Source organism: Oncorhynchus gorbuscha, linkage group LG05 (assembly GCF_021184085.1).
Source record: "Oncorhynchus gorbuscha isolate QuinsamMale2020 ecotype Even-year linkage group LG05, OgorEven_v1.0, whole genome shotgun sequence".
In the NCBI taxonomy this organism is placed as follows: domain Eukaryota; kingdom Metazoa; phylum Chordata; class Actinopteri; order Salmoniformes; family Salmonidae; genus Oncorhynchus; species Oncorhynchus gorbuscha.
In genome coordinates this window covers 13600014-13744192 of record NC_060177.1, presented here as the reverse complement: position 1 = coordinate 13744192, position 144179 = coordinate 13600014, and the positions used below count along the sequence as shown (strand labels likewise).

Below are 144179 nucleotides of genomic sequence, written 5' to 3'. Positions count from 1 at the left end.
ATAACTACTGTACTGTGTTAGATATAACTACTGTACTGTGTTAGATATAACTACTGTACTGTGTTAGATATAACTACTGTACTGTGTTAGATATAACTACTGTACTGTGTCAGTCATAACTACTGTACTGTGTTAGATATAACTACTGTACTGTGTTAGATATAACTACTGTACTGTGTTAGATATAACTACTGTTATGTGTTAGATATAACTACTGTACTGTGTTAGATATAACTACTGTACTGTGTTAGATATAACTACTGTACTGTGTTAGATATAACTACTGTACTGTGTTAGATATAACTACTGTTATGTGTTAGATATAACTACTGTACTGTGTTAGATATAACTACTGTTATGTGTTAGATATAACTACTGTACTGTGTTAGATATAACTACTGTACTGTGTTAGATATAACTACTGTTATGTGTTAGATATAACTACTGTACTGTGTTAGATATAACTACTGTAATGTGTTAGATATAACTACTGTTATGTGTTAGATATAACTACTGTACTGTGTTAGATATAACTACTGTACTGTGTTAGATATAACTACTATACTGTGTTAGATATAACTACTGTACTGTGTTTGATATAACTACTGTACTGTGTTAGATATAACTACTGTACTGTGTTTGATATAACTACTGTACTGTGTTAGATATAACTACTGTACTGTGTTTGATATAACTACTGTACTGTGTTAGATATAACTACTGTACTGTGTTTGATATAACTACTGTACTGTGTTAGATATAACTACTGTAATGTGTTAGATATAACTACTGTACTGTGTTAGATATAACTACTGTACTGTGTTTGATATAACTACTGTACTGTGTTAGATATAACTACTGTAATGTGTTAGATATAACTACTGTAATGTGTTAGATATAACTACTGTACTGTGTTAGATATAACTACTGTTATGTGTTAGATATAACTACTGTACTGTGTTAGATATAACTACTGTACTGTGTTAGATATAACTACTGTACTGTGTTAGATATAACTACTGTACTGTGTTAGATATAACTACTGTACTGTGTTAGATATAACTACTGTACTGTGTTAGATATAACTACTGTACTGTGTTAGATATAACTACTGTTATGTGTTAGATATAACTACTGTTACTGTGTTAGATATAACTACTGTAATGTGTTAGATATAACTACTGTAATGTGTTAGATATAACTACTGTTATGTGTTAGATATAACTACTGTACTGTGTTAGATATAACTACTGTACTGTGTTAGATATAACTACTGTACTGTGTTAGATATAACTACTGTTATGTGTTAGATATAACTACTGTAATGTGTTAGATATAACTACTGTAATGTGTTAGATATAACTACTGTTATGTGTTAGATATAACTACTGTTATGTGTTAGATATAACTACTGTACTGTGTTAGATATAACTACTGTTATGTGTTAGATATAACTACTGTACTGTGTTAGATATAACTACTGTACTGTGTTAGATATAACTACTGTTATGTGTTAGATATAACTACTGTTATGTGTTAGATATAACTACTGTACTGTGTTAGATATAACTACTGTTATGTGTTAGATATAACTACTGTTATGTGTTAGATATAACTACTGTACTGTGTTAGATATAACTACTGTACTGTGTTAGATATAACTACTGTTATGTGTTAGATATAACTACTGTTATGTGTTAGATATAACTACTGTACTGTGTTAGATATAACTACTGTACTGTGTTAGATATAACTACTGTAATGTGTTAGATATAACTACTGTTATGTGTTAGATATAACTACTGTACTGTGTTAGATATAACTACTGTTATGTGTTAGATATAACTACTGTACTGTGTTAGATATAACTACTGTACTGTGTTAGATATAACTACTGTTATGTGTTAGATATAACTACTGTACTGTGTTAGATATAACTACTGTACTGTGTTAGATATAACTACTGTACTGTGTTAGATATAACTACTGTACTGTGTTAGATATAACTACTGTAATGTGTTAGATATAACTACTGTTATGTGTTAGATATAACTACTGTTATGTGTTAGATATAACTACTGTACTGTGTTAGATATAACTACTGTACTGTGTTAGATATAACTACTGTTATGTGTTAGATATAACTACTGTACTGTGTTAGATATAACTACTGTACTGTGTTAGATATAACTACTGTACTGTGTTTGATATAACTACTGTAATGTGTTAGATATAACTACTGTACTGTGTTAGATATAACTACTGTACTGTGTTAGATATAACTACTGTACTGTGTTTGATATAACTACTGTAATGTGTTAGATATAACTACTGTACTGTGTTAGATATAACTACTGTACTGTGTTAGATATAACTACTGTACTGTGTTAGATATAACTACTGTACTGTGTTAGATATAACTACTGTACTGTGTTAGATATAACTACTGTACTGTGTTTGATATAACTACTGTAATGTGTTAGATATAAATACTGTACTGTGTTAGATATAACTACTGTACTGTGTTAGATATAACTACTGTACTGTGTTAGATATAACTACTGTACTGTGTTTGATATAACTACTGTAATGTGTTAGATATAAATACTGTACTGTGTTAGATATAACTACTGTACTGTGTTTGATATAACTACTGTAATGTGTTAGATATAAATACTGTACTGTGTTAGATATAACTACTGTTATGTGTTAGATATAACTACTGTACTGTGTTAGATATAACTACTGTACTGTGTTAGATATAACTACTGTACTGTGTTAGATATAACTACTGTAATGTGTTAGATATAACTACTGTACTGTGTCAGTCATAACTACTGTACTGTGTTAGATATAACTACTGTACTGTGTCAGTCATAACTACTGTACTGTGTTAGATATAACTACTGTAATGTGTTAGATATAACTACTGTACTGTGTCAGTCATAACTACTGTAATGTGTTAGATATAACTACTGTTATGTGTTAGATATAACTACTGTAATGTGTTAGATATAACTACTGTAATGTGTTAGATATAACTACTGTAATTTGTAAGATATAACTACTGTAATGTGTTAGATATAACTACTGTACTGTGTTAGATATAACTACTGTACTGTGTTAGATATAACTACTGTTATGTGTTAGATATAACTACTGTACTGTGTTAGATATAACTACTGTACTGTGTTAGATATAACTACTGTTATGTGTTAGATATAACTACTGTACTGTGTTAGATATAACTACTGTAATGTGTTAGATATAACTACTGTAATGTGTTAGATATAACTACTGTACTGTGTTAGATATAACTACTGTACTGTGTTAGATATAACTACTGTTATGTGTTAGATATAACTACTGTACTGTGTTAGATATAACTACTGTACTGTGTTAGATATAACTACTGTTATGTGTTAGATATAACTACTGTACTGTGTTAGATATAACTACTGTAATGTGTTAGATATAACTACTGTACTGTGTTAGATATAACTACTGTTATGTGTTAGATATAACTACTGTACTGTGTTAGATATAACTACTGTTATGTGTTAGATATAACTACTGTACTGTGTTAGATATAACTACTGTAATGTGTTAGATATAACTACTGTACTGTGTTAGATATAACTACTGTACTGTGTTAGATATAACTACTGTTATGTGTTAGATATAACTACTGTACTGTGTTAGATATAACTACTGTAATGTGTTAGATATAACTACTGTACTGTGTTAGATATAACTACTGTAATGTGTTAGATATAACTACTGTACTGTGTTAGATATAACTACTGTAATGTGTTAGATATAACTACTGTACTGTGTTAGATATAACTACTGTACTGTGTTAGATATAACTACTGTAATGTGTTAGATATAACTACTGTACTGTGTTAGATATAACTACTGTACTGTGTTAGATATAACTACTGTACTGTGTTTGATATAACTACTGTAATGTGTTAGATATAACTACTGTACTGTGTTAGATATAACTACTGTACTGTGTTAGATATAACATTTACATTTACATTTAAGTCATTTAGCAGACGCTCTTATCCAGAGCGACTTACAAATTGGTGCATTCACCTTATGACATCCAGTGGGACAGTCACTTAACAATAGTGCATCTAAAACTTAGGGGGGGTGGGGTGAGAGGGATTACTTAACCTATCCTAGGTATTCCTTAAAGAGGTGGGGTTTCCGGTGTCTCCGTAAGGTGGTGATTGACTCCGCTGTCCTGGCGTCGTGAGGGAGTTTGTTCCACCATTGGGGGGCCAGGGCAGCGAACAGTTTTGACTGGGCTGAGCGGGAGCTGTACTTCCTCAGTGGTAGGGAGGCGAGCAGGCCAGAGGTGGATGAACGCAGTGCCCTTGTTTGGGTGTAGGGCCTGATCAGAGCCTGGAGGTACTGAGGTGCCGTTCCCCTCACAGCTCCGTAGGCAAGCACCATGGTCTTGTAGCGGATGCGAGCTTCAACTGGAAGCCAGTGGAGAGAACGGAGGAGCGGGGTGACGTGAGAGAACTTGGGAAGGTTGAACACCAGACGGGCTGCGGCGTTCTGGATGAGTTGAAGGGGTTTAATGGCACAGGCAGGGAGCCCAGCCAACAGCGAGTTGCAGTAATCCAGACGGGAGATGACAAGTGCCTGGATTAGGACCTGCGCCGCTTCCTGTGTGAGGCAGGGTCGTACTCTGCGGATGTTGTAGAGCATGAACCTACAGGAACGGGCCACCGCCTTGATGTTAGTTGAGAACGACAGGGTGTTGTCCAGGATCACGCCAAGGTTCTTGGCGCTCTGGGAGGAGGACACAATGGAGTTGTCAACCGTGATGGCGAGATCATGGAACGGGCAGTCCTTCCCCGGGAGGAAGAGCAGCTCCGTCTTGCCGAGGTTCAGCTTGAGGTGGTGATCCGTCATCCACACTGATATGTCTGCCAGACATGCAGAGATGCGATTCACCACCTGGTCATCAGAAGGGGAAAGGAGAAGATTAATTGTGTGTCGTCTGCATAGCAATGATAAGAGAGACCATGTGAGGTTATGACAGAGCCAAGTGACTTGGTGTATAGCGAGAATAGGAGAGGGCCAAGAACAGAGCCCTGGGGGACACCAGTGGTGAGAGCGCGTGGTGAGGAGACAGATTCTCGCCACGCCACCTGGTAGGAGCGACCTGTCAGGTAGGACGCAATCCAAGCGTGGGCCGCGCCGGAGATGCCCAACTCGGAGAGGGTGGAGAGGAGGATCTGATGGTTCACAGTATCGAAGGCAGCCGATAGATCTAGAAGGATGAGAGCAGAGGAGAGAGAGTTAGCTTTAGCAGTGCGGAGCGCCTCCGTGATACAGAGGAGAGCAGTCTCAGTTGAATGACTAGTCTTGAAACCTGACTGATTTGGATCAAGAAGGTCATTCAGAGAGAGATAGCGGGAGAGCTGGCCAAGGACGGCACGTTCAAGAGTTTTGGAGAGAAAAGAAAGAAGGGATACTGGTCTGTAATTGTTGACATCGGAGGGATCGAGTGTAGGTTTTTTCAGAAGGGGTGCAACTCTCGCTCTCTTGAAGACGGAAGGGACGTAGCCAACGGTCAGGGATGAGTTGATGAGCGAGGTGAGGTAAGGGAGAAGGTCTCCGGAAATGGTCTGGAGAAGAGAGGAGGGGATAGGGTCAAGCGGGCAGGTTGTTGGGCGGCCGGCCGTCACAAGACGCAGATTTCATCTGGAGAGAGAGGGGAGAAAGAGGTCAGAGCACAGGGTAGGGCAGTGTGAGCAGAACCAGCGGTGTCGTTTGACTTAGCAAACGAGGATCGGATGTCGTCGACCTTCTTTTCAAAATGGTTGACGAAGTCATCTGCAGAGAGGGAGGAGGGGGGAGGGGGCGGAGGATTCAGGAGGGAGGAGAAGGTGGCAAAGAGCTTCCTAGGGTTAGAGGCAGATGCTTGGAATTTAGCGTGGTAGAAAGTGGCTTTAGCAGCAGAGACAGAGGAGGAAAATGTAGAGAGGAGGGAGTGAAAGGATGCCAGGTCCGCAGGGAGGCGAGTTTTCCTCCATTTCCGCTCGGCTGCCCGGAGCCCTGTTCTGTGAGCTCGCAATGAGTCATCGAGCCACGGAGCGGGAGGGGAGGACCGAGCCGGCCTGGAGGATAGGGGACATAGAGAGTCAAGGGATGCAGAGAGGGAGGAGAGGAGGGTTGAGGAGGCAGAATCAGGAGATAGGTGGGAGAAGGTTTGAGCGGAGGGAAGAGATGATAGGATGGAAGAGGAGAGAGTAGCGGGGGAGAGAGAGCGAAGGTTGGGACGGCGCGATACCATCCGAGTAGGGGCAGTGTGGGAGGTGTTGGATGAGAGCGAGAGGGAAAAGGATACAAGGCAGTGGTCGGAGACTTGGAGGGGAGTTGCAATGAGGTTAGTACTGTGTTAGATATAACTACTGTACTGTGTTAGATATAACTACTGTACTGTGTTAGATATAACTACTGTACTGTGTTTGATATAACTACTGTAATGTGTTAGATATAAATACTGTACTGTGTTAGATATAACTACTGTACTGTGTTTGATATAACTACTGTAATGTGTTAGATATAAATACTGTACTGTGTTAGATATAACTACTGTACTGTGTTAGATATAACTACTGTACTGTGTTAGATATAACTACTGTACTGTGTTAGATATAACTACTGTACTGTGTTAGATATAACTACTGTACTGTGTTTGATATAACTACTGTAATGTGTTAGATATAAATACTGTACTGTGTTAGATATAACTACTGTACTGTGTTTGATATAACTACTGTAATGTGTTAGATATAAATACTGTACTGTGTTAGATATAACTACTGTTATGTGTTAGATATAACTACTGTACTGTGTCAGTCATAACTACTGTACTGTGTTAGATATAACTACTGTAATGTGTTAGATATAACTACTGTTATGTGTTAGATATAACTACTGTACTGTGTCAGTCATAACTACTGTACTGTGTTAGATATAACTACTGTACTGTGTTAGATATAACTACTGTTATGTGTTAGATATAACTACTGTTATGTGTTAGATATAACTACTGTACTGTGTCAGTCATAACTACTGTACTGTGTTAGATATAACTACTGTACTGTGTTAGATATAACTACTGTACTGTGTTAGATATAACTACTGTACTGTGTTAGACATAACTACTGTACTGTGTTAGATATAACTACTGTACTGTGTTAGATATAACTACTGTACTGTGTCAGTCATAACTACTGTACTGTGTTAGATATAACTACTGTACTGTGTTAGACATAACTACTGTACTGTGTTAGATATAACTACTGTACTGTGTTAGATATAACTACTGTAATGTGTTAGATATAACTACTGTACTGTGTCAGTCATAACTACTGTACTGTGTTAGATATAACTACTGTACTGTGTCAGTCATAACTACTGTACTGTGTTAGATATAACTACTGTAATGTGTTAGATATAACTACTGTACTGTGTTAGATATAACTACTGTACTGTGTCAGTCATAACTACTGTAATGTGTTAGATATAACTACTGTTATGTGTTAGATATAACTACTGTACTGTGTTAGATATAACTACTGTACTGTGTTAGATATAACTACTGTAATGTGTTAGATATAACTACTGTTATGTGTTAGATATAACTACTGTACTGTGTTAGATATAACTACTGTAATGTGTTAGATATAACTACTGTACTGTGTTAGATATAACTACTGTACTGTGTTAGATATAACTACTGTACTGTGTTAGATATAACTACTGTTATGTGTTAGATATAACTACTGTACTGTGTTAGATATAACTACTGTACTGTGTTAGATATAACTACTGTAATGTGTTAGATATAACTACTGTACTGTGTTAGATATAACTACTGTTATGTGTTAGATATAACTACTGTACTGTGTTAGATATAACTACTGTACTGTGTTAGATATAACTACTGTTATGTGTTAGATATAACTACTGTACTGTGTTAGATATAACTACTGTACTGTGTTAGATATAACTACTGTTATGTGTTAGATATAACTACTGTACTGTGTTAGATATAACTACTGTTATGTGTTAGATATAACTACTGTACTGTGTTAGATATAACTACTGTACTGTGTTAGATATAACTACTGTACTGTGTTAGATATAACTACTGTAATGTGTTAGATATAACTACTGTACTGTGTTAGATATAACTACTGTTATGTGTTAGATATAACTACTGTACTGTGTTAGACATAACTACTGTACTGTGTTAGACATAACTACTGTACTGTGTTAGATATAACTACTGTTATGTGTTAGATATAACTACTGTTATGTGTTAGATATAACTACTGTACTGTGTTAGACATAACTACTGTACTGTGTTAGATATAACTACTGTACTGTGTTAGACATAACTACTGTACTGTGTTAGATATAACTACTGTTATGTGTTAGATATAACTACTATACTGTGTTAGATATAACTACTGTTATGTGTTAGATATAACTACTATACTGTGTTAGATATAACTACTGTACTGTGTTAGATATAACTACTGTACTGTGTTAGATATAACTACTGTACTGTGTTAGATATAACTACTGTACTGTGTTAGATATAACTACTGTACTGTGTTAGATATAACTACTGTACTGTGTTAGATATAACTACTGTACTGTGTTAGATATAACTACTGTACTGTGTTAGATATAACTACTGTACTGTGTTAGATATAACTACTGTACTGTGTTAGATATAACTACTGTACTGTGTTAGATATAACTACTGTACTGTGTTAGATATAACTACTGTTATGTGTTAGATATAACTACTATACTGTGTTAGATATAACTACTGTACTGTGTTAGATATAACTACTGTACTACTGTACTGTTAGATATAACTACTGTAATGTGTTAGATATAACTATATAACTGTACTGTAGATATAACTACTGTTATGTTTAGATATAACTACTGTAATGTGTTAGATATAACTACTGATATAACTACTGTACTGTGTTAGATATAACTACTGTACTGTGTCAGACATAACTACTGTACTGTGTTAGATATAACTACTGTTATGTGTTAGATATAACTACTGTACTGTGTTAGACATAACTACTGTACTGTGTTAGATATAACTACTGTACTGTGTCAGACATAACTACTGTACTGTGTTAGATATAACTACTGTTATGTGTTAGATATAACTACTGTACTGTGTTAGACATAACTACTGTACTGTGTTAGATATAACTACTGTACTGTGTTAGATATAACTACTGTACTGTGTCAGTCATAACTACTGTACTGTGTTAGATATAACTACTGTACTGTGTTAGATATAACTACTGTACTGTGTTAGATATAACTACTGTATGTGTCAGTCATAACTACTGTACTGTGTTAGACATAACTACTGTACTGTGTCAGTCATAACTACTGTACTGTGTTAGACATAACTACTGTACTGTGTTAGATATAACTACTGTACTGTGTTAGATATAACTACTGTAATGTGTTAGATATAACTACTGTACTGTGTTAGATATAACTACTGTAATGTGTTAGATATAACTACTGTACTGTGTTAGATATAACTACTGTACTGTGTTAGATATAACTACTGTACTGTGTCAGTCATAACTACTGTACTGTGTTAGATATAACTACTGTACTGTGTTAGACATAACTACTGTACTGTGTTAGATATAACTACTGTAATGTGTTAGATATAACTACTGTACTGTGTTAGATATAACTACTGTACTGTGTTAGATATAACTACTGTACTGTGTCAGTCATAACTACTGTACTGTGTTAGATATAACTACTGTACTGTGTTAGACATAACTACTGTACTGTGTTAGATATAACTACTGTACTGTGTCAGTCATAACTACTGTACTGTGTTAGATATAACTACTGTACTGTGTTAGACATAACTACTGTACTGTGTTAGACATAACTACTGTACTGTGTTAGATATAACTACTGTACTGTGTTAGATATAACTACTGTACTGTGTCAGTCATAACTACTGTACTGTGTTAGATATAACTACTGTACTGTGTTAGACATAACTACTGTACTGTGTTAGACATAACTACTGTACTGTGTTAGATATAACTACTGTACTGTGTTAGATATAACTACTGTACTGTGTCAGTCATAACTACTGTACTCTGTTAGACATAACTACTGTACTGTGTTAGATATAACTACTGTACTGTGTTAGATATAACTACTGTACTGTGTTAGATATAACTACTGTACTGTGTTAGATATAACTACTGTACTGTGTTAGATATAACTACTGTACTGTGTCAGTCATAACTACTGTACTGTGTTAGACATAACTACTGTACTGTGTTAGATATAACTACTGTAATGTGTTAGATATAACTACTGTAATGTGTCAGTCATAACTACTGTAATGTGTCAGTCATAACTACTGTACTGTGTTAGATATAACTACTGTAATGTGTTAGATATAACTACTGTACTGTGTTAGACATAACTACTGTTATGTGTCAGTCATAACTACTGTACTGTGTTAGATATAACTACTGTAATGTGTTAGATATAACTACTGTACTGTGTTAGATATAACTACTGTACTGTGTCAGTCATAACTACTGTAATGTGTCAGTCATAACTACTGTAATGTGTTAGACATAACTACTGTAATGTGTTAGATATAACTACTGTAATGTGTCAGTCATAACTACTGTAATGTGTCAGTCATAACTACTGTAATGTGTTAGATATAACTACTGTAATGTGTCAGTCATAACTACTGTAATGTGTTAGACATAACTACTGTAATGTGTTAGATATAACTACTGTAATGTGTCAGTCATAACTACTGTAATGTGTCAGTCATAACTACTGTAATGTGTTAGATATAACTACTGTAATGTGTCAGTCATAACTACTGTAATGTGTCAGTCATAACTACTGTAATGTGTTAGATATAACTACTGTTATGTGTTAGATATAACTACTATACTGTGTTAGATATAACTACTGTACAGTGTTAGATATAACTACTGTAATGTGTTAGATATAACTACTGTACTGTGTTAGATATAACTACTGTAATGTGTTAGATATAACTACTGTACTGTGTTAGATATAACTACTGTACTGTGTTAGATATAACTACTGTTATGTGTTAGATATAACTACTGTACTGTGTTAGACATAACTACTGTACTGTGTTAGATATAACTACTGTACTGTGTTAGATATAACTACTGTTATGTGTTAGATATAACTACTGTACTGTGTTAGATATAACTACTGTACTGTGTTAGATATAACTACTGTTATGTGTTAGACATAACTACTGTACTGTGTTAGATATAACTACTGTACTGTGTTTGATATAACTACTGTACTGTGTTAGATATAACTACTGTACTGTGTTAGATATAACTACTGTACTGTGTTAGATATAACTACTGTTATGTGTTAGACATAACTACTGTACTGTGTTAGATATAACTACTGTACTGTGTTAGATATAACTACTGTACTGTGTTAGATATAACTACTGTAATGTGTTAGATATAACTACTGTACTGTGTCAGTCATAACTACTGTACTGTGTTAGATATAACTACTGTACTGTGTCAGTCATAACTACTGTACTGTGTTAGATATAACTACTGTAATGTGTTAGATATAACTACTGTACTGTGTTAGATATAACTACTGTACTGTGTCAGTCATAACTACTGTAATGTGTTAGATATAACTACTGTTATGTGTTAGATATAACTACTGTACTGTGTTAGATATAACTACTGTACTGTGTTAGATATAACTACTGTAATGTGTTAGATATAACTACTGTTATGTGTTAGATATAACTACTGTACTGTGTTAGATATAACTACTGTAATGTGTTAGATATAACTACTGTACTGTGTTAGATATAACTACTGTACTGTGTTAGATATAACTACTGTACTGTGTTAGATATAACTACTGTTATGTGTTAGATATAACTACTGTACTGTGTTAGATATAACTACTGTACTGTGTTAGATATAACTACTGTAATGTGTTAGATATAACTACTGTACTGTGTTAGATATAACTACTGTTATGTGTTAGATATAACTACTGTACTGTGTTAGATATAACTACTGTACTGTGTCAGTCATAACTACTGTAATGTGTTAGATATAACTACTGTTATGTGTTAGATATAACTACTGTACTGTGTTAGATATAACTACTGTACTGTGTTAGATATAACTACTGTAATGTGTTAGATATAACTACTGTTATGTGTTAGATATAACTACTGTACTGTGTTAGATATAACTACTGTAATGTGTTAGATATAACTACTGTACTGTGTTAGATATAACTACTGTACTGTGTTAGATATAACTACTGTACTGTGTTAGATATAACTACTGTTATGTGTTAGATATAACTACTGTACTGTGTTAGATATAACTACTGTACTGTGTTAGATATAACTACTGTAATGTGTTAGATATAACTACTGTACTGTGTTAGATATAACTACTGTTATGTGTTAGATATAACTACTGTACTGTGTTAGATATAACTACTGTACTGTGTTAGATATAACTACTGTTATGTGTTAGATATAACTACTGTACTGTGTTAGATATAACTACTGTACTGTTTTAGATATAACTACTGTACTGTGTCAGTCATAACTACTGTACTGTGTTAGATATAACTACTGTAATGTGTTAGATATAACTACTGTTATGTGTTAGATATAACTACTGTACTGTGTCAGTCATAACTACTGTACTGTGTTAGATATAACTACTGTACTGTGTTAGATATAACTACTGTTATGTGTTAGATATAACTACTGTTATGTGTTAGATATAACTACTGTACTGTGTCAGTCATAACTACTGTACTGTGTTAGATATAACTACTGTACTGTGTTAGATATAACTACTGTACTGTGTTAGATATAACTACTGTACTGTGTTAGACATAACTACTGTACTGTGTTAGATATAACTACTGTACTGTGTTAGATATAACTACTGTACTGTGTCAGTCATAACTACTGTACTGTGTTAGATATAACTACTGTACTGTGTTAGACATAACTACTGTACTGTGTTAGATATAACTACTGTACTGTGTTAGATATAACTACTGTAATGTGTTAGATATAACTACTGTACTGTGTCAGTCATAACTACTGTACTGTGTTAGATATAACTACTGTACTGTGTCAGTCATAACTACTGTACTGTGTTAGATATAACTACTGTAATGTGTTAGATATAACTACTGTACTGTGTTAGATATAACTACTGTACTGTGTCAGTCATAACTACTGTAATGTGTTAGATATAACTACTGTTATGTGTTAGATATAACTACTGTACTGTGTTAGATATAACTACTGTACTGTGTTAGATATAACTACTGTAATGTGTTAGATATAACTACTGTTATGTGTTAGATATAACTACTGTACTGTGTTAGATATAACTACTGTAATGTGTTAGATATAACTACTGTACTGTGTTAGATATAACTACTGTACTGTGTTAGATATAACTACTGTACTGTGTTAGATATAACTACTGTTATGTGTTAGATATAACTACTGTACTGTGTTAGATATAACTACTGTACTGTGTTAGATATAACTACTGTAATGTGTTAGATATAACTACTGTACTGTGTTAGATATAACTACTGTTATGTGTTAGATATAACTACTGTACTGTGTTAGATATAACTACTGTACTGTGTTAGATATAACTACTGTTATGTGTTAGATATAACTACTGTACTGTGTTAGATATAACTACTGTACTGTGTTAGATATAACTACTGTTATGTGTTAGATATAACTACTGTACTGTGTTAGATATAACTACTGTTATGTGTTAGATATAACTACTGTACTGTGTTAGATATAACTACTGTACTGTGTTAGATATAACTACTGTACTGTGTTAGATATAACTACTGTAATGTGTTAGATATAACTACTGTACTGTGTTAGATATAACTACTGTTATGTGTTAGATATAACTACTGTACTGTGTTAGACATAACTACTGTACTGTGTTAGACATAACTACTGTACTGTGTTAGATATAACTACTGTTATGTGTTAGATATAACTACTGTTATGTGTTAGATATAACTACTGTACTGTGTTAGACATAACTACTGTACTGTGTTAGATATAACTACTGTACTGTGTTAGACATAACTACTGTACTGTGTTAGATATAACTACTGTTATGTGTTAGATATAACTACTATACTGTGTTAGATATAACTACTGTTATGTGTTAGATATAACTACTATACTGTGTTAGATATAACTACTGTACTGTGTTAGATATAACTACTGTACTGTGTTAGATATAACTACTGTACTGTGTTAGATATAACTACTGTACTGTGTTAGATATAACTACTGTACTGTGTTAGATATAACTACTGTACTGTGTTAGATATAACTACTGTACTGTGTTAGATATAACTACTGTACTGTGTTAGATATAACTACTGTACTGTGTTAGATATAACTACTGTACTGTGTTAGATATAACTACTGTTATGTGTTAGATATAACTACTGTTATGTGTTAGATATAACTACTGTACTGTGTTAGATATAACTACTGTACTGTGTTAGATATAACTACTGTAATGTGTTAGATATAACTACTGTACTGTGTTAGATATAACTACTGTAATGTGTTAGATATAACTACTGTACTGTGTTAGATATAACTACTGTACTGTGTTAGATATAACTACTGTTATGTGTTAGATATAACTACTGTTAGATATAACTACTGTAATGTGTTAGATATAACTACTGTACTGTGTTAGATATAACTACTGTACTGTGTTAGATATAACTACTGTACTGTGTCAGACATAACTACTGTACTGTGTTAGATATAACTACTGTTATGTGTTAGATATAACTACTGTACTGTGTTAGACATAACTACTGTACTGTGTTAGATATAACTACTGTACTGTGTCAGACATAACTACTGTACTGTGTTAGATATAACTACTGTTATGTGTTAGATATAACTACTGTACTGTGTTAGACATAACTACTGTACTGTGTTAGATATAACTACTGTACTGTGTTAGATATAACTACTGTACTGTGTCAGTCATAACTACTGTACTGTGTTAGATATAACTACTGTACTGTGTTAGATATAACTACTGTACTGTGTTAGATATAACTACTGTATGTGTCAGTCATAACTACTGTACTGTGTTAGACATAACTACTGTACTGTGTCAGTCATAACTACTGTACTGTGTTAGACATAACTACTGTACTGTGTTAGATATAACTACTGTACTGTGTTAGATATAACTACTGTAATGTGTTAGATATAACTACTGTACTGTGTTAGATATAACTACTGTAATGTGTTAGATATAACTACTGTACTGTGTTAGATATAACTACTGTACTGTGTTAGATATAACTACTGTACTGTGTCAGTCATAACTACTGTACTGTGTTAGATATAACTACTGTACTGTGTTAGACATAACTACTGTACTGTGTTAGATATAACTACTGTAATGTGTTAGATATAACTACTGTACTGTGTTAGATATAACTACTGTACTGTGTTAGATATAACTACTGTACTGTGTCAGTCATAACTACTGTACTGTGTTAGATATAACTACTGTACTGTGTTAGACATAACTACTGTACTGTGTTAGATATAACTACTGTACTGTGTCAGTCATAACTACTGTACTGTGTTAGATATAACTACTGTACTGTGTTAGACATAACTACTGTACTGTGTTAGACATAACTACTGTACTGTGTTAGATATAACTACTGTACTGTGTTAGATATAACTACTGTACTGTGTCAGTCATAACTACTGTACTGTGTTAGATATAACTACTGTACTGTGTTAGACATAACTACTGTACTGTGTTAGACATAACTACTGTACTGTGTTAGATATAACTACTGTACTGTGTTAGATATAACTACTGTACTGTGTCAGTCATAACTACTGTACTCTGTTAGACATAACTACTGTACTGTGTTAGATATAACTACTGTACTGTGTTAGATATAACTACTGTACTGTGTTAGATATAACTACTGTACTGTGTTAGATATAACTACTGTACTGTGTTAGATATAACTACTGTACTGTGTCAGTCATAACTACTGTACTGTGTTAGACATAACTACTGTACTGTGTTAGATATAACTACTGTAATGTGTTAGATATAACTACTGTAATGTGTCAGTCATAACTACTGTAATGTGTCAGTCATAACTACTGTACTGTGTTAGATATAACTACTGTAATGTGTTAGATATAACTACTGTACTGTGTTAGACATAACTACTGTTATGTGTCAGTCATAACTACTGTACTGTGTTAGATATAACTACTGTAATGTGTTAGATATAACTACTGTACTGTGTTAGATATAACTACTGTACTGTGTCAGTCATAACTACTGTAATGTGTCAGTCATAACTACTGTAATGTGTTAGACATAACTACTGTAATGTGTTAGATATAACTACTGTAATGTGTCAGTCATAACTACTGTAATGTGTCAGTCATAACTACTGTAATGTGTTAGATATAACTACTGTAATGTGTCAGTCATAACTACTGTAATGTGTTAGACATAACTACTGTAATGTGTTAGATATAACTACTGTAATGTGTCAGTCATAACTACTGTAATGTGTCAGTCATAACTACTGTAATGTGTTAGATATAACTACTGTAATGTGTCAGTCATAACTACTGTAATGTGTCAGTCATAACTACTGTAATGTGTTAGATATAACTACTGTAATGTGTCAGTCATAACTACTGTAATGTGTCAGTCATAACTACTGTACTGTGTTAGATATAACTACTGTAATGTGTTAGATATAACTACTGTAATGTGTCAGTATAACTACTGTAATGTGTCAGTCATAACTACTGTAATGTGTTAGATATAACTACTGTAATGTGTCAGTCATAACTACTGTAATGTGTCAGTCATAACTACTGTACTGGGTCAGTCATAACTACTGTTATGTGTTAGATATAACTACTGTAATGTGTCAGTCATAACTACTGTAATGTGTTAGATATAACTACTGTACTGTGTTAGATATAACTACTGTACTGTGTCAGTCATAACTACTGTACTGTGTTAGATATAACTACTGTAATGTGTCAGTCATAACTACTGTACTGTGTTAGATATAACTACTGTACTGTGTTAGATATAACTACTGTACTGTGTTAGATATAACTACTGTACTGTGTTAGATATAACTACTGTACTGTGTTAGATATAGTACTGTGTTAGATATAACTACTGTACTGTGTTAGATATAACTACTGTAATGTGATATAACAGTGTACTGTGTTAGATATAACTACTGTACTGTGTTAGATATAACTACTGTACTGTGTTAGATATAACTACTGTACTGTGTTAGTATAACTACTGTACTAGATATAACTACTGTACTGTGTTAGATATAACTACTGTACTGTGTTAGATATAACTACTGTACTGTGTTAGATATAACTACTGTACTGTGTTAGATATAACTACTGTTACTGTGTTAGATATAACTACTGTACTGTGTTAGATAACTACTGTACTGTGTTAGATATAACTACTGTACTGTGTTAGATATAACTACTGTACTGTGTTAGATATAACTACTGTACTGTGTTAGATATAACTACTGTACTGTGTTAGATATAACTACTGTACTGTGTTAGATATAACTACTGTAATGTGTTAGATATAACTACTGTACTGTGTTAGATATAACTACTGTACTGTGTTAGATATAACTACTGTACTGTGTTAGATATAACTACTGTACTGTGTTAGATATAACTACTGTATGTGTTAGATATAACTACTGTACTGTGTTAGATATAACTACTGTAATGTGTTAGATATAACTACTGTACTGTGTTAGATATAACTACTGTACTGTGTGTTAGATATAACTACTGTACTGTGTCAGACATAACTACTGTACTGTGTTAGATATAACTACTGTTATGTGTTAGATATAACTACTGTACTGTGTTAGATATAACTACTGTACTGTGTTAGATATAACTACTGTACTGTGTCAGACATAACTACTGTACTGTGTTAGATATAACTACTGTTATGTGTTAGATATAACTACTGTACTGTGTTAGACATAACTACTGTGTTACTGTGTTTAGATATAACTACTGTACTGTGTTAGATATAACTACTGTACTGTGTCAGTCATAACTACTGTACTGTGTTAGATATAACTACTGTACTGTGTTAGATATAACTACTGTACTGTGTTAGATATAACTACTGTACTGTGTTAGATCATAACTACTGTACTGTGTTAGACATAACTACTGTACTGTGTCAGTCATATAACTACTGTACTGTGTTAGACATAACTACTGTACTGTGTTAGATATAACTACTGTACTGTGTTAGATATAACTACTGTAATGTGTTAGATATAACTACTGTACTGTGTTAGATATAACTACTGTAATGTGTTAGATATAACTACTGTACTGTGTTAGATATAACTACTGTACTGTGTTAGATATAACTACTGTACTGTGTCAGTCATAACTACTGTACTGTGTTAGATATAACTACTGTACTGTGTTAGATATAACTACTGTACTGTGTTAGATATAACTACTGTACTGTAGATATAACTTAGATATAACTACTGTACTGTGTTAGATATAACTACTGTACTGTGTTAGATATAACTACTGTACTGTGTCAGTCATAACTACTGTAATGTGTCAGTCATAACTACTGTACTGTGTTAGATATAACTACTGTACTGTGTTAGATATAACTACTGTACTGTGTTAGATATAACTACTGTACTGTGTTAGATATAACTACTGTACTGTGTTAGATATAACTACTGTACTGTGTTAGACATAACTACTGTAATGTGTTAGATATAACTACTGTAATGTGTTAGATATAACTACTGTAACAGTCATAACTACTGTACTGTGTTAGATATAACTACTGTACTGTGTTAGACATAACTACTGTACTGTGTTAGACATAACTACTGTACTGTGTTAGATATAACTACTGTACTGTGTTAGATATAACTACTGTACTGTGTCAGTCATAACTACTGTACTGTGTTAGACATAACTACTGTACTGTGTTAGATATAACTACTGTACTGTGTTAGATAGATATAACTACTGTACTGTGTTAGATATAACTACTGTACTGTGTTAGATATAACTACTGTACTGTGTTAGATATAACTACTGTACTGTGTCAGTCATAACTACTGTACTGTGTTAGACATAACTACTGTACTGTGTTAGATATAACTACTGTAATGTGTTAGATATAACTACTGTACTGTGTTAGTCATAACTACTGTAATGTGTTAGATATAACTACTGTACTGTGTTAGATATAACTACTGTAATGTGTTAGATATAACTACTGTACTGTGTTAGATATAACTACTGTTATGTGTCAGTCATAACTACTGTACTGTGTCAGTCATAACTACTGTAATGTGTTAGATATAACTACTGTAATGTGTTAGATATAACTACTAGATATAACTACTGTACTGTGTCTACTGTACTGTGTTAGATATAACTACTGTACTGTGTTAGATATAACTACTGTTAGATATAACTACTGTAATGTGTCAGTCATAACTACTGTAATGTGTCAGTCATAACTACTGTAATGTGTTAGATATAACTACTGTAATGTGTTAGATATAACTACTGTAATGTGTCAGTCATAACTACTGTAATGTGTTAGTATAACTACTGTACTGTGTTAGATATAACTACTGTACTGTGTTAGATATAACTACTGTACTGTGTCAGTCATAACTACTGTACTGTGTTAGATATAACTACTGTACTGTGTTAGATATAACTACTGTACTGTGTTAGATATAACTACTGTACTGTGTTAGATATAACTACTGTACTGTGTTAGATATAACTACTGTAATGTGTTAGATATAACTACTGTACTGTGTTAGATATAACTACTGTACTGTGTTAGATATAACTACTGTACTGTGTTAGATATAACTACTGTAATGTGTTAGATATAACTACTGTACTGTGTTAGATATAACTACTACTGTAATGTGTTAGATATAACTACTGTACTGTGTTAGATATAACTACTGTACTGTGTTAGATATAACTACTGTACTGTGTCAGTCATAACTACTGTACTGTGTTAGATATAACTACTGTACTGTGTTAGATATAACTACTGTACTGTGTTAGATATAACTACTGTAATGTGTTAGATATAACTACTGTACTGTGTTAGATATAACTACTGTACTGTGTTAGATATAACTACTGTACTGTGTCAGTCATAACTACTGTACTGTGTTAGATATAACTACTGTACTGTGTTAGACATAACTACTGTACTGTGTTAGATATAACTACTGTACTGTGTCAGTCATAACTACTGTACTGTGTTAGATATAACTACTGTACTGTGTTAGACATAACTACTGTACTGTGTTAGACATAACTACTGTACTGTGTTAGATATAACTACTGTACTGTGTCAGTCATAACTACTGTACTGTGTTAGATATAACTACTGTACTGTGTTAGACATAACTACTGTACTGTGTTAGACATAACTACTGTACTGTGTTAGATATAACTACTGTACTGTGTTAGATATAACTACTGTACTGTGTTAGTATAACTACTGTACTGTGTAACAGTCATAAACTACTGTACTGTGTTAGATATAACTACTGTACTGTGTTAGATATAACTACTGTACTGTGTTAGATATAACTACTGTACTGTGTTAGATATAACTACTGTACTGTGTTAGATATAACTACTGTACTGTGTTAGATATAACTACTGTACTGTGTCAGTCATAACTACTGTACTGTGTTAGACATAACTACTGTACTGTGTTAGATATAACTACTGTAATGTGTTAGATATAACTACTGTAATGTGTCAGTCATAACTACTGTAATGTGTCAGTCATAACTACTGTAATGTGTTAGATATAACTACTGTAATGTGTTAGATATAACTACTGTACTGTGTTAGATATAACTACTGTACTGTGTCAGTCATAACTACTGTAATGTGTCAGTCATAACTACTGTAATGTGTTAGACATAACTACTGTAATGTGTTAGATATAACTACTGTAATGTGTCAGTCATAACTACTGTAATGTGTCAGTCATAACTACTGTAATGTGTTAGATATAACTACTGTAATGTGTCAGTCATAACTACTGTAATGTGTTAGACATAACTACTGTAATGTGTTAGATATAACTACTGTAATGTGTCAGTCATAACTACTGTAATGTGTCAGTCATAACTACTGTAATGTGTTAGATATAACTACTGTAATGTGTCAGTCATAACTACTGTAATGTGTCAGTCATAACTACTGTAATGTGTTAGATATAACTACTGTAATGTGTCAGTCATAACTACTGTAATGTGTCAGTCATAACTACTGTACTGTGTTAGACATAACTACTGTAATGTGTTAGATATAACTACTGTAATGTGTCAGTCATAACTACTGTAATGTGTCAGTCATAACTACTGTAATGTGTTAGATATAACTACTGTAATGTGTCAGTCATAACTACTGTAATGTGTCAGTCATAACTACTGTACTGGGTCAGTCATAACTACTGTTATATAACTACTGTAATGTGTCAGTAGATATAACTACTGTAATGTGTTAGATATAACTACTGTAATGTGTTAGATATAACTACTGTACTGTGTTAGATATAACTACTGTACTGTGTCAGTCATAACTACTGTACTGTGTTAGATATAACTACTGTAATGTGTCAGTCATAACTACTGTACTGTGTTAGATATAACTACTGTACTGTGTTAGATATAACATAACTACTGTACTGTGTTAGATATAACTACTGTACTGTGTTAGATATAACTACTGTACTGTGTCAGTCATAACTACTGTACTGTGTTAGATATAACTACTGTACTGTGTCAGTCATAACTACTGTACTGTGTTAGATATAACTACTACTGTATGTGTTAGATATAACTACTGTAATGTGTATAACAGTCATATAACTACTGTACTGTGTTAGATATAACTACTGTACTGTGTTAGATATAACTACTGTAGATATAACTACTGTACTGTGTTAGATATAACTACTGTACTGTGTTAGATATAACTACTGTACTGTGTTAGATATAACTACTGTAGATATAACTACTGTAATGTGTTAGATATAACTACTGTACTGTGTTAGATATAACTACTAATGTGTTAGATATAACTACTGTACTGTGTTAGATATAACTACTGTACTGTGTATAACTAGACATAACTACTGTACTGTGTTAGATATAACTACTGTTATGTGTTAGATATAACTACTGTACTGTGTTAGATATAACTACTGTACTGTGTTAGATATAACTACTGTACTGTGTTAGATATAACTACTGTACTGTGTCATAAACTACTGTACTGTGTTAGATATAACTACTGTACTGTGTTAGATATAACTACTGTACTGTGTTAGATATAACTACTGTATGTGTCAGTCATAACTACTGTACTGTGTTAGACATAACTACTGTACTGTGTCAGTCATAACTACTGTACTGTGTTAGACATAACTACTGTACTGTGTTAGATATAACTACTGTACTGTGTTAGATATAACTACTGTAATGTGTTAGATATAACTACTGTACTGTGTTAGATATAACTACTGTAATGTGTTAGATATAACTACTGTACTGTGTTAGATATAACTACTGTACTGTGTTAGATATAACTACTGTACTGTGTCAGTCATAACTACTGTACTGTGTTAGATATAACTACTGTACTGTGTTAGACATAACTACTGTACTGTGTTAGATATAACTACTGTAATGTGTTAGATATAACTACTGTACTGTGTTAGATATAACTACTGTACTGTGTTAGATATAACTACTGTACTGTGTCAGTCATAACTACTGTACTGTGTTAGATATAACTACTGTACTGTGTTAGACATAACTACTGTACTGTGTTAGATATAACTACTGTACTGTGTCAGTCATAACTACTGTACTGTGTTAGATATAACTACTGTACTGTGTTAGACATAACTACTGTACTGTGTTAGACATAACTACTGTACTGTGTTAGATATAACTACTGTACTGTGTCAGTCATAACTACTGTACTGTGTTAGATATAACTACTGTACTGTGTTAGACATAACTACTGTACTGTGTTAGACATAACTACCGTACTGTGTTAGATATAACTACTGTACTGTGTTAGATATAACTACTGTACTGTGTCAGTCATAACTACTGTACTGTGTTAGACCTAACTACTGTACTGTGTTAGATATAACTACTGTACTGTGTTAGATATAACTACTGTACTGTGTTAGATATAACTACTGTACTGTGTTAGATATAACTACTGTACTGTGTTAGATATAACTACTGTACTGTGTCAGTCATAACTACTGTACTGTGTTAGACATAACTACTGTACTGTGTTAGATATAACTACTGTAATGTGTTAGATATAACTACTGTAATGTGTCAGTCATAACTACTGTAATGTGTCAGTCATAACTACTGTACTGTGTTAGATATAACTACTGTAATGTGTTAGATATAACTACTGTACTGTGTTAGACATAACTACTGTTATGTGTCAGTCATAACTACTGTAATGTGTCAGTCATAACTACTGTAATGTGTTAGACATAACTACTGTAATGTGTTAGATATAACTACTGTAATGTGTCAGTCATAACTACTGTAATGTGTCAGTCATAACTACTGTAATGTGTTAGATATAACTACTGTAATGTGTCAGTCATAACTACTGTAATGTGTTAGACATAACTACTGTAATGTGTTAGATATAACTACTGTAATGTGTCAGTCATAACTACTGTAATGTGTCAGTCATAACTACTGTAATGTGTTAGATATAACTACTGTAATGTGTCAGTCATAACTACTGTAATGTGTCAGTCATAACTACTGTAATGTGTTAGATATAACTACTGTAATGTGTCAGTCATAACTACTGTAATGTGTCAGTCATAACTACTGTACTGTGTTAGACATAACTACTGTAATGTGTTAGATATAACTACTGTAATGTGTCAGTCATAACTACTGTAATGTGTCAGTCATAACTACTGTAATGTGTTAGATATAACTACTGTAATGTGTCAGTCATAACTACTGTAATGTGTCAGTCATAACTACTGTACTGGGTCAGTCATAACTACTGTTATGTGTTAGATATAACTACTGTAATGTGTCAGTCATAACTACTGTAATGTGTTAGATATAACTACTGTACTGTGTTAGATATAACTACTGTACTGTGTCAGTCATAACTACTGTACTGGGTTAGATATAACTACTGTAATGTGTCAGTCATAACTACTGTACTGTGTTAGATATAACTACTGTACTGTGTCAGTCATAACTACTGTACTGTGTTAGATATAACTACTGTACTGTGTTAGATATAACTACTGTAATGTGTCAGTCATAACTACTGTACTGTGTTAGATATAACTACTGTAATGTGTCAGTCATAACTACTGTACTGTGTTAGATATAACTACTGTACTGTGTTAGATATAACTACTGTAATGTGTCAGTCATAACTACTGTACTGTGTTAGATATAACTACTGTACTGTGTTAGATATAACTACTGTTAGATATAACTACTGTACTGTGTCAGTCATAACTACTGTACTGTGTTAGATATAACTACTGTACTGTGTTAGATATAACTACTGTTAGATATAACTACTGTAATGTGTCAGTCATAACTACTGTACTGTGTTAGATATAACTACTGTACTGTGTTAGATATAACTACTGTTAGATATAACTACTGTAATGTGTCAGTCATAACTACTGTACTGTGTTAGATATAACTACTGTACTGTGTTAGATATAACTACTGTACTGTGTTAGATATAACTACTGTTAGATATAACTACTGTACTGTGTTAGATATAACTACTGTTAGATATAACTACTGTACTGTGTTAGATATAACTACTGTACTGTGTTAGATATAACTACTGTACTGTGTCAGTCATAACTACTGTACTGTGTTAGATATAACTACTGTAATGTGTCAGTCATAACTACTGTACTGTGTTATATATAACTACTGTACTGTGTTAGATATAACTACTGTACTGTGTTAGATATAACTACTGTACTGTGTTAGATATAACTACTGTACTGTGTTAGATATAACTACTGTTATGTGTTAGATATAACTACTGTACTGTGTTAGATATAACTACTGTACTGTGTTAGATATAACTACTGTACTGTGTCAGTCATAACTACTGTACTGTGTTAGATATAACTACTGTACTGTGTTAGATATAACTACTGTACTGTGTTAGATATAACTACTGTTATGTGTTAGATATAACTACTGTACTGTGTTAGATATAACTACTGTACTGTGTTTGATATAACTACTATACTGTGTTAGATAACTACTACTGTGTTAGATATAACTACTGTACTGTGTTAGATATAACTACTGTACTGTGTTTGATATAACTACTGTACTGTGTCAGATATAACTACTATACTGTGTTAGATATAACTACTGTACTGTGTTAGATATAACTACTGTACTGTGTTAGATATAACTACTGTACTGTGTTAGATATAACTACTATACTGTGTTAGATATAACTACTGTACTGTGTTAGATATAACTACTGTTGTCACGACTTCCGCCGAGGTTGGCTCTCCTGCCCGTTCAGGTGGTGCTCGGCGGTCGTCGTCACCGTCCTATTAGCCACTACCGATCCCTTTTCAGTTATCTGTTGGTTTTGTCTGATTGTTTTCACCTGTGTTGTTTAGTTAATTAGTATCTGTATATAATGTAGGTTGTCCCGCCCTTGTTTTGTGCGGGATTGTTTGTTTTTGTCATTTCGTTTTGGCTGTCGGTGTTTTTGTGTTTTATTTCTCCGGTTTGTCTGTTATTTCCTGTTTTGGATATTTTTCACCCTGTTTGTATTTTGGGTTGTCCGTGTTTATTGTTTTTCACCGGAGAATAAACCTCTATTCATTATTTGCTCTCTGCGCCTGATTCCACCCACCTTGACTAGTCGTGACAGAATCCCGCACCACCCATGGAATCAGCAGGAGCAGCAACGTCTCCTCTCCCATCGATGGAGGAGAGGGTCCTACATCATACCAGCGTGATTCACCGGATTGGTTCTGCTATGGACCAAATGATGGAGAGAATGGATCGATGGGAGAGGAGTGGCCTCCCCACCTCATCTCTAGCAACCCCTTCTCCAGCACCTCCTGTTTCTGCGACCACATCTGGCTCTGGGGCTCTTCGGCTGACACTCCCACGGGAGTTTGACGGATCGGCGGCTGGGTGCCAGGGTTTCCTCCTTCAACTGGAATTATACCTGGCTACCGTGCGTCCTGCTCCCTCTGGAGAGGAAACTTCATATTATATGTGGAGAGTACTAAAACTCTGTATCGTGTTAACTTCATATTATATGTGGAGTACTAAAACTCTGTATCGTGTTGACTTCATATTATATGAGGAGTACCAAAACTCTGTATCGTGTTAACTTCATATTATATGTGGAGAGTACTAAAACTCTGTATCGTGTTAACTTCATATTATATGTGGAGTACTAAAACTCTGTATCGTGTTAACTTCATATTATATGTGGAGTACTAAAACTCTGTATCGTGTTAACTTCATATTATATGTGGAGAGTACTAAAACTCTGTATCGTGTTAACTTCATATTATATGTGGAGAGTACTAAAACTCTGTATCGTGTTAACTTCATATTATATGTAGAGTACCAAAACTCTGTATCGTGTTAACTTCATATTATATGTGGAGTACTAAAACTCTGTATCGTGTTAACTTCATATTATATGTGGAGAGTACTAAAACTCTGTATCGTGTTAACTTCATATTATATGTGGAGAGTACTAAAACTCTGTATCGTGTTAACTTCATATTATATGTGGAGTACTAAAACTCTGTATCGTGTTAACTTCATATTATATGTGGAGTACTAAAACTCTGTATCGTGTTAACTTCATATTATATGTGGAGAGTACTAAAACTCTGTATCGTGTTAACTTCATATTATATGTGGAGAGTACTAAAACTCTGTATCGTGTTAACTTCATATTATATGTACTAAAACTCTGTATCGTGTTAACTTCATATTATATGTGGAGTACTAAAACTCTGTATCGTGTTAACTTCATATTATATGTGGAGTACTAAAACTCTGTATCGTGTTAACTTCATATTATATGTGGAGAGTACTAAAACTCTGTATCGTGTTAACTTCATATTATATGTGGAGTACTAAAACTCTGTATCGTGTTAACTTCATATTATATGTGGAGTACTAAAACTCTGTATCGTGTTGACTTCATATTATATGTGGAGTACTAAAACTCTGTATCGTGTTAACTTCATATTATATGTGGAGTACTAAAACTCTGTATCGTGTTAACTTCATATTATATGTGGAGAGTACTAAAACTCTGTATCGTGTTAACTTCATATTATATGTGGAGTACTAAAACTCTGTATCGTGTTAACTTCATATTATATGTGGAGTACTAAAACTCTGTATCGTGTTAACTTCATATTATATGTGGAGTACTAAAACTCTGTATCGTGTTAACTTCATATTATATGTGGAGAGTACTAAAACTCTGTATCGTGTTAACTTCATATTATATGTGGAGAGTACTAAAACTCTGTATCGTGTTAACTTCATATTATATGTGGAGTACTAAAACTCTGTATCGTGTTAACTTCATATTATATGTGGAGAGTACTAAAACTCTGTATCGTGTTAACTTCATATTATATGTGGAGAGTACTAAAACTCTGTATCGTGTTAACTTCATATTATATGTGGAGAGTACTAAAACTCTGTATCGTGTTAACTTCATATTATATGTGGAGAGTACTAAAACTCTGTATCGTGTTAACTTCATATTATATGTGGAGTACTAAAACTCTGTTAACTTCATATTATATGTGGAGTGTACTAAAACTCTGTATCGTGTTAACTTCATATTATATGTGGAGTACTAAAACTCTGTATCGTGTTAACTTCATATTATATGAGGAGAGTACTAAAACTCTGTATCGTGTTAACTTCATATTATATGTGGAGTACTAAAACTCTGTATCGTGTTAACTTCATATTATATGTGGAGAGTACTAAAACTCTGTATCGTGTTAACTTCATATTATATGTGGAGTACTAAAACTCTGTATCGTGTTAACTTCATATTATATGAGGAGAGTACTAAAACTCTGTATCGTGTTAACTTCATATTATATGTGGAGTACTAAAACTCTGTATCGTGTTAACTTCATATTATATGTGGAGTACTAAAACTCTGTATCGTGTTAACTTCATATTATATGTGGAGTACTAAAACTCTGTATCGTGTTAACTTCATATTATATGTGGAGTACTAAAACTCTGTATCGTGTTAACTTCATATTATATGTGGAGTACTAAAACTCTGTATCGTGTTAACTTCATATTATATGTGGAGTACTAAAACTCTGTATCGTGTTAACTTCATATTATATGTGGAGTACTAAAACTCTGTATCGTGTTAACTTCATATTATATGTGGAGAGTACTAAAACTCTGTATCGTGTTAACTTCATATTATATGTGGAGTACTAAAACTCTGTATCGTGTTAACTTCATATTATATGTGGAGACTAAAACTCTGTACTAAAACTCTGTATCGTGTTAACTTCATATTATATGTGGAGAGTACTAAAACTCTGTATCGTGTTAACTTCATATTATATGTGGAGTACTAAAACTCTGTATCGTGTTAACTTCATATTATATGTGGAGTACTAAAACTCTGTATCGTGTTAACTTCATATTATATGTGGAGTACTAAAACTCTGTATCGTGTTAACTTCATATTATATGAGGAGTACTAAAACTCTGTATAACTTCATATTATATGAGGAGAGTACTAAAACTCTGTATCGTGTTAACTTCATATTATATGTGGAGTACTAAAACTCTGTATCGTGTTAACTTCATATTATATGTGGAGTACTAAAACTCTGTATCGTGTTGACTTCATATTATATGAGGAGTACCAAAACTCTGTATCGTGTTAACTTCATATTATATGAGGAGAGTACTAAAACTCTGTATCGTGTTAACTTCATATTATATGTGGAGTACTAAAACTCTGTATCGTGTTAACTTCATATTATATGTGGAGTACTAAAACTCTGTATCGTGTTAACTTCATATTATATGAGGAGAGTACTAAAACTCTGTATCGTGTTAACTTCATATTATATGTGGAGAGTACTAAAACTCTGTATCGTGTTAACTTCATATTATATGTGGAGTACTAAAACTCTGTATCGTGTTAACTTCATATTATATGTGGAGAGTACTAAAACTCTGTATCGTGTTAACTTCATATTATATGAGGAGAGTACTAAAACTCTGTATAAACTTCATATTATATGTGGAGTACTAAAACTCTGTATCGTGTTAACTTCATATTATATGAGGAGAGTACTAAAACTCTGTATCGTGTTAACTTCATATTATATGTGGAGTACTAAAACTCTGTATCGTGTTAACTTCATATTATATGAGGAGAGTACTAAAACTCTGTATCGTGTTAACTTCATATTATATGTGGAGAGTACTAAAACTCTGTATCGTGTTAACTTCATATTATATGTGGAGTACTAAAACTCTGTATCGTGTTAACTTCATATTATATGTGGAGAGTACTAAAACTCTGTATCGTGTTAACTTCATATTATATGTGGAGTACCAAAACTCTGTATCGTGTTGACTTCATATTATATGAGGAGTACTAAAACTCTGTATCGTGTTAACTTCATATTATATGTGGAGTACTAAAACTCTGTATCGTGTTAACTTCATATTATATGAGGAGAGTACTAAAACTCTGTATCGTGTTAACTTCATATTATATGAGGAGTACTAAAACTCTGTATCGTGTCCAGTGATTTCGATGCCTTTGAATCATGGATACTAGATCTGATGGATGTGAGATGTGAGATTTGTTTGACTAACTCGTTATTGTTATTGTATTACTATTTTTCCTTTAGTTTATTTAGCAAATGTATTTTATTTTTTTATTTTTGAAAAAATACTTTATTTTTTAAAACTCTGCATTGTTGGTTAAGGTAAGCGCTTCACGGTATACAACACATTCGAAGCATGTGACAAATAACATTTGATTTGATTTGCATCAGTCTGTGTTAGGTGAGAGAAATGAATAGGCTTTGTTGTTGTTATAAATGATTCACCTCTGTATAAAGCTAGTGCCATTAGCTTCTCTTTGTACTGTATATCCTTCACTTGTTGCCGAGATTAAAATGGAAAAATACATTTAAGGAACCTGCATTCCTCTCTACTCTTGAGAATATGCTATGTTTTTGCACCGGCAGAGACGCTTCGCTGTATCGGTGTCAGTCAACGCTGCAGAATATATATCCCGACGAAACATAAACAATACAATTCCCACACAGCTTTACTTCAAAGAAGAACTCTGAGAATAAACGCATGATGCAGGGAGCAGTACAATAATGCAACACTTGCTGAATCAGTGGAGAGAGAGAGAGAGTGAGAGAGAGAGAGTGAGACAGAGGGAGAGAGTGAGAGACAGAGGGAGAGAGAGAGACAGAGGGGGAGAGAGCGAGAGAGAGACAGAGGGAGAGAGATACAGAGGGAGAGAGAGAGACAGAGGGGGAGAGGGAGAGACAGAGGGAGAGAGAGAGCGAGAGACATAGGGAGAGAGAGAGAGAGAGGAGAGAGAGAGACAGAGGGAGAGAGAGAGAGACAGAGGGAGAGAGAGACAGAGGGAGAGAGAGAGAGACAGAGGGAGAGAGCGAGAGAGAGAGACAGAGGGAGAGAGTGAGAGAGACAGAGGGAGAGAGAAAGCGATAGAGACAGAGAGAGAGAGTGAGAGAGACAGAGGGAGAGAGACAGAGGGAGAGAGAGAGACAGAGGGAGAGAGCAAGAGAGAGAGAGAGAGAGAGACAGAGGGAGAGAGAGAGCGAGAGAGACAGAGGGAGAGAGAGTGAGATAGAGAAACGTATGTATCTGCTCCCTTCCAGAATAATAATCCCCTTTCCCTCATCAGAGAGCTCCAAACATCCCCCTTTCTGGTTTCTCTATTATCTAAGCCCCATGCATTCATCCTATGGCTACTGTACAGTCTACCCTCTCTAACACAACACAATGGACCAGGAATTCAATTTCATTCACAGAAGCTTATAATCCCATTCCAACAATAAATCAATGCTTACACCCCCATCTGTGTGTGTAGAAGATCTCTTTATTATAATAGTGTGCATATTTTGACTTCTACATAGATAGTTGTCACTCACGTTCAACAGGACTTTTGTATTGTACACAGTGTTCTGTAAACGTAGCTCAGGTAATGCCAGGGTTCTACATTCACGTTGCAAAGTTACCCCGGTTACACTGGAGAACACATCTGTAAATTGATTCATCTTACCTACATCAAACACAATGATATAACAGTAACAGTGGACAGTTACGTTTAAAATACTTTACATTCACGTTTCGTTTATAAACAATTTGATAAATACAAGATTAGATATATAACAAAAGAATATATTTATATATATTTCCATGTCTTATACTCCACATACAATAATAATTGTTGTGTGTGGCTTGCTTCCTGCCATTAATGTTATTTCACAATAAGAAAAATTCAGTTACATTTCAACTCCATTTGAATAAATAAAGAAACCGAGAAGAGAAACAAAACGAAAGACAAAAACAGCAGACATCTCTAAAAAAAAGAGGTGAACAGTTTGGCACTTCCTTGGTGGTGACTTTTCTTTAAATCGAGTTTGACAAAAAATGGGCTTCAACAGATGACAAAGTAACATATAAAGACACCATAAACTATTTAACGTAACAATGAATGAGGCATTTCAAACGTAAAATACACTAGCTATCCTTCCACATGCGCGGGCACACACACACTTTGAAGGAGAAGCTCCTGATTTCCCTCACCCATATGGACCACAAAACAATGAATTGGAAAGATGCAACATAACAAAGAGAACATTGTATAAAAAGTAAAGAAATCACTTGTTTTGTTGAGTCTACCTGTGTTAGTGCTGTTAGTCAGTTAAGCTTTTGATAAAACAGGGCATTTCTTACATGCCTGAAAACATTCCCTAAAACACTAAGAGTGCTTACCTCTCCATAGAAAACTGAAACAAGTACTTCTGTTAAAGACTTCTTTCAAGTGCTGGATTCAACTTCATTTAATCAAAGCCTCCCTTTGTGTCTCTTCCCCACTGTTTAATACTACTGTTTATCCACCAGCACGGCGAAGGCAAATCATTGGATGAAGGGCACAAGCCTCTCTGAAGAGGATGCTAGTACTATGCAACACATTAAAGTTGGTACACACAGTACCATTAGTAACCATAGCAGGACAATGTAGACCTCTGCTCTGTGTAAAGGCCATGTGTAAAGCATAAGGACGACCACTTGCAAGACAAAACACTTCTGAGTCTCAACATAAATTGTTCCCTTTTCTGTGAGACAGGTGACAAAAGCTTCAGATCTGTTTCAGGTAGGTTTCAAAAGATGGAGAAGGCAACTGGGAAAAACCTCTACTGCTGTAAGATGAATATCTAAAGGACATTGTCATTCAAACTGAATTAATAACGTATGTTGGTAACCATGAAGTGTATCTATCATCCACGAGCTCTGATCTGCAGGAGGATTCCTGAGTCGTCGGGCAAAACCTTTCTGTATGGACCAATGAAAACATTTACCTTTCTGTATGGACCAATTAAAACATTGACAGGTTGGGAAGTGTCTAGCTCGATAAGGCACTGACACAGTTGAGCTGCTGTTATCTAGAGTAGTGACTGGGGACCTACTCAGTCAGACATACAAAGAGGGCAATGAAACTAGATGTCTTCCCTTTCTCATTCACCTAAAAGCTTGAGGGGCCTCTTTGAAAAGAATCAAGAAGATAAAAAGCAATGTGAGACATGTTTGTCTCCCCCTGCCTAGAGCATACATGATGACAGAAGTGGTCATTTGGTACTTTTTGACTTGGTTTAAGTGTCTAACCCATGTATAACTAATGAACACAGAGCAGTCATCGTTAAAAAAACAAATGATATGAAAAACAATAACTGTGTCCATGAACACAGAAAACACCTGTACATGCTCTGCATGGAAGGTCTCCATCTTATGAGTTGTATTCACGTTTAAAAAATGACGACGATGACGATGTCACATGGTAAAAAGTTTTCAATAAAAAGATACTTCAAGCAAAAACATGGAGGATACTGAGTTGACCCTGTAGGCAGAGGTTGGTGAGAGAATCTGTAGTCACTCCACAGAGAGAGAGGGAGATGAGGGGCCGAGTGGGAAAGAGGGGATGGCAGGTCACAGGTTGGGTCAGAACCAACAGAACACAGAGAGAGAGGGAGATGAGGGGCCGAGTGGGAAAGAGGGGATGGCAGGTCGCAGGTTGGGTCAGAACCAACAGAACACAGAGAGAGAGGGAGATGAGGGGCCGAGTGGGAAAGAGGGGATGGCAGGTCACAGGTTGGGTCAGAACCAACAGAACACAGAGAGAGAGGGAGATGAGGGGCCGAGTGGGAAAGAGGGGATGGCAGGTCGCAGGTTGGGTCAGAACCAACAGAACACAGAGAGAGAGGGAGAGGAGGGGCCGAGTGGGAAAGAGGGGATGGCAGGTCACAGGTTGGGTCAGAACCAATAGAACACAGAGAGAGAGGGAGATGAGGGGCCGAGTGGGAAAGAGGGGATGGCAGGTCACAGGTTGGGTCAGAACCAACAGAACACAGAGAGAGAGGGAGATGAGGGGCCGAGTGGGAAAGAGGGGATGGCAGGTCGCAGGTTGGGTCAGAACCAACAGAACACAGAGAGAGAGGGAGATGAGGGGCCGAGTGGGAAAGAGGGGATGGCAGGTCACAGGTTGGGTCAGAACCAACAGAACACAGAGAGAGAGGGAGATGAGGGGCCGAGTGGGAAAGAGGGGATGGCAGGTCACAGGTTGGGTCAGAACCAACAGAACACAGAGAGAGAGAGGGAGATGAGGGGCCGAGTGGGAAAGAGGGGATGGCAGGTCGCAGGTTGGGTCAGAACCAACAGAACACAGAGAGAGAGGGAGATGAGGGGCCGAGTGGGAAAGAGGGGATGGCAGGTCACAGGTTGGGTCAGAACCAACAGAACACAGAGAGAGAGGGAGATGAGGGGCCGAGTGGGAAAGAGGGGATGGCAGGTCACAGGTTGGGTCAGAACCAACAGAACACAGAGAGGCAGACAGGAGCATGGCGTTATCCCTGTCCATCCTCCAGTAGCAGGAGGCTCAGCAGCAGGAACATCTGCCGTCGAAACACAATGACTCCAACACCCCGGAATTGTGAGTAGTGGGGAAGGTTGGGTGACATCAGGTTGTCAGATAGCCAACCAGTGCTTGAGCTGAAATAGAAAAGGTTGACTTTCACATCTGTTTCGGTAAGGTTTCAAAAGAAGTAGAAGCAACTGGGAAAAACCTCTACTGCTGTAAGATGAATATCTAAAGGACATTGTCATTCAAACTGAATTAATAACGTATGTTGGTAACCATGAAGTGTATCTATCATCCACGAGCTCTGATCTGCAGGAGGATTCCTGAGTCGTCGGGCAAAACCTTTAAAATGTCAGACTTAATATGCCATAATGAAAAATATATCAACCCCTACAAACATGTCCATTCATTATAATACACATAATAATTCAAATGTCCTGTTGCTGCAGGATTATTTTCCTGCTCTAGCACACTGGCTCAAATTAAGATCCAACATCTGTACTCACCGTGAACTGTCTGATGGTAGCTCCCTCCGCCACCAGATGATGTTCGTGTTCTGGTGTGATGCAGTAGGCGATCCTCTGAAAAATAAACCATTACAGTACATTATATTACATAACTCATACCTTACAATAAACATATAGTCTTACACTGCATAAAACAGAATCCAAAGAGTTTAGATACACATTGTCCCAAGCACAAGAGACATGATCTTAAAGCTTGTAATAAACTAGCACTTTAATCTAAGGTCACAGTTTATTCTATAGATACACCATTTCCTCTATAGATTAGGAACTAGAGATAGCTCAAATATGTCAAACAGCATTCTGATTCTGATGTGATCAGGCTGGACTGGATGTACACTGTACTGTGGTGTGTACTGCATGACCTCTGATGTCTCTTCCAGATTGCCCCCATCCTCATATCTGACTGAGTGCACTTGGTGTGATAACAGTATGATAGACTGTGATCTCAGCTGGAGGAAAAGCATGGAAGATAGTCATGGAAGGAGTCGAAACACTGCCAGGATATCAGAAGGAAATGCCATGAGGAGTGAGTAGGAAAACACAAGGTAACACTGTTTACTGCTCAGGAAGATAATCAAAGCTGTGGAATGTTGTTTTTATGATTGTACTGTACACTGTTCAGTCTTTGAACCCTCAAGATCTCTAACCAGCGTCCCAAAAGTACTGACATCATCAACCATCAACCATTGAAAAGGAAAAAAGTCTGTTTATGAGTCAGTTCAATGTCAAGCCGTGAAGACTCCAAGCTAAATGCTTTCCATTGATCTAAGATTATCTTTGCATAAAATAAACACATACTAACCCAGGGGGGCAACCCTGGTTGAAATGACATGATAATCTGGTTATAAGGATGGCATTTCAACCAGTTTTGACCGCTGGGATACAGATAAGAGGTTGCTATTTACCACAGCATTCAAGCTACATGACTTCAAGCTACAGTACATACTGTACCTGCCAACATTAACACTACATGTTAAAACCTCTTAAGGATTGGACTCTTTTTCACCTAAAATGACATACCCTAATCTAACTGCCTGTAGTTCAGAACCTGAAGCAAGGATATGCATATTCTTGATACCATTTTTTTATTTTATTTTTTATTTTACATTTATTTAACTGGGCAAGTCAGTTAATTAAGAACAAATTTACAATAATGGCCTACCCCGGCCAAACCCAGACAATGCTGGGACAATTGTGCACCACCCTATGGGACTCCCAATCATGGCTGGTTGTGATATAGCCTGGAATCAAACCAGGGTATGTAGTGACGCCTCTAGCACTGAGATGCAGTGCTTTAGACCGCTGCGGAACTCGGGAGCCATTTGAAAGGAAACACTTTGAACTTTGTGGAAATGGGAAATTAATGTAGGAGAATATAAAACATTAGATCTGGTAAAAGATAATATAAACAAAAAACATGTGTTTTCTATTTATTTTTTGTTCCATAACCTTTGAAATGCAAGAGAAAGGCCATACATTAAGATTTAGATTTAGATTTAGATTGATTCCACAAGATGGAGGCAGTGTGTGTGCAAAGTTTCCCAGGTCAACCCTTAAAGAGATTGGTGGGGCCAAGGCTTAAGAGAGTGTGAACAATGTTGAATGGGTGTAGACAAAGAAAGGCTCTCCAATAGTAGTACCAAAACATTGAAAGATGGTTTTCTCAAAAGTGAGTTTACAAGTTGATCAACTTTCAAAGCACAATTACTTTCTCATTGTTTCCTCAAATGCAGTGTATGATATACCATTTTGTAGCTCTAAGTCTCTACTTTTATCCCGTGTAAAAAAAATCAAATGTTGCTACATAAGACAGAATCCAGATGGTGAGTCACATTTTATCTCTGGGACCCTCAGGATGACAAATCAGAGCAAGATTACTGAATGTAAGTACATGATTTACCTTCAGAGGTGAATGTATAAAACCAGTGTTGTTGTTGTTGTGCACTCTCCTCAAACAATAGAATGGTATTTTCTTCTGTAATAGCTACTGTAAATTGGACACTGCAGTTAGATTATCACGAACTGAAGCTTTCTGTCCATATAAGATGTGTCTATGGACCGGAAAGTTGCTGGTGTATACCACGTTTTCTAGTCACATTATCACATACGAGCAACAGTGTTTTTTAAATGTATGTAAATTGTACAGTCGTTTGTCTGTCATGCCTTTTACGTTATATGTCGGACCCCAGTAAGACTAGCTGTCGCCATTGGCAATGGCTAATGGGCATCCTAATAAATCAATCTAAGGTTATCTTTACATTACATATACAACAACTATGCAGATGAGAGGGATTTGTTTTTCCACTGACCTGTTTGAATGTCCCTGGCATACTGAGGAACTTGTAGATGGCGTAGATGGGCACAAACATCATGGAGGACAGAGCTACGCCCCAGCCAATCACATTGGACCATGAAGGAAAGACATAGTCATCATAACTCAGGCCCGTGGACGTCACGATGCTGGCTATCACCACGACCTGGTGAGAGGAGAGAAACAACAGAACCGTTAGCTAGGTCACCATATAAACTGAGGACAGGAGGAACAACAGAACCGTTAGCTAGGTCACCATATAAACAGAGGACAGGAGGAACAACAGAACCGTTAGCTAGGTCACCATATAAACTGAGGACAGGAGAAACAACAGAACCGTTAGCTAGGTCACCATATAAACTGAGGACAGGAGAAACAACAGAACCGTTAGGTAGGTCACCATATAAACTGAGGACAGGAGAAACAACAGAACCGTTAGCTAGGTCACCATATAAACAGAGGACAGGAGAATCAAAAGAACCGTTAGCTAGGTCACCATATAAACAGAGGACAGGAGAATCAAAAGAACCGTTAGCTAGGTCACCATATAAACAGAGGACAGGAGAATCAAAAGAACCGTTAGCTAGGTCACCATATAAACAGAGGACAGGAGAATCAAAAGAACCGTTAGCTAGGTCACCATATAAACAGAGGACAGGAGAATCAAAAGAACCGTTAGCTAGGTCACCATATAAACTGAGGACAGGAGAAACAACAGATCCACTAGGTCACCATATAAACTGAGGACAGGAGGAACAACAGATCCACTATGTCACCATATAAACTGAGGACAGGAGAAACAACAGATCAGCTAGGTCACCATATAAACTGAGGACAGGAGGAACAACAGATCCACTATGTCACCATATAAACTGAGGACAGGAGGAACAACAGATCCACTATGTCACCATATAAACTGAGGACAGGAGGAACAACAGATCCGCTAGGTCACCATATAAACTGAGGACAGGAGGAACAACAGATCCACTAGGTCACCATATAAACTGAGGACAGGAGGAACAACAGATCCGCTAGGTCACCATATAAACAGAGGACAGGAGGAACAACAGATCCACTAGGTCACCATATAAACTGAGGACAGGAGGAACAACAGATCCGCTAGGTCACCATATAAACTGAGGACAGGAGGAACAACAGATCCGCTAGGTCACCATATAAACTGAGGACAGGAGGAACAACAGAACTGTTAGCTAGGTCACCATATAAACTGAGGACAGGAGGAACAACAGAACTGTTAGCTAGGTCACCATATAAACTGAGGACAGGAGGAACAACAGAACTGTTAGCTAGGTCACCATATAAACTGAGGACAGGAGGAACAACAGAACCGTTAGCTAGGTCACCATATAAACTGAGGACAGGAGAATCAAAAGAACCGTTAGCTAGGTCACCATATAAACTGAGGACAGGAGGAACAACAGATCCACTAGGTCACCATATAAACTGAGGACAGGAGGAACAACAGATCCACTAGTTCACCATATAAACTGAGGACAGGAGGAACAACAGATCCACTAGGTCACCATATAAACTGAGGACAGGAGGAACAACAGATCCACTAGGTCACCATATAAACTGAGGACAGGAGAAACAACAGATCCACTAGGTCACCATATAAACTGAGGACAGGAGGAACAACAGATCCGCTAGGTCACCATATAAACTGAGGACAGGAGGAACAACAGATCCACTAGGTCACCATATAAACTGAGGACAGGAGGAACAACAGATCCACTAGGTCACCATATAAACTGAGGACAGGAGGAACAACAGATCCGCTAGGTCACCATATAAACTGAGGACAGGAGGAACAACAGATCCGCTAGGTCACCATATAAACAGAGGACAGGAGAAACAACAGATCCGCTAGGTCACCATATAAACTGAGGACAGGAGGAACAACAGATCCGCTAGGTCACCATATAAACTGAGGACAGGAGGAACAACAGATCCACTAGGTCACCATATAAACTGAGGACAGGAGGAACAACAGATCCACTAGGTCACCATATAAACTGAGGACAGGAGGAACAACAGATCCACTAGGTCACCATATAAACTGAGGACAGGAGAAACAACAGAACCGTTAGCTAGGTCACCATATAAACTGAGGACAGGAGGAACAACAGATCCGCTAGGTCACCATATAAACTGAGGACAGGAGGAACAACAGATCCGCTAGGTCACCATATAAACTGAGGACAGGAGGAACAACAGATCCGCTAGGTCACCATATAAACTGAGGACAGGAGGAACAACAGATCCACTAGGTCACCATATAAACTGAGGACAGGAGGAACAACAGAACTGTTAGCTAGGTCACCATATAAACTGAGGACAGGAGGAACAACAGAACTGTTAGCTAGGTCACCATATAAACTGAGGACAGGAGGAACAACAGAACTGTTAGCTAGGTCACCATATCAACAGAGGACAGGAGGAACAACAGAACTGTTAGCTAGGTCACCATATAAACTGAGGACAGGAGAAACAACAGAACCGTTAGCTAGGTCACCATATAAACAGAGGACAGGAGAAACAACAGAACCGTTAGCTAGGTCACCATATAAACAGAGGACAGGAGGAACAACAGAACTGTTAGCTAGGTCACCATATAAACAGAGGACAGGAGGAACAACAGAACCGTTAGCTAGGTCACCATATAAACTGAGGACAGGAGGAACAACAGAACCGTTAGCTAGGTCACCATATAAACTGAGGACAGGAGGAACAACAGAACTGTTAGCTAGGTCACCATATAAACAGAGGACAGGAGGAACAACAGAACCGCTAGATCTTGATGCTGACTATCTCCACAAAGTATGAAGAGGAGAAAAAACAACAGAGTGGTTATAATATTCCCAACGAGACATCAAACAGAGCTTCTGTAGAAATAATGAATACTCCTCCTCCACTCCGCCACTGTTCATTTTGACAAAACAATGAAAGCATTGCAGAGATGAAATTGAGTTGAATAGAACAGACTAGGGCATGGTCGCTCCCTCTGGGGTTTGAACATACTGTAATAGACATTCACTGTAAGTACTCTTCCCCTGTAAGTACTCTGGTTCACCAGGCTGCTGTAGACCGGAGACTGGAGGCCCATCACCACTGAACTGTAGCTCTGTAGCTTTGTAACTGTTGCACCAGAGAGCAGCAAACATCACTAGTAGTTATAATACAACACTGGAAGGTCAGTGAAGTGTCTCTTCCTCGTCTCAAAGGCCAACAACATTCTTCTATGTCTTTCTTCTACAAATGCCATCTATGCAACAGCCAAAGTTGCATGCTATCTTCCTGATTTTTGCTGTTTCTGCCTTGATTCTGGAGTTTAAGGCGAGTAGAAGTGTCACGAAGTATTTTGTGTTTTTCTTCATGTATTTGGTCAGGCCAGGGTGTGACATGGGTTTTTGTATGTGGTGTGTAGCTTAGTGGGATTGTAGCTTAGTGGGGTGTTCTAGGAGAGTCTATGGCTGTCTGAAGTGGTTCTCAATCAGAGGCAGGTGTTTATCGTTGTCTCTGATTGGGAACCATATTTAGGCAGCCATATTCTTTGGTTGTATTGTGGGTGATTGTCCTGAGGTCCTTGTTCGATGTTAGTTGACACAAGTATAGGCTGTTTTCGGTTTTCGTTTATTGTTTTGTCGTGTTTACGTTTGTTTAAATAAACATGGATCGCAATCGACACGCTGCAGTTTGGTCCGACTCTCCTTCACCATATGAAAACCGTGACAGAATCACCCACCGTAAACGGACCAAGCAGCGTGTCAACAGGCAGGAGCAGCCCAAAGAGGAGATGCGTATTAAGGATTTCTGGACATGGGAGGAAATCCTCGACGGGAGAGGACCCTGGGCTAAACCAGGGGAGTGTAGCCGCCCAAAGGTGGAACAGGTGGAGGCAGCGAGGAGAGCAGAGGCAGCCGGAGAGAGGAGCCGGCGATATGAGGAGGGAGCACGGCAGTGCTACAGGTATGAGATGCAGCCCCCCCAAAAAATGGGGGGGCAGACGAGGTGTGGTACTAAGCCAGGTAGCAGATCTGAGCTCACGCCTCGTGCTTATTATAAGCAGCGCATTACTGGTCAGGCACCGTGTTATGCGGTTAAGAGCACGGTGTTGCCAGTGCGTGCTCATAGCCCGGTGCGCTATAGGGCAGCCCCCCGAAAGTGCCATGCGAGTGTGGGCATTGAGCCAGGGCGTATGGTGCCTGCTCAGCGGGTCTGGTCGCCGGTACGCAGTTTTGGTCCAGGTTATCCTGCGCCGGCTCTGCGTGCTGTGTCTCCGAGGCGCTGGGAGGGTGCAGTGCGTCCTCTGCCTGCGCTCCGCTCGTGCCGGGCAAATGTGGGAGTGGAGCCTAAGGGAGAGGTGCGTGTAGTAAGCACTAGATCTCCCGTGCTTACCCACAGCCCGGTTCAACCTGTGCCTGCACTCTGGAGGGTCCGGGCTAGAGTAGTTGTCCAGCCTGGGGAAGTGGTGCCAAGGTTGCGCACCAGAGCTCCAGTGCTCCCCCACAGCCCGGTCCTTCAGGCTCCTCCTAACACCAAGCCTCCTGAAGGTCTCCCCAGCCTGGTGGTTCCTGTGGCAGCCCCATGCACCAGGCTGTCTCTCTGTCTCCTCCCTGCAGGTGGTCCCGCCTGTCCGGCGCTGCTGCCGGAGTCTCCCGCCTGTCCGGCGCTGCTGCTGGAGTCTCCCGCCTGTCCGGCGCTGCTGCTGGAGTCTCCCGCCTGTCCGGCGCTGCTGCTGGAGTCTCCCGCCTGTCCGACGCTGCTGCCCCTCAGCCCAGAGGCGCCAGAGCCCCCTTTCACTCCTGAGCTTCTTTTCACTCCGAGCTGCCCCTCAGTCCCGAGCTTCACCTCAGTCCCGATCTGCTCCTCAGTCTAGTGGGGTTCTGGGTGAGGAATACTAGGCCATGGTTGGCGGCGAGTGTGGACTATCTAGGGACGCAAGGAGAGGGGACTAAGACATTTACTGATTGGGGTCCACGTCCCGCGCCGGAGTCGCCACCATGGACAGACGCCCACCCGGACCCTCCCTATTGATTTGAGGTGCGTTCGGGAGTCCGCACCTTGGGGGGGGGTCTGTCACGAAGTATTTTGTGTCACGAAGTATTTTGTGTTTTTCTTCATGTATTGGGTCAGGCCAGGGTGTGACATGGGTTTTTGTATGTGGTGTGTAGCTTAGTGGGATTGTAGCTTAGTGGGGTGTTCTAGGAGAGTCTTTAAAAAAATAAAAAATAAATTAACCTTTATTTAACCAGGCAAGTCAGTTAAGAACACATTCTTATTTTCAATGACGGCCTGGGAACAGTGGGTTAACTGTTCAGGAGCAGAATGACAGATTTGTACCTTGTCAGCTCGGGGGTTTGAACTCACAACCTTCCGGTTACTAGTCCAATGCTCTAACCACTAGGCTACGCTGCCGCCCAAGTCTATGGCTGTCTGAAGTGGTTCTCAATCAGAGGCAGGTGTTTATCGTTGTCTCTGATTGGGAACCATATTTAGGCAGCCATATTCTTTGGTTGTATTGTGTGTGATTGTCCTGAGGTCCTTGTTCGATGTTAGTTGACACAAGTATAGGCTGTTTTCGGTTTTCGTTTCGTTTATTGTTTTGTAGTGTTCGTGTTTTGTCGTGTTTACGTTTGTTTAAATAAACATGGATCGCAATCGACACGCTGCAGTTTGGTCCGACTCTCCTTCACCATATGAAAACCGTGACAAGAACCATGGTAGCATACACTACACATTAAAACTAAAAAATGATAGCTTTCCTCAGCTTTCCTCCTTAGGTTTAAAGATCATGGTGATATATTGGCTTACAATCTAATCTACCTCTTTTCCTGGCTTTCAATCTTCCTCTGCTCTTTTTATTTCCTATTTGCCATATAAAACATATACACTTCCCACATGGAAGGAAGAATATTGACTTATGACTGATCATAATCAATGTAAAAGCATTAAGGGAATAACATAATTTCCCACCAAGACAGATAATGTGCTTTCGGTAATCCCTATCTATACAAACCCATACAGTATCTGTGCTTCAGTGACATAGCATATTTCTAATATTATAAAATATAGAGACCAGAAAATAGAAATTGAATGTGATATTTTTTTAACCAATTTGTTCCCTCCCACTACATACGTGTTGATTTGTCTCATTTACATCATAAAGTATTGTCATGACATGGCCCTCTTTGGATATAGCAAGCACCAACTCTCCCTCTCTCTCTCACCACCTCTCTCTCTCTCTCTCACCACCTCTCTCTCTCTCTCTCTCACCACCTCTCTCTCTCTCTCTCTCACCACCTCTCTCTCTCTCTCTCTCACCACCTCTCTCTCTCTCTCTCACCACCTCTCTCTCTCTCTCTCACCACCTCTCTCTCTCTCACCACCTCTCTCTCTCTCTCACCACCTCTCTCTCTCTCTCACCACCTCTCTCTCTCTCTCACCACCTCTCTCTTCCCCCCTATACCTAGACTCTGTTATCTCAGATCGTAAATTCCTGGAGGAGACTCTCTCCCTCATGCAGTATAGAGAGAGAGAAAGGTTCACAGTAGAACAAAGGAACTTCTTCTACCTCACAGAACTTGAGAACTGAACAATATCCATGTTTTGGAGAACGTGTAACCGGTCGGTGGAGAATCCAGCTACGACCGGTCCATTTTGTTTAAAGTTTGTGACCTCATTGAGAGACAATACAGCCACATTACCATAACTCTGTTTATACAAGAGTCTCCGCTATGAGATTTGCATCTAATTATTGTATAAAATGAATGAGTAAAGATTAAACTATTTGTGAAATAATGTCATGCGATTTTAAACTGTTTAATGAAAGAGAATCAAACTTCCTTTAAAGTTAACTAAGTCATTGGCCCGCCCCATGAGCACAGACATTGATCTGGTGTCATTGGACAGCCTTTTCTGCTGATCCGAATAAAACCTCCACCTAGAGAAGCCCACTTTCGACCAAGCGTACCTCGATTACCGAGAGGGTTAAGGTTTGAGTGGAGACTATGCATTCCTCGGTTGCTGAATTTTTAACCATACCACGTGGTTACTCTGAGACTATCGATACCGACAGAATTAAGAGCAAATCTTCAATACTAATTACTAGTCTGCAGCTAGGAATTATGTACCATTGAATGTGAAGACCCACAACCGCCGAAACATCTATCCTATAAGAACATTTCTGAATGTTACTCTGAAGTTGGTAGAGCATGGCGCTTGTAACGCCAGGGTAGTGGGTTCGAATGTTGTATGCACACATGACTGTAAGTCGCTTTGGATAAAAGCGTCTGCTAAATGGCATATATTATTTATTATTATATTAAACAGATTCCAGGGACGCAGAGAGAATCTCGGATAAACTTTCCAACAAAAAAGGACGATTCCAACAGAGATTACGATGACACACTGAGCGTAAATATATATATTGATTGCAATTATTCCCGAAAGAGTGAGTGTTCATGTGCAAAGGATTAACATTTCAAGTATTATAATTATCAACTGTGTCTTTTGTCTTTCGTGCCCTTCTCAGTCCCTTTGTCTACCAAGCTGCCATACCGGTTTAGACCACTAGGGCACATCCCTTATCATTTCCGTGTAACCATATCTAGTTTGTTATGCATTTCTGTGATTATTTAGTTAGTTAGTAAATAAATGATTAAGACAATTGATGTATGGATGATTCATAGCAAAGACTGGGTTTGTTTGGAATGAGACTAACGTGAGGTAAAGAATAATTAATTAATTAAAAGACTAATTGATCAGATATTAAAATATCTGAAAAGTTATATTAGGAAAATTATAACTTTGTAATCTGAAGATTTTCCTTGGTGCCCTGACTTCCTAGTTAATTACATTTACACGATTAGTTTAATCATGTAATTATAATTACAGAGAATTGATTTGATAAAATAAGTCTTCACTTTAATGATGCCAAAGACACGACAACATCCTTAACTAACTCCTAGTGCACTAAACACTCTGTAAATCAATATGTTCAGTAAATTGTAGTTCAATCAATCAAATGTATTTATAAAGCCCTTTTTACATCAGCCAATGTCACAAAGTGCTATACAGAAACTCGGCCTAAACCCCCAAACAGCAAGCAATGCAGATGTAGAAGCACGATGGCTAGGAAAAACTCCCTAGAAAGGCAGGAACCTAGGAAAAGACCAAGAGAGGAACCAGGTTCTGAGGGGGGGGGCAGTCCTCTTCTGGCCGTGCAGGGTTGGCTGGGTATGACCAAGATGTTCAAACATAGTTATGTTGTAGTTTAATCAGTTTTCATGCAGAGTTCATGTGATGCTAATCTATTCTTGGAGATACAGTACTTCTAACATGGAGGCGAGCAACCTTTAAAAATATATAACAGGAAAACATATTTCCTGTGGCAAATTACGAATTGCTGGCACATAATAGGAGTTTAAAAATACTATAGTACAGTATATAGCAGCCAGTAACAATTAAGAAACCTCTGTTGTGAATTTCCTCATTTCCTCCTTCAAGCACAATGACATACCATAGATCATGATTCCTACAGTATGTTTAATACCTTAGGCTTGTGTCAGGTACTTTGCCCTCCCATCCCTTCTCCCAGCACCATGCCAAAGGCTTCCACCCCACCCCAGTCCCCCAACCAGCCCTTTCTTGCCCCCCCCCGGGGTCTCACCAGTAGGAAGGTGGGGCTGACAAACTTCCAGCACAGCCTCCAGTAGAGACCTGGCTTGAAGCCCATCATGCGCTCGATATCCTCACTGAAGCGGTCCACGCCTGGAGAGGAGACACAGGGCAGAAGACCAAGAATTGAACTCACGCACACAGAACCAGACCCATAAACCCACTGCAGACCGGGGTTCAGATAGTACTTGTTTCCTTACAAATACTGAAGCTGAGCTTGATTGAGCTTGTCCGGTGCAATACAACCAATAGTCCCGGAAGTATAAACCCTGCCCATCTGGCACTATGGGAAGGTTGAATCAAACACTCAACGTACTTTAAAGAAAACAAATACTATTTGCACCCACACTCAGCTTTGCTTCTGATGTCTCAAGTTCACAGGAGAACTAACACCCCCCATTATCAATTTCCATACATAACAGGTGGAGCATTGGCTGAGAAAGAGCTTCATGGCACACAACTCCAATTTCTTCTATAGTTATGAGTTCACACAGCAGTAAAAATGCAGCTCAATGATATCTGTTTCATAAAAGTCTCTGAGCCTTCCAAGTATGTTATAATATAATTTCACACAGGGTTAAGTCTGCCTATAAGGAGATGGACTGTGTCCCAAACTGCACTTTTGACCAAAAGTAGTACACTATATAGGGAATGTGGTACTCAACCATGATGTTTCTATAGCTTGGGCATAATGTTTCTTTATCAGGGCAGCTCAGGCCTAACCTAGAACAGCTCAGCATCTGGCATGCTCTGTCTGTCTCACCTCCTCATGAGGTTCAGTTTCAACAGTTAATGCTGACTATAAATCATGGTGTACATTGATGGGCTGTAGTTTAAAGATAAAGCACAAGTCATCTTGTCGAAGTACAGTATTATCTCTGTGCAATACATAAAACACTAAACAGACTGCATACGACTGTTCACACACCATATAATCATTCACTACTCTCTCTTACACAGAGGAGAGGAGTATTGGGAGAGATGGAGATCTATTAGTGAAGAGAGTCAGTCTAGAAGATAAGAGGAGGGAGGGAGTGTATGGAGAAATGGAAAGAGGAGTATTGGGAGAGATGGAGAAAGGTGGTTAACAGAGGAGGTCTAGGGAAGGGAAGCACGGTGTCTCTACACTGCCAGTAAATGTCAGGTGTAGCTGCAGGGCCTGGGTAGTGAAGATGGCAGGGAGTTAGGGAGGTTGAGAAAGCCCAGCAGAGGAGAGGGCAGGCCAGGAGAGGGCCGCTGTAGGCAGGGGGTGATGGAGGGTGGGGTGATGGAGGGATGGACAGAACAAAGGGCTGGGCTCTAATGAACAACAGAAGAGGATGAGGAAAGGTACAGTAGATAAGCAGGTTCACCACAGTAAGAAGTCCGAATTAGTATGTGCCTCTGTACTAGGTTAAGGGGGACCGATTATACATACCGTAGAACCAGGACACCCCAATGGCCTCAATCAGCACCCCAAACAAGATGGAGGTCCCCGCCGCGTAGTTATCCAACAAAGTCAGCACATATATACCTCCCTGACAGACAGACAGAGAGAGAGAGACAGATACAGAGACATAATGTCCAAAGGTTGTTGCAGATGTTACTGAGGGCAACCTGGCTGCAGCTAACTACTGTGGGCTGACAAGGATAAGCATGAAGCACAGAGCTTATCCAGCCAGTCAATAACAACACTTCACATGGTTGGACAGGGGTTTCCCTTTTCTGTCTTTCCTGTGACTGATCCACCTAAATCACAGAGGCACACTCTATCTTGTGTCTCTTTGGTTTGATTTATGCAATCATATGACAACTATGGAAATCATATGTGACTCAGAGGAATAGGAAGTGACCTCACATTAGTGATGCAGAAGAGTGCGACAAGGAAGGTTCCGAATGCCGTGGCGAAGGTGAACAGCTTCCTGTTCCTCTTCAGGATCTTGAAGTCGTCTGACAGTCCTGTGATGACTGCCTCCATACCGCCCATCTAGAAGACAGACAGACGGACGGACGGACGGACGGACGGACGGACGGACGGACGGACGGACGGACGGACGGACGGACGGACGGACGGACGGACGGACGGACGGACGGACGGACGGACGGACGGACGGACGGACGGACGGACGGACGGACGGACGGACGGACGGACGGACGGACGGACGGACGGACGGACGGACGGACGGACGGAGGACAGACAGACGGACGACAGACAGACAGACAGACAGACAGACAGACAGACAGACAGACAGACAGACAGACAGACAGACAGACAGACAGACAGACAGACAGACAGACAGACAGACAGACAGACAGACAGAGGATGATTCAGTGGCACAACCACATAAACCGTAGTGCCTACAGCAGCAATGTAACAGAATAACACAGTCTTCGCACCCAAACAGAATACCTTTGGCCTAGAATATAAATGATCAGACCTAGCTTTCTTAGTACAGTGCTACATTGGGCATGACTACTACTGTAAAATAAAATGTTCCCCTGCTGTGGAATTTCCTTTATCTCTTCATTTACAGTAAATTATCACATTGTGTAACTGAGAAATTGAATGAGGAAAAATGTAAATCTCTGTGAACAAAGTTTTCCTGTGTTTCAGGTTGCGGTTCATGTGATTTTCCACCTCATGCTTCATGGTTAGTGGGTAACAGTCAAAACAACTGCCTTCCCACACTGCTGCTAGTCTAGACAATACCTGGAGCACTCACTGCAACCATGGGAAAGTAGAATAATGGAGAGAGAAACAGAGCTAGGGACAGCAAGAGGGACAGAGAGAGAGACAGAGAAAGAGAGAGACAGAGAGAGGGACAGAGCGAGAAAGAGACAGAGAGAGGGGCAGATAGAGAGAGAGCAAGACAGGGAGAGAGAAGAGAGAGAGCAAGACAGGGAGAGAGAAGAGCGAGAGAGAGACAGAGAGACAGAGAGCGAGTCAGAAACAGAGAGCGGGACAGAGAGAGAAAGAGACAGAGAGAGGGGCAGATAGAGAGAGAGCAAGACAGGGAGAGAGAAGAGAGAGAGACAGAGAGCGAGTCAGAGACAGAGAGAGAGTCAGAGACAGAGAGAGAAGAGAGAGACAGAGAGACAGAGAGCGAGTCAGAGACAGAGAGAGACAGAGACAGAGAGAGGTGCAGATAGAGAGAGAGCGAGACAGGGCGAGTGATAGAGAGAGGGAGAGAGAGAGAGACAGAGAGAGAGAGAGTGACAGAGAGAGAGAGAGCGACAGAGAGAGAGAGAGAGAGAGAGAGACAGATATAGATAGATAGAGTGGAGGAGATTATATAGTATTCTAATATTCACATACTGTAAATCCACTAGATAGATCAGATAAACCCACCATAAGATAGAACCAAAAGGTCAGTAGCCATATGGGACATAGCATGCAGTCATTCAACCCTGATGAGGGCCAATAACTCACAGAGCTGTCGATGCCCAGAGTCAGCAGCATGATGAAGAATACTATGGCCCAGAAGGTAGATCCAGGCAGGGTGGAGATGGCCTCAGGATAGATGATGAACACCAGTCCTGCACCTGCACTCACACAGATAGAGACACTTGTGATAGGACATACCAGAGCCAACTGACTACCATCAGTCTATAAAACGGTGCCTTGTTGTGGGATGCTGAAATAAAACAGTAAATTGTTGGGTGGGATGTTGATATATAACTTCCTTGTCCTGAGCTTGACCCTGTCCACAAGGTCGTTTTAGAGGAAATAAGAGATGATTTAACAATTGTAAGGAAAGTGAAATAAGGAGGGGATGGAGAAAGACAGAAGTGATTTTTAACAGATCCCATTCTTTTTGTATGTCTGCCAACCCCTCTCCACAGCAGGCCAGTATTTATGTGACTTATTGGAAACTGTTTGCCTTAAAAAAAAACAGTTTGAAATGTTCTCTGGTATTTGAATTCCATATGAACCCCAGAGCCGCTCAGCTACTGTTGCAATCAATTATATTAAAAGCGTTTCACATTGCTGCTCATTCTTAAAAGGGACGATTCAAACATTTTGAATTTTATATCATTTTTGTGCATCACTGAACGATGTTCGATCGATTCCTGAGATCATTTCATGTTTTCATGTGTATCTGAGCTACTGCCGTACAAGCAGGCAGAAATACAGCCGGCGAGTTTTGCATCACTGGTCATACCGGCTGTATTTCCGCCTGCTTGAATATAGATATACATGAAAGATATACATGAAAACATGAAATTGCTTATAGAGTAACAAAAACGGTATAACATTCAAAATGGGTGAATCTTTCCTTTAAGTTGTTTGATTTAGTGAGCAGTAACAGTAAGCTTGAGGAATGTTTAGTTCCATGATGAATTTATAGATGTTTTGACTGGGTTTGAAACTCTCTAAATGGTGTGTAGATGACTGACTGCTGACTCCTGTCCTCCCTTAGAGCACTCCCCTCACGAGGGGTGACTCCCCTCGCTCTACTCAGGGTCAGACAGGGACTGTTCATGTGTTGAGTCTATGCTAGCTGAGTCATAGCCTGGGTGGATCCTCCATACAAGCATAGCACTCTGTGGGCTGGCCAGAGAAAAGAGAATACTGTGGGCAGCCTGCAATATAGCCTCAAACTGTATGTTTCCTAATAAGGCATGTCTATATTCCTATCTTTTTCTTTGTGTTTTATGAGGTATCTATGCTGTGGACAGTTTGGTCATCAATCTGGTTCTAAATGAAGTTAGGTGTGTTGTTGGAGTGTGTGGGATCTTGGTGTGTTATGTATGTCATCCTCCGCACCACTTACTGTGTGTGTGTTCGTGTTCTTGCCTGTGTGTGTGTGTGTGTGTGTGTGTGTGTGTGTGTGTGTGTGTGTGTGTGTGTGTGTGTGTGTGTGTGTGTGTGTGTGTGTGTGTGTGTGTGTGTGTGTGTGTGTGTGTGTGTGTGTGTGTGTGTGTGTGTGTATCTAGTAGGGTTTCTTTCACCTTCGGTGGCCACGTCCTCTATCCTTACTCCGTGTTTGTAGGCCATATAGCCGAGCACAGAGAAGATGGCGAAACCTGAAAAGAAGCTGGTGACACAGTTCACTGTACTGGTCAGGATAGCATCCCTGTTGGGAAGAAAACACAGACACATAAAACATGTTTAGAAAAATAAAGCTACCATGATAGTACCAGGACAGGTTTTAGAACAATAATAACACTTTAACTATTGGACTTCCTGTTGTTTCCTTGAACCATAGTCAACCTAAACCAACATTTTTATTGGAACCATATCTTGGGTCTTGTCTTGAGGGTCTTGTCAAGGTATTAGAAGACAGAAGAACGAAGGGGCCGTAACTCCCCACTCCACCACCAAGCCCTGGGTCCAACCTCACCACATCACAGCAAGCTTCTGCCAACATGGACCCAGCAGAGATCTCCCAGATCTGGAATGTGGTAGCCCACCAAGGAGCAGTGTTAGGACAGCAGCAAGAACAGCTCCGGGAACCTTGCCAGTACTTGCCGAGTCCCTCCAACCATGGCACGCCCCGAACCCAGGAGGATCCAATGCACAGGTCTCATCGGCCAGTGCTACAGCCGTAGTCGTGGTTCCTCCAGGGAACCTGCACCGGGAACCCAAGATCCCAGCCCCTGAGCGGTATGACGGTCACCTGGGAGGATGCAAGGGGTTTCTCACTCAGTGTACTCTGGTGTTCGGACTACAGTCCTCCTTGTTCCACACCGATCGGGCCATGATCACCTACATCATCACTCTACTCTCGGGCAAGGCCCTGGCGTGGGCAATGGCAGTGTGGGAACAGCAGCCACCCTCTTGCAGATCCGTAGTAGCCTTCACTGCCAAGCTGCGATGAGTCTTCAACCACCCAGTCTGCTGGATGAGAAGTGGCCAGCCGAATGTTCAACCACGGGGCCATTGAGATCCGCATCCTTGCCGCCGAGAGTTGGTGGAATACGGAGGCACTGGTTACCGCTTTCCATCAGGGTCTAACTCCATCAAAGATGAACTGCCTGCTCAGGAACTGGGAGAGGACCTCGAGTATCTGAAAACGCTGGCAATCAGGCTTGACAACCGGGAACGGGGGAGACAGCACCCTTTTGACACCACTCCAGCATTCCGGTTTCCTGAGCACCCCAAGGCCACCGGGTCTAGCATGGAGGATCCCATGCAGCTGGGTCGCACACGTCTGAGTCCACAGGACCGTGACAGGCGCATGCATGAAGGCTCCCTGGGGTCGTCTGTATTCCTTCTCAACCCCTGAAGCAGCAGTCATGGACAATTACATCCGGGAGTTGCTGGAGACAGGTTTCACTCGCCCCTCTACATCCCCAGCTGGTGGGGAGGAGGGGTGGAGACACTGGCTGGAGAGGGCACCTCATCCTTTCATGATCTGGACGGGCCATAAGAACTTGGTCTCCATTCAAGAAGCCAAGAGGTTGAACACTCGCCAGGCGGACTGTTTTTTAACATGTTTGATTTTACACTAGCCTATAGCCCGGGATCCAAGAATCAGAAGGCAGATGCCCTATCGCTCCAACATGATGTCTCCAATGAGTTGAGGAATCCCGAGCCCATCATCCCTAGCTCACACATTGTGGCCCCTGTGATATGGAGTATTGAGACCACAGTCCGACAAGCCCAGACCCAAGAACCTGACCCCGGCAATCAAGGACTGACCATCCACAATATCAAATGTATAGTGTAAACCATGCTTTGAGGCTATATAGTGTTCGTATACATTTACTTTGTTTACAAACTTTGGAGCAAAACAAAGCTTATATTCTGGGTTATGATGGGGTACGACAGTTGAACTAAGCTCATAAGGCATTTATAAGTTATATTCGCCAAGAATCAATGAATGCATATCATTAATGAATATGTCCAAAAATGGATGCATCAACTGCTGATTACCCCTTTTCAAGAGTTACATTTTGTATTGGTTTTAATGAATCTTTCTGATGCCTGAGGGACTGGATGTTGTTTGAGAGCCTTTGAGGCCCTCCCACCTGGAAATCAAACTAGGTGAAAGCCTGAAGACTGTTTGTGGACAGTAACCCACAATCAGTCAGCAGACATCAACCCACGATCAGTCAGCAGACATCAACCCACGATCAGTCAGCAGACATCAACCCACGATCAGTCAGCAGACATCAACCCACGTTCAGTCAGCAGACATCAACCCACGTTCAGTCAGCAGACATCAACCCACGTTCAGTCAGCAGACATCAAGCCACGTTCAGTCAGCAGACATCAACCCAGGTTCAGTCAGCAGACATAAACCCACGATCAGTCAGCAGACATCAACCCACGTTCAGTCAGCAGACAGACAGAGAGAACATGGACCACAGTCTGACCTCAACCGTCCCATCTGTGTACAATATGGAGGATAATACAACCAGCTGCTAGCCATTCAGATGTCCTTTGAGAATATCTACGGATGTAACAGCCAACTTTCACAAGTCCTCATTCAGCCTCTCAGCTCCCAAATATGGCCCAGCTGAGCACACATGAGGCCTTCAGCTGTGTTGGGGGGGGGGGGGTGTTTAGATCAGGACAAGTAATCTATAAGAGTGGAAAATTCAATTGGCTGTACAGCGTCACACTACAATAACACTACCCAGCTAGCACATACTGTTCTGAGAACCATATGTTTTACGAGAGCTTGGTGAGAGCGTCGTAGTCCTATAGTAATTATGCATACAATCTTCCACAATGATCTGTGAATGATGCAGGATACTCAGTTAGCACATACTGTTCTGAGAACCATATGTTTCTTAGGTGGGAGATTCAAAAGGATTTGTCTCTAGCTCTATTTGTGATATTTTACCTTGTCTTGCTGGCTTGCTAGTTTGCTAGGTAATCAATGCTCTGATGACATCTGTGATGTTGTAGATGATAACCATCTGAATACATGAGCTCCGTCTGAAGTTGGATGTGGTCATATTCACTTCAATGAAAACAAGCCCATTATCTGGTGTGAACCTGCGCATGCAACTTTTCATGATGCTGCCGGGAAATTGGTCTTCAGAATGGGTGGACAATGGTCCATGGACAAACATTACTGTACTGTTACCACAGCAGCCAGGGAAACACCTACTGACCTATACATACACAAACACAACTGGAATACAAAAGAGACCATATATCTACACAATTTGTTTTTTAAAGCAGAATGGGTCTGATAGCAGCACCCACCTCTCTACTTCCACAGGAACCTATTCGTGATGACAAGGATCAGCAGACCCCACAGTCTAATGTCTGTTTCTCTGTGAGGGGTTTAGAGGATGACAGAATGGCAGGAAAGGTGACACTGCCTATGGCTATAGCCATCATCTGGCCTAGCCTGCATTATCCTGCCTCCAAGCAAGGTCCACAGAGATCCTGTTAGCTCCAAGCCATGTATTTCCATTATAACGAAAGTAATGGCCTGATACACATCACCTTTCTGTCCAGTTAAAATAGGAAAGACAAACCTAAAGAGAACTAAACTAAGCACAGGATCTGTTCTCGTTGCCTGGTTACAGGTTATAGAAGGTCATGTAAGCCTTGTAAGGTCATGATAGAGAAGCACTGAGGACAGTACAGTGATATCAACACAGTGATACGTCTTACCTGTAACAGTTGTTGTCAAATTTATTGTAGCTGGCAAATGCAATGAGCACTCCAAAGCCAGCTCCCAATGAGTAGAAGATCTGGGTAGCAGCATCAATCCACACCTACAGCAGGAACATAGAAAGATACTTTATGTGTTGCTCTCAAAGATTTGTCCTCGTGGCCTGTGTGATCCAGAGGGGACAGCCTCTGACCCCGGCCCACTGACCTTTCCCCCCACCTTTCCAACACTTTACTATCTCTTCAATCAAGCGAAGAAATATTTGTCCCCAAAGAGCCCATGGCATTACAATACGATACAGAGAAGAGCACTACATTTGACAGAATCTCTCCTGAGTACTGACTATCTACTGACTATTGGCTCTAAATAATCTCGTCTCTGATATGAGTCCTTGGCCATGTTTTCAAAAAGAGCTCCTTACCATTAATTTACTGCGTTCTATATTGAATATGGCATATTATGCAAAATCACGACTTCCCAGATTTTTTAATCCAATCTTTTTATCCCTCCACTTTGTTTACAAAAACAGCTAACACATGTTTTGGTTTCTAAATGAGTGAATTAAATGTATTTCCATATTGGACGTGACTATGGGAGCTCTAGCAGTAACACTGTCCTGCACTCTGAGGCTGTGTCTCTCAGTAAAAGGGTTTACAAATTCTTGTATCTTTTCCAAAATGTCCAGGTTTTAAGAAATCTTGTTCGTTGGATCCCAAATTTCTAGTGAACTCACTCTTGATTCCAGGAAATCTCTTGATTCCAGTGAATTCTTTAAGTAATTGTAAATATTGCATCCCTAATTTCAGTAACACAATATCAAATGTATAGTGTAAACCATGCTTTGAGGCTATATAGTGTTCGTATACATTTTACTTTGTTTACAAACTTTGGAGCAAAACAAAGCTTATATTCTGGACTGTATTGTACTCTAAAGACCTGTCTGACCTTGGGGTCGTTGAGTTGTTTAAAGTCGATGTGGAGGTAGGCCCGTATGCCGTCCATAGCCCCTGGCAGAGTGATGCCTCTGATCAGCAGGACGAACAGCACCACATAGGGCATGGTGGCCGTGATGTACACCACCTGGACACAACACAACACAATGCAACACAGAACATTAGATACATGACAACAGTAGTGTTCAATACACCACCTGGACACAACACAATGCAACACAGAACATTAGATACATGACAACAGTAGTGTTCAATACAGCACATGGACACAACACAACAACACAACACAGAACATTAGATACATGACAACAGTAGTGTTCAATACAGCACATGGACACAACACAACAACACAGAACATTAGATACATGACAACAGTAGTGTTCAATACAGCACCTGGACACAACACAACAATACAACACAGAACATTAGATACATGACAACAGTAGTGTTCAATACAGCACATGGACACAACACAACAACACAGAACATTAGATACATGACAACAGTAGTGTTCAATACAGCACCTGGACACAACACAACAACACAGAACATTAGATACATGACAACAGTAGTGTTCAATACACCACCTGGACACAACACAACAACACAGAACATTAGATACATGACAACAGTAGTGTTCAATACACCACCTGGACACAACACAACACAGAACATTAGATACATGACAACAGTAGTGTTCAATACACCACCTGGACACAACACAACACAACACAGAACATTAGATACATGACAACAGTAGTGTTCAATACACCACCTGGACACAACACAACACAGAACATTAGATACATGACAACAGTAGTGTTCAATACACCACCTGGACACAACACAACACAGAACATTAGATACATGACAACAGTAGTGTTCAATACACCACCTGGACACAACACAACAACACAACACAGAACATTAGATACATGACAACAGTAGTGTTCAATACAGCACATGGACACAACACAACAACACAACACAGAACATTAGATACCACCTGGACACAACACAACACAACACAGAACATTAGATACATGACAACAGTAGTGTTCAATACACCACCTGGACACAACACAACACAGAACATTAGATATATGACAACAGTAGTGTTCAATACACCACCTGGACACAACACAACACAGAACATTAGATACATGACAACAGTAGTGTTCAATACAGCACCTGGACACAACACAGAACATTAGATACATGACAACAGTAGTGTTCAATACACCACCTGGACACAACACAACAACACAGAACATTAGATATATGACAACAGTAGTGTTCAATACAGCACCTGGACACAACACAACACAGAAGATTAGATATATGACAACAGTAGTGTTCAATACACCACCTGGACACAACACAACACAGAACATTAGATACATGACAACAGTAGTGTTCAATACACCACCTGGACACAACACAACACAGAACATTAGATACATGACAACAGTAGTGTTCAATACACCACCTGGACACAACACAACAACACAGAACATTAGATACATGACAACAGTAGTGTTCAATACAGCACCTGGACACAACACAACACAGAACATTAGATACATGACAACAGTAGTGTTCAATACACCACCTGGACACAACACAACACAGAACATTAGATACATGACAACAGTAGTGTTCAATACACCACCTGGACACAACACAACACAGAAGATTAGATATATGACAACAGTAGTGTTCAATACACCACCTGGACACAACACAACACAGAACATTAGATACATGACAACAGTAGTGTTCAATACACCACCTGGACACAACACAACACAGAACATTAGATACATGACAACAGTAGTGTTCAATACACCACCTGGACACAACACAACAACACAGAACATTAGATACATGACAACAGTAGTGTTCAATACACCACCTGGACACAACACAACACAACACAGAACATTAGATACATGACAACAGTAGTGTTCAATACACCACCTGGACACAACACAACACAGAACATTAGATACATGACACACAACACAACAACACAACACAGTGTTCAACACAACAACACAACACAGAACATTAGATACATGACAACAGTAGTGTTCAATACACCACCTGGACACAACAACACAGAACATTAGATATATGACAACAGTAGTGTTCAATACAGCACCTGGACACAACACAACAACACAGAACATTAGATACATGACAACAGTAGTGTTCAATACAGCACCTGGACACAACACAACACAGAACATTATATACATGACAACAGTAGTGTTCAATACACCACCTGGACACAACACAACACAACACAGAACATTAGATACATGACAACAGTAGTGTTCAATACACCACCTGAACACAACAACACAGAACATTAGATACATGACAACAGTAGTGTTCAATACAGCACCTGGACACAACACAACAACACAGAACATTAGATACATGACAACAGTAGTGTTCAATACACCACCTGGACACAACACAACACAGAAGATTAGATACATGACAACAGTAGTGTTCAATACACCACCTGGACACAACACAACACAGAAGATTAGATACATGACAACAGTAGTGTTCAATACACCACCTGGACACAACACAACACAGAAGATTAGATACATGACAACAGTAGTGTTCAATACACCACCTGGACACAACACAACACAACACAGAACATTAGATACATGACAACAGTAGTGTTCAATACACCACCTGGACACAACAACACAACACAGAACATTAGATACATGACAACAGTAGTGTTCAATACACCACCTGGACACAACACAACAACACAACACAGAACATTAGATACATGACAACAGTAGTGTTCAATACACCACCTGGACACAACACAACAACACAACACAGAACATTAGATACATGACAACAGTAGTGTTCAATACACCACCTGGACACAACACAACAACACAACACAGAACATTAGATACATGACAACAGTAGTGTTCAATACACCACCTGGACACAACACAACAACACAGAACATTAGATACATGACAACAATAGTGTTCAATACACCACCTGGACACAACACAACAACACAGAACATTAGATACATGACAACAGTAGTGTTCAATACACCACCTGGACACAACACAACAACACAACACAGAACATTAGATACATGACAACAGTAGTGTTCAATACACCACCTGGACACAACACAACAACACAACACAGAACATTAGATACATGACAACAGTAGTGTTCAATACACCACCTGGACACAACACAACAACACAACACAGAACATTAGATACATGACAACAGTAGTGTTCAATACACCACCTGGACACAACACAACAACACAACACAGAACATTAGATACATGACAACAGTAGTGTTCAATACAGCACCTGGACACAACACAACAACACAGAACATTAGATACATGACAACAGTAGTGTTCAATACAGCACCTGGACACAACACAACAACACAGAACATTAGATACATGACAACAGTAGTGTTCAATACACCACCTGGACAGAACATTAGATACATGACAACAGTAGTGTTCAATACAGCACCTGGACACAACACAACAACACAGAACATTAGATACATGACAACAGTAGTGTTCAATACAGCACCTGGACACAACACAACAACACAGAACATTAGATACATGACAACAGTAGTGTTCAATACAGCACCTGGACACAACACAACAACACAGAACATTAGATACATGACAACAGTAGTGTTCAATACACCACCTGGACACAACACAACAACACAGAACATTAGATACATGACAACAGTAGTGTTCAATACACCACCTGGACACAACACAACAACACAGAACATTAGATACATGACAACAGTAGTGTTCAATACACCACCTGGACACAACACAACAACACAGAACATTAGATACATGACATGTTATGCAGGTGAATGAGGACCCAAAAGCGACTTGGCGAAAACAGAGTTTTTAATCCAATAAGAAACTTTACAAAACAAAAAGCATAATACTACTCGTAAAGACGAGAACAGACAGGAGACTTGATCGAGAACTGCAGGTTGCCTCGGGAAGGCACTTGAACCTAGCAGACTCAGACACCTGCTCACCACGCAGCATCTGAGGGAAACACGACACGACAGGGCAAAACATAGACACAGCACGGTGAATTATAGATGAGGATCCGACAGGGCAGGTACGGAAAACAGGGAGAGAAATAGGGACTCTAATCAGGGAAAAGGATCGGGAACAGGTGTGGGAAGACTAAATGATGATTAGGGGAATAGGAACAGCTGGGAGCAGGAACGGAACGATAGAGAGAAGAGAGAGCGAGAGAGTGAGAGAGGGAGGGGGAGAGAGAGGGATAGAAAGAGGGAAAGAACCTAATAAGACCAGCAGAGGGAAACGAATAGAAGGGGAAGCACAGGGACAAGACATGATAATTAATGACAAAACATGACAGTACCCCCCACTCACCGAGCGCCTCCTGGCGCACTCGAGGAGGAATCCTGGCGGCAACGGAGGAAATCATCAATGAGTGAACGGTCCAGCACGTCCCGAGACGGAACCCAACTCCTCTCCTCAGGACCGTAACCCTCCCAATCCACTAAGTATTGGTGACCCCGTCCCCGAGAACGCATGTCCATGATCTTATGTACCTTGTAAATAGGTGCGCTCTCGACAAGGACGGGAGGGGGGAGGGAAGACGAACGGGGGTGCGAAGAAAGGGCTTGACACAGGAGACATGGAAGACAGGATGGACGCGACGAAGATGTCGCGGAAGAAGCAGTCGCACAGCGACAGGATTGACGACCTGGGAGACACGGAACGGACCAATGAACCGCGGAGTCAACTTACGAGAAGCTGTCGTAAGAGGAAGGTTGCGAGTGGAAAGCCACACTCTCTGGCCGCAACAATACCTTGGACTCTTAATCCTGCGTTTATTGGCGGCTCTCACAGTCTGTGCCCTGTAGCGGCAAAGTGCAGACCTCACCCTCCTCCAGGTGCGCTCACAACGTTGGACAAACGCTTGAGCGGAGGGAACGCTGGACTCGGCAAGCTGGGATGAGAACAGAGGAGGCTGGTAACCCAGACTACTCTGAAACGGAGATAACCCGGTAGAAGACGAAGGAAGCGAGTTGTGAGCGTATTCTGCCCAGGGGAGCTGTTCTGCCCAAGACGCAGGGTTTCTGAAAGAAAGGCTGCGTAGTATGCGACCAATCGTCTGATTGGCCCTCTCTGCTTGACCGTTAGACTGGGGATGAAACCCGGAAGAGAGACTGACGGACGCACCAATCAAACGACAGAACTCCCTCCAAAACTGTGACGTGAATTGCGGGCCTCTGTCTGAAACGGCGTCTAACGGGAGGCCATGAATTCTGAACACATTCTCGATAATGATTTGTGCCGTCTCCTTAGCGGAAGGAAGTTTAGCGAGGGGAATGAAATGTGCCGCCTTAGAGAACCTATCGACAACCGTAAGAATCACAGTCTTCCCCGCAGACAAAGGCAGACCGGTAATGAAGTCTAGGGCGATGTGAGACCATGGTCGAGAAGGAATGGGGAGCGGTCTGAGACGACCGGCAGGAGGAGAGTTACCCGACTTAGTCTGCGCGCAGTCCGAACAAGCAGCCACGAAACGGCGCGTGTCACGCTCCTGAGTCGGCCACCAAAAGCGCTGGCGAATAGACGCAAGAGTGCCTCGAACACCGGGATGACCAGCTAACTTGGCAGAGTGAGCCCACTGAAGAACAGCCAGACGAGTGGAAACAGGAACGAAAAGGAGGTTACTAGGACAAGCGCGCGGCGACGCAGTGTGCGTGAGTGCTTGCTTAACCTGTCTTTCAATTCCCCAGACTGTCAACCCGACAACACGCCCATAAGGAAGAATCCCCTCGGGATCAGTAGAAGCCACAGAAGAACTAAACAGACGGGATAAGGCATCAGGCTTGGTGTTCTTGCTACCCGGACGGTAAGAAATCACAAACTCGAAACGAGCGAAAAACAACGCCCAACGAGCTTGACGGGCATTAAGTCGTTTGGCAGAACGGATGTACTCAAGGTTCTTATGGTCTGTCCAAACGACAAAGGAACGGTCGCCCCTCCAACCACTGTCGCCATTCGCCTAGGGCTAAGCGGATGGCAAGCAGTTCACGGTTACCCACATCATAGTTGCGCTCAGATGGCGACAGGCGATGAGAAAATAAGCGCAAGGATGAACCTTATCGTCAGACTGGAAGCGCTGGGATAGAATGGCTCCCACGCCTACCTCTGAAGCGTCAACCTCGACAATGAATTGTCTAGTGACGTCAGGAGTAACGAGGATAGGAGCGGACGTAAACGTTCTTTTAGAAGATCAAAAGCTCCCTGGGCGGAACCGGACCACTTAAAACACGTCTTGACAGAAGTAAGAGCTGTGAGAGGGGCAGCAACTTGACCGAAATTACGAATGAAACGCCGATAGAAATTAGCGAAACCTAAAAAGCGCTGCAACTCGACACGTGACCTTGGAACGGGCCAATCACTGACAGCTTGGACCTTAGCGGAATCCATCTGAATGCCTTCAGCGGAAATAACGGAACCGAGAAAAGTAACGGAGGAGACATGAAAAGAACACTTCTCAGACTTTACGTAGAGACAATTCTCTAAAAGGCGCTGTAGAACACGTCGAACGTGCTGAACATGAATCTCGAGTGACGGTGAAAAAATCAGGATATCGTCAAGATAGACAAAAACAAAGATGTTCAGCATGTCTCTCAGAACATCATTAACTAATGCCTGAAAAACAGCTGGCGCATTGGCGAGACCAAACGGCAGAACCCGGTACTCAAAATGCCCTAACGGAGTGTTAAACGCCGTTTTCCACTCGTCCCCCTCTCTGATGCGCACGAGATGGTAAGCGTTACGAAGGTCCAACTTAGTAAAGCACCTGGCTCCCTGCAGAATCTCGAAGGCTGATGACATAAGGGGAAGCGGATAACGATTCTTAACCGTTATGTCATTCAGCCCTCGATAATCCACGCAGGGGCGCAGAGTACCGTCCTTCTTCTTAACAAAAAAGAACCCCGCCCCGGCCGGAGAGGAAGAAGGCACTATGGTACCGGCGTCAAGAGACACAGATAAATAATCCTCGAGAGCCTTAAGTTCGGGAGCCGACAGAGAGTATAGTCTACCCCGAGGAGGAGTGGTCCCCGGAAGGAGATCAATACTACAATCATACGACCGGTGAGGAGGAAGGGAGTTGGCTCGGGACCGACTGAAGACCGTGCGCAGATCATGATATTCCTCCGGCACTCCTGTCAAATCGCCAGGTTCCTCCTGAGAAGTGGGGACAGAAGAAATGGGAGGGATGGCAGACATTAAGCACTTCACATGACAAGATACGTTCCAGGATAGGATAGAATTACAAGACCAATTAATAGAAGGATTATGACATACTAGCCAGGGATGACCCAAAACAACAGGTGTGAAAGGTGAACGAAAAATCAAAAAAGAAATAGTCTCACTGTGGTTACCAGATACTGTGAGAGTTAAAGGTAGTGTCTCAAATCTGATACTGGGAAGATGACTACCATCTAAGGCAAACATGGGCGTAGGCTTGTCTAACTGTCTGAAAGGAATGTTATGTTTCCGAACCCATGCTTCGTCCATGAAACAACCCTCAGCCCCAGAGTCAATCAAGGCACTGCATGTAGCACCCGAACCGGTCCAGCGTAGATGGACCGACATAGTAGTACAGGATCTAGATGAAGAGACCTGAGTAGTAGCGCTCACCAGTAGCCCTCCGCTTACTGATGGGCTCTGGCCTCTTACTGGACATGAATTAACAAAATGTCCATCAAATCCGCAATAGAGGCACAGGCGGTTGGTGATCCTCCGTTCCCTCTCCTTAGTCGAGATGCGAATCCCTCCCAGCTGCATGGGCTCAGTCTCAGAGCCAGAGGAGGGAGATGGTTGCGATGCGGAGCAGGGAAACACCGTTGATGCGAACTCTCTTCCACGAGCCTGGTGACGAAGATCTACCCGTCGTTCTATGCGGATGGCGAGAGCAATCAAAGAGTCCACACTGGAAGGAACCTCCCGAGAGAGAATCTCATCTTTGACCACTGTGTGGAGTCCCTCCAGAAAACGAGCGAGCAGCGCCGGCTCGTTCCAGTCACTAGAGGCAGCAAGAGTACGAAACTCTATAGAGTAATCCGTTATGGATCGATCACCTTGGCATAGGGAAGCCAGGGCCCTAGAAGCCTCCCCACCAAAAACTGAACGGTCAAAAACCCGAATCATCTCCTCTTTAAAGTTCTGGTAATTGTTAGAACAATCAGCCCTTGCCTCCCAGATAGCTGTGCCCCACTCTCGGCCCGGCCAGTAAGGAGTGAAATGACGTAAGCAACCCGAGCTCTCTCTCTAGAGTATGTGTTGGGTTGGAGAGAGAACACAATCTCACACTGGGTGAGAAAGGAGCGGCACTCAGTGGGCTGCCCGGAGTAGCAAGGTGGGTTATTAACCCTAGGTTCTGGAGGCTCGGCAGGCCAGGAAGTAACAGGTGGCACGAGACGAAGACTCTGGAACTGTCCAGAGAGGTCGGAAACCTGAGCGGCCAGGTTCTCCACGGCATGGCGAGCAGCAGACAATTCCTGCTCGTGTCTGCCGAGCATGGCTCCTTGGATCTCGACGGCAGTGTTACGAGCCTCTGTAGTCGCTGGGTCCATTCCTTGGTCGGATCCTTCTGTTATGCAGGTGAATGAGGACCCAAAAGCGACTTGGCGAAAACAGAGTTTTTAATCCAATAAGAAACTTTACAAAACAAAAAGCATAATACTACTCGTAAAGACGAGAACAGACAGGAGACTTGATCGAGAACTGCAGGTTGCCTCGGGAAGGCACTTGAACCTAGCAGACTCAGACACCTGCTCACCACGCAGCATCTGAGGGAAACACGACACGACAGGGCAAAACATAGACACAGCACGGTGAATTATAGATGAGGATCCGACAGGGCAGGTACGGAAAACAGGGAGAGAAATAGGGACTCTAATCAGGGAAAAGGATCGGGAACAGGTGTGGGAAGACTAAATGATGATTAGGGAATAGGAACAGCTGGGAGCAGGAACGGAACGATAGAGAGAAGAGAGAGCGAGAGAGTGAGAGAGGGAGGGGGAGAGAGAGGGATAGAAAGAGGGAAAGAACCTAATAAGACCAGCAGAGGGAAACGAATAGAAGGGGAAGCACAGGGACAAGACATGATAATTAATGACAAAACATGACATGACAACAGTAGTGTTCAATACACCACCTGGACACAACACAACACAGAAGATTAGATATATGACAACAGTAGTGTTCAATACACCACCTGGACACAACACAACACAGAACATTAGATACATGACAACAGTAGTGTTCAATACAGCACCTGGACACAACACAACAACACAGAACATTAGATACATGACAACAGTAGTGTTCAATACACCACCTGGACACAACACAACACAGAAGATTAGATATATGACAACAGTAGTGTTCAATACACCACCTGGACACAACACAACACAGAACATTAGATACATGACAACAGTAGTGTTCAATACAGCACCTGGACACAACACAACAACACAGAACATTAGATACATGACAACAGTAGTGTTCAATACACCACCTGGACACAACACAACACAGAAGATTAGATATATGACAACAGTAGTGTTCAATACACCACCTGGACACAACACAACACAGAACATTAGATACATGACAACAGTAGTGTTCAATACAGCACCTGGACACAACACAACAACACAGAACATTAGATACATGACAACAGTAGTGTTCAATACACCACCTGGACACAACACAACACAGAAGATTAGATATATGACAACAGTAGTGTTCAATACACCACCTGGACACAACACAACACAGAACATTAGATACATGACAACAGTAGTGTTCAATACACCACCTGGACACAACACAACACAACACAACACAGAAGATTAGATACATGACTGCCTGCACCTGTCTTTTCCTACCATCACTGATTTTGCTGATAGCTACTTTACTGAGGGAAAATGTACAAGCTACGACTGTGATATGTGCTTGTCTCACCTAGCTATCTTAAGATGAAGGCACTAATTGTAAGCCGCTCTGGATAAGAGCATCTACCTGCAACCAAAAACATTTCTTCAAAGGCTTATACTATGGGGACAGCCGAAGAACCCATTATGGTTCTAGATAGCACCTTTATTACTAAGAGTGTACAGTAGTGTTCAAAACACCACCTGGACAACATAACATTACAGATGACTCATTATTGCTGTGAGATCATGTCTTATGACATGCAGACATCATGTGAATTGTTGTATTCTCCCTGGTCTGTCAGCTTTGGTCAATGTATAGATGTTCTTTTTCTGATGTGTGTAGACTCACGCACCAAGCCGTACTAAACAGGGCTTAGATCTGTCAACTCAGAGACGGGTTATTGTCACACTCAGGTTACTGTTTATAGATCTTATTTCTCAAGGTACTGTAGTGTAGCACAACCACAGGTCATTTTGTGTACAGTAGCAGTAAGTCCTATACTAGGGAAAGGGGATACCGAAATGTGTCTTCCGCATTTAACCCAACCCCTCTGAATCAGAGAGGTGCAGGGGGCTGCTTTAATCAACGTTGCCGGCGCCCAGGGAGCAGTTGTTGTTGAGGGTTAACTGCCTTGCTCAAGGGCAGAATGACAGATTTTTCCACCTTGTCGGCTCGAGATTCAAACCAGTGACCTTTCAGTTACTGGCCCAATGCTTTTAACCGCTCGCCTACCTGCCTATTACAGTAGAAGTGTGTGTTGTACTACAGTAGGAGTGTGTATAGTATTACAGTAGAAGTGTGTATTATATTACAGTAGCAGTGTGGTATTACAGTAGGAGTGTGTGTTATATTACAGTAGGAGTGTGTGTTGTACTACAGTAGGAGTGTGTGTTGTATTACAGTAGTTGTGTGTGTGTGTTATATTACAGTAGGAGTATGTGTTGTACTACAGTAGGAGTGTGTGTTATATTACAGTAGGAGTGTGTGTTGTACTACAGTAGGAGTGTGTGTTGTATTACAGTAGGAGTGTGTGTTGTATTACAGTAGGAGTGTGTTGTACTACAGTAGGAGTGTGTGTTATATTACAGTAGGAGTGTGTGTTGTAATACAGTAGGAGTGTGTGTTGTATTTTAGTAGGAGTGTGTGTTGTATTACAGTAGGAGTGTGTTGTATTACAGTAGGAGTGTGTGTTGTATTACAGTAGTTGTGTGTGTGTTGTATTACAGTAAGAGTGTGTGTTGTATTACAGTAGGAGTGTGTGTTGTATTACAGTAGGAGTGTGTGTTGTATTACAGTAGGAGTGTGCGTTGTACTTCAGTAGGAGTGTGTGTTATATTACAGTAGGAGTGTGTGTTGTACTACAGTAGGAGTGTGTGTTGTATTACAGTAGGAGTGTGTGTTGTATTACAGTAGGAGTGTGTGTTGTATTACAGTAGGAGTGTGTGTTGTACTACAGTAGGCGTGTGTGTTGTATTACAGTAGTTGTGTGTGTGTTGTATTACAGTAGGAGTGTGTGTTGTATTACAGTAGGAGTGTGTGTTGTATTACAGTAGGAGTGTGTGTTGTACTACAGTAGGCGTGTGTGTTGTATTACAGTAGTTGTGTGTGTGTTGTATTACAGTAGGAGTGTGTGTTGTATTACAGTAGGAGTGTGTGTTGTATTACAGTAGGAGTGTGTGTTGTATTACAGTAGTTGTGTGTGTGTGTTGTATTACAGTAGGAGTGTGTGTTGTACTACAGTAGGAGTGTGTGTTGTATTACAGTAGTTGTGTGTGTGTTGTATTACAGTAGGAGTGTGTGTTGTACTACAGTAGGCGTGTGTGTTGTATTACAGTAGGAGTGTGTGTTGTATTACAGTAGTTGTGTGTGTGTTGTATTACAGTAGGAGTGTGTGTTGTACTACAGTAGGAATGTGTGTTGTATTACAGTAGTTGTGTGTGTGTTATATTACAGTAGGAGTGTGTGTTGTACTACAGTAGGTGTGTGTGTTGTATTACAGTAGGAGTGTGTGTTATATTACAGTAGGAGTGTGTGTTGTAATACAGTAGGAGTGTGTGTTGTATTTTAGTAGGAGTGTGTGTTGTATTACAGTAGGAGTGTGTTGTATTACAGTAGGAGTGTGTGTTGTATTACAGTAGTTGTGTGTGTGTTGTATTACAGTAAGAGTGTGTGTTGTATTACAGTAGGAGTGTGTGTTGTATTACAGTAGGAGTGTGTGTTGTATTACAGTAGTTGTGTGTGTGTTGTATTACAGTAGGCGTGTGTGTTGTATTACAGTAGGCGTGTGTGTTGTATTACAGTAGGAATCTGTGTTGTACTACAGTAGGAGTGTGTGTTATATTACAGTAGGAGTGTGTGTTATATTACAGTAGGAGTGTGTGTTGTATTACAGTAGGAGTGTGTGTTATATTACAGTAGGAGTGTGTGTTGTACTACAGTAGGAGTGTGTGTTGTATTACAGTAGGAGTGTGTGTTGTATTACAGTAGGAGTGTGTGTTGTATTACAGTAGGAGTGTGTGTTGTATTACAGTAGGAGTGTGTGTTGTACTACAGTAGGCGTGTGTGTTGTATTACAGTAGTTGTGTGTGTGTTGTATTACAGTAGGAGTGTGTGTTGTATTACAGTAGGAGTGTGTGTTGTATTACAGTAGGAGTGTGTGTTGTATTACAGTAGGAGTGTGTGTTGTATTACAGTAGTTGTGTGTGTGTGTTGTATTACAGTAGGCGTGTGTGTTGTATTACAGTAGTTGTGTGTGTGTTGTATTACAGTAGGAGTGTGTGTTGTACTACAGTAGGAGTGTGTGTTGTATTACAGTAGTTGTGTGTGTGTTGTATTACAGTAGGAGTGTGTGTTGTACTACAGTAGGCGTGTGTGTTGTATTACAGTAGGAGTGTGTGTTGTACTACAGTAGGCGTGTGTGTTGTATTACAGTAGGAGTGTGTGTTGTATTACAGTAGTTGTGTGTGTGTTGTATTACAGTAGGAGTGTGTGTTGTACTACAGTAGGAGTGTGTGTTGTATTACAGTAGTTGTGTGTGTGTTATATTACAGTAGGAGTGTGTGTTGTACTACAGTAGGTGTGTGTGTTGTATTACAGTAGTTGTGTGTGTGTTATATTACAGTAGGAGTGTGTGTTGTACTACAGTAGGTGTGTGTGTTGTATTACAGTAGGAGTGTGTGTTGTACTACAGTAGGAGTGTGTGTTATATTAAAGTAGGAGTGTGTGTTGTACTACAGTAGGTGTGTGTGTTGTATTACAGTAGGAGTGTGTGTTGTACTACAGTAGGAGTGTGTGTTATATTAAAGTAGGAGTGTGTGTTGTATTACAGTAAGAGTGTGTGTTGCACTACAGTAGGCGTGTGTGTTGTATTACAGTAGGAGTGTGTGTTATATTACAGTAGGAGTGTGTGTTATATTACAGTAGGAGGGTGTGTTATATTACAGTAAGAGTGTGTGTTGCACTACAGTAGGAGTGTGTGCTGTCCTAAGCGGTAGGGTACAGCACAGTGTGTCAACAGTACCTTGCCGGAGGACTTGACGCCCTTCCAGAGACTGAAGTAGAGAAGAAAGACCACAGCCACCAGACAGAGGACCAGCTCCCAGCGAGGCATGCCCAGGTCCTGGATCCCCCTGCTCTCATGGAGTTGGAGTACGCCACGCCTGGAGAACACACACACACTAAGGCTGAGTCTCGATTCTACAAGTTTTTACCGTAATGTCCTTTGCACACTTTCACATGGCCAATGCTTACACCAACCCTATGCTTTTAAATCAATGACGGGTGTCTGAAAGTGTGTACTTCTGGAAAAAGGTGTAGAATCTGGAAGCATCCACATACTTAACAAGACAGTGGTGTGGAGGATGACATGTGTAACACACACAGACCACACACACACAAACACACACACATATATAGACACAGGCAAGAACACAAACACACACACAGTAAGTGGTGCGGAGGATGACATGTGTAACACACTCAGACCACACACACTCCAACAACACACCTAACTTCATTTAGACCCAGATTGATGACCAAACTGTCCACAGCATAGATACCTCATAAAACACAAAGAAAAATATAGGAATATAGACATGCCTTATTAGGAAACATACAGTATGAGGCTATATTGCAGGCTACCCACAGTATTCTCTTTTCCCTGGCCAGCCCACAGAGTGCTGTGTTTGTATGGTGGATCCACCCAGGCTATGACTCAGCTAGCATAGACTCAACAGATGAACAGTCCCTGTCTGACCCTGAGAAGAGTGAGGGGAGTCACTCTTCTCAGACAGGATTATGACAACACCCAACAGTCAGTAATATACACACCATTTACTCCAGTCTGAACTTAAACCACTTCAATTAGGTAGAAAGTGTGTAGAAATGATAATGAACTTAACTTTTTTTAATAATCTAAAAAAAAAAATCTTCAATCACAGTATTTTCAATAAAGAGCTATCAGCAGCAGTATTTTGGTTGATTTTGTGGTGTCGAGCCAGTGATATTATTAACATGAATTTGGGCAAAATTTAATTATTGACAATGAATGAGGTGCAAATGTTGTTCACTTGTCATATAATTGCCACATTTAATATCAATATAGCATTAAAAATAGTTTTCCAGATTGTATTTTGGCAATTCTTTTTCACCATGTGAATATTGGGTCGCGACAGAGACAACCTGGTTCAATTTGGTTCCTGAGGCAAAACCAGTTGAGAACCACTGATTTAGAGGTGTTAAAACCCAGCCATGGCATCTATACATTCATCATTGAACCACAAGCTTAATGTTACTGCTCACTAAATCAAAGAACTTAAGAATGAGAAGCATAGTTCAAAGCTTTTATCTCAACATATTATGATCCCCATTTGTTCTGTATCCATTCAATCATCTCGCTAACAGAATCCCGAGGGAAGAATGAAGGACTCAGGGTTTGAAGTACCTGAGAAAATATGTTCTACTCTTAACATGCACACACACACACTCTCTCACACCCCTTCAAAGACCTTGGCAGCTAGAGGTTTTAATAGCAGACTTTGTCAACCCTCTTGGGAGCCATTCCCATCATTACACTCTGACTACTACTCTCAGTTGAAGGGGCGCTCAAAGGTTCAAGTGCTTACCAGAACATATATAAAAGAGGGGGGAGATGGCTATCCATCTCCTCATTCCCAGATCATCCTCGGTTCTTCCCAGGACAGACTTACTGAGCCACACCTGCTCTGAGTCCCACCGGACTGACCAGACTGACAGCGGATCTGGATCAACTTCCAGCTCAGCGATATTAGGGAGCATCCCGTTCCTGCTCTGTATCACAAGTGGCACCCTATTCCATTTATAGTGCACTACTTTTGTCCAGGGACCATAGGGATTTGGTCAAAAGCTGTGCACTATATAAAGGAATAGATTGTCATTTAAAGACACTGCCTTGCTCAAAGGGAAGCAGGGGTCAGAGGTCTTAGTGTTTGAATGATCAATGGTATTGACCAATATTGACCTGTAGCGATAACGGCCATGTGTTTTTCCCCCTCTTCTTCTAAACTGAGTAAGGAGGAATGAGTAAACGTGAGTCATCACAAGTGGACAGTATTATGGGACATCTGATCTCATTCTAATCGCAGAGGGTGCCCTAAAACTATTTCAGTTTACATGGAGATGACAGATGGTTTGTTTCTGCTTTGAAAACACAGCGTTTAAAAAACAGGTAACTATAGCTCCCTGAGGAGCGGGTTGATGGCTGCTAGGTTTCTTCATCTTCCAGTCTTAGAAACAGGCTTGAGGCTCAGTGTTACAGCCCAGCCGAGGGCTTACCACCATTGGGGAGAGAGATGTGGGACTCCGTAGAGCCGACAACAAAGAGCCAGGCCAGAATTATGCTCACCACGAAGCTCATATCCAAGACAACATGATCTTTAGGGTCTCCTCTGTCTCTCCAAGATCTGATGTTTTGTCTGCTGTCTCTTTCTGGAGTGCTCAAAGTTGTTGTCATGTGTTGCTGCCATGCTATGTTGTCATCTTAGGTCTCTTCATGTAGTGTTGTGGTGTCTCTCTTGTCGTGATGTGTGTTTTGTCCTATATTTGTATTTCTAATCCCAGCCCTGTCCCCGCAGGGGGCCTTCTGCCTTTTGGTAGGCCGCCATTATAAATAAGAATTTGTTCTTAACTGACTAGGTATCCCCCTTTCCCTAATACTATGTTCACTTGCCTAGTTACATAAAGGTTTAATCAAATAAATCAAAATAACACCCATCCTATTCATCAGAGAAACAGCTGTCTAAGGGCTGCACATCAAACCAATCCATTCTTTAACTTCATTATCTGTTTGTGATTCCTCCTCTCTGTCTGTTTGACCGGTGGGCTAGCGAGGCGATTTCATCCGGCGGCCAGCCTCTCTCTGTGATTATGCTGATAAGTGTAGCTACGAAATTACATGTTGATCTGATGCCCCAGGATGGTTACACAACCCACCGCCTGGCAAGCCAGAAGAGGAAGACACATAAACAAGCCAACTGTCTGTCCAGACTAGACATCAAGGACAAGGGGACTGTCAGATCAGACAGCCCAGTCCTAAATATGTCTAACCGACGTGATTTATATCCTGATGATAATACATTTAAAGTTGTTAGAACACATGTTCAAAATCATTTTCCACTTCACCAGGTGAAGAGAGAACAAGAGATAGAGGAGAGTGCAGGTGAGGGAAGAGGAGAGGAGAGATCTAAGAAGGACAGAATGAAACAAGAGACAGACACGTTGATATTTCTGACTAGTCATGTATAGGCAGGGGGTCTAGGGTTGTTGTGGTGCATCCAGGCTGTACAGTCCATCTGATATCACACCATAAATGTTCTCAAACATCAACGCATGTTCTTTGGACCAGTTATTCTAGAGCCAAACTCTTATCTGCTTTCCCTGAAATGGTCAACACATCAGTGATCTGAAGCTATTTGGCCAAAGTATATCAATCCCTAAGGCGTCTTTTACAAATTCTGGGCTAAAATGTTCTTTAAGAAGCACATATACACAACAGAGACACACATTTAATATGGTAGTGATATGAACAATATTCCATAAAAAAAGAGAAGGAAAACAATATCTTCCAGGAAAATGTCAAGCAATACTGTATGCTTTATCAAATATTATTGACTAGTATTAATCTCTTTGGGCCATTTTCCCAGACATGTATAGCATGTTCTCCAGAATGAGGTAAACGTCTGACTTGACTTTGAGTAGACACACCAAGCAGGATCACTACTTACTACAAATACCTAGAACCATGCAAGTGGAACTGATGGAAAGTGAGATTGATTAAATAAAAGCTCATCTCTTATGTAATTGTTCAAGCAATTTCCTCAAAAAACTGTTTAATTGAGCACTTCATCAATCGAGTGACAGTGAAGTCAATCATCTAAAAATGCAAACAGGGCTATTTGACCCTATAGGAGAACTCTTTTTGGTTCCAGGTAGAACCCTTCTTGGTTCCATGTAGAACCCTCTATAGAAAGGGTTCTACATGGAACCGAAAAGGGTTCTACCTGCAATTAAAAGGGGTTCTTCAAAGGGTTATCCTATGGGGACAGCCGAAGAAACCTTTAAGGTTCTAGATAGCACTTTTATTTCTAAGAGTGTATCAGGTTGCTGGATCAAATCCCTGAGCTGACAAGGTAAAACGCTGTCATTCTGACCCTGAGCAAGGCAGTTAACCCACTGTTCCCCGGGCGCTGAAGAAGTGTATGTCGATAAAGGCAGCCCCCTGCACCTCTCTGATTCAGAGGGGTTGGGTTAAATGCGGAGGGCATATTTCAGTTGAAGGCATTCAGTTGTACAACTGACTAGGTATCCACCTATTCCTTTCCTTTCCCTTTCCATCAAGTCAAGCTATCCCTGACACTAAATCAAACGCAGCTATTTTAGCATGTAACGGATGTAAAGAATCTATAGAAACCATCTGTTGTTGATGAAACGGTGTGATAATCTAATGTTTCAACGTTCACACAGGATGTGTATAGCATGTCTGCTGATTTAAATACAGATCATTGTTGAACTGACCAAGCAAGGACCACTGGGATATTCCTACTAAGACCAACGTCCAGCCTGAGGATATATCGGACTGTTGGACTAGATGTGCCAAGCTTCTATCACATACCTTTACCCTGGTCATACATCTACAAACATGACTGATTACTTATCTCAGTGGCTAGGTGATTGGCCAATAGCTAGGTTAATGTGCTATATGGAGACATATTTGTGCTGGATTTAAGATTGATGCATTTGACCTTGAGAACTATGGGCATCTCTGGGGTAGACAGGTCATAACCTAACAAGTGTTCATGTTGACCTGTGCCCTGACCACTGACTTTTAGGGATTAGCCTCTACCATGCAGAGCGCCGAGTGAGCCACCCTGCCACGTGACTCACCTTTAACACTAATTGAACTGCAATGGTTTACAAACACATGTTAACATAATAAAACTAACTAGGTTATCTAACAAGAATAATACACACATAGCACTGTGTATCAAATACATGCTGTGTCAAAAGGAGTTTAAATCAATGGTCTATAAACAGTCTCCTCTGACCTTCTCAGAGAACATGATAGTAAAATATTCCATTAAGGTTCAGCCAACCTCTGGTGTACTTGCAAAGGCTCTTGGATATATCCCACTGATATAGGGTGGGCTAGAGAGCCAGTTAGAGTCAGAGGGGGAGAAACATGTCTAAAGCAGGGAGACAGCTAGAGTCAGAGGGGGAGAAACATGTCTAAAGCAGGGAGACAGCTAGAGTCAGAGGTGGAGAAACATGTCTAAAGCAGGGAGACAGCTAGAGTCAGAGGGGGAGAAACATGTCTAAAGCAGGGAGACAGCTAGAGTCAGAGGGGGAGAAACATGTCTAAAGCAGGGAGACATCTAGAGTCAGAGGGGGAGAAACATGTCTAAAGCAGGGAGACATCTAGAGTCAGAGGGATAGAAACATGTCTAAAGCAGGGAGACACCTAGAGCCAGAGGGATAGAAACATGTCTAAAGCAGGGAGACAGCTAGAGTCAGAGGGAAGACATGTCTAAAGCAGGGAGACAGCTAGAGTCAGAGGGGGAGAAACATGTCTAAAGCAGGGAGACAGCTAGAGTCAGAGGGGGAGAAACATGTCTAAAGAAGGGAGACAGCTAGAGTCAGAGTGATAGAAACATGTCTAAAGCAGGGAGACAGCTAGAGTCAGAGGGGGAGAAACATGTCTAAAGAAGGGAGACACCTAGAGTCAGAGTGATAGAAACATGTCTAAAGCAGGGAGACAGCTAGAGTCAGAGGGATAGAAACATGTCTAAAGCAGGGAGACAGCTAGAGTCAGAGGGGGAGAAACATGTCTAAAGAAGGGAGACACCTAGAGTCAGAGGGGGAGAAACATGTCTAAAGCAGGGAGACATCTAGAGTCAGAGGGATAGAAACATGTCTAAAGCAGGGAGACACCTAGAGTCAGAGGGGGAGAAACATGTCTAAAGAAGGGAGACACCTAGAGTCAGAGGGGGAGAAACATGTCTAAAGCAGGGAGACATCTAGAGTCAGAGGGGGAGAAACATGTCTAAAGCAGGGAGACATCTAGAGTCAGAGGGATAGAAACATGTCTAAAGCAGGGAGACACCTAGAGTCAGAGGGATAGAAACATGTCTAAAGCAGGGAGACAGCTAGAGTCAGAGGGAAGACATGTCTAAAGCAGGGAGACAGCTAGAGTCAGAGGGGGAGAAACATGTCTAAAGCAGGGAGACAGCTAGAGTCAGAGGGGGAGAAACATGTCTAAAGCAGGGAGACATCTAGAGTCAGAGGGAGAGAAACATGTCTAAAGCAGGGAGACAGCTAGAGTCAGAGGGATAGAAACATGTCTAAAGCAGGGAGACATCTAGAGTCAGAGGGGGAGAAACATGTCTAAAGCAGGGAGACATCTAGAGTCAGAGGGGGAGAAACATGTCTAAAGCTGGGAGACAGCTAGAGTCAGAGGGGGAGAAACATGTCTAAAGCAGGGAGACATCTAGAGTCAGAGGGAGAGAAACATGTCTAAAGCAGGGAGACAGCTAGAGTCAGAGGGGGAGAAACATGTCTAAAGCTGGGAGACAGCTAGAGTCAGAGGGGGAGAAACATGTCTAAAGCAGGGAGACAGCTAGAGTCAGAGGGAAGACATGTCTAAAGCAGGGAGACATCTAGAGTCAGAGGGATAGAAACATGTCTAAAGCAGGGAGACAGCTAGATTCAGAGTGATAGAAACATGTCTAAAGAAGGGAGACAGCTAGAGTCAGAGGGGGAGAAACATGTCTAAAGAAGGGAGACAGCTAGAGTCAGAGGGGGAGAAACATGTCTAAAGAAGGGAGACAGCTAGTCAGAGGGGGAGAAACATGTCTAAAGAAGGGAGACAGCTAGAGTCAGAGGGGGAGAAACATGTCTAAAGAAGGGAGACAGCTAGAGTCAGAGGGAGAGAAACATGTCTAAAGAAGGGAGACAGCTAGAGTCAGAGGGGGAGAAACATGTCTAAAGAAGGGAGACAGCTAGAGTCAGAGGGGGAGAAACATGTCTAAAGAAGGGAGACACCTAGAGTCAGAGTGATAGAAACATGTCTAAAGCAGGGAGACAGCTAGAGTCAGAGGGATAGAAACATGTCTAAAGCAGGGAGACAGCTAGAGTCAGAGGGGGAGAAACATGTCTAAAGAAGGGAGACACCTAGAGTCAGAGGGGGAGAAACATGTCTAAAGCAGGGAGACATCTAGAGTCAGAGGGATAGAAACATGTCTAAAGCAGGGAGACAGCTAGAGTCAGAGGGGGAGAAACATGTCTAAAGCAGGGAGACATCTAGAGTCAGAGGGGGAGAAACATGTCTAAAGCTGGGAGACAGCTAGAGTCAGAGGGGGAGAAACATGTCTAAAGCAGGGAGACATCTAGAGTCAGAGGGAGAGAAACATGTCTAAAGCAGGGAGACAGCTAGAGTCAGAGGGGGAGAAACATGTCTAAAGCTGGGAGACAGCTAGAGTCAGAGGGGGAGAAACATGTCTAAAGCAGGGAGACAGCTAGAGTCAGAGGGAAGACATGTCTAAAGCAGGGAGACATCTAGAGTCAGAGGGATAGAAACATGTCTAAAGCAGGGAGACAGCTAGATTCAGAGTGATAGAAACATGTCTAAAGAAGGGAGACAGCTAGAGTCAGAGGGGGAGAAACATGTCTAAAGAAGGGAGACAGCTAGAGTCAGAGGGGGAGAAACATGTCTAAAGAAGGGAGACAGCTAGTCAGAGGGGGAGAAACATGTCTAAAGAAGGGAGACAGCTAGAGTCAGAGGGGGAGAAACATGTCTAAAGAAGGGAGACAGCTAGAGTCAGAGGGAGAGAAACATGTCTAAAGAAGGGAGACACTAGAGTCAGAGGGGGAGAAACATGTCTAAAGAAGGGAGACAGCTAGAGTCAGAGGGGGAGAAACATGTCTAAAGAAGGGAGACAGCTAGAGTCAGAGGGGGAAACATGTCTAAAGCAGGGAGACAGCTAGAATCAGAGGGGGGGGGAGAGAAACATGTCTAAAGCAGGGAGACAGCTAGAGTCAGAGGGGGGGAAACATGTCTAAAGCAGGGAGACAGCTAGAGTCAGAGTGATAGAAACATGTCTAAAGCAGGGAGACAGCTAGAGTCAGAGGGATAGAAACATGTCTAAAGCAGGGAGACAGCTAGAGTCAGAGGGGGAGAAACATGTCTAAAGAAGGGAGACAGCTAGAGTCAGAGTGATAGAAACATGTCTAAAGCAGGGAGACACCTAGAGTCAGAGGGATAGAAACATGTCTAAAGAAGGGAGACACCTAGAGTCAGAGTGATAGAAACATGTCTAACGAAGGGAGACAGCTAGAGTCAGAGGGGGAGAAACATGTCTAAAGCAGGGAGACAGCTAGAGTCAGAGGGAGGGAAACATGTCTAAAGCAGGGAGTCAGCTAGAGTCAGAGGGAGGGAAACATGTCTAAAGCAGGGAGACAGCTAGAGTCAGAGTGATAGAAACATGTCTAAAGAAGGGAGACAGCTAGAGTCAGAGGGGGAGAAACATGTCTAAAGCAGGGAGACAGCTAGAGTCAGAGGGGGAGAAACATGTCTAAAGCAGGGAGACAGCTAGAGTCAGGGGGAAGACATGTCTAAAGCAGGGAGACATCTAGAGTCAGAGGTGGAGAAACATGTCTAAAGCAGGGAGACATCTAGAGTCAAAGGGGGATAAACATGTCTAAAGCAGGGAGACAGCTAGAGTCAGAGGGGGAGAAACATGTCTAAAGCAGCAGTCTCCTGAGGAAGCTAGGCTTTTGGCCATCCTCTTACCTCACCACTTTTTAGAGCCCCATGTGTTCATAATTACTGACCCAGGTCAGCCCAGGTCCTTCAGCCTCTGCTCAATCACTCAATCACTCTCTTTCCCATCCAGTGGTCTACAGGCTCCCCTCATCCACATTATATTACATTCTAGAAATCACGCCCAACTTCACTCCATGTAACTGTGTGATTGATAACCTACCACAGATGTAGGAAAAGATTTATGAGAGGATTCACACACACATGGAAAAATTATATCAAACGTTTTACCATTGCAACATTTAATAGGCTACAGTCACATTCAAAGCGGTTGTCTGAAGCTTGCTAGAGTTCACAGATGGTGATCCCTCATCGTGATTGGTCATTTGCAACAATCCCAATGAGCGGCCCGACACAAAGCCACTAACACTCTCAGTGAACAACAGGGTGTACTTAAAAAAAACAGGGCAGTAAAACTTGGCACAGCACAGCAACGATGGGCTAAAAGCATTTCTAGTTTACACACATTCTCATTACTCAGTGAATGAGAAATCATTTGGAGGTATGGGGAAAGGGACAAATCAGGTTCGTGCTAATATGGGGTCAATGCTTCCTGGAACTGACAAAAGCAATATGTTAGGGGCACAGGGGTAGAAAGTGTATACAGTGTGTTTGGAGAGAGTATTTGGTTAGGAGGAGTATTTGGTTGGGGAGGAGTATTTGGTGTGGGAGGAGTATTTGGTTGGGGAGGAGTATTTGGTTGGGGAGGAGTATTTGGTTGGGGAGGAGTATTTGGTGTGGGAGGATTTGGTGTGGGAGGAGTATTTGGATGGGGAGGAGTATTTGGTTGGGGAGGAGTATTTGGTTGGGGAGGAGTATTTGGTTGATGCAGTATTTGGTGTGGGAGGAGTATTTGGTTGATGCAGTATTTGGTGTGGGAGGAGTATTTGGTTGATGCAGTATTTGGTGTGGGAGGAGTATTTGGATGGGGAGGATTATTTGGTTGGGGAGGAGTATTTGGATGGGAGGATTATTTGGTTGGGGAGGAGTATTTGGATGGGGAGGATTATTTGGTTGGGGAGGAGTATTTGGATGGGGAGGATTATTTGGTGTGGGAGGAGTATTTGGATGGGGAGGATTATTTGGTTGGGGAGGAGTATTTGGATGGGGAGGATTATTTGGTTGGGGAGGAGTATTTGGATGGGGAGGATTATTTGGTTGGGGGAGTATTTGGTGTGGGAGGATTATTTGGTTGGGGAGGATTATTTGGATGGGGAGGAGTATTTGGTTGGGGAGGAGTATTTGGTTGGGGAGGAGTATTTGGATGGGGAGGATTATTTGGTTGGGGAGGAGTATTTGGATGGGGAGGATTATTTGGTTGGGGAGGAGTATTTGGTTGATGCAGTATTTGGTGTGGGAGGAGTATTTGGTTGATGCAGTATTTGGTGTGGGAGGAGTATTTGGATGGGGAGGATTATTTGGTTGGGAGTAGGAGTTATTTGGTTGGGGAGGAGTATTTGGATGGGGAGGATTATTTGGTTGGGGAGGAGTATTTGGATGGGGAGGATTATTTGGTTGGGGAGGAGTATTTGGATGGGGAGGATTATTTGGTTGGGGAGGAGTATTTGGATGGGGAGGATTATTTGGTTGGGGAGGGATGGGGAGGAGTATTTGGTTGGGGATGGGGGATGGGGAGGATTATTTGGTTGGGGAGGAGTATTTGGATGGGGAGGATTATTTGGTTGGGGAGGAGTATTTGGATGGGGAGGATTATTTGGTTGGGGAGGAGTATTTGGATGGGGAGGATTATTTGGATGGTTGGGGAGGAGTATTTGGATGGGGAGGATTATTTGGTTGGGGAGGAGTATTTGGATGGGGAGGATTATTTGGTTGGGGAGGAGTATTTGGATGGGGAGGATTATTTGGTTGGGGAGGAGTATTTGGATGGGGAGGATTATTTGGTTGGGGAGGAGTATTTGGATGGGGAGGATTATTTGGTTGGGGGATTATTTGGATGGGGAGGATTATTTGGTTGGGGAGGAGTATTTGGATGGGGAGGATTATTTGGTTGGGGAGGAGTTTTGGATGGGGAGGATTATTTGGTTGGGGAGGAGTATTTGGATGGGGAGGATTATTTGGTTGGGGAGGAGTATTTGGATGGGGAGGATTATTTGGTGTGGGAGGATTATTTGGTTGGGGAGGAGTATTTGGTTGGGGAGGAGTATTTGGTTGGGGGAGTATTTGGATGGGGAGGATTATTTGGTTGGGGAGGAGTATTTGGTGTGGGAGGAGTATTTGGATGGGGAGGATTATTTGGTTGGGGAGGAGTATTTGGATGGGGAGGATTATTTGGTTGGGGGAGTATTTGGTGTGGGAGGATTATTTGGTTGGGGAGGAGTATTTGGTTGGGGAGGAGTATTTGGTTGGGGGAGTATTTGGATGGGGAGGATTATTTGGTTGGGGAGGAGTATTTGGTTGAGGAGGAGTATTTGGTTGGGGGGGAGTATTCGGTTGGGGGAGTATTTGGATGAGGGAGAATTTGGTTGGGGGAGTATTTGGATGAGGGAGAATTTGGTTGGGGGAGTATTTGGATGAGGGAGAATTTGGTTGGGGGAGTATTTGGATGAGGGAGTATTTGGTTGGGGGGGAGTATTTGGTTGGGGGAGTATTTGGATGAGGGAGAATTTGGTTGGGGGAGTATTTGGATGAGGGAGAATTTGGTTGGGGGAGTATTTGGATGAGGGAGAATTTGGTTGGGGGAGTATTTGGATGAGGGAGAATTTGGTTGGGGGGAGAATTTGGTTGGGGGGAGTATTTGGTTGGATATTTGATTTAAAGTGATTTGAGTGAATGGCAATTCTGGTACTTTGATAAAGAGGACAACGATAAAGAAGTTAAAGATTTGATGTTTGATTCAAAATAAATCTGTTTTCTTATTGTCTTGTGTATCATTAAAAAGGCATTTTATCCAAGGTATTGGAAAGTGAAATCTGAGGGTCATGATGTATGTTTCAGATCCCCTGTGAGTGTTCACAATGTCTAGACTTGGAACACATTAGCTATTGACCTCCCAGCAGTGGACTTGTTCAATTAAGAGCGATAAAGGTTGTGTGAGACTTCCAACGGAGGTGTTCTGAGTTCTAACCTTTTGATAATCTAATAGCTATTTAATGGATCATCTGAGCTGCTAATGGAATAAAATAGCTCTCAATTTGTGTTGATTTCATTTGGACTGGATTTGCACTCGCCATTTAATTAAGCAATGCTTGCAATTATAACCACCTGCTTCAAACATCCAAATTCACTATCACTATTTTACTATTTCAAGGTTGAAAAATACAGATAATTTGTTGAGTAACAGATTAGTTTGTTATATTAATTAGAGAATGTCATCAATAATATTACGCAAAGTCAATGTATTGAAATATCTGAACATTTTGCAGTGTCCTCAAAATATTCAGATGTTTCATTACATTGACTGCACATAATATTATTGATGGCATTCTCTAATTAATATCACAAACTGATCTGTACTCAAACTGTATAAACTTACATGACTGATTGACCTTTATTGATATAAGCTGAGACAACCCATCAGCATCATCAACACAGAAGGTATATATTTACCCAGCCTCTTGGTAGCTCAGCTTGGTTTCTGAGAATCCTAGTCTGTCATTAGGTGTTGATAGCTATGTTGAGCCTCTGTGATAGCATTGTAACTGACACCTGCTGTGTGTCCGCCCCTGGACGTTGCCATGACACTAATGACTATACTCCGGGGACCTTTGCACTGCAGCACCACAGATTGCAGGGCAGCCGTGATCAATGAAACCAATAATAAAGGCCTAATAGGAGAGGAAATGAGGGCCTAGCACATCCTCAGTCAGCTGAGGAGAGGACAGCAACACATCAACGTGGCCTGGTGTGAGAATCAGAGCAATGCAGCAGCAAAGGAAAAGTAAGCTCTGTGTGTGTGTGTGTGTGTGTGTGTGTGTGTGTGTGTGTGTGTGTGTGTGTGTGTGTGTGTGTGTGTGTGTGTGTGTGTGTGTGTGTGTGTGTGTGTGTGTGTGTGTGTGTGTGTGTGTGTGTGTGTGTGTGTGTGTGTGTGTGTGTGTGTGTGTGTGTGTGTGTGTGTGTGTGTGTGTGTGTTGAATGTTACAGGTTAACCACATGCCCTAAAATCTCTAAAATCTCTTGAGAAAATGTATCCTCTGCCCCAGTACATCTCTAGGGGATACAGGACGATCAAATCTCCATATCTAAGAACTAAGAACACCTGCAGCTCCTTGAGACTCTCAGAGATCACTGCTCATTACATAAGGAGGCAAACTGACGTTGGAGAGAGAGAGAGAAAAAGAAAGAGAGAAAATGAGAGAAAGAGGTAGAGAAAGAGAGAATGTAAGAGAGAAAGAGAGTAGAAAAAAAGAGAAAGAGGGAGAAAAGGAGAGGGAGAAAATGAGGGAAAGAAGGAGAGAGAGAAATATGTTGACTCAGTCACTGTGATCTCTCCCAGACTGTGCAGTGGCAGCATGCAGTGTTCTGATGATCTTGTTCCTGTTCTTGGAGCTCTGTGGGAGCAGGGGGTTTATGTCCCCCACACAAGACCTGACTGAAATATACAATGAGATTACAAGTGTTGTCAGAGAAAAATCACTGTCTATTCTAGAGCTCCCACTGCCTGGATCTCTGTGTTTTTCATTCAGCCTGTCTAGAATCAACTATATTTATACTGGGATATAGTGGCTCTCAGGGGAGTATGGACCTAAAGCTCTTTGATAGAACCGTTGTCAATATACCAATGATTATTCAAGGTCTGTGAAGATGGTAGAATACACAAAGAACAACATTTTCTGGTAAATAAATGCAGGAAGATATGCTGTAAAAGGAACCAACTTGACTCCATTGACTTCCTATAATTACCAAGAATTTAAGGTCTATGAATCATTTTTACAGTACGGTAGAAGCAGTGGTTAAGTGGAGGTTAAACGCACGTAAATATTGTTCACCTAACTTTATCCCTGACAACGGTTTACCCACCTTTTGCATAAAAAAGCATTGAAAGTATCCGGAGAGTAACTTTATTCAGCACAGACGGTGATCAGAGTTTACCCACCAATGTTTTTACCACTACATCACTGGGTCAAAGAATGAGAGTGTGATTTTATGCTAGAAGAAAGAAAATATGATGCAACGGAAACTGACTGTATTCAAGTTTAGAGAGATTGATGAGAGAAAAACATTGGAGGATATTCAGAGATGTTGATTACATAAACACACGAGACATCAATGCAGATCAGCATTCTGGTAGAGGGTCTTTCATCTGCTCTTATTGGCCGCCTGTCACGCACTCTTAGGCTGCATCCCAAATGGCTCACTATTCCTTATATAGTGCACTAGTAAAGTTTGGAATGCAAGCTTAGAATGTTTTCTTTGTGCCTCCCTGGCGCTCTACTCTGTACTGCACATCAGCTGCAGGATAAGGATGCTGCAGTATGTCCCAGTCATTTCAGACGACTTCCTTTGGGCTGCAGAAGTAATCTTCCCACAGAGCTCTGGAAAGGAATTCTTTGAAGTGCAAACGGATGGGGCTTTTCGTGTCAACTTCAAATGCAGCATCTAAGCTTTTTTTATATGCCTTTCTGTAGAGCAATCGGTATATATGGGCGGATGGCTTCAGACATTTTGGGGATACTTCACAAAAGCTTTAATGACAGTGGCCCACTTCACAGTGGAATTGTTTGAGTATGAGTAGGTTTGCAAAATTCCTGAAACGTTCAATAAATTCTCTGGTTTTCCCGAAATTCTGGAAAGGCGGGTTCCTGGAATCAGGAGGGAATGAGCAGGAAATCTGTTATCCTCCAACCAGGATTTCTGGAAAACCGGGGAATTTATTGAAAGTTCCAAGAAGTTTTCTAACCTAAAATGAAGAGTCATATACACTGGTACCATGCAGAAATGCAATAATAGTCAATAAAAACACTTTAAATTTAGATTCACTGCTTAGTAATGGCCTTTGTTGGCTGAACACGTTCTGCTCAGCATGTAAGCAGATTGAGCCACGTCATTAGAATCTACTGAATGGCAAAAGTCACTCTTCAATGAGACAAGGGCCCAGAAGCATAAAGACACACTGTAAGACTGTGACTCTGCAGAAGTCCAAGGCTTATCTATTCCTCAAGCCACTCCAGGACTTTAGACTTCATACTGGTCAGTCTTGGTAAGATGTAGAGTGAGTAAGCAGGGGTTTCATGGCAGGTGATGAGAGTGAGTGTGTGCAGTTTGCTGTCCACTCACTGATGTATACTAACTAAATATTGATTTATGAAGACCTGCCATATTGTACACGCCATTAATAATACATATTTCTTGTTTATGAAATGCTTAAGTGTACCATTTCCACAGTGGCCAGACTAAATAACCAAGCATCAAAAAGATTAAGCCTACTTCTAACACATTTAGTCTCTCATGAAAATACTTGAATTTACGCAGTTCATATTTGGCACTGTAGGTCAGCTCAGAGGAAGGTCAGACTCAAGACACACATCAGAGGCACAGGCCGGGCGGCAGGGTAGCCTCGTGGTTAGAGCGTGTGACTAGTAACCGGAAGGTTGCGAGTTCAAACCCCCGAGCTGACAAGGTACAAATCTGTCGTTCTGCCCCTGAACAGGCAGTTAACCCACTGTTCCCAGGCCGTCATTTAAAATAAGAATTTGTTCTTAACTGACTTACCTGGTTAAATAAAGGTAAAATAAAAAAATGAAAAAACCCACTGTACTCACTCATAGAACAGGGACAGAACCCACTGTACTCACTCATAGAACAGGGACAGAACCCACTGTACTCACTCATAGAACAGGGACAGAACCCACTGTACTCACTCATAGAACAGGGACAGAACCCACTGTACTCACTCATAGAACAGGGACAGAACCCACTGTACTCACTCATAGAACAGGGACAGAACCCACTGTACTCACTCATAGAACAGGGACAGAACCCACTGTACTCACTCATAGAACAGGGACAGAACCCACTGTACTCACTCATAGAACAGGAACATAATCCCCTGTACTCACTCATAGAACAGGGACAGAACCCACTGTACTCACTCATAGAACAGGGACAGAACCCACTGTACTCACTCATAGAACAGGAACATAATCCCCTGTACTCACTCATAGAACAGGGACAGAACCCACTGTACTCACTCATAGAACAGGGACAGAACCCACTGTACTCACTCATAGAACAGGGACATAAATCCCCTGTACTCACTCATAGAAGAGGGACAGAACCCACTGTACTCACTCATAGAACAGGGACAGAACCCACTGTACTCACTCATAGAACAGGGACAGAACCCACTGTACTCACTCATAGAACAGGGACAGAACCCACTGTACTCACTCATAGAACAGGGACAGAACCCACTGTACTCACTCATAGAACAGGGACAGAACCCACTGTACTCACTCATAGAACAGGGACAGAACCCACTGTACTCACTCATAGAACAGGGACAGAACCCACTGTACTCACTCATAGAACAGGAACATAAATCCCCTGTACTCACTCATAGAACAGGGACAGAACCCACTGTACTCACTCATAGAACAGGGACAGAACCCACTGTACTCACTCATAGAACAGGGACAGAACCCACTGTACTCACTCATAGAACAGGGACAGAACCCACTGTACTCACTCATAGAACAGGGACAGAACCCACTGTACTCACTCATAGAACAGGGACAGAACCCACTGTACTCACTCATAGAACAGGGACAGAACCCACTGTACTCACTCATAGAACAGGGACAGAACCCACTGTACTCACTCATAGAACAGGGACAGAACCCACTGTACTCACTCATAGAACAGGGACAGAACCCACTGTACTCACTCATAGAACAGGGACAGAACCCACTGTACTCACTCATAGAACAGGAACATAAATCCCCTGTACTCACTCATAGAACAGGGACAGAACCCACTGTACTCACTCATAGAACAGGGACAGAACCCACTGTACTCACTCATAGAACAGGGACAGAACCCACTGTACTCACTCATAGAACAGGGACAGAACCCACTGTACTCACTCATAGAACAGGGACAGAACCCACTGTACTCACTCATAGAACAGGGACAGAACCCACTGTACTCACTCATAGAACAGGGACAGAACCCACTGTACTCACTCATAGAACAGGAACAGAATCCCCTGTACTCACTCATAGAACAGGGACAGAACCCACTGTACTCACTCATAGAACAGGGACAGAACCCACTGTACTCACTCATAGAACAGGAACATAATCCCCTGTACTCACTCATAGAACAGGGACAGAACCCACTGTACTCACTCATAGAACAGGGACAGAACCCACTGTACTCACTCATAGAACAGGAACATAAATCCCCTGTACTCACTCATAGAACAGGGACAGAACCCACTGTACTCACTCATAGAACAGGAACAGAACCCAATGTACTCACTCATAGAACAGGAACAGGACATAACCCACTGTACTCACTCATTAAACAGGAACATAATCCCCTGTACTCACTCATAGAACAGGAACACAATCCACTGTACTCACTCATAGAACAGGGTCATAATCCCCTGACTCACTCATAGAACAGGGACATAATCCACTGTACTCACTCATTGAACGGGAACATAATCCCCTGACTCACTCATTGAACAGGGACAGAACCCACTGTACTCACTCATAGAACAGGGACATAACCCACTGTACTCACTCATATAACAGGAACAGGACAGAACCCACTGTACTCACTCATAGAACAAGGACATAATCCACTGTACTCACTCATAGAACAGGAACATAATCCACTGTACTCACTCATAGAACAGGAACATAATCCACTGTACTCACTCATTAAACAGGAACCTAATCCACTGTACTCACTCATAGAACAGGAACATAATCCACTGTACTCACTCATAGAACAGGAACATAATCCACTGTACTCACTCATTAAACAGGAACATAATCCACTGTACTCACTCATATAACAGGAACAGGACAGAACCCACTGTACTCACTCATATAACAGGAACAGGGACAGAACCCACTGTACTCACTCATAGAACAGGGACATAACCCACTGTACTCACTCATATAACAGGAACAGGACAGAACCCACTGTACTCACTCATTGAAGAGGGGCAGAACCCACTGTCCTCATTCATAGAACAGGGACAGGACAGAACCCACTGTACTCACTCATAGAACAGGGACAGAACCCACTGTGCTCACTCATAGAAAAGGGCAGGAACCACTGTACTGACTCATAGAACAGGAACAGAACCCACTGTACTCACTCATAGAACAGGCACATAATCCACTGTACTCACTCATAGAACAGGACAGAACCCACTGTACTCACTCATTGAACAGGGACAGAATGCACTGTACTCACTCATAGAACAGGAACAGGACATAACCCACTGTACTCACTCATAGAACAGGGACATAACCCACTGTACTCACTCATAGAACAGGGACATAACCCACTGTACTCACTCATAGAACAGGGACATAATCCACTGTACTCACTCATTGAACAGGGACAGAACCGACTGTACCTACTCATAGAACAGGAACAGGACAGAACCCACTGTACTCACTCATTAAACAGGAACATAATCCCCTGTACTCACTCATAGAACAGGAACATAATCCACTGTACTCACTCATAGAACAGAACATAATCCCCTGACTCACTCATTAAACAGGAACATAATCCACTGTACTCACTCATAGAACAGGCACACAATCCACTGTACTCACTCATAGAACAGGAACATAATCCACTGTACTCACTCATTAAACAGGAACATAATCCACTGTACTCACTCATAGAACAGGGTCATAATCCACTGTACTCACTCATTAAACAGGAACATAATCCACTGTACTCACTCATAGAACAGGGTCATAATCCACTGTACTCACTCATAGAACAGGGACATAATCCCCTGACTCACTCATAGAACAGGGACATAATCCACTGTACTCACTCATTGAACGGGAACATAATCCCCTGACTCACTCATTGAACAGGGACAGAACCCACTGTACTCACTCATAGAACAGGGACAGAACCCACTGTACTCACTCATAGAACAGGGACATAATCCCCTGACTCACTCATAGAACAGGGACATAATCCACTGTACTCACTCATTGAACGGGAACATAATCCCCCCTGACTCACTCATTGAACAGGGACAGAACCCACTGTACTCACTCATAGAACAGGGACAGAACCCACTGTACTCACTCATAGAACAGGGACATAATCCCCTGACTCACTCATTGAACAGGGACAGAACCCACTGTACTCACTCATAGAACAGGGACATAATCCCCTGACTCACTCATTGAACAGGGACAGAACCCACTGTACTCACTCATAGAACAGGGACATAATCCCCTGACTCACTCATTGAACAGGGACAGAACCCACTGTACTCACTCATAGAACAGGGACATAATCCACTGTACTCACTCATAGAACAGGAACATAATCCACTCATAGAACTCATTAAACAGGAACCACTGTACTCACTCATAGAACAGGAACACAATCCACTGTACTCACTCATAGAACAGGAACATAATCCACTGTACTCACTCATAGAACAGGAACAGGACAGAACCCACTGTACATAACCACTGTACTCACTCATAGAACAGGAACATAAACAGGAACAGGAACATAATCCACTGTAATCCACTGTACTCACTCATATAACAGGAACAGGACAGAACCCACTGTACTCACTCATATAACAGGAACAGGGACAGAACCCACTGTACTCACTCATAGAACAGGGACATAACCCACTGTACTCACTCATATAACAGGAACAGGACAGAACCCACTGTACTCACTCATTGAAGAGGGGCAGAACCCACTGTCCTCATTCATAGAACAGGGACAGGACAGAACCCACTGTACTCACTCATAGAACAGGGACAGAACCCACTGTGCTCACTCATAGAAAAGGGCAGGAACCACTGTACTGACTCATAGAACAGGAACAGAACCCACTGTACTCACTCATAGAACAGGCACATAATCCACTGTACTCACTCATAGAACAGGACAGAACCCACTGTACTCACTCATTGAACAGGGACAGAATGCACTGTACTCACTCATAGAACAGGAACAGGACATAACCCACTGTACTCACTCATAGAACAGGGACATAACCCACTGTACTCACTCATAGAACAGGGACATAACCCACTGTACTCACTCATAGAACAGGGACATAATCCACTGTACTCACTCATTGAACAGGGACAGAACCGACTGTACCTACTCATAGAACAGGAACAGGACAGAACCCACTGTACTCACTCATTAAACAGGAACATAATCCCCTGTACTCACTCATAGAACAGGAACATAATCCACTGTACTCACTCATAGAACAGAACATAATCCCCTGACTCACTCATTAAACAGGAACATAATCCACTGTACTCACTCATAGAACAGGCACACAATCCACTGTACTCACTCATAGAACAGGAACATAATCCACTGTACTCACTCATTAAACAGGAACATAATCCACTGTACTCACTCATAGAACAGGGTCATAATCCACTGTACTCACTCATTAAACAGGAACATAATCCACTGTACTCACTCATAGAACAGGGTCATAATCCACTGTACTCACTCATAGAACAGGGACATAATCCCCTGACTCACTCATAGAACAGGGACATAATCCACTGTACTCACTCATTGAACGGGAACATAATCCCCTGACTCACTCATTGAACAGGGACAGAACCCACTGTACTCACTCATAGAACAGGGACAGAACCCACTGTACTCACTCATAGAACAGGGACATAATCCCCTGACTCACTCATAGAACAGGGACATAATCCACTGTACTCACTCATTGAACGGGAACATAATCCCCTGACTCACTCATTGAACAGGGACAGAACCCACTGTACTCACTCATAGAACAGGGACAGAACCCACTGTACTCACTCATAGAACAGGGACATAATCCCCTGACTCACTCATTGAACAGGGACAGAACCCACTGTACTCACTCATAGAACAGGGACATAATCCCCTGACTCACTCATTGAACAGGGACAGAACCCACTGTACTCACTCATAGAACAGGGACATAATCCCCTGACTCACTCATTGAACAGGGACAGAACCCACTGTACTCACTCATAGAACAGGGACATAATCCCCTGACTCACTAATTGAACAGGGACAGAACCCACTGTACTCACTCATAGAACAGGGACATAATCCCCTGACTCACTCATTGAACAGGGACAGAACCCACTGTACTCACTCATAGAACAGGGACATAATCCCCTGTACTCACTCATTTCATTATCGCACAACGGTTTGATTTGTCTAATCTTAGCAATTTCTTCTTAGCTAGCTACATAGCCGTCTTTGTATCAAAGATAATTGCGTAATTATCGTATTTCGCCGTCCTAACGTAGTCTTCACTAGCCAGCTAGCTAACGTCCACTGATTAGCTGCACTGGAGAAACTATTACACTCAACTGAACGACTTGATTAGAGTAGTGTTACCTAGCTACATAGCTGTCTTTGCTGTCTTCGTATCCAAGATAATTGTGTAGTTTAGAGTGTGTAGTCTTAGAGTGATTATCTTAATTTACCGATGTTAGCTAGCCAGCTATTTGTCGTCCTTAACGTAGGAGACTCTGCTAGCTAGCCAACAGCTAGCCGACAGCTAGTCAACAGCTAGCCAACGTCTACCGAATAGACTCACAACCCGGTCGCATTCACAGGTAGTATCACATTTTCATTTCATTTCATTACAGTACAACGGTTTGATTTGTTTGATCGTAGCTAGCTACATAGCTAGCTACATAGCCGTCTTTGTATCAAAGATAATTGTGTAGTCTAGAGCGATTTTCTAGGTTAGCTAGCCAGCTATTGTCGTTCTTTTAGCGCAACGTAACGTAAACAACACTGCTAGCTAGCCAGCTAGCCCCCGAATAGCAGCACTGTCGAAACTATTACACTCAACGGAACGACTTGATTAGTGTAGTGTCTACAACGCACCCACTGCCAGCTAGCCTACTTCAGCAGTACTGTATCATTTTAATCATTTTAGTCAATAAGATTCTTGCTACGTAAGCTTAACTTTCTGAACATTCGAGACGTGTAGTCCACTTGTCATTCCAATCTCCTTTGGATTAGCGTAGCCTCTTCTGTAGCCTGTCAACTATGTGTCTGTCTATCCCTGTTCTCTCCTCTCTGCACAGACCATACAAACGCTCCACACCGCGTGGCCACGGCCACCCTAATCTGGTGGTCCCAGCGCGCACGACCCACGTGGAGTTCCAGGTCTCCGAACTGCCGATCTGCGGCCAACAAGGCAGAGTTCATCTCAGCCTATGCCTCCCTCCAGTCCCTCGACTTCTTGGCACTGACGGAAACATGGATCACCACAGACAACACTGCTACTCCTACTGCTCTCTCTTCGTCCGCCCACGTGTTCTCGCACACCCCGAGAGCTTCTGGTCAGCGGGGTGGTGGCACCGGGATCCTCATCTCTCCCAAGTGGTCATTCTCTCTTTCTCCCCTTACCCATCTGTCTATCGCCTCCTTTGAATTCCATGCTGTCACAGTTACCAGCCCTTTCAAGCTTAACATCCTTATCATTTATCGCCCTCCAGGTTCCCTCGGAGAGTTCATCAATGAGCTTGATGCCTTGATAAGCTCCTTTCCTGAGGACGGCTCACCTCTCACAGTTCTGGGCGACTTTAACCTCCCCACGTCTACCTTTGACTCATTCCTCTCTGCCTCCTTCTTTCCACTCCTCTCCTCTTTTGACCTCACCCTCTCACCTTCCCCCTACTCACAAGGCAGGCAATACGCTCGACCTCATCTTTACTAGATGCTGTTCTTCCACTAACCTCATTGCAACTCCCCTCCAAGTCTCCGACCACTACCTTGTATCCTTTTCCCTCTCGCTCTCATCCAACACCTCCCACACTGCCCCTACTCGGATGGTATCGCGCCGTCCCAACCTTCGCTCTCTCTCCCCCGCTACTCTCTCCTCTTCCATCCTATCATCTCTTCCGTCTGCTCAAACCTTCTCCAACCTATCTCCTGATTCTGCCTCCTCAACCCTCCTCTCCTCCCTCTCTGCATCCTTTGACTCTCTATGTCCCCTATCCTCCAGGCCGGCTCGGTCCTCCCCTCCCGCTCCGTGGCTCGACGACTCATTGCGAGCTCACAGAACAGGGCTCCGGGCAGCCGAGCGGAAATGGAGGAAAACTCGCCTCCCTGCGGACCTGGCATCCTTTCACTCCCTCCTCTCTACATTTTCCTCCTCTGTCTCTGCTGCTAAAGCCACTTTCTACCACTCTAAATTCCAAGCATCTGCCTCTAACCCTAGGAAGCTCTTTGCCACCTTCTCCTCCCTCCTGAATCCTCCTCCCCCTCCCCCTCCTTCCTCTCTGCAGATGACTTCGTCAACCATTTTGAAAAGAAGGTCGACGACATCCGATCCTCGTTTGCTAAGTCAAACGACACCGCTGGTTCTGCTCACACTGCCCTACCCTGTGCTCTGACCTCTTTCTCCCTCTCTCTCCAGATGAAATCTCGCGTCTTGTGACGGCCGGCCGCCCAACAATCTGCCCGCTTGACCCTATCCCCTCCTCTCTTCTCCAGACCATTTCCGGAGACCTTCTCCCTTACCTCACCTCGCTCATCAACTCATCCCTGACCGCTGGCTACGTCCCTTCCGTCTTCAAGAGAGCGAGAGTTGCACCCCTTCTGAAAAAACCTACACTCGATCCCTCCGATGTCAACAATTACAGACCAGTATCCCTTCTTTCTTTTCTCTCCAAAACTCTTGAACGTGCCGTCCTTGGCCAGCTCTCCCGCTATCTCTCTCTGAATGACCTTCTTGATCCAAATCAGTCAGGTTTCAAGACTAGTCATTCAACTGAGACTGCTCTCCTCTGTATCACGGAGGCGCTCCGCACTGCTAAAGCTAACTCTCTCTCCTCTGCTCTCATCCTTCTAGACCTATCGGCTGCCTTCGATACTGTGAACCATCAGATCCTCCTCTCCACCCTCTCCGAGTTGGGCATCTCCGGCGCGGCCCACGCTTGGATTGCGTCCTACCTGACAGGTCGCTCCTACCAGGTGGCGTGGCGAGAATCTGTCTCCTCACCACGCGCTCTCACCACTGGTGTCCCCAGGGCTCTGTTCTAGGCCCTCTCCTATTCTCGCTATACACCAAGTCACTTGGCTCTGTCATAACCTCACATGGTCTCTCCTATCATTGCTATGCAGACGACACACAATTAATCTTCTCCTTTCCCCCTTCTGATGACCAGGTGGCGAATCGCATCTCTGCATGTCTGGCAGACATATCAGTGTGGATGACGGATCACCACCTCAAGCTGAACCTCGGCAAGACGGAGCTGCTCTTCCTCCCGGGGAAGGACTGCCCGTTCCATGATCTCGCCATCACGGTTGACAACTCCATTGTGTCCTCCTCCCAGAGCGCTAAGAACCTTGGCGTGATCCTGGACAACACCCTGTCGTTCTCAACCAACATCAAGGCGGTGGCCCGTTCCTGTAGGTTCATGCTCTACAACATCCGCAGAGTACGACCCTGCCTCACACAGGAAGCGGCGCAGGTCCTAATCCAGGCACTTGTCATCTCCCGTCTGGATTACTGCAACTCGCTGTTGGCTGGGCTCCCTGCCTGTGCCATTAAACCCCTTCAACTCATCCAGAACGCCGCAGCCCGTCTGGTGTTCAACCTTCCCAAGTTCTCTCACGTCACCCCGCTCCTCCGTTCTCTCCACTGGCTTCCAGTTGAAGCTCGCATCCGCTACAAGACCATGGTGCTTGCCTACGGAGCTGTGAGGGGAACGGCACCTCAGTACCTCCAGGCTCTGATCAGGCCCTACACCCAAACAAGGGCACTGCGTTCATCCTCCTCTGGCCTGCTCGCCTCCCTGCCACTGAGGAAGTACAGCTCCCGCTCAGCCCAGTCAAAACTGTTCGCTGCTCTGGCCCCCCAATGGTGGAACAAACTCCCTCACGACGCCAGGACAGCGGAGTCAATCACCACCTTCCGGAGACACCTGAAACCCCACCTCTTTAAGGAATACCTAGGATAGGATAAGTAATCCCTCTCACCCCCCCCCCTTTAAGATTTAGATGCACTATTGTAAAGTGACTGTTCCACTGGATGTCATAAGGTGAATGCACCAATTTGTAAGTCGCTCTGGATAAGAGTGTCTGCTAAATGACTTAAATGTAAATGTAAATGTAATGGACAGAACCCACTGTACTCACTCATAGAACAGGGACATAATCCCCTGACTCACTCATTGAACAGGGACAGAACCCACTGTACTCACTCATAGAACAGGGACATAATCCCCTGACTCACTCATTGAACAGGGACAGAACCCACTGTACTCACTCATAGAACAGGGACATAACCCACTGTACTCACTCATATAACAGGAACAGGACAGAACCCACTGTACTCACTCATTGAACAGGGGCAGAACCCACTGTCCTCATTCATAGAACAGGGACAGGACAGAACCCACTGTGCTCACTCATAGAAAAGGGCAGGACCCACTGTACTGACTCATAGAACAGGCACATAATCCACTGTACTCACTCATAGAACAGGACAGGACCCACTGTACTCACTCATAGGACGGGGTCAGAACCCACTGTATTCATTAATTGAACAGGGACATAATCCACCGTATTCACTCATAGAACAAGAACATAATCCACTGTACTCACTCATAGAACAGGACAGAACCCACTGTACTCACTCATAGAACAGGACAGAACCCACTGTACTCACTCATTGAACAGGCAGAACCCACTGTACTTACTCATAGAACAGGAACAGGACAGAACCCACTGTACTCACTCATAGAAAAGGACAGAACCCACTGTACTCACTCATAGAACAGGACAGGACCCACTGTACTCACTCATAGGACGGGGTCAGAACCCACTGTATTCATTAATTGAACAGGGACATAATCCACCGTATTCACTCATAGAACAAGAACATAATCCACTGTACTCACTCATAGAACAGGACAGAACCCACTGTACTCACTCATAGAACAGGACAGAACCCACTGTACTCACTCATTGAACAGGCAGAACCCACTGTACTTACTCATAGAACAGGAACAGGACAGAACCCACTGTACTCACTCATAGAACAGGACAGAACCCACTGTACTCACTCATAGAACTCTGCAGCCGGCGTCATCTTGTACTTGGCATAAGACGTCCCATTGCCCAGGAAGGATCCGTTTAGTAGCTTGGGGTCTGTGCAGTTCGGACTGTTCCAGGCGTTGCCACAATGGAGCCAGGGCAGCTCACTGGTCATAGAGGAGAACAGATAGTACAGGGACCAGGCTATGATGACGTTGTAGTAGAAACCCACATACAACGCTATGATGATCACAGTGTAGCCCACACCTGAGGGAGGGAGGGAGGGGTATGGATGAGAGAAACAGAGAGAGAAACAGAGAGCAGAGAGAGAGAGAGAGATGGTTACATACTGTAGGTTACATAGGGTTACAGAGGGTGGAATCCTGCTACTCCTGTCTAATGCCAATCATAAATGTGTATGTGTGAGGTAACACAAATATCAAACAAAACTCTGCAGCATGTATCCACAAGACCTTGGACAGCAGAGACTACTGAAAAAAACGAGCACAGCAGTGGAATACCAGCTAGTATTATGTCAAAAATAATAATAATAAAGAACTTGAGGAAATTTGAGAATTCAACCACTTGTTTCTCCTGATTCAATGTATTATTTGAGCAGAATGTGATGTGTTATAACTCTACCATCAGAACAAGCAGCAGATGAACTTAACAATGTCAGTTTAATATGGTCTTTTTTACTTTTACCCCTTTTCTCCCCAATTTCGTGGTATTCAATTGGTAGTTACAGTCTTGTCTCTGCAACTCCCGTATGACACAGAGCCATGCATCCTCCGAAACACAACACAACCAATCCGCACTGCTTCTGGACACAATGCCCGCTTAACCTGGAAGCCAGCCACACCACACTGGGCAGCACCTCTTACTGGAGAATGTATCTATCTACAGCTATCTCTTTGATCTCCCAACCAGGGTTTTAAAAAGCAAAGCCGTGCTTTATCACTGACACCATTGTGCTATCGTTAGAATGAGAGATCTCCACTTAAAAACTAAATAGATTCATTGTTGCTATTAAAGTCATTTCCAAAGGGTAGGTTTAAGTTTAACAGAGGTTTAACATATAGCATTAATGATACTATTTAGGCCTATATAGTCTTTGCATCAACAGCTATTGTTTCAATTCAACTTAAAAATACACAATAAATAGGCTTAGGGTTTCAAGTTTAGCTTGATTTCAAATTGAATCTACATGTTAATAATGAATATGTTGGATTCAACATCTCCATCTCAACCAAAAATCTAAGTTATAGAATAGGACAAAATGAAATACAACTTTATTTAAAGTGAATTTAAAGTTTCATTTGATTTGATTTTGTCCTATTCTATGACTTAGATTTTTGGTTGAGATGGAACCGTTGAACCCAACATATTCATTATTAACTTGTAGATTACATTTGAAATCAAATGAAATTGGAATTAAAGCCAGACTCAGTGGCACAGAGGAAACTTTCCAAGCAGAAGATACATCTCCTTCAAATGGTGACACTGTAACTATAAATGTGTAATCATATAAAGCAGACGTGTTGAAGATCGCAGGTCTGTGGAGATCTTCACAATTTCTATAATAATCTGCCCGGAATCTCCAACGCCATTGATCACTTGCATCATGTACATTGGGGCAAAACAATTATTTAGTCAGACACCAATTGTGCAAGTTCTCCCACTTAAAAAGATGAGAGAGGCCTGTAATTTTCATCATAGGTACACTTCAACTATGACAGACAAAAAATTCGATTTTTTAAAATAAGAAACCTGGATAAGATGCCTGGGACAGGCTGATCTAAGACTGGATACTGTGACATGTAAGCATCCTATCCCGTTTACTGTTGTTTCTGTGGTCTGTGCTGTCAGGCTCAGTTTCACATATCAGGAGTGTTGTGTGATGATGTTTTCATCTGATTGTCAAACTAATCACTTCAAAAAGTAGGTTACCTGCTCAGTTCGATCCACAAAAATTATTCCATAATACTTTAGCCTACTATAAATAATTTACTACAATTTAAATTGTGTTTCTGCTCATAACTTCCAAAATTTGGGAGTCCAAATTATAATTTTTAGCATTTACCATTTGTTTGTCTACTATAGATTGATACATGCAGCTTCTCTTCTGTCATAACTTCTGCCTAGTTACATGTTCTGCCTAGTTACATGTTCTGCCTAGTTACATCTTCTGCCTAGTTACATGTTCTGCCTAGTTACATCTTCTGCCTAGTTACATCTTCTGCCTAGTTACATCTTCTGCCTAGTTAAATAAATGTTTAATAAAAAAATCCCCAAATAACTTGTTGCCACAGAAGACTAAATAAAGTAGTGCTCACCAGAAGAGCGTATTCCATGGATAAAATGAATGCATTAGTAATCTCGGTAACACCGGTAAAGTTGTCTGTCCAATTGTCATCAGTTTGACCTGTTTTAAGGAAATTAAAAGCTGAGAAAACGACGAAATACGTTTCAGAGAAGACTTTAGTTCGTCTTGGGTGCATATTTTTTGTGGTTGAAATACTGTCTGCTTGCATAACAGTGTGAAAGATAACACATTACACAAACATTTGCATTTTCTCAAGAGATGCTGAAAGAAAGAAATAATATTTCTTAACTACTGTTCCCCAGACAAAATTAACATTTGTTGTATAATTTCACTGCAAGAAATGCATAATTCTGCAAGAGTTAATATGATATTACACTACATGTGAGAGGTTATAGGCCTACAGGCAATGTCCATAGTTCAGTTACTATTTCATTTAACCCAAATGAACTTCAATTAGAAGTATTCCTTTTCTTCATGGATACAGGGATACTCATGAGTGGGATATATCATCTACATTACGGAAGTCATTTTTGCTGGACCCCAGGAAGAGTAGTTTCTGCCTTGGCAGCAGGTAATGGGGATCCATAATACTGACAACATATGAAAGGTGCATGTAAACAGCTTATACCGAATAAGACCTGAAGCGGGATATGAGCTACCGTCCGAAATACTGTGCACCTTTAAACGTGGTCACTGATAACACATTGGTAATTCAACACACTTTTGGCTGTCTTTTTGACTGGGTTGCGATCTCATTCATCAACGTCTTGTCCACATTGAAATGATGTGGTGTGCCTACTGGGAAGGAACATTAAAAGAGCAGGGAAAGGACAAGAGGTGAGTGAAAAAAGAGAGAGATGTTCAAAGTTAGAGAAGAAAAGAGAGGCCAGGAGCCTTGAGAAGGTGAGAGGTGGGAGATGATGCAGAGGTCAGGGAAGAGATGGTATACAGAGATGGAGAGAGAGACAGCTCACCTTTAAAGACAGGGCAGATCTTCCAGACTGTCGCAGCTCCTTCCCTATTGTACTGTCCCAGGGCTAGTTCCATATAGAACAGAGGCATCCCAGCAATCACCAGGAACAGAATGTAGGGGATTAGAAAGGCACCTGAAATCACCACAAAACCCCACAAAACAACGTTTTTGAACGTGAACCTTTTGGCATTTGTGTTGCAGCCAAGACAACATATTTCGCATTTTGTGGGTGTTTTCGCCCTGGCAATTTGTGTTGATAATGATATCTCAAGGAAAATCACATGAAACAGACATCAACATGGACTCTCCAGGCACAGACAGTGAATTGTCCATGCTTGTAGCTTTTTATGTTCCAGTGAATTCTAGGAAGAATAAAATTCCCTTCATCTAGTATAATTAAAAATATAGTGTATGCAACATTTTAACAAAGAGCTGAGCATTGGGCTGCATTACAGCCTTTCAGAGAGCGCCAAATGAACATGACCCACAGCTGAAGAGTTGGCACCACAGGACACAACACTGCAACACTCAGTTCACCAGATGAAGATACACATGTCTATTTTCACCACGTGAAGTGTAATGCTGCCAAAGGGGACAGGAAATCTAGTAAACACTAGTAAACACTGTTATTACAACAAGCTACTGAAGGTCTGTGGTGGCAAACCCAAAATGTCACTTTGTAATTAACAACGACCTTTGGTTTCTTAACATTCACTCGGCTCGATTATAGATATATTCAGGTGCAGTTTTTATGTTTTGTCTTGTTGTGGTCATTTGATTTGGTCATTGTTGGCAGTCAATCATCTCTGTAGTTAGCCTTTGCTTTGTTGTTCATTCTTCAGATCAGTGATAACCCTGACTGGCACTTCTAACAGATGTTATCTGAAACTCTTCTTATCAAACCAATGCAGCACACATATTACAAGTGATTTGCTTACTTGTTCCACCACCACTACTGAGCCACTAAAATATGCCTAAGGCAATATTATTCGCTCTCAACCTGGTCTCAGAATTCTAGCTAGGTGGCTAGATGGCTAACGTCAGCTATCTGGCAAACGTTATCTAGGCTAGGGGTTAGGGTTAAGGTTAGGAGTTAGGTTAAAGGTTAGCTAAAAGGAATAAGGTTTGGGAAAGGTTAGCTAACATGCTAAGCATTTGCAAAGTAGCAAATAGTTGAAAAGTTGCAAATGAGCTAAAGTTGTCTGTCATGAGATTTGAACTCGCAACCTTTTGATTTGTAAAAGTTAGCATTACACGCCCACCCACCCCAACCATGTGTAACCATACCAAAAGTAACATGTCATACTAATTTGAGTGTCAGGGATACATTTTTACTATGTTAAGTCTAGATTATGAGACCAGGCTGTCACTCTTAATGGTCTAGACCACATAATGAGGCCTGCAGGCTTGATCTGGCCCATTCAAAATTCCAAATCCAATAGTTAAAGGACAATTGCTTTGCAGATTTTGACTGCGAGGAAATATAATACATTTTAAGTGTGGCCCCCCAGACCCCGGTGAAGACCGAATGCAGCCCGCAGGAAGAATGGGTTAGACACCGCACACATTTAAATTAAGTTATTAATTATTAACATATTTGCCTAGCAATCTGTTCAACTGTGAGTATTTAAATATTTCCTAACATGTGCCATCAGCAATAAAGCACTTATGAGCCAGCAACTGGTGTGAATGGGTTATGAGTCAACCCTTTACAGTAAGATACAGTAGCGCCCAGATACAGTGAATGTATTTGCAGTTGAGTCAACCACACTGACCTGAATGAATTTATGCAGTGAGGTATTTCCGTTTCCCTCTTACCAGCAAAGCCTCTTGGCTCAAGAAAGCCTGCGCAAAGCTATTTGGGGATTTCAAAAACTCACTGACTAGTGACTGGTATGTATGGTAGCATACAAACTAACAGATTGGCACATTTTATCATAAACTCATGAAGAATGTTATTTCACAACCGTAAAACAAACTTGATATTAGTTCCAAAGCAGTCTCGCGTTGCCATACCCAGCCTGGACCTCGAAGAGGATAATTCCAAAGGAACCTGGGAAAGTCTTAACAGAAGTCTTTACAGAAGTTATAACAGTTCACTCACCACCTCCATTCTTGTAGCAGAGGTAAGGGAATCTCCAGACATTGGCCAAGTCCACTGCGAAGCCTATGACGGATAGGAGAAAGTCTATTTTCTTTCCCCATGTTTCCCTCTCCTCCAGCTCCTCAGCGGTGCAGGGGGTGCCGTGCGTGCTGGGGGTGGGCATGATGGTCGAACTGGTATACTGGACCCCATTTTGGTCCTTCACCAATATCAGTTCCACCTCCTTCTTCTCCACATTGCAGGGTTTCAGCGGGGCCACTGATGACAGCTTGTGGTCTGGCAGGACCTGGATGTTCATATTTTCTCCGGTGTCGGTGTGCAGCTCGCTGACGGCCTTGTGCTCTCACCTCACGGAGGAAGTATCCGTGGCGGAGGTGATGCTCGCGCTGCGATGGACCGTGATGACGATGGGAGTCCCGCTAGCGTGGAAAGGCAAACTCTGCATAAGTGACTATTTTCTCAAAGAACTACAGTGGACTCCACCGCATTCATCGGCTAGAGAGGTAAAAACAAATACACTCAGAAGTTTGCAGAGGTGGAATAGTTGTGAAAAGTTGTATAGCTACACTAGCGCACAGAGAGGAAATAGCCAAAATATGGGCAAAAAGGATTTCCATGTTTCCGAAACCTCAGTCATATTTTACAAATACATTGTCGTATATTATATTAAATCATATAAACTACTAGTCATGCTATTGGATTTTTTTTTCAAAATGTTCAAATAAACGTAAATAACAGGCGAAAGTTGTAGAATAGGTTGAGGCTATTGCTCCTGGGTATTTCTCATAATCCCCGTGCGCATTTGTTGAATGCAGCTAAGCAACATTGGTTAATTCATCAAAGTGATACAAACTGGCAGCAATACACAATAAAATATAAGTTAAACGTGCAATAGTATAGTCAGTGATGTATAGTATCGTTATTAAAGCACATTAAAACCCGTATAAATAGAAGAGGAGCCACGGTTGGTCCGTACTTGTGAAGCTACGGACACCTCTCCATGACCCGTTGCTGTTGTCGTCCTGCTGCGTCTGAGGATAGACTGCCCATTCTGATGGAACTTTAAGACTCGCCTTCTCATGAGAGATAGACGACATACATTCAGAGCTTTTAAATCAGCTTGCTCGGTCTCTCTCCACGTGATTTTTTATAATTGTTTTTTTCTGCTCCTCCCTTTCTTACTTTATGTTGGATCTTTCATGGCACGCCGTCGCCACTGTTGTGAAGTGCGCGCCAACATGCGCCCGTGGTCTAAAGACCTAAAGAAATATACACTACATGACCAAAAGTATGTGGACACCTGTTCAACAAACATCTCACTCCAAAATCATGGGCATTAATATGGAGTTGTTCCCCCCCTTTGCTGCTATGACAGCCTCCAATCTTCTGGGAATTATTTCCACTAAATGTTGGGACATTGCTGCAGAGACTTGATTCTATTCAGCCACAAGAGCATTAGTAAGGCCAGGCACTGATATTGGCCGATTAGGCCTAGCTCGCAGTCTGCGTTCCAATTCATCCCAAAGGTGTTCGATGAGATTGAGTTTAGGTCTTCTGTGCAGGCCAGTCAAGTTCTTCCACACCAATCTCGACAAACCATTTCTGTATGAACCTCACTTTGTGCACAGGGGCATTGTCATGCTGAAACAGGAAAGGGCCTTCCCCAAACTGTTTCCACAAAGTTGGAAGCACAGAACCATCTAGAAATTAATTGTATGCTGTAGTGTTAAGACTTCCCTTTAATGTAACTAAGGGGCCGACTACAAACCATGAAAAACATCCCCAGAATATTATTCCTTCCCCACCAAACTTTACAGTTGGCACTACGCTTTGGGGTAGGTAGCGTTCTCCTGGCATCTGCCAAACCCAGATTCATCCGTCGGACTGCCAGATGGTGAAGTGTGATGCATCACTCCAGAGAATGCGTTTCCACTGCTCCAGAATTCAATGGCAGTGAGTTTTACACCACTCCAGGTGACGCTTGGCATTGCGCACGGTGATCTTAGGCTTGTGTGTGGCTGCTCGGCCATGGAAACCTATTTCATGAAGCTCCTGACGAACAGTTCTTGTGCTAACGTTGCTTCCAGAGGCAGTTTGGAACTCGGTAGTGAGTGCCCCAACCAAGGACAAACGCTGTTTATGTGCTACGCGCTTCAACACTCTGCAGTCCTCTTCTGTGAGCTTGTGTGGCCTACCACTTCACGGATGAGCCGTTGTTGCTCCTAGACATTTCGACTTCACAATAACAGCACTTACAGTTGACTAGGGCAGCCCTAGCAGGGCAGACATTTGACGAACTGAGTTGTTGGAAAGGTGGCATCCTATGATGGTGCCACGTTGAAAGTCACTGAGCTCTTCATTAAGGCCATTCTACTGCCAATGTTGGTCTATGGAAATTGCAAGACTGTGTGCTTGATTTTATACACCTGTCAGCAATGGGTGTGGCTAAAATAGCCGAATCCACTAATTTGAAGTGGTGTCAAACATACTTTTGTATATACAGTGCATTTGGAAAGTATTCAGACCCATTGACTTATTCCACCTTTTATTATATTATAGCCTTATTCTAAAATTGATTGAATCGTTTTCTTTCCTCGTCAAACTACACGCAATACCACATAATGAAATATTACATTTGCATACGTATTCAGACCCTTTACCCTTTTTGTTGAAACACCGTTGGCAGCAATTACAGCCTTGAGTCTGCTTGGGTATGACGCTACAAGCTTGACACACCTGTATTTGGGGAGCTTCTCCCATTCTTCTCTGCAGATCCTCTCATGCTCTGTCAGGTTGGATGGGGAGAGTCGCTGCACAGCTATTTTCAGGACTCTCCCAAGATTTTTGATCGGGTTCAAGTCCGGGCTCTGGGTGGTCCACTCAAGGACATTCAGAGGCTTGTCCCGAGGCCACTCCTGCGGTGTCCAGGCTGTGTGCTTAGGGTCATTGTCCTGTTGGAAGGTGAACCATCGCCCCAGTCTGAGGTCCTAGAGCGCTGTGGAGAAGGTTTTCATCAAGGATCTCTCAGTACTTTGTTCCGTTCATCTTTCCCTTGATCCTGACTAGTCTCTCAGTCTCTGCCGCTGAAAAACATCAACACATCATGATGCTGCCACCCCCACGCTTCACCATTGGGATGGTGCCAGGTTTCCTCCAAACGTAACGCTTGACATTCAGGCCAAAGTGTTCAATCTTGGTTTCATCAGACCAGAGAATCTTGTTTCTCATGGTCTGAGAGTAATTTAGGTGTCTTTTGGCAAACTCCAAGCGGGCTGTCATGTGCCTTTTACTGAGGAGTGGCTTCCGTCTGGCCGCTCTACCATAAAGGCCCGATTGGTGGAATGCTGGAGAGATGGTTGTTCTTCTGGAAGGTTCTCCCATCTCCACAGAGAAACTCTGTAGCTCTGTCAGAGTGACCATCGGGTTCTTGGTCATATCCCTGACCAAGGCCCTTCTCCTCTGATTGCTCAGTTTGGCCAGGTGGTCAGCTCTAGGAAGAGTCTTGGTGGTTCCAAACTTCTTACACTGATGGAGGCCACTGTGTTCTTGGGGACCTTCAATTGTTTGCAGAATTGTTTTGGTACCCTTCCCCAGATCTGTGTCTCGACACAATCCTGTCTCGACACAATCCTGTCTCGGAGCTCTACGGACAATACCTTTGACCTCATGGCTTGGTTTTTGCTCTAACATGCACTGTCAACTGTGGACCTTATATAGACAAGTGTGTACCTTTCCAAATCATGTCCAAACAATTTAATTTACCACAGGTGGATTCCAATCTGTCACTGCCTGGTCGAAGTATTTTGTGTTTATCTTTATGTATTGGGTCAGGCCAGGGTGTGACATGGGGTTTTTGTATTGTGGTGTGTTTTGTCTTGGGGTTTTGGTATATAGTGGGATTGTAGCTAGTGGGGTGATCTAGCAGAGTCTATGGCTGTCTGGAGTGGTTCTCAAACAGAGTCAGGTGTTTATCGTTGTCTCTGATTGGGAACCATATTTAGGCAGCCATATTCTTTGGTTGTTTTGTGGGTGATTGTCCTTAGTGTCTTTGTTCCTGTCGCTGTATTAGTTGACAAGTATAGGCTGTTTCGGTTTTCGTTACGTTTATTGTTTTGTAGTGTTTGTGTTATTTCATGTTTACGTTTGTTTGATTAAATATGGATCGCAATCTACACGCTGCGTTTTGGTCCGACTCTCCTTCACCACACCTAGAAAACCGTTACACAATCAAGTTGTAGAAACAGCTCAAGGATGATCAATGGAAACAGAATGCACCTGAGCTCAATTTCGAGTATCATAGCAAAGGGTCTGAATACTTATGTAATTAAAGTATTTCAGTAATTATTTTTATTGTATTATATTTATTTATACGTTTTCAAAAAATCTGTTTTCGCTGTTTCATTATGGTGTATTGTGTGTAAATTGATGAAGGGAAAACATAATTGTATACATTTTAGAATAAGGCTGTAATGTAACAAAATGTGGAAAAATGGAAGGGGTGTGAATACTTTCCGAATACACATGTGTACATACACATTGAGTTGAATCCGTGGTAAATGCAGCATAGGATACAGAGAATGCAAAAGGCCTTCTCACCGAAGTAGATTTGGATTACTTATTATAGGCAATTTTCAATAGGATTTTTAGAAGTGTTGGCAGACTTAATTTAATGCATTTTGTAGCATATTGAAGCCATTTCATTTTTTGAAAGTATGAACAGTTAAAAATGACAGTTCGATTTTTGTTCTATTTATATATTTTCTAAAATGTTTTTTTCTTTTACCGAAAGCAAGAAAATAAAAACTTATTTCAGAAATGTTTTAATTTGGACTTTATTTATCTGTTCCTTCTCTCAACTAAATATATTGAATTACAGTTTTCTAAGAAGCGGTAAAAGCACTGTGTTCCATACGTAATTAAATAACATACCAGCTTTTGCCATGGGCAATGATTTCTATTAGATATGGTTGATCAGTTCATCCCATTAAAGTCAATGAATGTCCCCTTAAAGCTCTCCAGTGCTTTCCAGGCTTCTCTTATAAAACCTTAAAAGGGCTGTTTGGGGGCGTTTTGTTTGTAAAGATGAAATAATTGAAGTGATAGAGAAGGAAAGAGCGAGGTGAGGCCTATATGGATGGGTTATATGTTATTAGTGGTGTTTTCCTCTGGCATCTTGGATTTATTTCCTCCCATTTAACAGAGTTGTGAAGGTAGGCTACATTTGAATAGGTGAACCCAGGGCAAACAGATGGCAAACAATACCTACAAAATCTGTCTAAAGTTTAGGTTTTGATTCATTTAAAGGCCTATTCATGTTAAAGAATAAATGGCAATAGAAAAACATGCACTAACCAAGGACTGAATCTTAACATACATAATGTTAATTTCCATACACATCTTCCATTGATATCAATGTATTAAGATAGCCGGGAATACAAACTTGTGAAACATATCCGTTTGGTTTCCAGGCTAGTATTATGCAACAGTTGAAGTGACGTCTCAGGATAGATTTTCGGCCTTTGGTGACATATTACATCCTTACACTTCGATGGATAGGCTGTCCAGCGTTGTGCCTGGCTGTCGTCCTAGACGATGACCTGTGACTGGAGATGGATAGGCTGTCCAGCGTTGTGCCTGGCTGTTGTCCTAGACGATGACCTGTGACTGGAGATGGATAGGCTGTCCAGCGTTGTGCCTGGCTGTCGTCCTAGACGATGACCTGTGACTGGAGATGGATCGGCTGTCCAGCGTTGTGCCTGGCTGTCGTCCTAGACGATGACCTGTGACTGGAGATGGATAGGCTGTCCAGCGTTGTGCCTGGCTGTCGTCCTAGACGATGACCTGTGACTGGAGATGGATAGGCTGTCCAGCGTTGTGCCTGGCTGTCGTCCTAGACGATGACCTGTGACTGGAGATGGATAGGCTGTCCAGCGTTGTGCCTGGCTGTCGTCCTGATGACCTGTGACTGGAGATGGATAGGCTGTCCAGCGTTGTGCCTGGCTGTCGTCCTATGACCTGTGACTGGAGATGGATCGGCTGTCCAGCGTTGTGCCTGGCTGTCGTCCTAGACGATGACCTGTGACTGGAGATGGATAGGCTGTCCAGCGTTGTGCCTGGCTGTCGTCCTAGACGATGACCTGTGACTGGAGATGGATAGGCTGTCCAGCGTTGTGCCTGGCTGTCGTCCTAGACGATGACCTGTGACTGGAGATGGATAGGCTGTCCAGCGTTGTGCCTGGCTGTCGTCCTAGACGATGACCTGTGACTGGAGATGGATAGGCTGTCCAGCGTTGTGCCTGGCTGTCGTCCTAGACGATGACCTGTGACTGGAGATGGATAGGCTGTCCATGACCTGTGACTGACCTGTGACTGGAGATGGATAGGCTGTCCAGCGCTGTGCCTGGCTGTCGTCCTAGACGATGACCTGTGACTGGAGATGGATAGGCTGTCCAGCGCTGTGCCTGGCTGTCGTCCTAGACGATGACCTGTGACTGGAGATGGATAGGCTGTCCAGCGTTGTGCCTGGCTGTCGTCCTAGACGATGACCTGTGACTGGAGATGGATAGGCTGTCCAGCGTTGTGCCTGGCTGTCGTCCTAGACGATGACCTGTGACTGGAGATGGATAGGCTGTCCAGCGTTGGCTGCCTGGCTGTGACGGAGATGGATAGGCTGTCCAGACGATGACCTGTGACTGGAGATGGATAGGCTGTCCAGCGTTGTGCCTGGCTGTCGTCCTAGACGATGACCTGTGACTGGAGATGGATAGGCTGTCCAGCGTTGTGCCTGGCTGTCGTCCTAGACGATGACCTGTGACTGGAGATGGATAGGCTGTCCAGCGTTGTGCCTGGCTGTCGTCCTAGACGATGACCTGTGACTGGAGATGGATAGGCTGTCCAGCGTTGTGCCTGGCTGTCGTCCTAGACGATGACCTGTGACTGGAGATGGATAGGCTGTCCAGCGCTGTGCCTGGCTGTCGTCCTAGACGATGACCTGTGACTGGAGATGGATAGGCTGTCCAGCGCTGTGCCTGGCTGTCGTCCTAGACGATGACCTGTGACTGGAGATGGATAGGCTGTCCAGCGCTGTGCCTGGCTGTCGTCCTAGACGATGACCTGTGACTGGAGATGGATAGGCTGTCCAGCGCCTGGCTGTCCAGCGATGACCTGTGACTGGAGATGGATAGGCTGGCTGTGCCTGGCTGTCGTCTAGACGATGACCTGTGACTGGAGATGGATAGGCTGTCCAGCGTTGTGCCTGGCTGTCGTCCTAAACGATGACCTGTGACTGGAGATGGATAGGCTGTCCAGCGTTGTGCCTGGCTGTCGTCCTAGACGATGACCTGTGACTGGAGATGGATAGGCTGTCCAGCGTTGTGCCTGGCTGTCGTCCTAAACGATGACCTGTGACTGGAGATGGATAGGCTGTCCAGCGTTGTGCCTGGCTGTCGTCCTAGACGATGACCTGTGACTGGAGATGGATAGGCTGTCCAGCGTTGTGCCTGGCTGTCGTCCTAGACGATGACCTGTGACTGGAGATGGATAGGCTGTCCAGCGTTGTGCCTGGCTGTCGTCCTAGACGATGACCTGTGACTGGAGATGGATAGGCTGTCCAGCGTTGTGCCTGGCTGTCGTCCTAGACGATGACCTGTGACTGGAGATGGATAGGCTGTCCAGCGTTGTGCCTGGCTGTCGTCCTAAACGATGACCTGTGACTGGAGATGGATAGGCTGTCCAGCGTTGTGCCTGGCTGTCGTCCTAGACGATGACCTGTGACTGGAGATGGATAGGCTGTCCAGCGTTGTGCCTGGCTGTCGTCCTAGACGATGACCTGTGACTGGAGATGGATAGGCTGTCCAGCGTTGTGCCTGGCTGTCGTCCTAGACGATGACCTGTGACTGGAGATGGATAGGCTGTCCAGCGTTGTGCCTGGCTGTCGTCCTAGACGATGACCTGTGACTGGAGATGGATAGGCTGTCCAGCGTTGTGCCTGGCTGTCGTCCTAGACGATGACCTGTGACTGGAGATGGATAGGCTGTCCAGCGTTGTGCCTGGCTGTCGTCCTAGACGATGACCTGTGACTGGAGATGGATAGGCTGTCCAGCGTTGTGCCTGGCTGTCGTCCTAGACGATGACCTGTGACTGGAGATGGATAGGCTGTCCAGCGTTGTGCCTGGCTGTCGTCCTAGACGATGACCTGTGACTGGAGATGGATAGGCTGTCCAGCGTTGTGCCTGGCTGTCGTCCTAGACGATGACCTGTGACTGGAGATGGATAGGCTGTCCAGCGTTGTGCCTGGCTGTCGTCCTAGACGATGACCTGTGACTGGAGATGGATAGGCTGTCCAGCGTTGTGACCTGGCTGTCCAGCGTCCTGGCTGTCGTCCTAGACGATGACCTGTGACTGGAGATGGATAGGCTGTCCAGCGTTGTGCCTGGCTGTCGTCCTAGACGATGACCTGTGACTGGAGATGGATAGGCTGTCCAGCGTTGTGCCTGGCTGTCGTCCTAGACGATGACCTGTGACTGGAGATGGATAGGCTGTCCAGCGTTGTGCCTGGCTGTCGTCCTAGACGATGACCTGTGACTGGAGATGGATAGGCTGTCCAGCGCTGTGCCTGGCTGTCGTCCTAGACGATGACCTGTGACTGGAGATGGATAGGCTGTCCAGCGCTGTGCCTGGCTGTCGTCCTAGACGATGACCTGTGACTGGAGATGGATAGGCTGTCCAGCGCTGTGCCTGTGCTGTCGCGCTGTGCCTGGCTGTCGTCCTAGACGATGACCTGTGACTGGAGATGGATAGGCTGTCCAGCGTTGTGCCTGGCTGTCGTCCTAGACGATGACCTGTGACTGGAGATGGATAGGCTGTCCAGCGTTGTGCCTGGCTGTCGTCCTAGACGATGACCTGTGACTGGAGATGGATAGGCTGTCCAGCGTTGTGCCTGGCTGTCGTCCTAGACGATGACCTGTGACTGGAGATGGATAGGCTGTCCAGCGTTGTGCCTGGCTGTCTCCTAGACGATGACCTGTGACTGGAGATGGATAGGCTGTCCAGCGTTGTGCCTGGCTGTCGTCCTAGATGATGACCTGTGACTGGAGATGGATAGGCTGTCCAGCGTTGTGCCTGGCTGTCGTCCTAGACGATGACCTGTGACTGGAGATGGATAGGCTGTCCAGCGTTGTGCCTGGCTGTCGTCCTAGACGATGACCTGTGACTGGAGATGGATAGGCTGTCCAGCGCTGTGCCTGGCTGTCGTCCTAGACGATGACCTGTGACTGGAGATGGATAGGCTGTCCAGCGCTGTGCCTGGCTGTCGTCCTAGACGATGACCTGTGACTGGAGATGGATAGGCTGTCCAGCTGTGCCTGGCTGTCGTCCTAGACGATGACCTGTGACTGGAGATGGATAGGCTGTCCAGCGTTGTGCCTGGCTGTCGTCCTAGACGATGACCTGTGACTGGAGATGGATAGGCTGTCCAGCGTTGTGACCTGTGACTGGAGATGGATAGGCTGTCCAGCGTTGTGCCTGGCTGTCGTCCTAACGATGACCTGTGACTGGAGATGGATAGGCTGTCCAGCGTTGTGCCTGGCTGTCGTCCTAAACGATGACCTGTGACTGGAGATGGATAGGCTGTCCAGCGTTGTGCCTGGCTGTCGTCCTAAACGATGACCTGTGACTGGAGATGGATAGGCTGTCCAGCGTTGTGCCTGGCTGTCGTCCTAGACGATGACCTGTGACTGGAGATGGATAGGCTGTCCAGCGTTGTGCCTGGCTGTCGTCCTAGACGATGACCTGTGACTGGAGATGGATAGGCTGTCCAGCGTTGTGCCTGGCTGTCGTCCTAAACGATGATCTGTGACTGGAGATGGATAGGCTGTCCAGCGTTGTGCCTGGCTGTCGTCCTAGACGATGACCTGTGACTGGAGATGGATAGGCTGTCCAGCGTTGTGCCTGGCTGTCGTCCTAAACGATGACCTGTGACTGGAGATGGATAGGCTGTCCAGTGTTGTGCCTGGCTGTCGTCCTAGACGATGACCTGTGACTGGAGATGGATAGGCTGTCCAGCGTTGTGCCTGGCTGTCGTCCTAGACGATGACCTGTGACTGGAGATGGATAGGCTGTCCAGCGTTGTGCCTGGCTGTCGTCCTAGACGATGACCTGTGACTGGAGATGGATAGGCTGTCCAGCGTTGTGCCTGGCTGTCGTCCTAGACGATGACCTGTGACTGGAGATGGATAGGCTGTCCAGCGTTGTGCCTGGCTGTCGTCCTAGACGATGACCTGTGACGAGATGGATTGCCATGATGGCTTAGATCAGATCTACGGTGCTCTGGTTGTCTCGACAGGGGCATATTTGTCCTCCAAAACCACAGCAGTTCTGATAACCTCTGACACCAACCCACATGACATGGAGCACCATCCTTCTGTCATAAGGAAGCGTCCCTTCCTTTTAGATGCAGATCCTAGTGACCTCGGTCTACCAACACCCAGGCCGGCATTTACTGCTGCCTTACCCTTATTTCTGAATCCCATTCTAACTGATCACGGCAAAGCAATCACTTCCCTCCCTTCTGGCCTCTATCAATCATCCCTACAAGGCCCCTGCAGCCAGTCTGTCTTCCTCCATGCCTGTCTGCCTGCCTCCATGCCTGTTTTTCTGCATTTATGTCTGCCTGCCTACCTACCTACCTACCTACCTACCTACCTACCTACCTACCTACCTACCTATGTGTGTCTGTCTGTATGTGTTCCTGCCTGCCTTTCTGTCTCTGTGTACCAGCATCCGTCCATTCATCTGCCTACCCGCCTGCCTCCTTCCCTTCCTCTCCCTCTCTTCCTTCCCTCCGTCTTCCCTCTGCCCCGGGGCCTCTTCTCTCCATGAGCCAGCTCGATCCTGATCTCAGATCAGATGAGGTTGATATGAAGTGAAATGTCTCTCACAACAGTCCAGAAAGGCTGCAGCCTCCTCTAGGACCACAGCCAGTCAGGGACCCCTATGCTCTCTGTCCACACTGCTCTCCATCTTCCAGGCCTGCCCTGCCATCGGAGAACCACCCCATCTCTTAACCCTGGAAAGAGCAGAGTTAGGTCCACCTCTGCCTGGCCATTCAGGCTCAGTCCAAGTGACTCACAAGAGAGTGGAGAAATGTTGTTTGAGTTAGGATGAGTAGGTCACTTTACTTTAGACTGTTTTCAATATGTTTTTGAGATTAAATGAAATGAGCAGTTTCTTAAGTACCATGTTCTTATGTTTCATATTGTACTGAATGCATTGCCAAAGTTATATGGCATTCAAGTTGATTTCCATGCACTTGTAATATGAACTTAGGCTTCAGCACTTAAAATATGAACTTAGGCTTCAGCACTTTATGTTTCTTTATAGATTTAGCCCACATTAAAAAATACTAAAGTTTACTATGGAATACTACAGTACTTTATATAAAATTCTGTAGTAAACTGTAGTATAATGTAGAATACACACTGTAATATCCCTCGATCATCTGAACAATTTAGTATAGAATTTTGCAGTATACTGTATTATCTCCAAAAAACATTGTAATAAATACTACAGAAATATCCGCAAAAACACATTTTTATTTACTAGAGTAAATACTACAGTATTTCATTTACCCTGCCCATTCCTCTCACCATATCCCAATTTGTGAGAAACCTACAAGCCAAGTACAGTTTTTATTTTTATTTATTTTTTTATCTTTATTTAACCAGGCAAGTCAGTTAAGAACATTCTTATTTTCAATGACAGCCTGGGAACAGTGGGTTAACTGCCTGTTCAGGGGCAGAATGACATATTTGTACCTTGTCAGCTCGGGGGTTTGAACTCGTAACCTTCTGGTTACTAGTCCAACACTCTAACCACTAGGCTACCCTATCGCCCAAGTTGAAGTTGGAAGTTTACATACACTTATGTTGGAGTCATTAAAACATTTTTTTCAGTTTTGGCAAGTCGGTTAGGACATTTACTTTGTGCATGACACAAGTCATGTTTACAGGCAGATTATTTAACTTATAATTCACTGTATCACAATTCCAGTGGGTCAGAAGTTTACATACACTAAGTTGACTGTGCCTTTAAACAGCTTGGAAAATTCCAGAAAATTATTTCATGGCTTTAGAAGCTTCTGATAGGCTAATTGACATAATTTGAGTCAATTGGAGATGTACCTGTGGATGTATTTCAAGGCCTACCTTAAAACTCAGTGCCAAGACCTCAGGAAAATATTGTAGACCTCCACAAGTCTGGTTCATCCTTGGGAGCAATTTCCAAACGCCTGAAGGTACCACGTTCATCTGTACGAACAATAGCATGCAAGTATAAACACCATGGGACTACGCATTTTCAATCCTATAGAAAATTTGTGAGCAGAACTGAAAAAGCCTGTGCGAGCAAGGTTAAACAATGTAAAGGCAATGCCACCAAATACTATAATTGAGTGTATGTAAACCTCTGACCCACTGGGAATGTGATGAAAGAAATAAAAGCTGAAATAAATCATTCTCTACTATTAATCTGACATTTCACATTCTTAAAATAAAGTGATGATCCTAACTGACCTAAGACAGGGCATTTTGACTATGATTAAATGTCAGGAATTGTGAAAAACTGAGATTAAATGTATTTGGCTAAGGTGTATGTAAACTTCCGACTTCAACTGTATATTCCATATTCCATACAGGTTATAGAAAAGACCAGAAGCTCTGAACTCCCCGTTCAGAACCCTGTCCTGCCTACCTACAGGTTATAGAAAAGACCAGAAGCTCTGAACTCTCCATTCAGAACCCTGTCCTGCCTACCTACAGGTTATAGAAAAGACCAGAAGCTCTGAACTCTCCGTTCAGAACCCTGTCCTGCCTACCTACAGGTTATAGAAAAGACCAGAAGCTCTGAACTCTCCATTCAGAACCCTGTCCTGCCTACCTACTACAGGTTATAGAAAATTTGCTCTTTTGGTATCCAGTAGGTTTCCTCAAGGAGAAAGCACACTTCTATGTCCCCAAAAGCACTACAGTAAATACTACAGTATTACTAAATAAATACTACAAAAGCACTACAGTAATTACTATAATATATATCTCAAAAACACCACAGCGAATTCTTCAGTAAAGTCTGCAAAAAACACTATAGTGTTTTTTATAGTATTCCTAACATAGTATATAGTACACTATAGTATTTTTTCATGTGGGAGTGGGTGGGAAAGTAATAGTGGGTGGTTGGGTTGGGTTTGAACATCTTGTGTATAGAATTATAATTTCTCAAATGTTCTCATGCATAGATTTGATCATTGTGTGAAATTTTCGCCAATATTGTAATTTATTAACAGAACATGACGTGGAAAAGTGCATTTTCTTTTGATTTTGAATTAGATTTACAAATAAAATGTGTTATAATGTACTCTTTTACACTACCGGGCAAGAGTTTTAGAACAGCTACTCATTCAAGGGTTTTTCTTCATTTTACTACTTTCTACATTGTAGAATAATAGTGAAGACATCAAAACGATGAAATAACACATATGGAATAATGTAGTAACCAAAAAAGTGTTAAACAACTCAAAATATATTTTAGATTTTAGATTCTTCAAAGTAACCATTCTTTGCCTTGATGACAGCTTTGCACACTCTTGGCATTCTCTCAACCAGCTTCACAAGGTAGTCACCTGGAAAGCATTTCAATTAACAGGTGTGCCTTCTTAAAAGTTCATTTGTGGAATTTATTTCCTTCTTAATGCCAACCTTCTTTAAGCCAGTCAGTTGTGTTGTGACAAGGTAGGGGTGTATACAGTACGTGGGTGGCAGGCAGCCTAGTGGTTAGAGTGTTGGACTTGTATTTCTTTTAAGACCAACTCCATATTATGGCAAGAAATGACAGTCCATCATTACATTTACATTTACATTTAAGTCATTTAGCAGACGCTCTTATCCAGAGCGACTTACAAATTGGTGCCTTCACCTTATGACATCCAGTGGAACAGTCACTTTACAATAGTGCATCTAAAACTTAAGGGGGTGAGAGGGATTACTTATCCTATCCTAGGTATTCCTTAAAGAGGTGGGGTTTCAGGTGTCTCCGGAAGGTGGTGATTGACTCCGCTATCCTGGCGTCGTGAGGGAGTTTGTTCCACCATTGGGGGGCCAGGGCAGCGAACAGTTTTGACTGGGCTGAGCGGGAGCTGTACTTCCTCAGTGGTAGGGAGGCGAGCAGGCCAGAGGTGGATGAACGCAGTGCCCTTGTTTGGGTGTAGGGCCTGATCAGAGCCTGGAGGTACTGAGGTGCCGTTCCCCTCACAGCTCCGTAGGCAAGCACCATGGTTTTGTAGCGGATGCGAGCTTCAACTGGAAGCCAGTGGAGAGAACGGAGGAGCGGGGTGACGTGAGAGAACTTGGGAAGGTTGAACACCAGACGGGCTGCGGCGTTCTGGATGAGTTGAAGGGGTTTAATGGCACAGGCAGGGAGCCCAGCCAACAGCGAGTTGCAGTAATCCAGACGGGAGATGACAAGTGCCTGGATTAGGACCTGCGCCGCTTCCTGTGTGAGGCAGGATCGTACTCTGCGGATGTTGTAGAGCATGAACCTACAGGAACGGGCCACCGCCTTGATGTTGGTTGAGAACGACAGGGTGTTGTCCAGGATCACGCCAAGGTTCTTGGCGCTCTGGGAGGAGGACACAATGGAGTTGTCAACCGTGATGGCGAGATCATGGAACGAGCAGTCCTTCCCCGGGAGGAAGAGCAGCTCCGTCTTGCCGAGGTTCAGCTTGAGGTGGTGATCTGTCATCCACACTGATATGTCTGCCAGACATGCAGAGATGCGATTCGCCACCTGGTCATCAGAAGGGGGAAAGGAGAAGATTAATTGTGTGTCGTCTGCATAGCAATGATAAGAGAGACCATGTGAGGTTATGACAGAGCCAAGTGACTTGGTGTATAGCGAGAATAGGAGAGGGCCAAGAACAGAGCCCTGGGGGACACCAGTGGTGAGAGCGCGTGGTGAGGAGACAGATTCTCGCCACGCCACCTGGTAGGAGCGACCTGTCAGGTAGGACGCAATCCAAGCGTGGGCCGCGCCGGAGATGCCCAACTCGGAGAGGGTGGAGAGGAGGATCTGATGGTTCACAGTATCGAAGGCAGCCGATAGATCTAGAAGGATGAGAGCAGAGGAGAGAGAGTTAGCTTTAGCAGTGCGGAGCGCCTCCGTGATACAGAGGAGAGCAGTCTCAGTTGAATGACTAGTCTTGAAACCTGACTGATTTGGATCAAGAAGGTCATTCAGAGAGAGATAGCGGGAGAGCTGGCCAAGGACGGCACGTTCAAGAGTTTTGGAGAGAAAAGAAAGAAGGGATACTGGTCTGTAATTGTTGACATCGGAGGGATCGAGTGTAGGTTTTTTCAGAAGGGGTGCAACTCTCGCTCTCTTGAAGATGGAAGGGACGTAGCCAGCGGTCAGGGATGAGTTGATGAGCGAGGTGAGGTAAGGGAGAAGGTCTCCGGAAATGGTCTGGAGAAGAGAGGAGGGGATAGGGTCAAGCGGGCAGGTTGTTGGGCGGCCGGCCGTCACAAGACGCAAGATTTCATCTGGAGAGAGAGGGGAGAAAGAGGTCAGAGCACAGGGTAGGGCAGTGTGAGCAGAACCAGCGGTGTCGTTTGACTTAGCAAACGAGGATCGGATGTCGTCGACCTTCTTTTCAAAATGGTTGACGAAGTCATCTGCAGAGAGGGAGGAGGGGGGGGAAGGGGAGGAGGATTCAGGAGGGAGGAGAAGGTGGCAAAGAGCTTCCTAGGGTTAGAGGCAGATGCTTGGAATTTAGCGTGGTAGAAAGTGGCTTTAGCAGCAGAGACAGAGGAGGAAAATGTAGAGAGGAGGGAGTGAAAGGATGCCAGGTCCGCAGGGAGGCGAGTTTTCCTCCATTTCCGCTCGGCTGCCCGGAGCCCTGTTCTGTGAGCTCGCAATGAGTCATCGAGCCACGGAGCGGGAGGGGAGGACCGAGCCGGCCTGGAGGATAGGGGACATAGAGAGTCAAGGGATGCAGAGAGGGAGGAGAGGAGGGTTGAGGAGGCAGAATCAGGAGATAGGTGGGAGAAGGTTTGAGCGGAGGGAAGAGATGATAGGATGGAAGAGGAGAGAGTAGCGGGGGAGAGAGAGCGAAGGTTGGGACGGCGCGATACCATCCGAGTAGGGGCAGTGTGGGAGGTGTTGGATGAGAGCGAGAGGGAAAAGGATACAAGGTAGTGGTCGGAGACTTGGAGGGGAGTTGCAATGAGGTTAGTGGAAGAACAGCATCTAGTAAAGATGAGGTCGAGCGTATTGCCTGCCTTGTGAGTAGGGGGAAGGTGAGAGGGTGAGGTCAAAAGAGGAGAGGAGTGGAAAGAAGGAGGCAGAGAGGAAAGAGTCAAAGGTAGACGTGGGGAGGTTAAAGTCGCCCAGAACTGTGAGAGGTGAGCCGTCCTCAGGAAAGGAGCTTATCAAGGCATCAAGCTCATTGATGAACTCTCCGAGGGAACCTGGAGGGCGATAAATGATAAGGATGTTAAGCTTGAAAGGGCTAGTAACTGTGACAGCATGGAATTCAAAGGAGGCGATAGACAGATGGGTAAGGGGAGAAAGAGAGAATGACCACTTGGGAGAGATGAGGATCCCGGTGCCACCACCCCGCTGACCAGACGCTCTCGGGGTGTGCGAGAACACGTGGGCGGACGAAGAGAGAGCAGTAGGAGTAGCAGTGTTGTCTGTGGTGATCCATGTTTCCGTCAGTGCCAAGAAGTCGAGGGACTGGAGGGAGGCATAGGCTGAGATGAACTCTGCCTTGTTGACCGCAGATTGGCAGTTCCAGAGGCTACCGGAGACCTGGAACTCCACGTGGGTCGTGCGCGCTGGGACCACCAGAGTAGGGTGGCCGCGGCCACGCGGTGTGGAGCATTTGTATGGTCTGTGCAGAGAGGAGAGAACAGGGATAAACAGACACATAGTTGACAGGCTACAGAAGAGGCTACGCTAATGCAAAGGAGATTGGAATGACAAGTGGACTACACGTCTCGAATGTTCAGAAAGTTAAGCTACGTAGCAAGAATCTTATTGACTAAAATGATTAAAATGATACAGTACTGTTGAAGTAGGCTAGCTGGCAGTGGCTGCGTTGTTGACTTTGTAGGCTAGCTGGCAGTGGCTGCGTTGTTGACACTACACTAATCAAGTCGTTCCGTTGAGTGTAATAGTTTCTACAGTGCTGCTATTCGGGGGCTAGCTGGCTAGCTAGCAGTGTTGTTTACGTTACGTTGCGTTAAAAGAACGACAATAGCTGGCTAGCTAACCTAGAAAGTCGCTCTAGACTACACAATTATCTTTGATACAAAGACGGCTATGTAGCTAGCTACGATCAAACAAATCAAACCGTTGTACTGTAATGAAATGAGGTGAAAATGTGATACTACCTGTGGAGCGAAGCGGAATGCGACCGGGTTGTTGAGTTCTATTCGGAAGACGTTGGCTAGCTGTTGGCTAGCTAGCAGTGTCTCCTACGTTAAGGACGACAAATAGCTGGCTAGCTAACCTCGGTAAATTAAGATAATCACTCTAAGACTACACACTCTAAACTACACAATTATCTTGGATACGAAGACAGCAAAGACAGCTATGTAGCTAGCTAACACTACACTAATCAAGTCGTTCAGTTGAGTGTAATAGTTTCTACAGCTGCTATTCGGTGGACGTTAGCTAGCTGGCTAGCTGCTGGGCAAATAGCAGTGAAGACTACGTTAGGACGACGAAATACGATAATTACGCAATTATCTTTGATACAAAGACGGCTATGTAGCTAGCTAAGAAGAAATTGCTAAGATTAGACAAATCAAACCGTTGTACTATAATGAAATGTAATGAAAAAGTTATACTACCTGCGGAGCGAAGTGCGGATGCGACCGCTCGCTCCCACCCGGAAGTAGAGTAAATCTTACCAAAGTAAATCTGTCCTTTGGTCTGGAGTCCAAATTGGAGATTTTTAGTTACAACAGCCGTGTCTTTGACAGACGCAGTGTGGGTGAACGGATGATCTCTGCATGTGTATTTCCCATCGTAAAGCATGGAGGAGGTGTTATGGTGTGAGGGTGCTTTGCTGGTGCACTGTCTGTGATTTATTTAGAATTCAAGGCACACTTAACCAGCATGGCTACCACAGCATTCTGCAGCGATATGCCATCCCATCTGGTTTGCGCTTAGTGGGACTATCATTTATTTTTCAACAGGACAATGACCCAAGACAGCTCCAGGCTGTGTAAGAGCTATTTGACCAAGAAGGAGAGTGATGGACTACTGCATCAGATGACCTGGCGTACACAATCCCCCGACCTCAACCAAATTGAGATGGTTTGGGATGAGTCAGACCACAGAGTGAAGGAAAAGGAGCCAACAAGTGCTCAGCATATGTGGGAACTCCTTCAAGACTGTTGGAAAAGCATTCCAAGTGAAGCTGCTTGAGATAATGCCAAGAGTGTACAAAGCTGTCATCAAGGCAAACAGTGGCTATTTGAAGAATCTCAAATATAAAATATATTTTGATTTGTTTAATGCTTTTATTTTTTTACTACATTATTCCACGTGTTATTTAATAGTTTTGATGTCTTCACCATTATTCTGCAATGTAGAAAATAGTTTAAAAAAGAATGAAAAGCCCTTGAATTAGCAGGTGTTCTAAAACTTTTGACCTGTAGTCTATGTGTGATTTATTTTATATAGATGCGTATCCACATGTTCTAAATTGTATGTCCTCACTTTGAAGAACTGACTGCATGCTGAGCATTTTGGTCATTTAGGCCCTGATCTATGGAAGTACACAGTGTGCTGGACGAGACCTAGTGCAAGCTGTCATTACCAGGTTTGAGCCCTGTTTAGTGTCCCTGAACATCCCTTATGTAGGGCAGCATTTTACCATGTGCATCTATGTAGCCTGGCTGGGTAATCATACCAGGAGAATGGCACTAGCAGTCAGGTCAAATTAGATTTCTGAGGGGCTCCTTAGGATGCGTGTGTTGGCTCTAAACACCCTGTCTCACACATCATACTCTACACTTCAGCTTCTTTTAGAAATCCTCTGGTTCGTATTTTGGTTCATTTCCTTTGTGCCTATAAGCCTCTCCGTGTGACCTGCAGATGTGAAGAGATTTAAGTACCCCAGCAATGTTAAGTCTTACTGAGTCAGACCCCATCCACCCAGTGAGAAAAAAAACCTCCCTTCAAGTGTCATTGGATGAATCGACAATTAATAATAGGAATTTTCATCCAGTTTCAGCTTCTTATAAGAGACATACAAATTAATCACCAATCAGAGATGCACAAAAGCTCTTTATAGTGGCAATAGGATCAGCTGTGTAACAAATTTGAAGCACGGTTTATTGGTTGGTGTGGAATGCTATTTGGCATCAGAGAAAGGATGGTTAGAGTGATTGAGGAAATGACCCATGCGTTGCAGTGTGTATATTCCAAAGTGGAACTGACAAATGAGTAGCAGACTTGCTTATGTGTTGCTGTGCGTTTTGTTGCCAACCTTACTTTGCTACCTGACAACTTTAAGGTTTTTACTTTTTAATTACCGTTTATATTTTTACTTTTTCTCTCACTCAACTTTTTTTCATACAACTTTTTCACTCCGGACGCTTTATCTGGGCATGGTTCGTCAGGACCTCCAACAGCCGCCGAAGCTAAGTAGTTCCAACGAAGCTAAGTAATAACATTGACATGATGCCTTCTAATTGCAGTCGCTGTACTCATAATATACAGGAGAACGATCGCGTTATGGCGAGGATAGCTGTGCCGCAAGCCCAACTTCAGACGCAATCGTTAGGCAAGGGTCATTTCAATTGAAAGTTTTATGAAGTTTTCTTGTTTTTCAATCAACCAAAAAACACATTCCACATTCACAGATGTGACAGACTTTAAACAAATATAAATACAAAATAATAATCATATATTTAAAAAATAATAATAATAATTACAAATCAAAAATAAAATAATAATAATATATAATTATTAAAAAATAAAAAATAAATATATATATAAAACTTGCATCAACACTATCAAGGTTCTTATTAGCTATTTCCAGCCTAAGCTGAGACGACGAGCAAATCATTCGTTTTTAGATTTTACAGCACCTTACACAACATGAATCTGCTCATTTCCGTAATCACCCCATTCACTCTGTCCAATTTGAAATATAGTTGAGTAGTGGAGACCAGAGTCTATCAAACTTGGGCTGTCTCTTGCAGAGGCCATAAGTGAGCTTTTCAAGAGGGAGAAAGTCAACAATCTGGTCAATCCACATTTTAAATGCAGGAGAGGTATTAGAGGCCCACAATAGAATAATACATTTCTTAGCAAAGTATGCAATAGTCATAAGCAAATTTTCTCTGTCAGGATCAAGAACAATATTGAACTGTTCTAAGACTGAGAACAGAAAGCTCCACTCCATCCTGTCGAACGCCTTCTCAGCATCCAGTGAAGCCAGCAGGACAGGGGTCTTCTGTGCATTTACTTGATCAATAATATCAAAAAGACGGCGAATGTTATCAGAAGAGTATCTGTCTCGAATAAATCCAGTTTGTTCCGCTTTTATTATTTAGGGAAGAAGAGTGTTTAGTCTTTTGGCGAGCAATTTGGTCATTATTTTGTAGTCGAAATCCAACAAGCTTACGGGCCGGAAGGACGAGCAGGATAGAGGGTCCTTGTCTTTTTTGAGCAACACTGTAATGCGAGCTGTGTGCATTGAATCCGGGAGAACTCAGTTTTTGCGAAAATCATCCAGCATTGGCATGAAAATAGGGCTAAGCTGGAGCCAAAAAGCTTGGTAGCACTCTCTGGGGAATCCATCTGGGCCTGGGGCCTTGTTAGGTGACATGGAGGTAATTGCCTCCAGGATCTCCTCAGGAGTGAAGGGGGTTGAGATCTTCTTGGTCGGTCTCTGATAGTTTAGGTAGCGAGATTCCCTCTAGGAAGGAGTGGAGTTCTGCCTCCGTGTGTTTTCTCTCAGAGGTATATATTTTCCAGTAAAAATCATGAAAAGTTAAATTTATCTTTTTGGGTCATATGTGACCTCGTCCTCTGCTATTCGGATAGCCATGATTGTACACTCTGACTGCTCTTTTTGAAATTGATAAGCAAGCAATCTACTCGGCCTATTGCTATACCCATGGTATTTCTGTTTAGTAAATTATTATATATAGTCAGTTTGTTTATATATTCAGTTTGGCTTTGGCTGCTTTAAGTTGACTCCAGGAGGTGCTAGTAGTGGGTGAGAAGTCAAGCAGAGAGTTCAGGGTAGTGCTAATTTAATGCATAAAACGGCGAACATAAGCCAACCCCACGAAAACACAGGGCGTACAACAAAACAAACGCCCCAAAACCGGGGACTTAAACTGTCCAGCAAAACCCACGAAATGGGAAACACGTAACCCACAGACGTGCACACAAGTTACACAAAACAATCCCGCACAAAGAGCAGGCGTGCCGGCTGGCTAATAAAGCCCAACTAATCAGCAAATACACAACAGGTGAAACCAATAAACAGACAAGGAGGGGGAGGAAAGAATCAGTGGCAGCTAGTAGGCCGGTGACGACGACCACCGAGCACCACCCGAACGGGAAGGGGAGCCACCTTCGGTCGGAGTCGTGACAAAGTCTTTGGGATAAAAATGTCATCTATACGGGAGTAGGTGTTATGGACATACGGGAGTAGGTGTTATGGACATACGGGAGTAGGTGTTATGGACATACGGGAGTAGGTGTTATGGACATACGGGAGTAGGTGTTATGGACATACGGGAGTAGGTGTTATGGACATACGGGAGTAGGTGTTATGGACATACGGGAGTAGGTGTTATGGACATACGGGAGTAGGTGTTCTAGAGTAGTATGTATAGTCCATATTAGTAGTATGTAGTATGTATAGTCTATTAATCTCTCTCCAGATATCTATCAGTCCCATCTCTTTAGTAAGAGAGTTCAACATCTTTGCGGATCTAGGATTTGTGGTGGGGACTTGAGATGATTTGTCTAGGGTTGGGTTAAGGGTACAGTTAAAATCTCCGGCCACCACAACAAAGGAAACACAATGCTCATTGAACAGGGTTATAATTTTTGACATGAAGGCAGGAGTATCTGTGTTACATTTACATTTACATTTAAGTCATTTAGCAGACGCTCTTCGTATATGTTTAAGATAGTAATTGGTTGTCCATACAGTGACCCAGTTATCAAAATCTCCCCTCCGGATCAGATATTTTTTGTCAATTATGAATTGAACATTCTTATGGATAAGTATGGCTGTACCTCTACTGTTTGATTTGAAAGATGAGAAATACACCTGTCCCACCCAAGCTCTGTGGAGTTTGGCATGTTCAGCATCACAGAGGTGTGTCTCTTGTAATAGCGCGATGTCTGCTTTTTCCTTTTTTAGAGCACATAGTATCTTTTTCCATTTTATTGCATGCCCTAGACCATGGCAGTTCCATGTCAATAGATTTAAGGTACTAGTCATCGTCATCGAACAGTAATCGAACTTTAGTGCAAGTCATCTCTGGGTAAAGGTGGATAATAGTTACAGCTGCGTTCACATAAAAGGAAAATAAATGCTATACATAAAATAATAATCTCTGAACACCCCAGCCGAGTTCCCAAACAACATATCCTGTTGGATCTATTACCCCCCCGCTCAGTCTCAATTCTGTGTTCCGAAAAAAGAAGGAAAAAACCGGGAACAGTTAGCAAAGCACAACGTCTCCCCCTCCCCACCGAAGAAATGCCTCATCCTCTCCGCCCCGTATTGAGTAAGAGACAACGTCGCCCCCGTCCGGACCACATTAAAGGAGGGAGAAAATAAAATCAATAGCCCAGCCTACATATACCTCCCCCAAGGGACATAGGGAACCCCAAGTAATAATAGAAACGAAACGGGTGGGTCTTTGGATATCTACTATATGTTGTCTTACCTCCTTTAGTAATAACAGTAATCGTATTTACATTTAAGACATTACATTACATTTAAGTCATTTAGCAGACGCTCTTATCCAGAGCGACTTACAAATTGGTGCATTCACCTTATGACATCCAGTGGGACAGTCACTTAACAATAGTGCATCTAAAACTTAGGGGGGGTGGGGTGAGAGGGATTACTTAACCTATCCTAGGTATTCCTTAAAGAGGTGGGGTTTCAGGTGTCTAGCAACACCTCCGCCTTTGCGGGATGCATGGGGGATATGGTCACAGGTGTATTTAGTCATTGGTCTATTTCTCATTGACCAGGATTGTCTTTCAAAAAACGTTTTGCCTCTTCGGGAGTTTTGAAGTGTCGCAGGGCTCCTTGGTGAAGAATCCTGAGCTCGTTTGGGTATTTGAATCCCCTAAAGATGCCTCGGTCAATGGAGTATTTCTTTACCTCGTGAAACTCTCGGCGCTTTCGGCGTATTCCGGCTGACAGGTCCTGGTGTAAAGTGAGTTTGGCGTTTCCCACTGTAATGGTGTTGATTTTCGCAGCCTGTAAGACTCGTTCCTTGTCGGTGAATCTCAGGAAATGTATGGTGATTGGGCGCGGTGGTTGTCTGGCTGCTGGTGGTGGCCTCAGTGCTCGGTGATCTCATCTCGAGTTCTATGGGCCTGTCGGTGGACAGGTGGAGCCACTCGGGAAGTTTGTCTTGCAGGTAGCAGATCAGTGGCATGTTTCCCTCTTCTTTTTCGCCCAGATTGAATAGAACACAATTATTCCTTCGCCCCCTGTTTTCCAGGTCCTCTGTTTTCTCTTCCAGATGCTCTACTTTATTTTTAGCATATGGTATTGTTTCCATGGCTTCTGTCAATAATTTTCCATGGATAGGATTCACCCCTCTTCCTCGTCCAGGCACCCCGCGTTTATGGTTATCTTGTTGTTGATGTTAGGCAAAGCATTTTCCAGGATTGTCACCCTGCCCCCTATCGCACTGAGCTGAGAGTTAATGGCATCTAATTTAATGTTGAGTTCTGTACATTGGGATCTCAACTCAGAAAGGATGTCTTCGACAGAGTGTGGGGTTGGCATTAGTTGGGCCTCGGGGGGGAACGGGTCCTCTTTCTCCTGGCTTTCAACCAGTTTTCCACATTAAGCAGTGAGTCGGAGTCTGAGGCCGAGCCTTCTCTGGTCTCTACTCCTCCCGTTACGGTGTCTGGGACGCCGAAGCTTTCCACCATTAGCTCTGACAAATTGAATACCCTAGTCATTGGCGACTCCATTACCCGCAGTATTAAACTTAAAATGAATCACCCAGCGATCATACACTGTTTACCCGGGGGCAGGGCTACCGACGTTAAGGCAAATCTGAAGATGGTGCTGGCTAAAGCTAAAACTGGCGAGTGTAGAGAGTATAGAGATATTGTTATCCACATCGGCACCAACGAAGTTAGATAGAAACAGCAAGAAGTCACCAAGCTCAACATAGCTTCAGCATGTAAATCAGCTAGAAAGATGTGTCGGCATCGAGTAATTGTCTCTGGCCCCCTCCCAGTTAGGGGGAGTGATGAGCTCTACAGCAGAGTCTCACAACTCAATCGCTGGTTGAAAACTGTTTTCTGCCCCTCCCAAAAGATAGAATTTGTAGATAATTGGCCCTCTTTCTGGGACTCACCCACAAACAGGACCAAGCCTGGCCTGCTGAGGAGTGACGGACTCCATCCTAGCTGGAGGGGTGCTCTCATCTTATCTACCAACATAGACAGGGCTCTAACTCCTCTAGCTCCACAATGAAATATGGTGCAGGCCAGGCAGCAAGCTGTTAGCCAGCCTGCCAGCATAGTGGAGTCTGCCACTAGCACAGTCAGTGTTAAATTTACTGTGTTAAATGAGGCCTCACCTCCTGGTTACATTAGTGACCATATCCCCCATGCATCCCGCAAAGGCGGAGGTGTTGCTAACATTTATGATAGCAAATTTAAATTTACAAAAAAAAACAGACTTTTACGTCTTTTGAGTTTCTAGTCATGAAATCTATGCAGCCTACCCAATCACTTTTTATAGCTACTGTTTACAGGCCTCCTGCGCCATATACAGCGTTCCTCACTGAGTTCCCTGAATTCCTATCGGACCTTGTAGTCATAGCAGATAATATTCAAATTTTTGGTGACTTTAATATTCACATGGAAAAGACCACAGACCCACTCCAAAAGGCTTTCGGAGCCATCATCGACTCAGTGGGTTTTGTCCAACATGTCTCTGGACCTACTGACTGCCACACTCATACTCTGGACCTAGTTTTGTCCCATGGAATAAATGTTGTGGATCTTAATGTTTTTTCTCATAATCCTGGACTATCGGACCACCAGTTTATTACATTTGCAATCGCAACAAATAATCTGCTCAGACCCCAACCAAGGATCATCAAAATTCGTGTTATATATTCTCAGACTCCCTCTGCCTACCCAAGGACATCAGAGGACAAAAATCTGTTAACCACCTAACTGAGAAACTCAATTTAACCTTGCCCTAGATGCAGTTGCACCCCTAAAAACTAAAATACATTTGTCATAAGAAACTAGCTCCCTGGTATACAAAAAATACCCGAGCTCTGAAGCAAGCTTCCAGAAAATTGGAACGGAAATGGCGCCACACCAAACGGGAAGTCTTCCGACTAGCTTGGAAAGACAGTACCGTGTAGTATCGAAGAGCCCTCACTGCTGCTCGATCATCCGATTTTTCCAACTTCCAACGATTTTTCGCTGCTCTGGCCCCCCAATGGTGGAACAAACTCCCTCACGACGCCAGGACAGCGGAGTCAATCACCACCTTCCGGAGACACCTGAAACCCCACCTCTTTAAGGAATACCTAGGATAGGATAAGTAATCCTTCTCAACCCCCCCCTTTAAGATTTAGATGCACTATTGTAAAGTGACTGTTCTACTGGATGTCATAAGGTGAATGCACCAATTTGTAAGTCGCTCTGGATAAGAGCGTCTGCTAAACGACTTAAATGTAAATGTAAATGTAGGATGGTTTTCACTTCAGCAGTAATAAATTCATGAACTTCTTTAAGGAAAAGATCATGATCATTAGAAATCTGCGTATTCCTTCAAAGCTCAGTTGTCCTGAGTCTGCACAACTCTGCCAGAACCTAGGATCAAGAGAGACACTCAAGTGTTTTAGTACTATATCTCTTGACACAATGATGAAAATAATCATGGCCTCTAAACCTTCAATCTGCATACTGGACCCTATTCCAACTAAACTGCTGAAAGAGCTGCTTCCTGTGCTTGGCCCTCCTATGTTGAACATAATAAACGGCTCTCTATCCACCGGATGTGTACCAAACTCACTAAAAGTGGCAGTAATAAAGCCTCTCTTGAAAAAGCCAAACCTTGACCCAGAAAATATTTTTAAAACTATTGAATCTTCCATTCCTCTCAAAAATGTTTGAACAAGCTGTTGCGCAGCAACTCATTGCCTTCCTGAAGACAAACAATGTATACGAAATGCTTCAGTCTGGTTTTAGAACCCATCATAACACTGAGACTGCACTTGTGAAGGTGGTAAATGACATTTTGATGGCGTCAGACCGAGGCTCTGCATCTGTCCTTGTGCTCCGAGACCTTCGTGCTGCTTTTGATACCATCGATCACCACATTCTTTTGGAGAGATTGGAAACCCAAATTGGTTTATACGGACAAGTTCTGGCCTGGTTTAGATCTTATCTGTCGGAAAGATATGTTTGTCTCTGTGAATCTTTTGTCCTCTGACAAATCATCTGTAAATTTTGATGTTCCGTTTTAGGACCACTATTGTCTTCACTATATATTTTACCTCTTGGGGATGTCATTCGAAAACATAATGTTAACTTTCACTGCTATGCGAATGACACACAGCTGTACATTTCAATGAAACATGGTGAAGCCCCACAATTGCCCTCGCTAGAAGCCTGTGTTTCAGACATAAGGAAGTGGATGGCTGCAAACTTTCTACTTTTAAACTCGGACAAAACAGAGATGTTTGTTCGTCCCAAGAAACAAAGAGATCTTCTGTTGAATCTGACAATTAATCTTGATGGTTGTACAGTCGTCTCAAATAAAACTGTGAAGGTCCTCGGCATTACTCTGGTCCCTGATCTCTCTTTTGACAAACATATCAAGACTGTTTCAAAGACTGCATTTTTCCATCTACGTAACATTGCAAAAATCAGAAACTTTCTGTCCAAAAATTATGCAGAAAAATTGATCCTGGCTTTTGTTTTTGAAAGCAATGCTCTACTTTCCGGCTACCCGGATAAAGCACTAAATAAACTTCAGTTAGTGCAAAATACGGCTGCTAGAATCCTGACTAGAACCAAAAAGCTAGCGTCCCTACACTGGCTTCCTGTTAAGGCAAGGGCTGATTTCAAGGTTTTATTGCTAACCTACAAAGCATTACATGGGCTTGCTCCTACCTATCTTTCCGATTTGGTCCTGCCGTACATACCTACACGTACACAAGACGCAGGCCTCCTGATTGTCCCTAGAATTTCTAAGCAAACATCTGGAGGCAGGGCTTTCTCCTATAGAGCTCCATTTTTATGGAATGGTCTGCCTACCCATGTGAGAGACTCAGACTCGGTCTCAACCTTTAAGTCTTTACTGAAGACTCATCTCTTCAGTAGGTCATTTGATTGAGTGTAGTCTTGGCCAGGAGTGTGAAGGTGATCGGAAAGGCTCTGGAGCAACGAACCGCCCTTGCTGTCTCTGCCTGGCTGGTTCCCCTCTCTCCACTAGGATTCTCTTTCTCTAACCCTATTACAGGGGCTGAGTCACTGGTATACTGGTGCTCTACCATGCCGTCCCTAGGAGGGTGCGTCACTTGAGTGGGTTGAGTCACTGACGTGATCTTCCTGTCTGGGTTGGCGCACCCCCTTGGGGTTTGCCGTGGTGGAGATCTTTGTGGGCTTTACTCTGTCTAGTCTCAGGATGGTAAGTTGGTGGTTGAAGATATCCCTCTAGTGGTATGGGGGCTGTGCTTTGGCAAAGTGGGTGGGGTTATATCCTGCCTGTTTGGCCCTGTCTGGGAGTATCATCGGATGGGGTCACAGTGTCTCCTGACCCCTCCTGTCTCAGCCTCCAGTATTTATGCTGCAGTAGTTTGACTAGGGTCATTCTGTTATATCTGGAGTATTTATCCTGTCCTATCCGGTGTCCTGTGTGAATTTAAGTATGCTCTCTCTAATTCTCTCTTTCTCTCTCTCTGAGGATCTGAGCCCTAGGACCATGCCTCAGGACTACCTGGCCTGATGACTCCTTGCTGTCCCCAGTCCAGCTGGCCGTGCTGCTACTCCAGTTTCAACTGTTCTGCCTGCGGCTATGGAACCCTGACCTGTTCACTGGACGTGCTACCTGTCCCAGACCTGCTGTTTTCAACTCTCTAGAGACAGCAGGAGCGGTAGAGATGCTCTTAATGATCGGCTATGAAAAGCCAACTGACATTTACTCCTGAGGTGCTGACTTGTTGCACCCTCGACAACTACTGTGATTATTATTTGACCATGCTGGTCATTTTTGAGCATTTGAACATCTTGGCCATGTTCTGTTATAATCTCCACCCGGCACAGCCAGAAGAGGACTGGCCACCCCTCATAGCCTGGTTCCACTCTAGGTTTCTTCCTAGATTTTGGCCTTTCTAAGGAGTTTTTCCTAGCCCCCGTGCTTCTACACCTGCATTGCTTGCTGTTTGGGGTTTTAGGCTGGGTTTCTGTACCGCACTTTGAGATATCAGCTGATGTAAGACGGGCTATATAAATACATTTTATTTGGTTTGATTTGCCTAATTTACCACTTCCCAAAAGGTCAAAAGAAAAAATCTATACATTAATAATTCCCTATTAATCAAGCAAAATATTATATAAATCAACTTAAATTTCCTATCAATAAAACAATAAGAATTATTGACAAGGGGATATGGGTTTGTGTTTACAGTGTGGGCGCCTTCCTCTGTCCAGATGTTGCTGACGCATGCCAGATCTTAGAACGCCTGGATAGCTATTTTACGTATCAGCTAACCACATCATATATTGTAGCAATCTGGTGCCCGACGTGTAATCAGTAATCAGCCAGAGTGCCTGCTTGGAGAGCCATGAGGCTTCTGGTTGGTTTGGTGGGCAGGAGGCCTTTTGTTAGTTATATAGTCTTTAGTTTGGGCATGCCTGTAGTTTCCCTTTTGTACATATTTATGTTTCCTCACCATTTGAACAAATAATAATCTGCTTTGATTGGCCAATCAAGAGGTCAAGATAGACAGAGCTGTCCCTGGACCAAGTTTAGGTTTCCGTCTTCCTGGGCACATGTATCTTCAACACCTAGGCGCATATGCTGATTTCTCACATAAATACACACATTCATTCAGGTTACAGACCATGCAACTAGGCCTAGGACCCCTACACAAAGTGAGTGCAACAATATCCGTAGGCTAGTTAATTGGTTTCGTAGCAAACCAATAACTGGCCTACCTAACAAACCTTCCTCTCCCAGCTGTCTCCCACCTTCTCTGACCCCATTAAGGATCCTCTTTTCCAACCAAAGAGCAAGCTGACCCACACTTGTACTAGAGCTCAGGAAAAGTCTATCCCGCTTCAAACAGATGTCTGGAAACAAATCACACACACTCTAACCCAGGGTTGTGAAATTATACAATGAGTTGGAAAACAAACGTGCACAACCAAATATCGGTTGGTTGGCCATTGATGTTCAAAAGCCTTTCCAAAAATATTTTTCTTTGCCCAGAACTTTGTTATTATTCTGGAAAAACGTCAAACAGGATTTTGTTTTTCTTTTTTGAGAAAATAATAGAATAGAGAAAATCAACAAGATGTCATCTGCCAGTTTAAGCTAACTGGAGGAACTAGTAAGTGCCAAACAATGTGTTGTTGTGGCACTCCCTGAAACCCCCAGAGGGCTGAATGGTAAACTGGAGGAACTGTGTCAGAGTCAGCCATGCTACAGCCAAGGGTGACTGGGTGTCAGCTGGAAGAGCAAGAAGACCCTACAGATACAGTCAACTCCAAAATTATTTGGCCAAAAAAATACTGTCAAAAACTGTTGAGGGCCTCCCGCAGTGCCGCTAGAGATTCTGGGTGCGAGTCCAGGCTCTGTCGCAGCCGGCCACAACCGGGAGACCCATGGGGCGGCACACAATTGCCCAGCGTCGTCCAGGTTAGGGGAGGGTTTGGCCGGCAGGGATGTCCTTGTCCCATCGCGCACTAGCGACTCCTGTGGCGGGCCGGTGCATGCTGAAACAGTCGCCAGGTGTACGGTGTTTCCTCCGACACATTGGTGCGGCTGGCTTCTGGGTTAAGTGGGCATTGTGTCAAGAAGCAGTGCGGCTTGGTTGGGTTGTGTTTCAAGGATGCACGACTCTCGACCTTCGCCTCTCCCGAGTCCGTACGGGAGTTACAGCGATGAGACAAGACTGTAACTACCAATTGGATACCATGAAATTGTGGATAAAAAGGGGTAAAAATAAAAAACGTAACTGTTGAGCATGAAAGACCCAGCAGTGCTGCAGTTCTTCACACAAACCAGGGACCCAGGCTCCTACTACCATACCCTGTTCAAAGGTACACAATGGTTTTATCTCGTCCATTCACCCTCTGAATGGCACACATACACAATCCATGTCTCAATTGTCTCAAGGCTTTAAAAAATCCTTCTTTAACCAGGTCTCTTTCCCTTCATCTACACTGATTGAAGTGGATTTAACAAGTGACATCAATAAGGGATCATAGCTTTCACCCTGGATTCACCTGGTCTGTCTGTCATGGAAACATCAGCTGTTCTTAATGTGTTCATGTTTTGTACACTCAGTGTATATTTCATGTTCCCCAAAATATTTTAGAGACGTTTTTTATTATTTTGTTAAACAAAATATATTTCCTGAGCAGTTGTATTAGTAAAAAAGTATAGAATTTTAAAATGTTTGTTGAGCATACAATATAGCTCAGTATTTGTATCATTTATTTTATACAGTCTTTTTTGCTCATCTTTATCAAGAGTGTCAATCATTTTTGAGATGACTCTATGTCATACCTCTATGTGCAATGCCTGACTGGGGGGTGGTGGACTCTGTAGGGGGGCATAGATGCACAGCACCTCCTAGACTCCATCTTAAATATCAACACATGAATCAACGCGTGTATACACTCAGATAGACACTAGGTCACTGTCCTTCACAATCATGGGAGGGTCCTACTACTTACAGTGTATAGCACCCATCTAGATTGATTGAGAGACACTCGACACATATGTTCTTAGTGGGAACCTCCAGGCATGAAAAGGGTGAAACACACATAAATTCATCTTTCAGTGTTTGTTGTCTGTATTATTAAGCCGTCAGAATAAAGGAGAACACGCGCCCATCTGACTCCTCCTACCTTCCTGGTGAGATAAATAAAAGCCATTCAATTGCAGCGTGTCAATTAACCTGTTGTTGCTGTCAGGGATGACCTTTTCTTTATGGCCCTGGCCAGCACTGAGGCCTCTCATCTGTCTGACCGCTCGGTCCAGCCACAGCCCCAATGACCAGCCACATCTCTGCAGGAGAGGAGACCAAACCCGATTACAAACACTGATCGCTTGCAATCTAACCAGACAGGTTTACCCCCAGGTAGGGTTGGAATGGATACGGTAATATTGAGAGAGATGCAGAACAGACTGTGAGAGAGTGAGAGAGAGAGAGAGAGAGAGAGAGAGAGAGAGAGAGAGAGAGAGAGAGAGTATGAGAAAAACAACACCAGACAAGACAACAACAATGTGATGTAATTGATTTTAATTGTGATTAAAATTAAATGGGCTCTGTAGATTTGAAAAGGTTAAATTCAATTGAAGGTAGAAATCACAGCTGGCAATCACGGTCTGTCTAACAGCAGGCTTTTAATGAAGCACCCTGGTCCCCGTCATTTATCTGGAGGTGTGTGTGTGTGTGTGTGTGTGTGTGTGTGTGTGTGTGTGTGTGTGTGTGTGTGTGTGTGTGTGTGTGTGTGTGTGTGTGTGTGTGTGTGTGTGTGTGTGTGTGTGTGTGTGTGTGTGTGTGTGTGTGTGTGTGTGTGTGTGTGTGTGTGTGTGTGTGTGTGTGTGTGTGTGTGTGTGTGTGTGTGTGTGTGAGAGAGAGAGAGATAGATAGATAGATAGAGATAGAGAAATTGCATCTGGGTAGTAGACACTCTTCATGCATCGTTCTAGGGCAACAGACATCATGTTAACAGTTATCAACTGACAAATCACAGCTATGATGTAGAGCTGTCACTTTTGTCATGACTTTCTCTTATGTATTGTATGTTGAAGTATAGGTTCCATTTCATTTAAGAAAACAATGAGAACCAATATGATGCAGTGACATTTAGACCTCTCCTAGATTCCCAATCATTCATCTTTTGAATAATTATTTATCAATGTTATCAATAACTCTTTACTGAATGAAACATATTAATACCTGATAACACCATGATCTCCATCTATTGTTCATTGTCAGCTCCTGACTGCACTGCTCTGTAATGTCAACAAGGAGCATTAAGTTCATCTTAAAAGTCCCAGATTTACTAGTTCAATGAAATATTACTATCTAACTGCTATACATGTTGAGTTGAGTCAAAGATACTCTGTGGTTGAGTGAGTAAACCCTTTCTTCTCTAACAGATATGTGGTGTTAACATGATAAAGTGCATGTAAATGCCTCCATCTAGTGGTTCATTTAGAACTGCGCACCTGTTTATTGTTCTGGCAGTAGACTATGGGAATATCTCAATTGCATACTCCTTGTGTCCTCTCTCCTCGTCTCCTTCTCAAAACCCATTGGCTGAGAGTGCCAGAGGTCCCTCCCCTATGACCTTCTCCTCCAATGGGTTTTGAGAAGGAGGCAAGGAGAGAGGACTTGAAGAGTATGCAATTGAAATCTTCCCTATGCCTGCCGGGACCATTGACCAATTAGGAGATGGGGGTGGAGAATGGCAAGAACAACAATGAACAAAATGTTGGTCAATGGGTTAATAACGCTCACATAACATTAAAGTGATGCTCCAGAACTTTTGTGTAATTTCAGACAGTAGCTTTGAATGTCCTATTGTTGACCCCTAGGTTTACTGTTAATGATGTAGAAGTGTTATTGTTGACCTCTAGATTTACTGTTAATGATGTAGAAGTCCTATTGTTGACCCCTAGGTTTACTGTTAATGATGTAGAAGTCCTATTGTTGAACCCTAGGTTTAGTGTTAATGATGTAGAAGTCCTATTGTTGACCTCTAGGTTTACTATTAATGATGTAGAAGTCCTATTGTTGACCTCTAGGTTTACTGTTAATGATGTAGAAGTCCTATTGTTGACCTCTAGGTTTACTGTTAATGATGTAGAAGTCCTATTGTTGACCTCTAGGTTTACTGTTAATGATGTAGAAGTCCTATTGTTGACCCCTAGGTTTACTGTTAATGATGTAGAAGTCCTATTGTTGACCTCTAGGTTTACTGTTAATGATGTAGAAGTCCTATTGTTGACCTCTAGGTTTACTGTTAATGATGTAGAAGTCCTATTGTTGACCTCTAGGTTTACTGTTAATGATGTAGAAGTCTTATTGTTGACCTCTAGGTTTACTGTTAATGATGTAGAAGTCTTATTGTTGACCTCTAGGTTTACTGTTAATGATGTAGAAGTCCTATTGTTGAACCCTAGGTTTACTGTTAATGATGTAGAAATCCTATTGTTGACCTCTAGGTTTACTGTTAATGATGTAGAAATCCTATTGTTGACCTCTAGGTTTACTGTTAATGATGTAGAAATCCTATTGTTGACCTCTAGGTTTACTGTTAATGATGTAGAAATCCTATTGTTGACCTCTAGGTTTACTGTTAATGATGTAGAAGTCCTATTGTTGAACCCTAGGTTTACTGTTAATGATGTAGAAATCCTATTGTTGACCTCTAGGTTTACTGTTACTGGTGTAGAAGTCCTATTGTTGACCTCTAGGTTTACTGTTAATGATGTAGAAGTCTTATTGTTGACCTCTAGGTTTACTGTTAATGATGTAGAAGTCCTATTGTTGACCTCTAGGTTTACAGTTAATGATGTAGAAGTCTTATTGTTGACCTCTAGCTTTACTGTTAATGATGTAGAAGTCTTATTGGGGGAAATGTTTTTGACCACTTTGAATAGATTTGCCCACTGGCTTGTAGACTTGTGTGTTCAGAACAGTTGGTTTATAGTCTCACCTCATGGTAAATGTTGCTTGAAGTTTACTTCTCAGTTGGTAGTGTCAGCTGTAGTGTCAGTTGTATGACATACTTCCCAGAGTTAGTTTAATCTTGTTAATGATAAAATAAGCCTTTGTTGTCTAAAAGCAATAGTTTGTTTTAGTATGGGCCTTTAGACATATCTGTCAAGCACAGAATTCATTCATGATCTTCAAGGTACTGTACTTGTCAAGGTACTGTCCAAAAGAGGGCATTAGAAGATGACACAGACAACTAATCAAGAGCTTATCTCCCACACATGACTTTGCTGCTTGTTCAAAGCTTCTGTTTGCACTCTAACCATAAGTTTACAGTGGCCTTGCTCTAACCCCCAGATCTGCACCACATCACAAGGCACACGTTCATATCTCTGCTCTACCCTGAGGAAATGCCACACTAGGTCGATACAAGAGATTGTGCAGTGGAGAACTATGTCTAGCAGCTACATTAGTCAAGTCACTTCCTGTTGTGAATGTCTGTACATAAGTGTCTAGTGTCTGCTGGTTTTTGTTTTTTCCTTTCAATTAAGACCTAGACAACCAGGTGAGGGGAGTTCCTTACTAATTAGTGACCTCATCAATCAAGTACAAGGAATGAGTTTGACATGTGCCGTACACAGTGAGCAGTGGGCTGAAGCTGGGGTTGTGCCTAGGAGCTGGGGCTGGAGCAGTGGCTGGAGCAGTGGCTGGGGCTTGGCAGGCTGAAGCTGGGCAGTCCAGGCCAAAGCTTATATGGCCTTTCACTGGCGTGTGAAGAACTGAGTGTGAAGAACTGGGAAATTTTTGATGGGGAGCTGGGGAGACACAGAGGTGACAATTAGTTTAGAGGGCTGGGTAATACTACTGAATGAATGAACTGTGAGTAACTAACTTGTTACCATGCTGTTACCATGTAATCACTTTATTCCGGGCTGTAAAGTAAAGTGCTACCGAATGTTCGACAAAGGACCACCGCTTTCATTCTGTCACGCCCTGGTCTTAGTATTTTGTGTTTTAATTATTTATTTGGTCAGGCCAGGGTGTGACATGGGTTTATTTTGTGTTGTGTTTATATGTATGGGGGTTTTTCGTAGGATTTGGGATTGTGGTTTAGTGGGATTTTCTAGCATAGTCTATGGTTGCCTGAGGCGGTTCTCAATCAGAGGCAGGTGATTCTCGTTGTCTCTGATTGGGAACCATATTGAGGCAGCCATATTCTTTGAGTGTTTCGTGGGTGATTGTTCCTGTCTCTGTGTTTGTTGTTCACCAGATAGGCTGTATAGGTTTTCTCATTCCGTTTGTTGTTTTTGTATTGTTCGTGTTCGTCTTCATTAAAGATGTATCGAATTAACCACGCTGCATTTTGGTCCGACTCTCCTTCGACGGAAGAAAACCGTAACAGAATCACCCACCACAGGACCAAGCAGCGTGGTGACAGGCAGTGGCAGCAGGAGCTACGAAGTTTAGAGTATACGACTTGGGAGGAAATAGACAGGTGGGCGGTCGACCCAGAGAGAGTGCCGGAGCCCGCCTGGGATTCGCTGGAGCAGTGTGAAGAGGGCTATAGGAGAATGGAGTCGAAGAGACAAGCACGGTGGCGCAGAAGGAAGCCCGAGAGTCAGCCCCAAAAATGTATTGGGGGGGGGGGGACTCAGGGAGAGTGTGGCAGAGTCAGGGTTCAGACCTGAGCCAACTCCCCCTGTTTATCGTGAGGAGCAGCGATCACAGGACTTCTGGACTTGGGAGGAGATATTGGACGGAAAAGGACCCTGGGAACAGCCTGGAGAATATCGCCGCCCCAAAGAAGAACCGGAGGTGGGGTAAGCGGAGAGACGCTGGTATGAAGAGGAAGCACGGCGACGCGGATGGAAGCCCGAGTGTCAGCCCCATATATGTATTGGGGGGAGCTCAGGGAGAGTGTGGCAGAGTCAGGGTTCAGACCTGAGCCAACTCCCCCTGTTTATCGTGAGGAGCCAAGGAGGAGACCAGAACCAGAGCCGGTGTTGGAGGTGAGTGAAGCAGAGACTGTGAAGGAGTTAATGGGGAAAGTGGAGGAAAGAGTTATGAGGGAGTTGCTAGTTTGGTGCTTTAAGTACGATATTCGCCAACGGGGCGTGTCGGAAATTTGATGGCACCTGGGTCAGCGCACCATACTCGTCCTGAGGTGCGTGTTAGTCGGCTGGTGAAGATTGTGCCAGCCTCACGCACTAGGCCTCCTGTGTACCTCCCTAGCCTTGCACGTCCTGTGCCAGCCCTGCTCTCAGGCTCTCCAGTACACCTTCACGGTCTGGTCCATCCTGTGCCACCTTCACACACCAGTCCTCTACGGTGGCAGCTCCCCGCACCAGGCTTTCTGTGCGTGTCCTCGGCCCAGTACCACCAGTGCCAACACCACGCACCAGGCCTTCAGTGCGCCTCGCCAGTTCAGCGCTGCCAGAGCCTTTCTCCTCTCCAGCGCTGTCGGAGTCTCCCGCCTGTTTAGCGCTGCCAGAGCCTTCCTCCTCTCCAGCGCTGCCGGAGTCTCCTGCCTGTTCAGCGCAGCCAGAGCTGCCAGTCTGCAGGGAGCAGCCAGAGCTGCCAGTCTACATGGAGCTGCCAGAGCTGCCCGTATGCATGGAGCTGCCAGTCTGCATGGAGCAGCCAGAGCTGCCAGTCTGCATGGAGCAGCCAGAGCTGCCAGTCTGCATGGAGCAGCCAAAGCTGCCAGTCTGCATGGAGCAGCCAGAGCTGCCAGTCTGCATGGAGCAGCCAGAGCTGCCAGTCTGCATGGAGCAGCCAGAGCAGCCAGTCTGCATGGAGCAGCTAGAGCCGCCAGTCAGCCAGGATCTTCCAGATCCGCCAGTCAGCCAGGATCCGCCAGTCAGCCAGGATCTGCCAGAACCACCAGCTAGCCAGGATCTGCCAGAGCCAACTACCTGCCTGAGCTTCCTCTCAGTACTGGGCTTCATCTCAGTACTGGGCTTCCTCTCAGTGCTGAGCTTCCCCTCAGTGCCGAGCTTCCCCTCAGTGCCGAGCTTCCCCTCAGTCCCGAGCTTCCCCTCAGTCCAGTGGGGTCCTTGGTGAGGGTTATTAGGCCAAGGTTGGCGGTGAGGGTCACCAATCAAAGGACGCGTTACAGGGGGACTAAGACTTGGTTGGAGTGGGGTCCACGTCCCGAGCCGGAGCCGCCACCGTGGACAGGCGCCCACCCGGACCCTCCCCTATGGGTTTAGGTGTGCGGCCGGGAGTCCGCACCTTGGGGGGGGGGGGTTCTGTCACGCCCTGGTCTTAGTATTTTGTGTTTTCTTTATTTTTTTGGTCAGGCCAGGGTGTGAAATGGGTTTATTTTGTGTTGTGTTTATATGTATGGGGGTTTTTTCGTAGGATTCTGGATTGTGGCTTAGTGGGGTTTTCTAGCATAGTCTATGGTTGCCTGAGGCGGTTCTCAATCAGAGGCAGGTGATTCTCGTTGTCTCTGATTGGGAACCATATTTAGGCAGCCATATTCTTTGAGTGTTTCGTGGGTGATTGTTCCTGTCTCTGTGTTTGTTGTTCACCAGATAGGCTGTATAGGTTTTCTCTTTCCGTTTGTTGTTTTGTATTGTTCGTGTTCGTCTTCATTAAAGATGTATCGAATTAACCACGCTGCATTTTGGTCCGACTCTCCTTCGACGGAAGAAAACCGTAACACATCCGGAGTAAATTTTTGTCAATGTATATTTAGCAGACCAGGGTTCAAATACATATGTATTTCAGTATCTGGTATTTAAAATATGTTCAAATACACAGCACAAAACAAGTACTTTTGTTGGAGCATTTTAAATGTTACTTGTAAAAACCAAAGCTCTGCCAAAATGTATATGACAGGATTCTCAAATACTTATTTCAAATACTATTTTCAAATACCTGTATGGGAGTGTATTTGAATCAGTGTATTTGAATATTTCAAATACTTTCCAAGGGTCTTTCCAAATACATAAACATTTTCAACTACTTGTCTTTTCAAATAAAATATATCTGAATACTTACTTTGAATGTATGTGAAAGTAATTGAGATATTTGAATTAGTATTTGGGCTCAGGTCTGATATTTGGACCCAAAAAGGTCTATTGAAACAGATTCTGTATTATTGAATTGAACTTAAAGACACAATGTACTGTATATTCAACTGTTCTGCTTATTATTGTTACTGTTACTAGGCAGGCCAAAGTACGATATGTGACATTGCCAGCATTGCCTGGATTATGCAAGAAAGTCAGACTTTCAAACACAGTCATTGAACTGTCATTGAACTGTGAACCATAAACGGAAAACTGTCAGTTTTGGCTGTTGTGCAATAAGATAGAAGAGGGTAAATATGTAAACCCATGACATCCACTACATAATATCATAATAATAGTATGTGCCATTTAGAAGATGTTTTTATTCAAAGTACCTTACAGTATTGAGAGAGCGCAAACATATCCGTACGGGTGAGTCTTGAGTGACCCCAACGAGAATTGAACCCATAACCCTGGTATTGCAACTTGTAAGTGCCATGCTTTACCAACTGTGACAGCATTTTCTACAGAGGCCCCAGAAGTCCAAAGAGAGCAGAAGAGTAGAGCTCAAATGACTTAAAATAGGACGTTTAATGGGCCTCTGTAATTACAGGCCCTGTGATCTGTCTTCCTGGGGACTTCTGGCTCTCAGTGAAAGAGGGAAGGAAAGAGATTATGTTATTTAAGGTTAGTTCCCCTGATATCTTAAATATATGCCATGCAACGCACAACTAAAATGGCCTGTTCTGGATTATGGGTAAAAATGTATTTGTAGGCTATTTATATTTACAGTAGGCCTACATTTTCTCGCCTATAATTTACATTGTTACTTTAATGTCACAGTACCCAACATTTCACTTTAAAATTATGTGAAACAAAAAACAATGATTACAAAGTTAAACAAACCATACAACTCTATGCACAAGGACTACTTTTAACAATTTCCAAAGAAAATTTTACAAAAAAACATGTATTTGAAGAACAGAGCAGATGCAAAGTTAGGTAATCGTCATTGTTTTTTGTTTGACACATTTTAAAGTGAAAAATTGTATTCTCAGCATCATTACCATGGAATTACCTGTAGGGTAAAGCTTACTACATGATAGCCTTTAGCCGTACCCTTATCCTACTCCTCTGTTCCTATTGTGATGTAGAGGTTAACCCAGGCCCTGTGTGTCCCCATGCGCTCTAATTTGCTGACTTCTGCAACTATAAAAGCCTTGCGTTCATGCATGTTAACATCAGAAGCCTCCTCCTTAACTTTTCTTTATTCACTGCTTTAGCACACTCTGCCAACTCTGATGTCCTTGCCGTGTCTGAATCCTGGCTTAGGAAGGCCATCAAAAATCCAAAATTTCCATCCCCAATTACAACATTTTCCATCAAGATAGAACTGCTAAAGGGGGCGGAGTTGCAATCTACTGTAGAGATAGCCTGCAGAGTTCTGTCCTACTATCCAGGTCTATGCCCAAACAATTCGAGCTACTACTTTTAAAAATCCAGAAATAAGTCTCACACTGTTGCCGCTTGTTATAGACCCCCCTCAGCTCCCAGCTGTGCCCTGGAAACCATATGTGAATTGATTACCCCCCATCTATCGTCAGAGCTCGTACTGTTAGGCGACCTAAACTGGGATATGCTTAACACCCTGGCCACCCCGTCCTACAATCTAAAATAGATGCCCTTAATCTCGGACAAATTATCAAGGAACCTACCAGGTACAACCCCAAATCCGTAAACATGGGCTCCCTCATAGATATCCTGACCAACTTGCCCCTAAATACACCTCTGCTGTTTTCAACCAGGATCTCAGCGATCACTGCCTCATTGCCTGCATTGGTTATGTGTCCACAGTCAAACGACCACCCCTCATCACTGTCAAACGCTCCCTAAAACACTTCTGTGAGCAGGCCTTTCTAATCGACCTGGCCCAGGTATCCTGGAAGAATATTGACCTCATCCCGTCAATAGAGGATGCCTGGTTGTTCTTCAAATATGCCTTCCTCAAATAAGCATGCCGCTTTCAAAAAATTCAGAACTAGGAACAGATATCGCCCTTGGTTCACTCCAGACTTGACTGCCCTTGAACAGCACAAAACCATCCTGTGGCGCACTGCACTAGCTTCAAATAGTCCCCACGATGTACAACTTTTCAGGAAAGTCAGGAACCAATATACACAGTCAGTTAGGAAAGCTAAGGCTAGCTATTTCAAACAGAAATTCGCATCCCGCATCCCTAATTCCAATAAGTTGTGGGACACTGTAAAGTCCATGGAGAATAAGAGCAACTCCTCTCAACTGCCCACTGCACTGAGGCTAAGAAACACTGTCACCGCCGACAGTGTTTGGGGCGGCAGGTAGCCTAGTGGTTAGTGTTGGATTAGTAACAGGAAGGTTGCAAGATCGAATCCCCGAGCTGACAAGGTAAAAATCTGTCATTCTGCCCCTGAACAAGGCAGTTAACCCACTATTCCTATGCTGTCATTGAAAATAAGAATTTGTTCTTAACTGACTTGCCTAGTTAAATAAAGGTTTAAAAAATAATAATAATAATAATAATCAGAGATAATCGAGAATTTCAATAAGCATTCTTTACAGCTGGCCACGCTTTCTACCTGGCTAGCCTAGCCAACAGCTCTGCACCCCCTGCAGCAACTGGCCCAAGCCCCCCTTGCTTCTCCTTCACCCAAATCCAGACAGCTGATGTCCTGAAAGAGCTGCAGAATCTGGATCCCTACAAATCAGCTGGTCTTAATAATCTGAACCCGCTCTTCCTAAACATTATCTGCCGCCATTGTCTGTTCAACCTCTCTTAAGTATCGTCCGAGATTCCTACATATTGGAAAGCAGCTGCCATCATCCCCCTCTCAAAGGGGGAGACACTATAGACCCAAACTGTTACAGACCTATATCCATCCTGCCCTGCCTTTCTAAAGTCGTCGAAAGCGAAGTGAACCAACAGCCTTGGTTTCTCTAATGACTGCCTCGCCTGGTTCACTAATTACTTCTCAGATAGAGTGCAGTGACTCAAATTGGAGGGCCTGTTGTCTAGACCTCTGGCAGTCTCTATGGGGGTTCCACAGGGTTCAATTCTCAGGCCGACTCTTTTCTCTGTATACATCAATGATGTCGCTCTTGCTGCTGGTAATTCTTTGATCCACCTCTACGCAGACGACACCATACTGTATACATCTGGCCTTTCTTTGGACACTGTGATAACAAACCTCCAAACAAGCTTCGATTTCATACAACACTCCTTCCGTGGCCTCCAACTGCTCTTAAAAGGCTAGTAAAACTAAATGCATGCTCTTCAACCGATCGCTACCCAATCGCTACCGCATCTCCAATCCAACATTAAATCTAGAATCGGCTTCCTATTTCGCAACAAAGCCTCCTTCACTCATGCTGCCAAACATACCCTCATAAAACTGACTATCCTGCCGATCCTTGACTTCGGTGATGTCATTTACAAAATAGCCTCCAACACTCTACTCAGCAAATTGGATGCAGTCTATCACAGGGCCATCCGTTTTGTCACTAAAGTACTGTATCATTTTAATCATTTTAGTCAATAAGATTCTTGCTACGTAAGCTTAACTTTCTGAACATTCGAGACGTGTAGTCCACTTCTCATTCCAATCTCCTTTGCATTAGCGTAGCCTCTTCTGTAGCCTGTCAACTATGTGTCTGTCTATCCCTGTTCTCTCCTCTCTGCACAGACCATACAAACGCTCCACACCGCGTGGCCGCGGCCAACCTAATCTGGTGGTCCCTGCGCGCACGACCCACGTGGAGTTGCAGGTCTCCGGTAGCCTCTGGAACTGCCGATCTGCGGCCAACAAGGCAGAGTTCATCTCAGCCTATGCCTCCCTCCAGTCCCTCGACTTCTTGGCACTGACGGAAACATGGATCACCACAGACAACACTGCTACTCCTACTGCTCTCTCTTCGTCCGCCCACGTGTTCTCGCACACCCCGGGCTTCTGGTCAGCGGGGTGGTGGCACCGGGATCCTCATCTCTCCCAAGTGGTCATTCTCTCTTTCTCCCCTTACCCATCTGTCTATCGCCTCCTTTGAATTCCATGCTGTCACAGTTACCAGCCCTTTCAAGCTTAACATCCTTATCATTTATCGCCCTCCAGGTTCCCTCGGAGAGTTCATCAATGAGCTTGATGCCTTGATAAGCTCCCTTCCTGAGGACGGCTCAGCTCTCACAGTTCTGGGCGACTTTAACCTCCCCACGTCTACCTTTGACTCATTCCTCTCTGCCTCCTTCTTTCCACTCCTATCCTCTTTTGACCTCACCCTCTCACCCTCCCCCCCTACTCACAAGGCAGGCAATACGCTCGACCTCATCTTTACTAGATGCTGTTCTTCCACTAACCTCATTGCAACTCCCCTCCAAGTCTCCGACCACTACCTTGTATCCTTTTCCCTCTCGCTCTCATCCAACACCTCCCACACTGCCCCTACTCGGATGGTATCGCGCCGTCCCAACCTTCGCTCTCTCTCCCCCGCTACTCTCTCCTCTTCCATCCTATCATCTCTTCCCTCTGCTCAAACCTTCTCCAACCTATCTCCTGATTCTGCCTCCTCAACCCTCCTCTCCTCCCTTTCTGCATCCTTTGACTCTCTATGTCCCCTGTCCTCCAGGCCAGCTCGGTCCTCCCCTCCCGCTCCGTGGCTCGACGACTCATTGCGAGCTCACAGAACAGCGCTCCGGGCAGCCAAGCGGAAATGGAGGAAAACTCGCCTCCCTGCGGACCTGGCATCCTTTCACTCCCTCCTCTCTACATTTTCCTCCTCTGTCTCTGCTGCTAAAGCCACTTTCTACCACTCTAAATTCCAAGCATCAGCCTCTAACCCTAGGAAGCTCTTTGCCACCTTCTCCTCCCTCCTGAATCCTCCTCCCCCTCCCCCCCTCCTCCCTCTCTGCAGATGACTTCGTCAACCATTTTGAAAAGAAGGTCGACGACATCCGATCCTCGTTTGCTAAGTCAAACGACACCGCTGGTTCTGCTCACACTGCCCTACCCTGTGCTCTGACCTCTTTCTCCCCTCTCTCTCCAGATGAAATCTCGCGTCTTGTGACGGCCGGCCGCCCAACAACCTGCCCGCTTGACCCTATCCCCTCCTCTCTTCTCCAGACCATTTCCGGAGACCTTCTCCCTTACCTCACCTCGCTCATCAACTCATCCCTGACCGCTGGCTACGTCCCTTCCGTCTTCAAGAGAGCGAGAGTTGCACCCCTTC

The 144179-nt window shown here is 42.6% G+C and overlaps 1 protein-coding gene and 1 long non-coding RNA gene across 2 annotated transcripts; one reads left to right on the top strand and one right to left on the bottom strand.

Annotated features, from left to right (window-relative positions):
• Window positions 1-34317: 34317 nt before the first annotated feature.
• Window positions 34318-101865, bottom strand: LOC124035548 (sodium-dependent noradrenaline transporter-like). Its single transcript, XM_046349018.1, has 15 exons — window positions 101661-101865; window positions 100685-101103; window positions 98582-98713; window positions 95311-95548; window positions 69221-69359; window positions 55621-55755; window positions 54675-54778; window positions 51047-51171; window positions 49524-49636; window positions 47952-48080; window positions 47532-47631; window positions 46107-46207; window positions 37413-37580; window positions 35083-35157; window positions 34318-34707 (listed from the first exon to the last, which is right to left on the bottom strand). The coding sequence occupies exons 2-15, from the start codon at window positions 100980-100982 to the stop codon at window positions 34684-34686; spliced, it is 1881 nt and encodes a 626-aa protein (XP_046204974.1). The 5' UTR covers window positions 100983-101103; window positions 101661-101865; the 3' UTR covers window positions 34318-34683.
• LOC124035549 lies at window positions 100411-113620 on the top strand. Its single transcript, XR_006838761.1, has 3 exons — window positions 100411-100706; window positions 100927-101187; window positions 113376-113620. It is a non-coding gene; the product is annotated as an uncharacterized LOC124035549 (long non-coding RNA).
• The last annotated feature ends 30559 nt before the right edge of the window (window positions 113621-144179 follow it).

What these genes read in the sequence shown, in the direction of transcription:
- LOC124035548 (XM_046349018.1), bottom strand. Translation starts at nt 100,982, where the DNA reads ATGAACATCCAGGTCCTGCCAGACCACAAGCTGTCATCAGTGGCCCCG. An exon ending in AGAGGACGTGGCCACCGAAG is followed by an intron (nt 49,637 to 51,046) that starts GTGAAAGAAACC and finishes GTGTGAGTGCAG; the next exon opens with GTGCAGGACTGGTGTTCATC. An exon ending in TGCCAGGGACATTCAAACAG is followed by an intron (nt 35,158 to 37,412) that starts GTCAGTGGAAAA and finishes TTTATTTTTCAG; the next exon opens with AGGATCGCCTACTGCATCAC.